We start from the raw sequence: 144179 nt of genomic DNA on the forward strand, positions 1-144179 counted from the left end.
ATCTGTTCATCTGTCATACTGATCATACAGTCAATAACTGTGTTGTTATTAGCATCTGGTTAGCTAGCTATGCTAACGAATATAAGAAGCTTTTTCTCCAACCAGTGAGGTAAAGGCACATCTTTATATGATCATTATAGTTATACAAAAAATAAGAGAATAAAGTAAACAGGTATAAAAAAAAGTTGTTATTAGTAAACAAGAATACAGTTTGAAAGGTGAGTGATTTGTAAAATATCAATAAAGAAAAAGAAAATCTGCTTCCAGTTCTGTTTCATATGGGTGTTGAGAGATGTATCCAAAGATCTCTTAATGTTGCTCTCAAAGTGCACCAGATTGATGCTTTTTACTTCAACATTTAAAAAAATCTTCGGCCCTCGGTGGATGTTGAAAAAATGTAAATGGCCCTTGAGAGGAAAAAGGTTCCCCACCCCTGATTTAATTGATTGTTTTGGTTGTGTGTGATTTTAATTAATTTGTTATAATTAACTGTATTTGTTTTATTTATTATATATAATTTATATACTTGAATATTATTTCACATTTAATTTGCAATGTTGAATTTTCAATAAAAAAATTCTGTTTCAAAGGATTTACTTGAATTATTATTATATATTATCATTATGTCAGTGGTCTAAAATGGTCTTACAACGGAGCCGACAATATTATGGTTTATCTCAATAATATCCGGGAAAATGGACTGTCCAACAAAAATTAATTATTGTGACAGGCCTATGTGTAGCATGTTGTTGTTTGGCATAATACAAGTAACAACGTCTCCGTTTCTTGTCTGATATTTTCCCCATATTAGGGGCATAACACTAACAGACGTTGATGCAGATTTTATACTGAATGTAATGTGTTTAACCTGTTAAGCCTGAGAGCCTTTTATCGTATAGGCGCATGAGTTTCTTTCTTTTTTAAATTGAGCCCTGAGCGAAAAGATGCTAACGCACTTAGCACAGAACTCCAATACAAATACCCTTATTACTCATTGTAACTGCACATACAAGATATCAGATGAAAACTGAGATTCTATAGGTATTAGTACCATCACTGAGCGATCAGAACTCGCGACAGGGAAAGCAAATACGGACATCACAACACGTAGCATTACGGAGCATTCACGAAACATCGTCTTACCTTAGCTGTTGTTCTGATCAAAAGTCGTGTTCAATGGCATTAAAACGATAAAAACGCCGCTGAAGGTTAATCCATAGGTTAATCCAATGTGTCCGTGTCACTTTGAAATGATTACTGATAATCCATCATTCAATTTTTATGTCAAAAACTGAGATTTTGATATTAGCTGCTAATGATAGCTACCAAGAGTGTATGACAGCTTCCTGTTCCGGCGTATTGTTCGTAGCTTTTTATGTGGCTAATTGGTAAACATAAGTAAAGGGATTTACCCCTGTGACGTTTCACACAGAGGTCAAGGAATAGTGGATAGGAAAAGACGATAGGAACTGATTGTTGACAATTCGACTGCAACCCAGAACAGACTGCTAACTCAACATGAACTATCAAAAACATCCCAATAGAACACAACATTTTATTAACCAAACAGATTATTGGAGAAACTTGTCGGCAGATTAATGAATAGTGAAACTAAATTCCTTCAATGCAGCTTAACAAGGCTAACAGTTGAGATATAATTTTTTTTTTTTAAAGGAACAACAAGGCTATTAGAAATCCATGGTTGAAACACAGCATAGTAAAACATTTCTTCATAGTTCAGGAACCATTACAAACATGAATTAAATAGGAGAAACAGCATCTTGGTGGCCTTGTGTTGGCATAGTGTGAACGCTGGTTAGAACATAAAAAAACTGTCGTAATAATAAAGCTTTATTCATATAGCACTTTGCATAGATCACATGCATCTCAAAGTGCTTTACAAAATGGCGACACATCACAAGTTAAAATTAAACAAGAAAGTCCCCTCAGATGTTAAGATCTTTACAGATACATGCAGCAAAATATAACATTTTAACAGGGTAAGATACACAAAGAGGTAAAAGGTATGATAAAAAACAAATTAAATACAGTACAAAAATGATTATTTATCTCGGAAAGATAAGGTACAAGAAAAGTGAATAGATGCAACAATATAAAACCCTATCAAATAAAGTGAACATATAGGTACAACAGAAATAAAAGCAAAACAATGAATAGTAATAAAATCCTCATAATTCTAATAAAGGTTAAACGAATAAAATATAAAGAAAACAACGTAAAAATAAATGTTATTGAAACTGTTAAATAACTAACATGAGATAAATTTAGAATCTAGAATTTGAAAATACACAGCCGGAAAAAATCTGCCACTTCCTTACAGAGCCCCTCCTCCAACACATACGAATGCGCACATGACCAATGAGGGCACGAGATAAGTTTGTGCACAGATGGAAGGCTGACAGGCAGGTAGGCCATCCAGTTATTTTAGCAAGGCCGGCTAAAATGATTGGTCGTGCTTTTTACATTACTACGGCTTCCACAGATGATTTTTTTGTATGTGTTTTTTGTCAAATCACTTCAGATATTCATTGCTATCGGGATGTTGAAGAGCAACTTGCAGGTTTTTTTTTTTGTACTACATTTATGCTTAACCTTGCCTGAAAATTAAAATTAAAGATGTTAATGCAGTATTTCATATGTTTTACAAGACATAAGGGCAGGAATTCAGAGGAAAAGGAGCCGTTTTGAGCTCTGCTACTAAAAACTGCTTTTTTTTTTAAACGTCATACGTCAAACGCGTCATATTACGTCACATGGGGGAGCAACTTTCTTGGACTCGTTCTCTGCCCAATCCGCGGTAGTAGTTTGTAGTTGGTTTGAGCAGTTGTGATTTAGTGAGCTGGTATTTTTTTGGTAATTTTACATTGCATTTCACCATTTGTAATCATGGTGAACTTGTGTTTGTGTAGGTTGCACAAACTCGAGCCTGTCAGGACATCGAGTCCCCAGTTTCCCTCACGGGAAAAAGGACCGGAGCTAGCATTCGTTCCTGGGTGCGTTGTGCATCCGCCTCCCTGCAGCACATACGCTCCTCCACAGCTTTATCAGGAAACCGTATTACATCTCTCTCCCCCCCTTCGCTGCTCTCTCTCTCTCTCTCTCTCCCCCCTCTGGGAGATGCTGAGCTTCAGTCTGCAATGATTTGGAAAAACTTGTCCATGCTTTTATCTTCAGTAGACTCGACTACTGCAATCGTGTCTTCACAGGTCTCGCTAAAAAATCTATTAGAAAGCTGCAGCTGATTCAGAACGCGGCTGCTCGAGTCCTCACTAACACTGAGAAAGTGGATCACATCACTCCTGTTCTGAAGTCTTTACACTGGCTTCCTGTGTGTCAAAGAATAGATTTCAAAATACAGCTGCTGGTTTATAAAGCACTGAATGGTTTAGGCCCAAAATACATTTCTGACCTCCTGCTAAATTATGAACCATCCAGATCTCTCAGGTCTTTTTTCTGTCCCCAGAGTCAGAACTAAACACGGTAAAGCAGTGTTCAGTTATTATGCTCCAAATATCTGGAACAAACTCCCAGAAACCTGCAGGTCCGCTGCAACTCTTACTACTTTTAAATCCAGGCTGAAGACTTTTCTTTTTGTTGCTGCTTTTAATTGAACTATTCATATCTTAGACTGCACTGTAACTTTTATCCATGTATTTTATTTTATTAGCTTTACTTTTTAATGACTGATTTTAAATGCCATTTTCTTAATGTCTTTCATTTTTTGTAAAGCACTTTGAATTGCCTTGTGTTGAAAGGTGCTATATAAATAAACTTGCCTTGCCCTCCGGTACACGGCACCGTAAGACGTAGTGTGGAGTTGCATTAGGTAACGCTGTGGTGGCTGTACTGCTCCAGCCGTCTCCTTTGTGTTTCTTTCCCCCTGTCTGTGTTGTTGGTGTGGGCGTGGTGGCTGTCACTCCTGGCTCCCGGCTCAACCTCCACTCATCAGCTGTGCACCCTCCCCGACTACACACCTGCTTTCCATCAAGCCATAATTTACAACGACATATCAACGGAGGCTCCACAACCTTTCTCCTCCAGATCGTCAAGTATCAGCCGTATCTCACGTCTTCCCTCCAGTACACAGCACCGTAAGATGGAGTTGCATTAGGTAACGTGAGATACAGCTGATACTTGCGCGTTAGTTTCTGTTATGGATCAGTATCAACAGTCCTGCCAGTAACATTACTATATTATCCATACTACTTTAGTTATAGCCTGATATATGATAGCTAACTTTACAATGTTGTGATGTGACTGATGTTAGCTAACATTAAATGTAGCTAACGCCGGTCACTCACTAAGACAGCTACTCTGTTCTCCACTGGTTCTCCACACACCAAAGCTCCATTTCTCTCCGATGGCCGTTATTTTTTCTAATCCTTAGCTGTTCCTCGTCTCTCGGACGCATAGCAGGCTCATAACTATAATCATATGCATTCGAATATATATTTTCAACCTCTTCTGTGTCAAAACTAGCATTGTGATCCATGTGTATTCATACGTTAGACCGGCCGCTCTCCCCCATGTTACGTAACACGCAGGAGGTCACGTGCGGAGGCATTTTTATGCAGAAGTGAAAATGTCTTACTAAAACGACGCTAGATGTCACTAGTGTATATTTCTGTATATTTTTGGGAAAATCTAGTGTATTCATCATTTTCCTACACATTTATTCACTGGTGTCTCTAACCTGCAAGTTGCTCTTTAAGAGCATTCCATGGATTATTACAAAAAGTGTATCTCGAGCCGGTTTTTCAAACTTACCTAACCCACCTTTAAATGACTAATATAAGATAAAACCCTTTCTATATCGTAAACAAAACAGTAGGTAAATAATAAAGACTAAAACACCATTTAAAGTGGGGCGTTGCTAATAAAAAGCTAATCTAAAGAGATATGTCTTTAGCTGGCGTTTTAAAATGTCCACTCTGATATGTCCTGGTGTTCCACAGTTTTGCAGTGTAGTGGATGAAAGTGACCTCACCCATTTTATTAAGGGAAATGTAGGGATATTTAAAAAGCTGAGGCGGACCTCAGGGCTTGTTCATGGACATAGGACATAGGACAGGGACTGTGAATTGAAGTCTTTTCAAAACGATGCAGTGTGGATTCGCTCATGGAGTTAAAGGTAAATACTTTGAGAAAACGTTTTCCCACACTATTAATACCACTATGGTTTCTCTCCATCGTGAACCCTATGATGTTTTTGGAGATTACCTAATTCCGTGAATGTTTTCCCACACTCTTCACAGCAGTACGGTTTTCTCCTGTGTGAATACGTTGATGTGATTTTAGTTTACTTGATTGAGTGAAAGTCTTACCACACTGGTCACAGCTGTACGGTTTCTCTCCTGTATGAATACGTTGATGTGTTTTGAGACCACTTGATGTAGTGAATGTTTTCCGACACTCTTCACACCAGTACGGTTTCTCACCCCGGTGAATGCGTTGATGCGTTGTGAGATAACCTGATGTATTGAACGTTTTCCCACACTCTTCACAGCTATACGGTTTCTCTCCCGTGTGAATACGTAGATGTTGTTTGAGATTACCTGATGTCGTGAACATTTTCGCACACTCTTTACAGCTGTACGGTTTCTCTCCCGTGTGAATACGTAGATGTTGTTTGAGATTACCTGAAGTAGTAAATGTTTTACCACACTCTTCACAGCTGTACGGTTTCTCTCCGGTGTGAATACATTGATGTGATTTTAGTTTACCCGACTGGGTGAAAGTTGTCCCACACTCTTCACAGCTGTACGGTTTCTCTCCTGTGTGAATACGTTGATGTGTTTTGAGACCGCTTGATGCAGTGAATGTTTTCCCACACTCTTCACACCAGTACGGTTTCTCACCCCGGTGAATACGTCGATGCGTTGTGAGATAACCTGAAGTAGTGAATTTTTTACCACACTCTTCACAGCTGTACGGTTTTTCTCCCGTGTGAATAACGTGATGTTTTTTGAGATTACCTGATGTAGTGAACTTTTTTCCACACTCTTCACAGCTGTACGGTTTTCCCGTGTGAATAAATCGATGAGTTGTGAGATAACTTGATGTAGTGAACATTTTCCCACACTCTTCACAACTGTACGGTTTCTCTCCTGTGTGAATACGTTGATGTGTTTTTAGATCACCTGATTGATTGAATGTTGTCCCACACTCTTCACAGCTGTATGGTTTTTCTCCTGTGTGAATACGTTGATGTGTTTTGAGATTACCTGATGTAGTGAAAGTTGTCCCACACTCTTCACAGCTGTATGGTTTTTCTCCTGTGTGAATACGTTGATGTGTTTTGAGATTCTTTGATGTAGTGAAAGTTGTCCCACACTCTTCACAACTGTACGGTTTCTCTCCTGTGTGAATACGTTGATGAGTTTTGAGATTACCTGATGTAGTGAAAGTTGTCCCACATTCTTCACAACTGTACGGTTTCTCTCCTGTGTGAATACGTTGATGAGTTTTGAGTTCACCTGATTTAGTGAAAGTTGTCCGACACTCTTCACAGCTGTACGGCTTTTCTCCAGTGTGAATAAGAAGGTGGTGCTTTAAATCTCCAGCTATTGTAAAGGATTTGTCACATTGCTGACAGCTGTGAAGTTTCTTCCTTCCTTTCGGTTTCTAGAACAGACGTAGAGAGAAAGAGAGAAAGTAAATCTAAAAAGCATAAATACCTATACAGTTAACACAATAAAAACATCCTTAATACAAACTTTCAGTTAACAAAGTACTTATTTTACTAATATAACTGTTTGCGTTTAATATATGTGTATTATATTTGATGCAGTAATACAGCAACGTGCTAACCAAAGTAAATACAGCAATATTCTACATTGGGAATGAGATGTCAGTAGTTTATTTAGTTACAAATATTTACAGAGTAATACAATTTGTATAACTCCCCATATTTGAATCATTAGGTTATAAAAGTTGTAAAATGCACTAAAAGCTGAATCCTGATTTATTTTCTCTCTCCATTCATTCTACTGAGCCGAGTGAGGGAGATTGGAGTCGGGCTTAAGGGAAAACTAAAATGTGCATGCTCTACGCTCTCGACAGCAAGGCATGATGGGTAATTTGTGAAGTTTTGCTCTCGAGAATGTCAGGCCATTTTGTCTTCATGTGCCAATGAGCAGCTCTCATAACAATGAACGAGGCCTCCAGTCTCTGTTAATAAATTAAAGTATAAAGTTTGCATATTTGAAATTAAATGTTTAAAGAAAAAAACGTGATTCTAAACATGACATTGACAATGTGTTCTCCTTTCATGAAACATTTTCATATTCCCTCTTGTTAAAATTGCATATTATTACTATAAGTCTATTTTAACTTTACATTTTTAATTGTTCATTAAGTAAAAGTTGAACATATGTGACCTCCTTCTCCCTCAAAGATAGAAAAAGGGAAACCACCTGATGCAGAGAGGGAGGAGAGAAGAGACTATAAAAGATGATGTGTGAAGAGAATGGGGGGCTTTTTAGGCTTGGAGGCTTGAGAGCTTGGGGGAAGCTTTTGGAAGCTGGATTCCGGGTCTTGGGCCCTGGACCTGGGAACCTTTAGACTGCTTTTTTAGGACATTTGACTTCTGAACCTGTTGCTTTTGTATTTTCACTTTGTGTCTTGTTATTTTAGGGATTCTTGTAAATCCGTCATTTTTGTTAAAACCTTAATAAAACCGGTTTGTACTTAGTACATTTCTACCCACGTCCTGGTCTCTCTCTCGTGGTCTCTGAAGGTATCTGCTTGGTCTTAGAGTGAGATAAGAACACCCTTCCTTGGAAAAGGCTGACATTCGTTGATCATTTGGATTTGAAATTGTTTAACCTGTTATGCCCCATTCCCCCACGGGCGGGGTAAAAAAAATCGCAACATCTGCAAGAAACAGCGTCTGAGGACTTCTTAACATTTAAAAACCTATTAATGTGTCATACCCACATAACGGGAAGAAACTCGGCTATCAGACAATATTAACCACTTTTAGCAAAACAAAACATAAGGGTAATAACAAAGGCTCTGAATTAGCCCTGAGCAAAAAAATGCTAACACACTTAGCACAGAACTCACGTTAAAATACCTTTATTACTTATCGTATCTGCACAAATAAGATATCGATTAGCAAACTGAGATTGCACAGATTTGACAGGTATCATTACTGACTGATCCGGACTCGCCGCTCGAGAAGCTAACAAAGACATCACACCACGTAGCTTTAGGTAGCCAACACGGCAATATGTCTTACCTTTGTTGTTTTCTGATCAAAAGTTGTCTTCAATGGCATTACAACGATAAAAACGCTGCTGAAGGTTAATCCAATGTGCCTGTCACTTTGAAATTATTTCTCATAATCCATCAGCTATAAACCTAGCTTTAAGTTTTCAGAGCGTAAGATCGGTTTCGCTTAGGGCAAACTGTGTGCGCATAGCTCTCAATGGTAACGTGTGTGTGTGTGTGTGTGTGTGTGTGTGTGTGTGTGTGTGTGTGTGTGTGTGTGTGTGTGTGTGTGTGTGTATGTGGAAATTCCCCTTGGATTCTATTGGCGCCAACTGTTCAAAAGAGATGTCAATCAAAATCGACCAATGGGTTCCAGAGAAACGGCAAATATACCCATTTCCACCCAAATGACCCTAGATGTTTTGTTTGTTGTTTTTTTTTAAATGGGAGACGGCCTACATATTAACATTGGTTGAATCGAAGTTAGATTCCTTTTCACAACAATGGAATTATGATCAGTAGAAATGGCCATGACATGGGACCTTTAAACTATGCCAATTTATTTGTACATTTTATTTTTTTGCAAGTTTGCAGAAAATAGGTCGGGTAGAGACACTGAAAGTGTAACTGCTGTATTTATGGGTGAGTGAGAAAGTGTAACTGCTGTATTTATGTGTCTGAGAAAGTGTAACTGCAGAGACAATCTACCATTGCAAAAATCAGACATATCTTGCCTCAAAACGATGCAGCGAAACTAGTCGATGCATTTGTTACTTCTAGGCTGGATTATTGTAACTCTTTATTATCAGGGAGTACCAAGAAGTGCGTCAAGTCGCTTCAGCCGATTGAAAATGCTGCAGCTCGTGTACTAACCAGAGTTAGGAAAAGGGACCGCATTACTCCTGTTCTGGCTGCCTTACACTGGCTCCCTATAGAACACAGGATATAATTTAAAAGTCTTCTTCTTGCCTACAAAGCCATTATGGGCAGGCGCAATCTTACCTTAAAGAATGCATTATACCCTACTGTCCTACTAGGGCATTGTGTTCCAAGAATGCAGGGTTGTTGGTTGTTCCTAGAGTCTCTAAAAGTACAATGGGAGCCAGAGCCTTTTCTTATCAAGCTCCACATTTGTGGAATCAGCTTCCAGTTTGTGTTCGGGCAGCAGACACCCTATCCGTTTTTAAGAGTGCGCTTAAGACCTTCCTTTTTGATAAAGCTTATAGTTAGGGCTGATTAGATTCAGCCCCTAGTTTTGCTGATATAGGCTTAGTTTGTCGGGGGACATCTTACTTCTTCCTTCTCTCTGTCTATACCTGTGTACTCATGTTCCGATTAACCCAGCTTCCCCAAATGTCTTTCTTTTTGGTGTCTATATACACTGGGATCCGGAGTCATGGATGATCCTGCGGTCCTGTGTCCTGCATCGCGAGCCCTGGATCTTGAGTCGTGGCTGTGGTCCTGGATCATAGGTCCTGGATGGATATCCTCGTGGAATCATCTTATTATTATAGACACATGCATTTCCAAACATTTGGTCTACCTATGTTGTAAATGTATTATCTTTTCAATTTACACACGGCATCTATTGCACGTCTGTCCATCCTGGGAGAGGGATCCCTCCTCCGTTGCTCTCCCTGAGGTTTCTCCCATGTTTCCCTTTAAACTGTGGGGTTTTCTCGGGAAGTTTTTCCTTGAACGATGTGAGGGTCAAAGGACAGACGGTGTCGTATTGTCATACTGATATTCTATACAAACTGTGAAGACCACAGAGACAAATGTAACATTTGTGATATTGGGCTATATAAATAAACATTGATTGATTGATCCACTGTAGTGGTAAGGAGAATGGAGGATAGGTGGGCTGCTATCGTGCTGGTCAGCGCTGGTGCACTCAGTGTTTTGGTGTTCCTGAATGTGATGGTGCGTTTTGCACGCTGAGTGGGCAGGAGGACAGGAACAGTGAAGAGTATGGCAAGGTAGTCCACAACAGCTAGGTCCAGGCACTAGAGATGGGAGGCAGGGGTGCCTATAGAGAACACTAGGTCCAGCGTGTGACCTTTGGTGTGGGTGGGACCTTGGACGTGCTGTGTGATGTTGAAGCAGTCGAGTAGCGAGAGAAATTCAGAGGCAAAGGTGCATCTACTGGAGTCGACATGGATGTTAAAGTCACAAAGCAGTAATGTGGATGGAGATCTGGAGCAGACAAAGGTGAGCAGCTCAGCGAACTCAGACATGAAGATGGCGGAGGCTTTGGGGGGGCGGTATATGAGGACAACCTGTAGCTGTGATGATCCGGCCAAAGAAAAGGCAATACACTCAAAAGAGGTTGTATTTACAACAGGGAGTTGTTTTATCCGGATTTGTGCTTTGTGGATAACAGCCAGCCCACCACCCCGAACCAGGGAGCGGGGCTTCTGCAGGTAAACATAGCCTGGGGGTGTGGCTTGGTTTAAGGTGAAAAAGTCTTGTTGATTTTGCCAGGTCTCCGTTAGGCAAACAAAGTTCATTTTCCTGTCAGTGATGATGTCATGAATGAGTGGTGCTTTATTATTGAGGGAACGGGTATTCAGCAGCATGAATGTGGGGGCGTTGCTACTAGGGGTGCAACAACTAATCGACGTAATCGATTACCAAATTAGTTTCCAACTAATTCAGTCGTCGATTCGTTGGTGACGCCATCACGTGTGTTTTACGCGCCGTTAAGCTCCAACGTTATTGGTCTTTTTATCGGTACCGGAGACATTTAAAAAATGTATTATTGCTACATAAGCATTATATCGCAGTCTTAGTGTCTCCAACTCGTTTCTAATATGCAAAAAGACAACAAAAAATGTCTATGATGTATTTTCGATCTTTCCAATCCAGAAGAGAGATCTTTCTCTCCCCCGTCTGTGTGCGAGGGGGCGGGGCAGTTTACACACACGCAGCTGCTACATGCATGCAACACACTGTGGAGATGGCGGAGAGAACGCGCTCCGAGGTGTGGTTCAACTTTACCCGTCTTGATGTGGACAATGCTTGTTGCCAAAAGTGCAATAAGAGTTGCGCATGTACGGGGGGTAACACAAGCAATTTCTCTAAACATTTAGCAAAAGTGCATCACATTCAGACGGAGAAATGCACCGGATTCGACTGTCTTTCTAGTAGCTCTGTAGCCCCATCAACGAGTAACTTTTTCACGTCAGGTGTTATGTATGCTAGCAGCAACACACGGAATTAACTCAATTATACAAACATGGGTTAATGATTAGAGGTAACCGAGTTATTTATTTTGTTAAAGTTTCTGCTATTCTGTTCACAGTTCTGTCATCAGATTATTTAATACGATTTGTTAAAACACTGTTGTTTCTTTTGATGTGAAATATTATTTATTTAATTTAAATAAAAAGCAATGTTAATTTTGTTCAAAATGTGTTTAGTTAATTTAATAATATATGTATTTTTGAATCAAGTATTCATCTTTATTGTCTTCATTGTTAGTTTCCACATGCTTAAAACAACCTCAAGCTAAATCTAAAAGTGTATGGCTAAATAAGAGCGTTTGAGAAATTGTGCAAGGCGTAATAGTCCGAATAGTCGATTAATCGATTATCAAATTAGTCGTTTGTTGCAGCCCTAGTTGCTACTGGAAGCTGGCGGTGTGAGCAGAATGACACTGTCAACACAGACCAGGGCCTTCAGATTGCCAATGCACGTGCAAGGTTTGTTGTGATGACGTAGCGAGCCAGGGACGGTGCGCGCGCAGGACCAGCTGGAGAGAGGCTCCGACCCAGCAACAACAAACCTACGCCGAGAGCCTCTATGGATGTACTGGGGTCTGCTACGTAACAGCCCAAGCTTGTTGATGACTGCTAAGCATAGAGGTTGCATGATACAACTATTGAGAGTAACCAGTTGCGCGATGGAGTATTTCAGCATCATAGAGCCGGTGGTATGCTAGCATGATGCTACGTTAGCTGAGAGCCAGCTGGGAGAAGGCTAGAGGCTAGCCACTCCGGGATGGATTAGAATGTGTCGTGGAACAGAACTCAGCATGGACAGCACTGGGGGAATCCAGATATGTTCTGTGGAGGGTAGCCGAGGCCCCAGCCGAAGAGATGCAGCGGAGCTAGCCAGCGAGGCTATACGGACCGGCGGGCAGCCGTGGGTTTGTCGAGCACTCAGTGGTGATGATGGCACAGGGTAGAGTTGGCAATGAGTGATCGAAAGTCGGCGACGGGTAGTCCAGAGTCAGGTCACGCAGGGAAGGCAGGACAGAGCAATCCGTCGGGAGACGACAGGAAAGCAGAGATCACCTAGCCTGGAGCCAGAGTAGCTGCTACAGCTAACTCCTACAGCTAGCTACAGGAGCTGGTGTAACAGCTACTACATACAGGTAAGAGATCAGAGGAATTGGGTGTAAAGATGTGTTCACATAAAACGTGAAGATATGAGATACACGGCTCAGTAAAAGGCCGACAGTTAGAGCCGGCAAAAGAACGACAAACAAACAAAACAAACAAAAACAATACTAGGTGCAGCCGGAGAAGCGGCGAACAGTCTACGCCAGCATCCTCTCTCAACCTACTGCGTCGTATTCAATTACAGAGTGGAACTTCCCCTCGATTATATTGGCTCTAGCGGTTAAAAAGAGATGTCAATCATTGAAATCGACTAAGGGGGGACAGAGATAGGTCCACCCAAATGACCCCAGAAGTGTTGTTTTTTTGCTAAAAAATGCTGGAAAACAGGTCCAGGGTTTAACAGGTCAAGCCCCAAGCCTGTTTTTCAGGTCTCAGGCTCGAAAATGACATTCCCAGAACAAATGACTATAACTTCCCTTCTAAAAGGGGTACATTTTCTCAAAGCAATGATAAATCTGTGAGTTGGATGTAGAAAAGTCAGAATCAATATAGATTTTATTTTAAAGTAAATTCAGATTGAACATAGTAAAAAGAAAAAGGGTCTGAATATCTCTAAGGTTGTGGTGACTGATGTTGCACTCTCTGATCATTCCTGTGTTTTCTTTGAGAGCTCTATTTCTAACACAAATGTTAAAAAAGAGGTAACCACAAAGCGATATTTCACTGAAAATATTAAGGAAATGTTTTACTAACATTTTTTCTTTCACACTTGCCCCTGCTAACATCTCAGTAGATGAGCTAGTAGATCATTTTAATTTAAAAATCAAAAATGTTATAGATTCCATTGCTCCAACTAAGATAAAGGAAGTGAATGGCAAGAAAATATCTCCATGGAATAAGGCCATGACCGTGAGAACAGAAAAAAGAGTGTCGAAAAGCTGAACGTAGGTGGCGAAAAACTAATTCGCTTAAAAGCTTACGTTTTTGGGCTGTTTTGTGCCAGTGCCTCGCTGTGACTGGATTGTTTGCGCTCTGCCTGAGCTGTCGCTCTTTCGTACTCTGGATTGCTGTCTGTCCTGCCGTGCTGTCGGGGGCTGATTGACCTGAGCTGCTGATCGACCTGAGTTGCGGATCCTGAATTGGGTGTGTTATGGCACAATGTTGCTTAAAGCTACCCTTGTGCTCGCTTTTGTTCTGAGATTAATTGTCAGCCCGCATGTCGGCAAAACTGACGGATTGCCTCCCAGCAATATCTCTGTTCACTTCAGAAATTCGGATGGTGGAACCTCTGGAGCGCTGACTCCATCGGATAGTTTTTACCAAAAGCTGACGTTTCATGGCACGAAATGCGCTCTCCCGTATGCCCTTTTGACTCGCTAATATCGAAGGATCGGAGCAGCCCCGCCCCGTGAGGAGCGACGTGTCCAGAGCCCATGTGAAAGAATCATCTTCCAGACTGTTAATATTGTTACTGCTATTACTCTCTGGTAACGTCAACATTAACCCTGGTCCTGAGTGTTTCTCTGCTTCCTTGCATCATTTGCCAACTCCTAATGAGTTTAGCTGTAGGAAAGAATTGGGGTTTCTGCATGTTAATGCTAGAAGCCTAGTGCCCAAATTAGATGTTTTCAAGACCTGGTTTTTAGTTGCTAAGCCTGATATTGTTGTAGTTTCTGAAACCTGGTTAAAACCGTCTGTCACTGACACTGTTATTCACATTGATGGATATAATGTATTCAGAGCAGATCGTAAGGGCAGAGCTGGTGGTGTTGCAATATACACTGCTGAGAAACTACAGTGCTCAGTCATTCACTCAATTTCAAGGCAATTTGAGTTGCTAGCAGTCCAAATAACTATAGCAAATGCTCCTCTCACTGTTATCATGGATGCAACTACTAGCCTTACTGAATTGTTGAGCCGCATGTGCTAATCTCTCTCTCTCGTGTCCGGTTATACTTCACTCGCGTTTATGTCCAAATCCATCAGATCTAGCTAGTTCTAGCCAATGATATGGCTGCTGCCCCTCCCTACACGCAGATCACGCAGACTCAAACCTCATTTTAGGCCCAAATGTGGCGCAAATGAGCTCCGCAGCCGTTGCGAGGTTCCGGCACTAACAGTTCATGAGCGTGATCCCCCGCCCCCTGTCAACACTCGCGACACATGAGTGGCCAGCCTAAACAACAATAAGCGCTGCTTGGCAACAGTGTGCGGCGGCAAAGTACATAGACATTTTGACAGGAGAGATTTAGTTTTGCCGGTATTCAACATATTTTACCAGTCATAGTCCGGTAATTATTTAAACTCTAAGACGAGTCCTACACAACAGACATGGAGGAAAAGGAGTAATGTGTGGAAATATTTCGAACAGGTTAGTGAGTGCGGTGTAGAGGTCAAACTATGCCAAATTAAACTTATATATACACATGCTATACCCGCAACCTCCGTTCCAGCTGAGAGGGTCTTCTCTACAGCTGGGCTGATTGTGAATCGCCTCCACACATGAAAGCTGTAGGCCTATAGCTGTCAAACTGTGATCACCAGTTCAATACATTTTACAAATTCGACTTGGTTTCTACACTTATTTGAACATGTATTTCTAAAAAATTATTGAAAAAAAATTGGGTTAAAAAAAACAAATTCTGACATTTTTTTTAAACAATTTTTTTTACCCAATTATTTTTTTTATAGGATATATACATTTCGGTTAACCGGTTAACCGTTTTTTGGGGGTTGAATATTCGAATATACAATTGCTTTCAAATTCCCATCCCTAATGAGCAGCCCTACCAGCATTTGCCATGGTGGCCAAAACATTTTTCTTTGGTCTTAAAATTGTAGTTCAACATTTATTTCCTGTTACTTCTGGACCATGACGGTTGGCCAGCCTTCAACGTTTAACTGAGTGGAATATGTTGAACCAAAATGTTGGCTATATGTTTTCAGTAGGTTGTGACAGTGCACTGCAACATATTTGATTTCATTTATTTTGGTCTAATTTATTATTATTTATCATATTAATATATGTTTAGTATGGTTTTGGAAGTGCGCTCCAACATATTTGTTGATCTTGTTTATTGGTAAAATATTATTTGTTTTAAAGTTCAATAAATGGTCAATGAATAATTGTCAAAATAATCGTGATATCAATTATTGACCCAAATAATCGTGATTATGATTTTTGCCATAATCGCACAGCCCTAGTCAGTAGCCTCTGAACTTCTATCCACCAGGGATTGCAATGACTTTGCCTTCTTCACTGACAAAATTCAGAAAATTAGACAAGCAGTCAGTGCCTCTGCATCAGGTACAGCAGATGTGTTGTCCCTGTGTCCACTTGAAATCAATTGACTTGAAACACCATGACACAATTCCATCAGATTAATGATAAAAACCTAGAGAACATTATTCAACTTCTGAAATCCTCCTCCTGCTGCCTTGATATTATCCAACAGGATTTTTCAAAGATGTTTTGCCTCAGATCTACTTCATATAGTAAACAAGTCTCTTAATTCAGGTGTTTTTCCACAGGCCCTGAAAACTGCAATCATTAATCCGCTCTTAAAAAATAATAATCTAGATGCTTCAGTAATGAACAATTACAGGCCCATATCAAGCCTGCCATCTCTAGGTAAAATCATTGAAAAAGTAGTTTTTCAACAGCTGAGTAATTTCTTGAACTCAAATAACTGTTTCGATGTATTCCAGTCAGGCTTTTGTCCAAACCACAGCACTGAGACGGCTTTTGTTAAGGTCTTCAATGACATCCACTTAAACACAGACAGTGGCAGTTAGTATTATTAGATCTCAGTGCTGCGTTTGACACTGACCACAACATATTACTAGACTGACTAGAAAACTGGGTGGGACTTTCGGCAACAGTTCTTAATTGGTTTGAATCCTACTTAAGCTGTTAAGCCCCGAGCCTATTTTTCAGGTCTCAGGCTCGAAAATGACATTCCCAGAACAAATGACAATAACTTCCCTTCTAAAAAAGGAGTAAATTCATAATCTTTTTTTATCAAAACAATGATAAACCTGTGAGTTGGATGTAGAAAAGTCAGAATCAATATAGATTTTTTTTATTTTAAAGTAAATTCAGATGGAACATAGTAAAAAAAAAAAATGTAAATTATTGTGTCCGTCCAAAAATGAACCATTACTTAGTGAAAACCACCCTAGAATGATGGGATCGTAGACTAAAAGCTTTAGGAATCCAAACTATAACATATAATAAGTACCCTGTATCAAGATTGATTAAAAACAAGTGACATTTGAGCCTGAGAGCTGAAAAACAGGCTTGGGTTTTAACAGGTTAAAGGACAGAAAAAGGGTTTAAATGTCATTTTCTGTCTTTCACTTTTGTAAAGCACTTTGAAAGGGGCTATATAAATAAACTTGCCTTGTCTTACTCTCTACACTGATGATTGTCGTACCAACACACCACATCAATTCATAATCAAGTACTCTGATGATACTGCAATACTATCTCTGCTAAGTAACACAGACGACCCTGATCTGCACCAACAGGAAATCAGGTGGTTGAGTGGACTGATAACAATGCTCTTGAGATCAACACCAAGAAAACTGAGGAAATCGTTTTTGGTGTCCCCATTGTCATCCATACAGATCAAATCAAGCAGGGAGTTTCGGGTGTAATGATTGACCGTCTGCTGTCATGGAAAGAGCATATTGAATATCTGTGCAAAAGGACAAAACAAAGAATGTATTTTCTCTGCTGCCTTAGGTCTTTTTGGACGAGCAGAGAAATTCTTCTGTTGTTCTTTACATCTGTGATTTTGTCTGTTCTACAGCAGGGGTTCCAAAGTGGGGGTCGCGAGATGATTCAAAATAAAAAATAAAGCTTAAAAAAATTATTATTTATCATTAACCATTAACCAGTGTTTCCCACATTTGATTCTACTTGTAGGGGCACCGCACCCCCCACCCCCATGCAAATGAGCCATTATCTCATTAAATATGCACATTTTAACACATTTCAGGAACACAATTCTGAACATTGGATAAAGTCAGGTTCGAAATTCTCGTTTCATTATGTAGTCATATTAGAATCGAAAGTTTTTACAGAAGGGATTTAGGATATCTCTTTTTATCCCTCCATACATCAGAAAATACTGTCAACAACCCTAAAATATCAATTTTTGGCATCTTTTTAGGTATACAATGTTATATAATTCAGGCTATGAATGATATATAAACAAACCCTTCTTTGAAAACCTTCATAATATTGATAGGAATATAACTGGAAGGTTTAGTCTATGTAAGTGCTACTGAAGTGGATGTTTCTCATTCAGAAGAGAAAAAAACTCATTTTGAGAAAATAACTTTTAAAGATTGCAGTGAGGCGCTAGCTAAACCCTCCCGTTCTCTGGATGACAGCTTGCGCATCGACACACACTCCGTGAAGGTATTTCATGTTCGGGGTCATTTGTTTTTTGTATAACCTTGCTTCGTGCAAGTGACAATTGTTGTCGTCTTCTCTGTGATCGTTTTTATCGCTGTTCTTTTGCCATTTTGAGATTTAAATTTCCAGCAGAAAGCTAACCAGGAAGTGTTTTAGCACACCACGTGACGCATCTGAACGAATCACGTTGTCAGAAATTGACAGCCGCCAATGAGATTGAGTTTTTTGGTTTAAGACCCCTTTGTACTTTCACGACAAAGGAAGTGACCATATTTGGATCCGATGAGATTGTGCAGGAGAGACGGAGCTTTCCAACGATACCTCTGATTACATGGGGCAAACAGCGGTCGCGGCACTTTATGTTACCTTAGAATGCTAACTTTTGGTGAATTTAGGAGAAATCTACAGTAGTGCTGCACGATTCTTGCTCAAATGTGAATCACGATTTTCCTCCATAAGAATTGAGATCACGATTCTCATCATTTCAATGAAAATATTTATTGCACTCTTAGACGTCACGTGAGTACAATGAATTTAAACAGACAACATTTGTCTCTCTTGTAACAAAAACATAACTTTGTCTTTAGTCTGTAGTTGCTGAATACTGAACAAACATTACTACATTCAAAATGTGGCACCTGGAGCCAACTATTGTGGCTTTAAACAGACACCATCAAAGTGCTGGACTTAAATCCAAGTCTCAGTTTCTTGTAGCAAAAACATGGAGTAACTCAAATGAATTTGACAGCCAACTACTGTGGCTTTAAACAAAGTGCTTGACTTAAACTCAAGTCTCTCTGGTAACAAAATATACAGTAACTAAAATAAAGATATTGCTGCTGCCTGAGTGCTGAACATAACAAATTGAATTGTTGCAGCTTTATACAAAATGTAAACTTTGCAGTAGCACCTGTCCACAGTGACAGGACACCCAACTACTGTACAACAACACCAACCTGTTTGTTACAGGGAGGAATGCACTTAAGTTACTCAAATACCTCACCACAGTGCTGAATATAAAAACAAAACAAGTCACAGCTTTAGAATAATAATATATAAAAAAAGCCTCGCCGGCTAGCACCCAGTTCAACTACTGCACTTAAAGGTTCTTGTACTGAAAAAAACATAAACTTAAACAAAGTGCTAGACTCCACTGAGTAGTAATGTCACTGAATCAAAAGGATTAACTTAAATACTGCAGTCAGTACTGAATATAAAAACGGAACAGAACATAAAGTTACAGCTTCAGAATAAATGTAAATAAAGCCTAGCTGCCTAGCTACTAGCACAGTCCATCTACTTTTTTCGGCACAAGCACAACTTCCCTCTCACTCTCGCCAGAGTCGCCACCGGGATTTTCATCAGTGTTGTTGTCATTGTCCTCGACCTCCTCGTCACTCATTTCTGTTTTTCCTGTAGCCTACTACTAGTCGCTCTCGTCACTCTTTGCTAATCAGTGCTAATGCTAACGCTTCTGTAAACATACTGCCGGCTCCTGCCCTCACGTGCTGCAGTCAGTGAGTGTTGCCAGGTATACTTATTATAAGCCACATTGGGCTTATCTTTCTGTAAAGTTGCTTGGTAGTAAGTCATAATGGTTGTTGCGGTTGTGAGCTTGTAGACCCGACATATATAGGTTTAAAGTGCTCATGTTCTTTTGCGCTTGTTTTCATAGACCTGGTTGCTTATTCCTTCCGCAAAAACTGGCAACCCCAGTGGCTGCAGCGTGAACACTGCATGAGAGGAGAGACAGAACACTACCATTTGGATGCGATCATGGTACTTTAATGTTAAATGTATAGAGTATATTTGCTTTACATCGTTTAAGTATGATTGAGATTGCAAGTTGGTATTATTCAGAAGCAAAATAATTAAAAAATGCAAAAACAAAAAAAATCGGCTTGACGTCATAGGATCGCCGTAATTTAGAAATGAGATCGCATAGGTGTCTGAATCGAGATCACGATCATGCAGCACTAACCTACAGACGCAAATAGACACACTATAGTAAAAATAAACACCTAAATGTGTATTTTGTACATTTTCCTTCCAAAAGCCTGAAAGAAAACATGTTATGGAATCAAAATAGCACAACATATCAAAATTGACCAGTGCATGAAAAACGATGTTTTTGCCTGCCGTGTCTCGCCTTAATGAGTGAGACACACCGGAGTGGAGGATCTGTGGGTTTTGTATGTCGATGTAAGGGACACACTGTTATTTGTTTTACTGTTATTAATATTAACGTGTGCAGAGACATTGTTCAGGGGCGGACTGGCCAGCTGTAGAATGTCCCCCCCCCCCCATTGACAATTCACATGGCGGGGGGGTTGCCAGTCTCTGGCAAAGTGATTTTGGGGGTCTTGGGCTGAAAAGTTTGGGAGCCCCTGTTCTACAGTACTGCAAGGCCACCTGGTACAAGTGTTCGTCAACAGCTTTCAAATCAAAACTGCTCCACCTGTTACAAATCTGCTCAAAGAGTGTTGGTCCACCCTGTCAGAGACTTCCTGACTCAGCAGACCATAATAACCTGAGAGGCTGTCCAACAACATCATCTGGGACCCAAAGCATGCTCTGAACAGAGAATACGAACTGCTGCCATCTGATGGAGATTCAATGAAGTCAGACTGAAGCATCCTTTGTGCTCCAGTCAGTCCTCTCAGTAAACACAGAGCTGAATCCAGACCAAAAGCACGCTGAAGGCTCTTGAGCAGGTTGTCTCTCACTGATCCTGCTGTTATGTTACATGTTTGTTTTTCATGTATTGTGTCTTGATATTTGTTTATGTTGATGTTACACATGGAGCTGCTGTGATGCAAGTCACATTTCAGTCTTGACCTGACCAATAAAGTGTTATCGTATACAACAACGTTCTAAGCTATATCTAACCATACAGTGCATTCATATTGTATTTTCTAAACAGGTTGTGATCTTTCATTTGGGGATAACAGAGATAGGAATATATTGTGATGAAGTGCACACTGACCTGAGCTCCAGGGGTCTCTTTGTTCTCCTCCATGCTGCTCTGTGCTCCTTCTCCGGCTGGGTCTCTGAAATAATCAACACAACTACAGCTGACACAAAACAAGACAACTCAATACAACCCACAGACACAACAAGACAAATCTACAGCTACTTCGTAGGTTCATAGCAGAGGCGAGAAGTACTTGAGTATTTCTATGTAATGCTACTTTGTACTTTTAGACCAGTTCAGAGGTAAATGGTGTACTTTTACTCCACTACATATATGTAATACCTTTAGTTACTTCTCAGATGTGGATTAATGATGTGAAATCTAATCAAGTGTTAAATCAGACTTTAGTTCCACCTGGAGTAAATCCACCAGCTACCCTGCAGTCTACAAAGTCCTTCAGACTAGCTGCACCTCCACCAGCTTTGAGAACACTTTCATGATCAATCATTATAAAACATATATGTATTATTCTGAAATGGACCAAACTGCACAGCGACTACTATTACTGTCTTTCACTATATTTTGATGATAATACTTTTACTTGAGGAACAATGCAGGACCTTTACTGTAACAGAGTATTCCTACACTCTGGTACTTCAACTTTTACTTAAGTGCAAGATCTGAGTACTTCTAAGTACTCAAGTCCAAGATCTGAGTACTTCTACTTTTACTCAAGTACAATATCTGAGTACTTCTACTTGTACTCAAGTAGAAGATCCTAGTACTTCTAAGTACAAGATCTGTGTACTTTATACACACACACACACACACACACACACACACACACACACCCTCTCCTCTTCGTCCTGGTTCTTCAGTCGTTCTTCTCCTTGATAAAACACTGCCGTTAAACACACTAATCTCCCTTTAATGCCTTTACTTATGTTTACCGATCAGCAACGTAGTATAAAAAGCTACGAACAAAAAACGGCAACAAAAACCCGGTTTAACGGATAAAAGCACGGATAAATCACCCTCCAGGGATAACCTAACTATTTGTATGTGTTTTAAAAGTCCCTTAAAACACATTACATTCGGTTATAAGATCTGCATCAACGTATGTTAGCAACCGTGGAGCTTCTGAGGACCGGGAAGCTAGAAACTGACCGCCGCAACTGCATTATGGGATTTTAGTTTTTCTTTTAACAATAATTTCACTTGCCCCCCTGTGGTGAAAAAAGTAAACGGTATCAAAATAAATAATTACATTATTATTATTAATAATAATAATAATAACTAATAATAATAATAAGAATATATAATAATAATAATAATATATAACATGGGGACAGATTTTTAAACATTGGGGGAAATGTTTTTTTTTATAATAAAAGGCATAATTAAAACACATCCAGTAAAAGATAGGATAAAACACCAATGAAAAACAGCTACAATCTCACCTCCTCCGACACCCCAAAAGCCCCTGTCGGAAAAGGTTGAGTCTTTAGCTGCCCCTTAAAAAACCTCTACTGAGACAGAGGCTCTTAGTTTCTGGGGGAGTTCATTCCAAAGCCTCGGAGCCACCGCCTCGGAGCCACCGCCTCAAAGGCACGGTCCCCCTTAGTTTTTAGCCTGGTTCGGGGCAGCCTTAAGAGGCCTTGCTCGGATGACCTCAGGGCCCGGGTTGTCCTGTGATAGTGGATAAGGTCGTTAATGTAGGCGGGGGCTTGGCCATGGACAGCTCTATATGTGTAAACCAATACTTTACATTGGGTTCTGAGATGGACAGGGAGCCAGTGCAGGGCAGAAAGGACCGGAGTGATGTGGCATGTTTTTTTAGACCGAGTGAGTAATCTGGCTGCAGCATTTTGGACCTGTTGTAGCCGGTTTATTGATGTTTTGTTGAGGCAGGAGAACAGAGCATTACAGTAATCAAGCCTCGATGAAATAAAGGCAAGGATATCCATCTCCAGTTCTGCTTTGGATAGAAAGCGAGTAATCTGGCTGCAGCATTGTGGACCTGTTGTAGCCATGGATGTATAATAAGAACTGGATACAGCGTGGGAGGCGGGGCCTCATTCATTCCTATGAGAGTTGCTCAATGGCGCATGATGACAAAATGGCCCAACTTTTGAGAGCAGTACCCGTATGTGCACTCATAGAGCATGCGCAACTTTAACCACGCCGCCCAAAGGCTCGTTCACATTAAGAACGTGAATTTGCGTACACGTAACAGCACCGCGCGTTCATGACAGCATGGTACTGGATTTATATTAACGATGCGGCAGTTAGCAGCTAGCAGCTAGCTAGTAAATTATGCTAAATTACACATCAATCGTTATGTACTTTTATATTACGCTGACATCAGGATCTAGTGATATCCAAGCAACAGAGCTTCATTTAGCATGATACTTGTGTGGGTTGTACATTAATCCACTTGGTAATATATAAAAAGGTATATGTTGAAGCCTGTTATGATCAATTGTGAGTTAAAACTTTATCTAAAAAGTAAAGCTGATGATGGATTACTGTGGTGGAGTTACAATAACAATAGCCTATTTCTTTTTGAAATGTGATGGAGTAAAAGGATAGTAACTGTGATTATTCATGTTAAGTAGCCCACAAGTAACTAAAACAATTGCAAGTGCAATAAGAAGCTACAGGAACGTTAATATACGTCGGTAATATTAACTTTATTTAATACAACATTTACGGTACAAGATTTACATCATACAGCCCATGTAGTATAACATTTTACAAATGATGAATTACAGCAAACATGTGCAATATATCCATTATTACAGCTCCGTGGGCTGGCAGTAAGGCGATATGGTCCGTTGTTATTGTAGATCCATGGGTAAAGAGAAACTCATGTAGTACTGAACACGTAACTTGAACGTGCCGGGCGGCGCGGTCCCGTGGGTTAGATGCGCGTTCATAATGCCGAGGGAAATAACTCTCAGAATAACGTTATTAGCACATTTTTACAACTTGAGGAACGAATGTTTTTAATAAGGGCTATACAAACGTTCATACTGGGCAGTTTATTTAGTTTAAAAAAAATTATCCAACGAGTTACAGACCACTCTTTCCCAATGTAAGTCAATGGGAAAAAGTGTTTCCGGGCCCAGCAACCTAAAGGAAGTGTAGTACCGCCGTTTGACCAGCACGAATATTCTCATCAGACTCCGGCGCACTTCCTGGGGGCTTGGTTGTAGCCGGTTTATTGATGTTTTGTTGAGGCAGGAGAACAGAGCATTACATTAATCAAGCCGGGATGAAATAAAGGCAAGAATATCCATCCAGTTCTGCTTTGGATAGAAAGCCCATGAGCTTGGTAATTTTCCTGAGGTGGAAAAAACAGGTACGGGTCAGGAGTTTGATGTGTTTGTAGTAGCATAGACTGATCGAAGGTTACACCAAGGTTTTTTATGTTTGCCTAACGTTACCACTAAATGAACCCAGGTGTCTTGCTACCTTAGAGGCGATGTTATCAGCCGCTGAGATCAAGACTTCCGTTTTTGATGCATTGAGCTGAGCTGTAGGAAGTTTCTTGACATCCACTCCTCAATGGCAGACAGACATGTGATGAGGGTGTTTAAATTCTCCGTTTTGACGGGTTTGAAAGAGAAATATATCTGGATATCATCTGTGTAACAGTGATACCAGACACCCTTGAATTGGCTAATTAAGGGGCCTAATGGGAGCATGTAAAGGGCAAAAATAAGGAGGGCTAAAACAGAACCCTGGGGCAGGCAGCAGGATAGGGGAGTGCTGTGTGATGAGAACGGGCCCACGGCCACGGAGAAACTTCTCCCACTGAGGTATGAGGCAAACCACTGGAGGGCAGACCCTGAGTCTATCTGGCATGATGGCGTGGTCCACTGTGTCAAACGCTGCACTCAGGTCCAACAACACCAGAACCACGCAATCACCTGCATCCGATGCCTTCATAATGTCATTGGAAACCCTGAGTGATACGAATAAGAATGAAATGCATTATTGTTTTCAAACATTTTTATATAAAACTTGAAAACAATATTGAATTAGAAATTTAGTCAACACATAACAAAATAAAACAGAAAAACAGAAAATAAAATAATGAAATAAATACAACAAAAGATATAAATAAATCACAAAAACATGAAAAAATATATTTAAAGAAATGTAATATGAAAATAAAATGTTTACTAAAACTAAAAACACAAAGTGGTAAAAATAAGAATTAAATACATTATTTGTTTCAAACGTTTATTTTCATAAAAAACGAGTTTCTTAAACCTGTTAAGCCCCAAAGCTCCCCTTTTTTCAGGGCATCTTAATATTTAAGAACCTATTAATGTGTTCTACCAGATTAACGGAAATAATCTCAGCTAATTGACGATACAAACCATGTTTACCAAAACAAAACACAAGTCTCATAAGAAGCATCTAAATGACCCTTGAGCGAAAATGCACTTTGGCACAGAACTCAAGATAAAAGTACCCTTATTACTTATCGTAGCTGCATTTACAAGATATCCGATTAAAGCTGAGGCTCCACAGATTATGTAGGTATATAGTATCATCACTGAGTGATTAGAACTCTTGACAGGGGAAGCAAACACAGACATCACAACACGTACCTTTACGGAGCTTTTACGGGAGATCGTCTCACCGTAGCTGTCAATCTGATCAAAAGACGTGTTCAATGGCATTAAAACGAGAAAAAACGCGGCTGAATCGGTTAATCCATAGGTTGATAATGTTTCTGGGTTTATTGATTTTTAAATTTATAATCCATAATTAAATTTGTATGTAAAAATCGGAGAGTAAAGGCTCGGGGGTTTAAAGAATATTCACTCAAATTAAGCAAATGCAATTAAAAAAGAAAACCCTTGATGCAAAAGCCTTTATACATTTAACAGATGTTATTAATGTAGTGAAACCACCAGGAGAAGTGTTAGGAGATGTCTGAAGTATTTGTTGCACTTGACTTTATGGGACGTTATTTAATATTGCATTGCAGTCTGCTTACTAGTTAAAGAAAGACAACAATTGTCTCATTATTGGACAATTACAAAAGAGGCTTCGTGTTGATGGATGTATTTATTAAAAATGACACAATTTAATATAATTTGTTTTAACCTGTTCCTATTGGTCTGATCCAGTCAGCTGACCTGGGACAGATCATGTGACCCAGCTGCTGTTCTGAATAAATAAGGCTTGTTTGAGACAAGCGAGACCGACGCAGACCTGCGCAATTGCGATCAATAGGCTTGTTTGAGACACATTGCGGCTCGCCTCGAAAGTAGACGAGAGTAGCCGATCGCAGCCGGGGGAGGTGTCAAAAAGCTCGTCTTAAGTCGGACAGCTCGGACTCGGAGTCGGCTTGACTGGCTGGGTTTGGAATGGCGGAAATTGCGTTGGCGTTTTTCATTGCAGATGAAGTGGATGCAATAGAAATCCCACATGTATTGTATGGAGAATGTAATTTTATTTAATCTTGCCATTTTAAATGATGTATTCAATAAATAAGGTTAAACCAAATCATTACATTACAATAGATTTTATTTTAATGATTTGGTTTAACTTAAAGAGAAACTTTATTGTTATTGCACAGATTACAGGTACTGAGACAACGAAATGCAGTTTAGCTTCTAACCAGGTGCAACAAGCAGTGAAGTGGAAAGTAATGTACACAATCTACAGAACAACATATAGAATGATGAATAAACAGTGGGGTATGAATACACTAGATATCAGCCTGTGAGCAGTATGAACAGTGTGTATTAATACACTAGATATCAGCCTGAGAGCAGTATGAACAGTGTGTATGAATACACTAGATATCAGCCTGAGAGCAGTATGAACAGTGTGTATGAATACACTAGATATCAGCCTGTGAGCAGTGTGTATTAATATGCTAAGATATATAAAGTATGAAAACGGTAAGCAGTGCAAGTATAGTATAAAATATATAGATATTAATTTCATGATGATAAACATTGTGGAACAATGATGAGAAATGTTAATGGAAGGGGCGACGTAAAACTGACACAAAACAACAACAAACTTTTGCCACCCCACGGAGCTGTAATAATGGATATATTGCACATGTTTGCTGTAATTCATTATCATACTACATGGGCTGTATGATTAAATCTTGTACCGTAAATGTTGTATTAAATAAAGTTAATTATTACTTATTATTATAAGTATATATTATTATATACAGTGAAATCATTCTTTCATGCTAAATGATTGCTTGGATATCACTAGATCCTGTTACAGCGTAATATAAGTATAACGATTGATGTGCACATTAGCATAATTACTAGCTAGCCGCTAGCTGCCGCCTCTTCAAATCCATCATAATAAATCATTACCATGCTGTCATGAACCTGCGGTGATGTTACGTGTACGCAAATTGACGTGCTTGATGTGAATGAGCATTTTGGTTAAAGTTGCGCATGCACTATGAGCGCATATACGGGTACTTCTCAGGCATGCCGGGTAATCTGTGACGTTTCGCTCTCTCAAAAGTTGGGCCATTTGACGCCCACCTGACACGACACTGCGGTGGCTGAGAGGCACCACCGTTAAAAGCGAATTGACGAGATTTACATCGTACAGCCCATGTAGTATAAACATTGATTTTAATCTCTTACAGTAGGAGAGGTTTTGGGGTTTAGGAGGAAGGAAGATTAGGTAAAAAGGTAGGGAGTGGTTATACAGCGGTACACGATGGTACACGACACGCCCACCTGACACGACACTGCGGTGGCTGAGAGGCACCACTGTTAAAAGCGAATTGACGAGATTTACATCATACAGCCCATGTAGTATAAACATTGATTTTAATTTCTTACAGTAGGAGAGGTTTTGGGGTTTAGGAGGGAGGAAGGAAGATTAGGATTAGGTAAAAAGGTAGGGAGTGGTTAGGGTTAGGATGGGGGGAAGGGAAGGGTTAGATTGAAGGGAGGGAAGAGAACTGCTACCCGGGAACGTTCATACTGGGTAGTTTATTTAGTTTAAAAAAAATTATCCAACGAGTTAGAGACCACAAAGGAAGTGTAGTACCGCCGTTTGACCACAAGACTCCGGCGCACTCCTGGGGGCTTGGTTCAACCTCCACTGTCTGCGGCCGCAGCTAGACCCTTCTTAGCCACCGTAGTGTCGTGTCAGGTGGGCGTGTCGTGTACCATCGTGTACCGCCGTGTACTGGCCGCGGCCGCAGCTAGACCCTTCTCCATGGTTGGGCTATAAAGGAACTACAGCACGGTCACATGACTTCACGTCACCACCGCTAAGCTAAAGGTGGCTAATGTTGGGCTATAAAGGAACTACAGCACGGTCACATGACTTCACGTCACCACCGCTAAGCTAAAGGTGGCTAATGTTGGGCTATAAAGGAACTACAGCACGGTCACATGACTTCACGTCACCACCGCTAAGCTAAAGGTGGCTAATGTTGGGCTATAAAGGAACTACAGCACGGTCACATGACTTCACGTCACCACCGCTAAGCTAAAAGTGGCTAATGTTGGGCTATAAAGGAACTACAGCACGGTCACATGACTTCACGTCACCTCCGCTAAGCTAAAGGCAGCTAGTGTTGGGCGCGAGGACATTGATTGGGTGACTTTTAACCTCCTCGCTGTTGTTTCTTGTGTCACTAGAGTTGGAAACTTCATGGATGAGATTATAAATGCTTTAAATGCAAAGTGTTCCTCTGATCTGCAGCAGGTGGAAATGAGAAACGTGTGATCGCTCCGAGGCGTTTCACTGCAGGCCAACCAGCAGCTCTGAATAAACACAGTCAGCTCTTTTATTTCATCTGAACTAATTCAAGTGATGAAATCTGGAGCAATATCCTCCTTTTTTTTTATAAATGTTCCCGGCACTGTGAAGCTTCTGGCAAAAGGAAATTAGAAGTTGAAAAAGCTGCTGCTCAAAAAGGTATAGAGGCAGGCAAATACAAATATAAAACAGACAGCTAACTCTGAGGTAGATTATTGAGTCTAATGGTCTTGATTACTTGAAAGACCAAGTTTATGTATATTTATAATCCTGAACGTCACCAAACGCTCCGGTCCCAGCTGTGTGCGTCACTCTTTAGTGTCCCCTGGTCTCCCAGCTGTGTGCGTCACTCTTTTGTGTCCCCTGGCCTTCCAGCTGTGTGCGTCACTCTTTAGTGTCCCCTGGTCTACCAGCTGTGTGCGTCACTCTTTAGTGTCTCCTGGTTTCCCAGCTGTGTGCGTCACTCTATAGTGTCCCCTGGTCTCCCAGCTGTGTGCGTCACTCTTTTATGTCCCCTGGTCTTCCAGCTGTGTGCGTCACTCTTTAGTGTCCCCTGGTCTGCCAGCTGTGTGCGTCACTCTTTAGTGTCCCCTGGTCTTCCAGCTGTGTGCGTCACTCTTTAGTGTCCCCTGGTCTACCAGCTGTGTGCGTCACTCTTTAGTGTCCCCTGGTTTCCCAGCTGTGTGCGTCACTCTATAGTGTCCCCTGGTCTCCGTTGTGTTTTGAGCTTCTTGCAGCGTTTTGTATTTGCAGCGTTTGGTTTCTGCAGCTTTTAGTAAACGCTGCGCATGTTTCCTCAAGTTGCTGAATGTTTTCTAAATGCTGCTTCTGTTGTCCAGTTGCTGAAGATGTTTCGTCATGTGGAACATTTGTGTTCTTATATTTGCATCGTACATTTGTCTTGAATTGTCGTTTTCAATAAATAAAAAAAAACATATCAAATGTCTGCCACTTAACATGCATTGCAACCTTCAATCATATCTTACACCCTTATAAAAATATATTAAATATACCACAGATGTTTTTTATTTCAATGATATAACTGGTCATTGATCAAACAGAGCATATAAAATAATTCGGAAAAACTGATTTAATGTGTACAATTCTGTGTAGATGACAGTACTGCATCATATCATATAATCATGTTTATTTAAGAACTGTAGTGGAGTAAAAAGTGCAAGGTGCAACTGAAATCTAGTTGAGAATAATTGGAAAATACTAGGCTACTATACAATTAAAAATACTCAAAGTACAAATATGTCAGAATAGTATTTAGGCCTAAGTGTGGTACTTGAGTACTGGTTCCTTTCCATCCCTGCTGATTTGTGTCTGAAAGATGGTAAAGTGTCAGTGCCTGGAACTCTGCCTCCAGGGAGAAAGCTCTCCTCAGCTCCCCGCCCTCCCCCTCTCTCCTCCCGGCTTCCTCACCTCTAAACGCCACCCATCAGTCGCTTCTCTCCCGCTTCTCACACACGCTTCTCCGCCGGTTCTTCACTGGGTGTTTTTTCATTCATTTCACAACCACTGACTTCTGACGGGATTTTATTCATTTTGGAGCTTTTCTGTTTTTACCCATCGGTGCATGGATGGAGTCTTCCCCGCAGGATTCAGCGAGCGACCCGGGGAGGAGCGGCTCTGAACCGGCTACACCATGCACTCACGGAGACCCCGGTGATCCTGGAGCTTCTCCCAGGCGAAGAGCGCCTTTCTCCGGCTATGAAACCCAGCACAAGACATAAGACATCCGCTGCTTTTTTGGAAAAATACGTTCGTGCTTTTCAATCCCATCGTGTCGTCGGGCTGCAGCAGCCAGCAACACACACACACACACACACACACACACACACGCACGCACGCACGCACGCACGCACACACACACACGCACGCACGCACGCACGCACGCACGCACACACACACACACACACACACACACACACACACACACACACACACACACACACACACACACACACACACACACACACACACACACACACACACACACGTTCTCACTCCCATCCCGTCACATATATCCCGAAAATATTTTTGGTGGGATATAGTGAGTAAAAAGAAATGTTGGGGGAGAAATTACCCCTTAAATTAGGACTTCTGGTGATGCAATAGCGCGTTTCCAGTGCAGCGTGGAGCTCGTCTTTTTCACGAGCTTGCTGCGATATATACAAATCGGGTTGGTCCGGTTCAAGGTCTTTAAGCAACAGTTTGTCTCCTTTCGAAAGGATTGGAGATTAGCTCTTGAACGGAATTGAGCGGGGACCGAGGTCCGGCGACTCCACCTGCACACGAAGCCATTCTCATCCAACTACTGCGTCACCTTGGTCACTCAAGAGTCTAAAAAACAACTCACGTCAACGCACGTAAGCAACGTGGGTGCCAACGTGGGCGCCAACGTGGGCGCCAACGTGAGCGCCCTCGTGACCAAAATATTTGACGCCGCTGATTGGCTGAAATTATGTTTCCGCTAAAGTCTATTGAGACTTTTGCAACGTGCTGGTTGCTGCTGTTTGGCTCGGGGGCTCCTTGCACGGCGCCCGGTAATGATAAACTAATGCCATGGGCAAGGCAAGGCAGGAAACATGTGACTTATCAGTAACTTTAGACATCGTAACACAATTTTAAACGAGATTTTATTGTAGATTATACATTTTACTGATACCAATTGTATGATATTTACCTTGTTCATTAAAAATAAAAATATAAAATATATATATATTTTTTATATATTTTTTTATTTAAAAATGTTTGTATGTGGGAAGAGGTGGGGCGGCCGCCACTGACGGACGGTCAGGGCCCCTCCTCGTCGCTATATTACGTACAGGGTACCCCTTGCCCGTCAGGCTTCTACGGGCAGGGCGTCCCATAGACCTTCATTGCGGACAGCGGACCCCTTGACCGTCAGGCTTCTACGGGCAGGGCGTCCCATAGACCTTCATAATGCCTATTTTAAGGTTAATTTGGCCATTAAAATGCGTTTTGATGTCATTTTATGCGAGTAATGAGTTTTTATTTCTGATTATTTGTGCAGTACATGTACATGATGTTTAGTTTGCTAGTTATGATGAAGATTACTTCATGAATGTGTACACATTCATGGTTGCTAAGGTGGTGGTTGCTATGGACGCTGCAACAGCTCCCAGACCACGTGATCAACAACAATGGCCGACCTTCGTGTTATTCTCGGTGGAAAATGCCTATTTTAAGGTTCATTTGGCCATTAAAATGCGTTTTGATGTCATTTTATGCGATGAATGAGTTTTTATTTCTGATTATTTGTGCAGTACATGTACATGATGTTTAGTTTGCTAGTTATGACGAAGATTACTTCATGAATGCTAACGTTTTTTTGGTGGAAATGTGTTTTTTCACAGCAAAGTCACCCTCTGTACTTGGACTTATTGGAAGAATCTAAAAGCAAGAACATCCCAAATATTAATTTAGGTCTTTATTGTAGACCTTTAGTGTTGCCGTCTGTGAGGAAAATACATGGGGCTCAGAGCCTCGTATTTTTAAAATCTTTTTTCCTTCTAATTTGTTATTCTTTTCAAAATAACACACTGTTATTTACTCACCAATAACACACAATTATCCTTGCTTTTATTTATTGGTTTAATTACATAATCTCGGTCTTTTTTGGTGTTCGTCAGGAACTGAATTTCAAAATTAAAATAACCGGAAACAGACGTAGGCCTATAAGGGATATTTCGAGCATCATTGCGATTGTCAACATTTTTGAGTTTAGGATGGCCGAAGACACTACACTACCCATAATCCCCAGCTATCGTTTAGGACTACAGTCCCCGTGATTACTCTTCAAGGTCTGGGATTGGATGTTGGAGTGGCAGTGCGCCAAGGTTACGCAGCGTCAAACAGCTGTTTGAAATGGAACGAAACCACGCCAGACTATCCAAAACTGGAATCGAACGCCCCCCAGAACTACACACTACACTATTGTGTTTCGCAAAATGTTCTATGGGACGTCTCTACTGAACGTTTTCGTTTTTCCCACAATTAGAAGTTGCCAGTATTAAACACATTGGTGTTATCAAATGTAAAACATATAATTAATAAATGGGTGAAAATCGCTGTCCATAATGCGCAGCATTAATATATAGCATTAATATATACCCACATGACAGCTCATTGATACTTTGTAATTCGACTCCACTACAATTCAGAGGTTAACCTGGTACCTCCACTACACTTATTTGAGTTACTTTGCAGATTCTGATTAATGATGTGAAATATAAACAACCCTTAAATCAGACTTTAGTTACACCTGAGTAAAATTAGATATTTGATACTTGTGCTTGAGAAGACTAAACATGTATCTGTAATTGACATTAATGGAAACGAGCAATAAAGTATATTAATTACTCGTTATTCTCTACTAATAGTTAATTAAAGACTATATAATATGGCTATTTTGCACATCCCTTTCAAGATTTCAAGATTTTAAAGGTTTATTGACATATCATATACACAACTACGGTGTAGTTATGCAATGAATGAAACACTTGGGTCACAGGTCCCTCGACAGTGCATTACAAGACATCTATCATATGTGTGTACCTCCACCATTAAACTGTCATATTCTGCACATTTCTTATTCTATCTACATACATAAGAGTATAATCCATATGTATAATATCAGTTAAAATAAGTGCTTCAACATAGTTAACATTGCAGGAAAGCAAGACCTTAATCTGTTATTTAATGTTTAAATAAAGGTTCATTCGTTTTTCTGTTTTGCACCTCCTCCTATTAATATCTTTGTACATCATGCACTAAACTGTTTTATTGAAGAGATCACTTATAGTATCTTCTTGATTTTTTATATTCTATATTTCTATCACAGACCTTCTACTTTCCCCCTATGAAAGTAAATGTACTCTTAATATTTTTTTAATCAAATATAACACATAAAAACAATAATTCAATAACGTGCTTTAACCACTAGGCACATCTGAAGATGTGTAGTTTTATTCATGCTTTCACATAATTTTACAGCATATTGCTATACTATTTCAGACTCAGTATTTACATTCTTACATTCAAAATTCAATCCAATTCAAATCAGTAATATCTTTAAAAACTACAAGTCCTTTTATATCAGCTGTGCACCGTTATGGTGTAAATATAACCTATCTATGAATTATATCAAATGTAAAAGTCAGCCGAATTAGTGTTGATACTGCAAGGAGACGTATTGTGTGAAAAGAAATTGAAGATGTTTTTTAATTGTTGATATATTTATGATCCACGTCAAGTATTCAGTTTCGGCGGCATTTCTTCAGTTTTTCCAAAGGTCTTCTCATCAGGGCGCTATAAATAAAGAACTACGGCAGATCTGTAATATTTAATGCAGCCGAACCGTGTATTACAATTCCGTTATGTGATGACTTTCAAAGAGAAAAGCAAGAGCACTCGGAATTAAGTATTATTTTATTCTTTTAAAATGTTTTCCAGATTTCATATAATATAAACACCAAATCCCAGCATGCATTGCGGCTAAAACATCCAATCAGCGTAGCTGAGAATCTTGGGTAATCGCTCGAAATGCTACGTCTGTTTCCGGTTATTTTTATTTTTAAATTCAGTTCCTGACGAACACTAAAAAAGACCGAGATTATGGAATTAAACCAATAAATAAAAGCAAGGATAATTGTGTGTTATTGGTGAGTAAATAACAGTGTGTTATTTTGAAAAGAATAACAAATTAGAAGGAAAAAATATTTTAAAAATACGAGGCTCTGAGCCCCATGTATTTTCTTCACAGACGGCAACACTAAAGGTCTACAATAAAGACCTAAATTAATATTTGGGATGTTCTTGCCTTTAGATTCTCCCAATAAGTCCAAGTACAGAGGGTGACTTTGCTGTGAAAAAACACATTTCCACCAAAAAAACGTTAGCATTCATGAAGTAATCTTCGTCATAACTAGCAAACTAAACATCATGTACATGTACTGCACAAATAATCAGAAATAAAAACTCATTACTCACATAAAATGACATCAAAACGCATTTTAATGGCCAAATGAACCTTAAAATAGGCATTTTCCACCGAGAATAACAAGAAGGTCGGCCATTGTTGTTGATCACGTGGTCTATGAAGGTCTATGGGACGCCCTGCCCGTAGAAGCCTGACGGGCAAGGGGTACCCTGCACGTAATATAGCGACGGGGAGGGACCCTGACCGTCCGTCAATATGTGACGGGATGGGAGTGAGAACGTGTTGCGCGCACACACACACACACACACACACACACACACACACACGCACGCACGCACGCACGCACGCACGCACGCACGCACGCACACACACACACAGCAACATGTGAAGCCGAGGCAGGTCCCCTAAAGTCGGACATGGTAAGCCGCTGACTGCTGGATGAACTGAGTCACTCACACTTTAATTATAATGAAAAATATAGGCTATGTTTAACCCTTTGATACACAACAGGGGTCAAAAGTGACCCGAATGAGTTTTAATTGTAAATGTATCTTTGCAACAAATTACCAAATTATTACAATAATTCAGAATTCCAGGTATTCCTCAATTAACTTGTTTTGAATCATCACAAATTCTTACTTTCATTTTTCCTTTCTTACTTTTTGAATAAACATGGGTAAAAAATTACTAGTATTGACCTACAATGTTATTTGATGCATGGGTCAGTGTTTCTTAGCTATATTTTTGGAAATTAATTAATGTAATCATTTAATATCTTGTTTTTGATCACAACACATCATTATTTTCATTCTACCTTTCTTAATGTATGAACTAAAATGTTTTTTGTATTGCTACATCAGGTTTACATACATGGGTAAAAAATGACCCATGTAAGTGTGATAAAAAGGAAAAAAAGACATACTATAATAATTATTTAGTTATAAATAATTATTTTACAGTGATTTGGTCCAAGCATGTATTCACTAAGGAATTTGATAGGAAGCTTTTATTTGTAAACGATTGCCGTTAGGAACATGTTTACCGTTGACCACGTTTCACATGCCAAACTTGTCACAACTCAACAGGCTGCTTTTGCACTTCTGATTCATGTAAGTCTTATTTTACACTTCTTCTACCTAAGAAGATATTTGATATATTGTGTAAAAAGATAACAGTAATATTTGAACATTATGGAGCATAATGTGTAAAGCTCTGCTGACTCAATAACTTCAGAGTTCCAGCTCTGGCATTAATATCAGCACCAAAACTCTGCCGGGAGCTTCATGCCATTTTGGACAATTCTATACTTCCAACTTTGTGGAAACAGTTTGGGGAAGGCCCTTTTCTGTTCCAGCATGACAGAGCCCCAAAAAGCAAGGTCCATAAAGGCCTGGTTGGGTGAGTTTGGTGAGGAAGAACTTGACCTCAACCTCATTGAACACCTTTGGGATGAACTAGAATGGAGAGCCAGGCCCTCTCGTCCAACATCAATGTCTGACCTCACACATGCTCTTCTGGATGAATGGGCAAACATTCCCACAGACAGACTCCAAAATCTTATAGAAAGCCTTCCCAGAAGAGTGGAAGCTGTTTTAGCTGCAAAGGGGGTACCAACTTCATAGTAATGCCTATAAGAATTTGGAATGGGATGTCATAAAAGCTCCTATAGAAGGGGTTTGCATAGCTTATCAACGGGTTAAACTCAGTGTGTTTGTCCCAGTGAAGGACTCCAACTCAACACACTCTCACTCCCTAAGCGTCCAGGAGCGACGTTTGGTCAGTGTCCGTGGCGTCCAATTGTGACGCTCCTAGGCTCCTTCAGCATCATAAAGGGACGCAAATAGCTTTCAACTGATTGCAATGTATTCCCATCTGCGTCGGGATTTGACGCTCATGGAAGCACGGCATTCGTTTGTGTCGGCTGCCCTTAAAGGCAATGTGAGCGTCCATTCCCATTGGATAACGGAGAATTGTACACCCGGAAGTAAGTATTCCTCTTACTGTCGATTGATTTTACAGTGATATCTGCACTACTCATCGACTAAAAAACACCAGATTATCCTTGTTAATTACACAACATTGATTGGTTTAAATTGTGTGCAATGCTTTTGTATTTTTCCCCTTCGATTCGGAGAAACAAATATTTGTTCTGAGTAAAGGATGGCAGAAGACACTACACTACCCAGAATCCCCAGCTATCGTTTGGACTACACCATGTGCTCTGTTTGACAAACCCTGTGATAGTCCTCAAGCTCTGTGATTGGAGAGTGTGCTCCGAGGGTTAAGCCGATTCTCGAACAGCACTTGAAATGGGATGGAACCACGGCAGACTGTCCAAAACTGGATTTGAACGGGTCCACCGCGTCCGAAAATTGCTTGTGCCCATAATGGGCAGTATTAATATATATACACACATGCCAGCTAAGGTCAGAAGAGCTTTATTTAACAGCTGGTCTTATGTTTGTGACCCCTCCTGTTGTTCATTGATAACATTACAGTAATTGATAAGCCTGAAACATGCACTTGTCAAGGTTCAGAGGCACATTTTGCAAATATGGCAGTAGCCATCGATCAACTTAAGATAAGATATACTTTATTGATCCCAAGTTGGAACATTTGCGTTACATCAGCATGTGTAACAGTTAAATATGCAGTGGTGTTTATTTGAAAATCATTTAGTATAATCACACACATTCTGTGTTTTATATTCAACAATTCTGTGTTCTTTATTTATTGATTGTTCAATACCTGACAAGGCCGGAGATGAAATATCTACATACATCTTATAAGAGTATAATACATTATGTATAATATCAGTTAAAATAAGTGCTTCAACATAGTTAACATTGCTGGAGGTATGCACAAATATTGATAGATGTCTTGTAATGCACTATTGAGGAACCTGCGACCCAAGTTTTTCATTCAGTGCAGAACTACACCAGTTGTGTAGGCCTATATGATGTCAATAAACCTTAGAACATCTTGAAATCTTGAAAGGGATGTGCAAAATAGTCATTATATACAGTCTTTAATTAACTATTAGTAGAGAATAACGAGTAATGAATATACTTTATAGGGATCCTATTAATATCTAATAATAAAATAATGAAATTCAATAACATGCTTTAACCACTAGGTGTCCCTTTATATCAGCTGTGCACCTTTATGATGTAAATACAGCCTATCAATGATATCAAATATAAAAGTGAGCCGAATTAGTGTTGACACTGCAAGGAGACGTATTGTGTGAAAAGAAATGTAAGATGTTGTTTAATGGCTGATATATTTATGATCCACGTCACGTTTTCAGTTCCTCATGTTTGTCTAGAAGTCTTCTCATCAGGGCTCTATAAATACAGAACGGCAGATATGTAATATTTAATGCAGCCGAACCGTGTATTACAATGCCGTTATGTGATGACTTTCAAAGAGAAAAGCAAGCACCCTCGGAATAAAGTATTATTATTATTTTTTTAAATGTTTTCGGTCTGTTTCCGGTATTTGTTAATGACAATGTGTTGTGAGATGTGAGACTGGAATTGCACAGGGGAAAATAACGTAGGATATCTTTAGATGCGGATTTTGTTAAACTAATAGGTTTGCGCTGTGGACCAACACTATACATTGACGGGGAAGGGGGTAGCAATAAAGATAACACCATTAAACAGTTACACAACATAACAGAAATAATATCGATAGCAGCGTCCCTAGCAACCACCTTGGTAACAATGAAAACGTCGCCATTTCCTGAAGTAATCTTCGTAATAACTAGCTAACTAAAGATCATGTACATCCACTGCACACAATCTGAAATAACAAATCATATTTCTCGCATCAAATGACATCAAAACGCATTTTAATGGCCAAAGTAACTTTAAAATAGGCATTTTCCACCGAGAATAAAACGAAGTTCGGCCATGTTTTCTTTTTCTGCAGGGAGAAATTTGAAGATCACGTGACATAGACGCCAGCCGTGTAGTCCAAACGATAGCTGGGGATTCTGGGTAGTGTAGTGTCTTCTGCCATCCTTTACTCAGAAAAAATATTTGTTTCTCCGAATCGAAGGGGAAAAATACAAAAGCATTGCACACAATTTAAACCAATCAATGTTGTGTAATTAACAAGGATAATCTGGTGTTTTTTAGTCGATGAGTAGTGCAGATATCACTGTAAAATCAATCAACAGTAAGAAGAATACTTACTTCCGGGTGTACAATTCTCCGTTATCCAATGGGAATGGATGCTCACATTGCCTTTAAGGGCAGCCGACACAAACGAATGCCGTGCTTCCATGAGTATCAAATCCCGCCGCAGATGGGAATACATTGCAATCAGTTGAAAGCTATTTGCGTCCCTTTATGACGCTGAAGGAGCCTAGGAGCGTCACAATTGGACGCCACGGACACTGACCAAACGTCGCTCCTGGACGCTTAGGGAGTGAGAGTGTGTTGTTAAGTCATATTTTAAGCCTTGAGTTTTTTTATATAATAGATGTTGTGTTTTATGCTGCTTTGTTTTGTTTAGAAATGTGCACTTTTAGGAAGTCACATTCATCTCTAATTATAATTACTTTAAATCCCAGAAAAGTGAAGTACATTTCTTTTTTAATATTATCATTATTTAATTATTTTTAACATGAAGTTAGTTTGATGGTTTTGCATATTACATTTTACTATTTAAAACACAACTTAGTTTGATTATTAAACACTGAGCTATGTGCATTTTAAAAATAGATACATTATATCTCCCATATTATTTATTATTTATTAGACTTTGTATTTGTGATCTCTCATTATCTGCTAGCTCCTACGGATTTCAGTATCAGAGTTACTCCTTCCTCTCTGGAGTTTCTTTAATCTTCTTTGAACAGCTGTTATGTAACCTCCACTCTCTGCAGACTGCACACGGTTAGCGGCAATACAATCAAGTGTGTGTGTTTGCATTTGTGCAACTGTTTCCTATCAAATAGATCTAAATCAGATCGGCACCTATCCTCTATTAATACTCATATGAATGAGTATTAATTATGGATGTATGTGACACTCATTTATAGTAGGACTCTTTAAAGTAGAGACACTACATACTGATATACACCTGAACATCAGCAGGAGAGGACTCTTTAAAGTAGAGACACTACATACGGATATACACCTGAACATCAGCAGGAGAGGACTCTTTAAAGTAGAGACACTACATACTGATATACACCTGAACATCAGCAGGAGAGGACTCTTTAAAGTAGAGACACTACATACTGATATACACCTGAACATCAGCAGGAGAGGACTCTTTAAAGTAGAGTCACTACATACTGATATACACCTGAACATCAGCAGGAGAGGACTCTTTAAAGTAGAGACACTACATACTGATATACACCTGAATATCAGCAGGAGAGGACTCTTTCAAGTAGAGACACTACATACTGATATACACCTGACCATCAGCAGGAGAGGACTCTTTAAAGTAGAGACACTACATACTGATATACACCTGAACATCAGGTGACTAGGCCTGATAGTTTTCCATTGCCCAGAATGGAGGACTGTGTCGACAGGGTGGGGAGTGCGTCTTATCCAAGCTGGATTTGCTGAAAGGATACTGGCAGGTGCCACTTACGGATCGCGCTAAACTAATTTCTGCATTCGTGACACCTGACAGTTTCCTGCAATATACGGTAATGCCGTTTGGTATGCGCAATGCGCCTGCGACTTTCCAGAGGCTGGTGAATCGTGTGCTGTCAGGCGTAGCTAATTGTGAGGCCTACCTCGATGACCTCGTCATCTATTCTGACGATTGGGAGGGGCACATGGTTAGTTTGCGGGAAGTTTTTGACCGGCTTGGTCAGGCAAACTTGACCCTAAACCTGGCCAAGTGCGAGTTTGACAGGGCAACCGTCACCTATCTTGGCAAGGTAGTGGGGCGGGGGGAGGTCCGCCCTGTCCACTCCAAGGTGGAGGCGATACTTGGCTTTCCAGAGCCTGCTACACGTCGGGACCTCCGGTGTTTTCTGGGGATGACGGGGTATTATAGGGGTTTTTGCAGGAATTTCTCAGCGGTAGCTTCTCCCCTCACGGATCTCTTGAGCCCGAAGATCCCATTTCAGTGGACGCCTAGGTGCACTTTTGCGTTTCAGCAATTAAAGTCCATCCTGGTTAGTGCTCCTGTCCTCGCAGCGCCTGTGTTCACAAAGCCTTCCAAGTTGGCTGTGGATGCTAGTGAGCTGGGCACAGGCGCAGTGCTTCTGCAGGACGATGACGGAGGTATAGAACATCCAGTGTCGTATTTTTCTAAAAAGTTTAATATACACCAGCGGCGCTATTCGACAATTGAAAAGGAGGCATTGGCCTTGATTTTGGCTCCCTCCCATTTCGAGGTGTATGTCGGTTCATCCCAGGTACCAATTAAAATATACACCGACCACAACCCGTTGGTCTTTATAGGCAGGATGCGGAATTCGAACCGGCGGCTAATGCGCTGGAGCTTTTTCCTGCAGGCCTTTGATGTTGACGTGGTCCACGTCAAGGTCAAGGACAATGTGTTGGCTGACGCGCTATCACAGCTGTAGTCGGGGGGGGGGGGGCTATTTATCCATGAGGTGGTGTGGGGGTTTTGGCCGTCCATACCGGTGCTGTTAGTACAATTCGTATTTTTTTATTGTGCTGACAGTATTATTGTTTCTTGTTTCCTTCTTCTGTTTATGTTCATTCCCCCATTTCGCCTTGGGGTTATGGACATAAAGTTGGGTGTGGGGGGTGTTATGTGTATGCGCCCTGATCAGGCGCTCCTAGTATGATGTGTCATGTCTAGCTGTAGTTTCCTGTTATGGTTTTGTAGTCCTTATCGTTTCCCCTCCAGGTGTACCCATTTGTAATGAACCCAGGTGTCTTGTCTCGTCATTACCTCATGTATAAGTATTCTGCTTTCCCCTTTGTCTGGGGCTGATCCTGTCTGTGCAGTATGTGTTCTTGTCTGTCATTACTTTATATTTCCTTTGTTCAACCATGGTGGTAATTATTAATTAAATTCTTTTTTTGATTACTTCGGCTACCGTCTCCTTTATTATGTTGCCTTGACTCGACATTGAGTCTGCTAACAGTCAATGGTAACGTAATATGTAAGTGCACTGTCTTGCTGCCTGTAGCACCATCCTTGATGGAGCGTGGGCTGGAAAGGAAAGGAGAGAGCAGAGGGTCGAGTTGTCGATTCTTGTTCAGTTTTCTGTGACTATCTCCCTCACCCTCTCAGACTTTCAGTTGCGCGCTACTAAAGAGACGCGCTACCATGGAAACCAAACAATGGTGTAGCTGTATTAAAGTCAGAGTGGAAACAGTCGTGAGTAAATCTGATTTTGTCAGAAATCGGGAGAAATATGACCATGGGAGAGGCCTATGAAATCGGGAGTCTCCCGCGAAAATCGGGAGGGTTGGCAAGTATGACCTGAACATCAGCAGGGGAAGACTCTTTAAAGTAGAGACACTACATACTGATATACACCTGAACATCAGCAGGAGGGGACTCTTTAAAGTAGAGACACTACATACTGATATACACCTGAACATCAGCAGGAGGGGACTCTTTAAAGTAGAGACACTACATAACATAAACACATATTTCTCGATGATGATACCTCACACAGTAAATTGATATCATTGTGATTCCTATATGTTATGTATGTGTCCTTCCTTGAGATATTTAAACGTTACAACTAATGCTGTCAGAATTATCGTGTTAACAGCGGTAATTAATTTTTTGAATTAATTGCGTTAAAATATTTAACGCATGTGCAACCATACATCCCACCAGTGGCAGCGCCATGGCTGGGGTAGGCTACACCCATACTAAGAAATGGCTTAGCCCCACCATGAAAAATGATGTTAAAGTAAGCAAAATAAAGTCCGCCAACTCGCGCCGAGTAAATTGCACAGACAGCAGTTAGTAAGATTGATTTCAGTAGCCACTTGTCTGGAAATACCGAAGACCAGAAACGGTTTTGAAAACTTTTGTCACGTAGTGATCGTCTTCTCAATAGAACATCTTTGATAATGTCTTCTGGCCAAACAGAATCAAGATAACGGCGTGGTGTTGTCCCGACTGAGAATAATTTTGATGTAGTCTGCATGCGCGGCAACAATCTGAAATGCTTACCGTCACTTGTGTCACAAAGCGCATTTGGTACCGACGCACATGTGAAACTTTTCCAGAAGGCGGTTAGGTCACCCCCCCTTATTTCATTACGTGTTGATAGAAATCAACACGTAATGAAATAAGACCCCACGGTTTGATGATTGATAGGTGTGTGCGCCGACTTTCATGTTGACACACAGAACAATGTTATAATAAACATACATACATAGGCTACTGTATGTTAAATGGATATATCCGCCTTCTTTCATTTATCTTTCCATTCTCACAAGATAAATAAAGAAATGGCATATTTTGGACATAGTTCGAATGGTGATTAATCATGATTAATTCATTTTTAAACTGTGATTAATCTGATTAACAATTGTAATCGTTTGACAGCCCTAGTTACAACATCAACACATTACAACCTCTAAAATGTTCTTAGAGATTAAACTCTGCCTCTGATTATCACAAATCATTTCCTGACATCAGGTTATTTTTGGGGAATATTACAACATTTATTTTCAAAAAAATATGATTTTATAATAAAAAATGTTTTCTATAAAATACCTTTTTTTCCAAATATGTATATATTTTTTTCTTGGATTATATAATTATTAGGACTTTGTTCCTTTCTTTCCTTTTCTTTAACGTGCAGGAAAGGATTCTCGATGCAGTATTTTTTTTGTTTTTGGAGCCAAACAAAGATCACCTTTTACTCTTGACTATTTATAATAATAATCACCATTCTTATATATTTGACTCATAGCGTTGTGGTTTTCTTGAGTTATTTCAACTATTCACACAGACAACACACACAAAGGCAGTAGGTGTAGATTGTTTACACTTTATATTAAGTTACACAAATTAACCATCAACTACTTGTTAATTAATATGTATATTAGCAGTATATTGGCTCTTTATTCATTATACAACACTTATTAATGCCATATTCTAAGTGATAAGCCATTAGTTGAGTGTTTCCTCAATAACCCTCTAGTGCTTATTTATTGCAAGTAAGGAAGTTGCTGTACATGAGTTTTGGTCTTAGTATGCTCTGCTCAATATGGGCCAAATAAAGCAGTAGTAGCACAAGAATAGTAATTCTCCCATAATAACACCTAATAAATATGATCTATTCTTATGTCACAAGACATGAAACTATAGGTCTTAATAAAGTCTAAATAACTCAAAATTAGGTATTTATATTTAAGAACATGTTCCCTATTTTAAAGTGAAGTCTTGTTCATAACCAATAAGCTAGTAGTTTGGCTCCAGTTGACCCGTGTGTGCCATACATTATAGCACACACTGAAATTAACCTCAACAGTACATGAACAAAGTAGGCACACGTCAAAATATCGGTTTTATTAATAAACCACTAAAGAGAGGTCCAGACACATACCAAAACATGTCAAGTTTCTCCAAGGCTGAGAACACCTATGCAGTTTGTACTTTTTAATAAAAACGGACTAAACATGACTAAAGGCATTAACCCTGTGTCGTTTCACACCGATGTCAAGGAATAGTGGATAGGAAAAGACGATAGGAGCTGATTTTTGGACAATTTGACTGCAACCCAGAACAGACTGCCAACTCTATCAGGAACTATCAAAAACATCACAATAGATTTTTTTAACCAAACAGATTATTGGAGAAACTACTCGGCAGATGAATGAACAGTGAAACTCATTTCCTTCAATGCAGCTTAACGAGGCTAGCAGTTTAACCCTGGATATATGATATCTTATATACGGAATAACAAGGTTAAAAATAAACAAGAAAGTCCCTTCAGATGTTAACACCTTTACAGACACGTGCAGCAAAATATAAAATTGTAAAAGGTATGACAATAACAAATGTGATGCAGTAAAAAAATTATGATTTCTCTCGGAAAGATAAGACACAAGACAAGTGAATAGATGCAACAATATAAAACCCTATAAAATAAAGTGAACATATAGGTACAACAGAAATACAAACTAAAAATGTATAATAATAAAAACGTCATCATTCTAATAAAGGTTAAAGGATTAAAATATAAAGAAGCCAACGTAAAAATAAATGTTGCTATTGAAACTGTTAACTAACTAATATGAGATAAAACCCTTCCTATATCAAATCAAATAAGATAAAAGTAGGTAAATAATAAAGAATAAAAGACCATTTAAAGTGGGGGGTTGCTAATAAAAAGCAAATCTAAAGAGATGTGTCTTTAGCTGGCGTCTAAAAATGTCCATTGAGCCTCTCTGATATTTCCTGGTATCAGTTTGGGATAAAAGCCTCACCCATTTTATTTTGGGGGATTTTAGGGATATTTAAAAAGCTGAGCAGGACCTCAGGGCTTGTCCAGGGACATACAACAAGACTGACTCTGAATTGAAGTCTGTTAGTCAGACTTCAATTCAGGAAGACTTTTCAAATATAACAATACAGCTCTCAGAACATCATGAGGAGGAAACAGCTAGCTTGGCTCTCATAATTGTTCAAAACTATGCGGTGTGGATTCGCTCGTGGACTTTAAGGTGAATACGTTGAGAAAATGTTTTCTCACACTCTTAACACCACTATGGTTTTTCTCCGGTGTGAATACGTAGATGTTTTTTGAGACCATGTGATGAAGTGAACGTTTTCCCACACTCTTCACAGTTATACGGGTTTTCTCCAGTGTGAATACGTAGATGTTTTTGGAGTCTACCTGATCCAGTGAATGTTTCCCCACACTGTTCACACCAGTATGGTTTTTCTCCCGTGTGAAGACGTAGATGTTTTTTGAGACCAAGTGATGAAGTGAACGTTTTCCCACACTCTTCACAGTTATACGGGTTTTCTCCAGTGTGAATACGGTGATGTTTTTTGTGATGATATGATGTAGTGAACGTTTTCCCACACTCTGCACAGCTGTACGGTTTTTCACCAGTGTGAATATGTTGATGTATTTTGAGAGCACTTGATCTAGCGAAAGTTTGCCCACACCATTCACACCAATACGGTTCTTCTCCAGTGTGAATACGTTGATGTGGTTTGAGAGCACTTGATGTAGTGAAAGTTTTTCCACACTCTTCACAGCTGTAAGGTTTTTCTCCAGTGTGAATAACTTGATGTATTTTGAGATGACCTGATTGAGTGAACGCTTTCCCACACTCTTCACAGCTGTATGGTTTCTCTCCAGTGTGGATACGTTGATGTTTTTTTAGGTTACTTGATGTAGTGAAAGTTGTTCCACACTCTTCACAGCTGTACGGTTTTTCTCCAGTATGAATACGCAGGTGCACCTTTAAACCTTCAGATTTTGTAAAGGAATTGCCACATTGCTGACATTTGTGACGTCTCTCTCTTCCTTTCGGTTTCTAAAACAGACGGACAGAGAAAAAGAGAAAGTTAATGCAGAAAGCATAAATACATACAGTTAAGGCAAGGCAAGTTTATTTATGTAGCACTTTTCAACACAAGGCAATTCAAAGTGCTTTACAAAAAATGAAAGACATTAAGCATTAAAAAAGAAAAGCTAATAAAATAAGCATTAAAAGCAGCGACAAAAAGAAAAGTCTTCAGCCTGGCTTTAAAAGTAGTAAGAGTTGCAGCGGAGCTGCAGGTTTCTGGGAGTTTGTTCCAGATATTTGGAGCATAATAACTGAACGCTGCTTTACTATGTTTAGTTCTGACTCTGGGGACAGAAAGCTGACCAGTCCCTGAAGACCTGAGAGATCTGGATGGTTCATAATTTAGCAGGAGGTCAGTAATGTATTTTGGGCCTAAACCATTCAGTGCTTTATAAACCAGCAGCAATATTTTGAAATCTATTCTTTTGACACACAGGAAGCCAGTGTAAAGACTTCAGAACTGGAGTGATGTGATCCACTTTCTTAGTGTTAGTGAGGACTCGAGCAGCAGCGTTCTGAATCAGCTGCAGCTTTCTAATAGATTTTTTAGTGAGACCTGTGAAGACACCATTGCAGTAGTCGAGTCTAGATATATTCTTTAGGTGATAGTAGGCTGATTTAGTAACTGTTTTCATGATGAAACTCAGGTCAGAGTCCATGACTACACCTAGATTTCTGGCTTTATCTGTTGGTTTGAACATTGCACACTGAAGCTCAGCGCTAACTTTTATACGTTCTGACTTGGCTCCAAAAACCATTACCTCAGTTTTATCTTTGTTTAATTGGAGAAAGTTCTGACACATCCAGTCATTGATTTGTTCAATGCACTTACTCAGTGTTTGAATTGGAGCATAGTCTCCTGGTGAAATTGTTACGTAAATGTGTGTGTTATCTGCATAGCTATGGTAACTTATTTTGTTAATCTTCATTATCTGAGCCAGTGGTAGCATGTAGATGTTAAAGAGAAGAGGCCCCAAGATGGAGCCTTGAGGAAGCCCACATGTCATATTTGTCAACTCAGATGTGTATTTACCTATAGAAACAAAGTTGTTTCTGTCCTTTAAAGTAGGATTCAAACCAATTTAGAACTGTTTCCGAAAGTCCCACCCAGTTTTCCAGTCGGTCTAGTAATATGCTGTGGTCAACAGTGTCAAACGCAGCACTGAGATCTAATAATACTAACACTGAAGTTCTGCCACTGTCTGTGTTTAAGTGGATGTCATTAAAGACCTTTACAAGAGCAGTCTCAGTGCTGTGGTGTGGACGAAAGCCTGACTGGAACACATCGAAACAGTTATTTAAATGCAAGAAATTACTCAACTGTTGAAAAACAACTTTTTCAATGATTTTAGCTATAAATGGGAGGCTTGATATGGGCCTGTAATTGTTCATTACTGAAGCATCTAGATTATTCTTTTTTAAGAGCGGTTTAATGACTGCAGTTTTCAGGGCCTGTGGAAAAATACCTGAGTGAAGAGATTTGTTTACTATATGAAGTAGTTCTGAGGCCATGCAAGGCAAAACATCTTTGAAAAATCCTGTTGGAATAATATCAAGGCAGCAGGAGGAGGACTTCAGAAGTTGAATAATGTCCTCCAGGTTTTTATCATTAATCTGATGGAATTGTGTCATGATGTCTGAATTGATGTTAAGTGGACACAGAGACAACACATTTGCTGTTCCTGATGCAGAGGCACTGACTGCTTGTCTGATTTTCTGAATTGTGTCAGTGAAAAAGGAGGCAAAATCATTGCATGGCCTGGTGGATAGAAATTCAGAGGCTCCTGACACTGGGGGGTTAGTCGACGGTAGAAAACAAGGCACGTGCGTTGTTTTTGTTTTTGGTAATGATGTCAGAGAAGAATGATTGTCGTGCGTTTTTCAATTCCAAATTATAAAGGCCAAGTCTCTCTTTATAGATGTCAAAGTGAACCTGGAGATTTGTTTTTCGCCACCTGCGTTCAGCTTTTCGACATTCTCTTTTTTCTGTTTTCACGGTCATGGCCTTTCTCCATGGAGATATTTTCTTCCCAGTCACTTCCTTTACCTTAGTTGGAGCAATGGCATCTATAACATTTTTGAATTAAAATGATCTACTAGCTCATTTACTGAGGTGTTAGCAGGGGCAAGTGTGGTAGAAAAATTCTGAGTAAACATGTCCCTAGTATTTTCAGTTAAATATCGCTTTGTGGTTACCTCTTTTTGAACATTTGTGTGAACAGAAATAGAGCTCTCAAAGAAAACACAGGAATGGTCAGACACCACAACCTTAGAGATATTCAGACCCTTTGAGATAATTAAGTCCAGAGTGTGCCCCTTATTGTGCGTGGGCTCCGTCACATGCTGAGTCAGTCCATAGCTATCAAGAACACAAAACAGTTCTTTAGCCCCTCTGTCCTGGGGGTTGTCAACATGTTAAAATCACCAACAATGACTAGACGGTCAAAGTCAATACACACTATAGACAGCAGTTCAGTAAAGTCATCAAAAAAGCTTGCAAAGTATTTGGGTGGTCTATAGATATTTAGGAACAGAGCTCGAGAGGAGCATTTCAGCTGAATGGCCACATATTCAAAAGAGTCAAAGTTTCCATACGATGTCTTCCTGCATTGAAGGGAATCATTGAACAGAATAGCAACTTCACCCCCTTTCTTATGCATTCTTTCCTGACTCATAAAACTAAAGTTGGGAGGGGTTGATTCGATAAGAACAGCTGCACTGTTATTTTGTTCAATCCAAGTTTCTGTTAAAAACATAAAATCGAGATTGTGCTCAGTGATAAAATCATTGATTAAAAATGTTTTTCCTGCCAAAGACCTGACATTTAATAAAGCTAGTTTAAGTTTGTTAAACACACTATCAGTCATGTTTTTTGTAACAAGCTGTGGCTGACATGGAATCACTGCTAAATTAGATAAACTCACAAACGTTTGAGTGCTTCCTGTATCTAAGATGATTCACCACTCTTAATCTATTACCTATCAACACAGATATCGGCAAAGCTACTGGCAGGCAGGGCCCCGTCATGTCCTGGAAAGAGTAGAGTTGAGAGTACCATACGCCCTTGAGCCTGGACCCCACACATATCAGTGAGAGTTTGTTGTGTTTAGTACACACACATTCTTATCAGGCAAAGGCCTGATTATCATTACATTACATTATCCTCAAAGGCGTTGACAACATTCCTCAGGCGGGTGCAGTGATAATTCTTCAGGGTTTTCTGAGCGATGTGTTGTGTCTTTCTCCTGTTTTGATTCCTCTTGCCGCTTGTCCTTGGCAGAGGGAATAGATTGTTGACGCAGGCAGTTGAATATGTTAGAGATAAACAATTTCACTCCTGACTTGTTCAGGCAAACTCCATTTGCCTTGAGTGGTCAGTACAGACAGTTGAAAGCCAGGTGTTCAGTGCAAACAATCTGCTGAATCTCTCCACTCCTCTTCTGACTGGCGGTAGAGGGCTGGCAGTTTCCAACAAACATTTAAAGTCGTCTTTCAGCACTTCTGACTGTTGTTTCACAACATCATTTGTTCCAATGTGTAGTACCACATTCTTCACAGTCGGATGTTCAGCCCCAATATGCAGGATCTCCTCAGCCAAGTCAGAGACCACATCCTTGGGAAAACAGAGTACTTTGGTGTTGTTCTTATTACACAGACCTTTTACATCTCTTACAGCAGAGTCACCCACAATCAGAGTTTCAGGCCCAGTCGTTAGCTTTCCCACTAGCCTTTTACTTTTGGAGTAGTTATTGGTCCTTACCCTGCTGTGTGAAGAGGACGGGTTATCCAGGTCATCAGAAAGAGATCTCCGGCTCTGGGTCAGCAGAGCGTATCTGTTCTGGATTGGCACACTTGGTGGTTTAGGAGGATTGTTTGTAATTCTCCCTTTAGCAGCCGTCCACGGATGTTTAGGGGTTGAAGAGTCGCTCTTCCTGGGTGATAACCATGCAGGCCAGCCGGTCGCATCACAGATTTCTGAGCGCTGGGCTCTGCCTGTTATCCGTCCTCCCAAATCCCATGGAAATGATTTACTCTTAGGCTTTGCACCCAGAGTTCCAGGGAGGACTACCACTTGTAGATTTATTACGCGGTACACAGCCCTCCTGTTCCTTGGAATCCTTGTAGCTGCTAACTAGCTGTGAGTTAGCATACCCTTTTTCATTATTTTGCAACACTGGTAAAGTGGTGTCATTCCCACAACATAGTCCATTCACTTCCACGTTAACTTCCAACCGTTGCATTTTCATTTCCAACACAGCCATCTCCTGTAGAAGTTTGTGGATGTCATCTGTAGAGAACGGAGGCATATTGCTACCAACTAGCTTAAAGGAGACCTATCATGCTATATTTAAATGATATAGTGTATGACCATACCTATATAAGGTATATTTATACATTTTATTTTTCAAAATACCAAACAGATCATTTTTTAGACATGCCTCGTTTCGCTCATTTTCGCTCTATTCCAAGCCCGTCTTTGAAAATTCTGAGCAGCAGCTGACCACGCCCCCTGCAGCTGACCACGCCCCCCTGCAGCTGACCACGCCCCCCTGCAGAAGAGCAGGCATGAGCCGGCGAGAGTCACGTTACCGTGCTTGCTGTGATTACGAGTGTCGAATAAACATGTCATCTCAGAGCAATGCATGTGTTCAAGCATATTATCAATTTGATCCAGAAACTGACCCTGAAGCAGCGGAGGTTTTGGTGGAGGTGCAAAAATCTCGGTTGCAGCAGGACGTTTCTGAATGGTTATCTGACAAGCTGTTGTCCCTATTTATTTTACTCTGTTACGATGCTTGCTCCTTATTCCGTTCATATTTTGGCTAATTAGCAAGAATGCAATGTGTACAGTTTGTAACGCAAAAACAGCGATATATATATATTTATAAAGGGAGACATTCATATTTTCAGCATATATACAATGGCCTCATTGCGTTTAATAGTTTAGTCCTTTTCTTCCAACATCGTGCAACAACCGTTAGAAAGTTGAATAACTTAGGATGATAAAAAGTATAACTCCAACAACACCTCAGTTGCTGCATGGAGATACCACAGGTAACATTTTTGACAGCTTTACTAAGTTGTCTGTTTAAATACATTTCACATGTCATTCAATATATGTTTATCACAATGTGTCAAGACAGATGCAGTAACTTGAGGACTCTGTAACCTGTATGGTGGACCATCCTGGATTGGAGCCTGTGTGCCTGAATGTGTTCTCCCTGCAGAATGCGTTGAATATTTACAGAGCTGAACATGGTGGACTACAGTTGAGGCAAATAGAGCATTGAGTGGTTTGTTTGTTTTGACTGAAATTGTAAAACGAATGCTAATATTGTTCATGGAAATAAATACTGGTGTATATGGCTTTATGCAATCTTTCATTCTGTCATTGTACATGTACTATTATATACTACACAGCAATGGCATAACACACCCATGTGTACGACAAAAAAGTCCACACACAACCTTATGCTTTTGAAATCAGAATATTCTTTACCCATCCAAACATGAATAATCAGGACACATTTTGATATGGGCGGTGGTGGCGAAGTCGATAGGGACTTGGCTTGGGAACTGGAAGGTCACCAGTTCAAGTCCCCGAAAGACCAAGTGCTACCGAGGTGTCCCTGAGCAAGGCACCGTTCCCCACATTGCTCCCCGGGCGCCGTTCAAAATGGCAGCACACTGCTCCTAACACTAGGATGGGTCAAATGCAGAGAAATAATTTCCCCATGAGGGATTAATAAAAAGTTCATCTTCATATCAACTCGGAACTTTATTGTCAAAATCAACGGTTAAAAAAACCCATAAAAAAAAACTAAATGTAGCCTACTTGTATTTTGTATAAATGACACTAAATATTTGTACAGAAGCTTTGTGAGCTGGTGCTGGGGCTTCCTTGGATGCAGGATCAGAGTGGTGATTCCGGCCTGCGTTGTCCTCAGGATACGCAGGGAGTTTCCTGATCCGTGAAATGTCGATGTTGGGTTCAGACAGCAGCCAAATTGAACCGTGTAGCATACCCGGCCATGACCTCCTCCCTGTCAGGTCGCTCATAATGGTGCAGGGTCCACAAAGACTTGGTCGAAGATGAGGTCCATCAAGTTGGCCACGTAGGGCTGTGCAATGGTAAAAAAAGCACAACAAAAAATGTGGTTTAGATTAGTATATGCATGTAAAAAACTGAAACTTCTTTCTAATTTTATATTTGTAAATAGTTTTATAATAAATATTTTAAACACTTACGGAATGTGGGGTCAGTCTTTACTGGTTTTGCCCGTTATTCTCCCTTCCTGGCCTTTGGGAACTGCAGTTTATACAGAGGGTTTCCAGTAGATGTAGTGGCTTGTGCACGCTCAGCGTTTTCATTGTAGTGCAGGGTTGCCAGGTACAGTCTTTCATTTCCGCCATGATGGTAAATAATAGCAAAGGATGTACAAATTGTCACTAATTAGTAAGTATGTGAGGTGCTGGCCTGTAAAGAAGAACACATAGTTGGAACAAAATCATCTCAACTTAGTATTCAGGATGAGAAAATACTATTTGGATAAATATAGTCTGAAATCCCAAAAGATGGGGCTAAAACTCTCTATTTAGCAAAACTCTCTATTTAGCAAAACTCTCTATTTAGCAAAGCTCTTTGCTTAGCCTTTTCCAATCGGAGTTAGTTTTGAACCGTAACGTGCATGCTGTGTTTCTGACTCAATACAGATGATGTGTTGGAGAGGGACTGAAGCTCAGTAGACTGACTGTAATGAGTGCTAGCCACTAATTAGCCTGTTGCTAGAGGTAAGGCCTTGTCAACAACAACAGACCGACAGGGCTTTAGCTCAGTTTTACTCGTGGTGTGTCCCCCCTCGCATACATACAGTGTTGTATCCTAACACACCCCCATTTATATTCATGTGCGCAAACAAGTAAACACACAAAAGCTTTTACATATAACGCTGCAAAGAACGGCATGTCTCATTAGCGTAGCTTACAGATCGATGATATCTGATCGTTCTTACAGACTACAATCACAAAAGCTTTTACATATAACGCTGGAAAAAACGGCATGTCTCATTAGCGTAGCGTAGCTTAGCTTACAGATCGATGATATCTGATCGTTCTTACAGACTACAATCACAAAAGCTTTTACATATAACGCTGGAAAAAACGGCACTTGCCTACAGATGATTACGTTTGTTATTATAACTTACTCAATATGATTTTAGAGGATACAAAATACTAACAAATAGGAGAATAAATACTTGTGTTATCGCCTAGGGCGTGGCTTTACAGCCTTCACACAGATCGCCATTACGGCAGTATGTCTGAACATGTTAGCAAATGCCTGATAATTCAAATAAAAGACAAAGCAAAGACTGCGGAGCGTACAAAATGAAATGCTACAAAAATATATAAACACCTAACCGATTACTATTTGGGTTTGAGGCGACATTGATACGGCGAAGCTACATGCTACAAGCTAGAGATAGCTTTATCAGGAAAAACACCGCTAAATAAAAACTTACAGCTTCAAAATTGGATGTGTCCTCACTGGCCTGGTCCCGGATTGTTGTTATTGATCCCGGGTTTAGCATTACTTTGGAGGCATATCCGTGTTGGACTTGAGACAAGTTCATAAACATGTCCGTCGTAAAATGTTTGGAACACACAAACAGAAATCTGCCGTAGTCTTCTGGCACATGTCCCTTGTAAATGAAGTCTAGCCACAGATTCATTTCTTTTTCCACTGATGGCATTGCATGCAGTCCCCTGTCCCGAGTCTTGCAGCCAACAACAGCACAACGTTGAACTATCTTAGACATCCTGGCAAGAGCAGGCAAAAACACAGATGTGGGTTGATTTAGCCTGCCGATAGCCTATATGCGAATGAGAGGTTTGGCAATGCACGTGGCTCATTCCCCTGATAGGTGGAGCGTTGACCAATAAGCCGAGGACTTCTCTGTGACGTAGAAAAGTGTTGAAATCTGGATCCGTTTTTTTCAGATCCGTTGCAGTCCCTTTTTTAGAGATTTGGCGAAGGAGGAAAATAGAGAGGGTTGTGTTTTCTGACACTTGGTGAGTTCCCTGGAACACCGGGGACACATATTCATGTATAAAAGACGTACAAAAGGTGCATTTTGCATGATAGGTCCCCTTTAAGCTAAATAGCATGCAGTAGCCTACCAGGCTTTAACTGTTGCTAGGCCACGCTACTGTAAGACTGAGGTCGTCGTAAAAATGTTGAAATATGGCTGAAACTCTCCGTCTATTTACGAAGATGAACTGTCCCAGTGATAAGTTAATGTCCAGGAGCCGCTGCTCGAAGTTTTCAGAGAATAAGAATAGGAAAATCAGAATAAAAAGTAAGCAGAGGCAAGAGCAAGCAGAAAAGCGTCTGCACTGTAAGAAAGTTAAAAAACTCACTTAGGCGCCGACACCTCCTCATCACTCCACCAATCCCATGTTTTATTTTGCGTTACCATAAGTTAGTCTCTCCCTGTTGGTGCAATGGGTTAATGCAACCAAATAATATGGCAGTTTTAAAAAAAATTGGAGTTTTACGGGCCGTGGTTTGTAGTTTCTCTCTCTCTCTCACTTAGAACTAACATTTTTCTCCCAGTTTGTCATGGGACTTATTTTTACCCTCTCAAAGAACCGGAATCGAGAACCGATAATAACCGGAATCGAAAAGCAGAAGCGGAATTGTTAAAATCCAAACCATACCCAACCCTATGTGTGATGCAGTAAAATCTTAACGCTCACTTACATTAGCGGTGTCGTAAAAACCGTGGGAAAATGTAAAATACGATGGCGAAGAAGAAGATTCCAGTGGCCCCAATTGTTTTCCATTCTGGACAAGTGAAAAATGTATTCGGAGTAAAGTAAATTGCCAAACTCACTTTTCCACTTGAGTAAATGAGGTAGTAGATCATTTTAATTCAAAAATAAAAAATGTTATAGATTCCATTGCTCCAACTAAGGTAAAGGAAGTGACTGGCAAGAAAATATCTCCATGGAGAAAGGCCATGACCGTGAGAACAGAAAAAAGAGTGTCGAAAAGCTGAACGTAGGTGGCAAAAAACAAATCTCCAGGTTCATTTTGACATCTATAAAGAGAGACTTGGCTTTTATAATTTGGAATTGAAAAAAAATGCAAGACAGTCTCTCTTCTCTGCTTGTGCCGTGTTTTCTACGGTCAACAGACTAACAAACCCGCCAGTGTCAGTAGCCTCTGAACTTCCACTAGGGCCTGCAATGATTTTGCCTCCTTCACTGACAATTCAGAAAATCAGACAAGTAGTCAGTGCCTCTGCATCAGGTACAGCAGATGTTTTGTCTGTGTCCACTTAAAATAAATTCAAACACCATGACACAATTCCATCAGATTAATGATAAAAACCTAGAGGACATTATACAACTTCTGAAATCCTCCTCCTGCTGCCTTGATATTATGATGGTATGATGTTTAAGATGTTTTTCATTGCATGGCCTCAGATCTACTTCATATAGTAAACAAGTCTCTTCACTCAGGTGTTTTTCCACAGGCCCTGAAAACTGCAGTCATTAAACCGCTCTTTAAAAATAATAATCTAGATGCTTCAGTAATGAACAAATACAGGCCCATATCAAACCTGCCATTTCTAGGTAAAATCATTGAAAAAGTTGTTTTTCAACAGTTGAGTAATTTCTTGAATTTAAATAACTGTTTCGATGTGTTCCAGTCAGTCTTTCGTCCAAACCACAGCACCGAGACTGCTCTTGAAAAGTTCTTCAATGACATCCACTTAAACACAGACAGTGGTAGAACTTCAGTGTATTATTAGATCTCAGTGCTGCGTTTGACACTGTTGACCACAGCATATATTACTAGACCGACTGGAAAACTGGGTGCCATAGCTATGCGGATGACACATGTACATAACCATTTCACCAGGAGACTATGCTCAAATTCAAACACTGAGTAAGTGCATTGAACAAATCAATGACTGGATGTGTCAGAACTGTCTCCAATTACACAAAGATAAAACAGAGGTAATGGTTTTTGGAGCCAAGGCAGAATGTATAAAAGTTTGCGCTGAGCTTCAGTCTGCAATGTTCAAAACAACAGAAATCTAGGTGTAGTCATGGACTCTGATCTGAGACTAATGTCACAGCAGGATTTGGAAAAATGTGTCCATGCTTTTATCTTCAGTAGACTCGACTACTGCAATGGTGTCTTCACAGGTCTCACTAAAACATCTATTAGGAAGCTGCAGCTGATTCAGAACGCCGCTGCTCGAGTCCTCACTGACACTAAGAAAGTGGATCACATCACTCCTGTCCTGAAGTCTTTAAACTGGCTTCCTGTGTGTCAAAGAATATATTTCAAAATACTGCTGCTGGTTTATAAAGCACTGAATGGTTTAGGCCCAAAATACATTATGCTAAATTATGAACCATCCAGATCTCTCAGGTCTTCAGGGACTGGTCAGCTTTCTGTCCCCAGAGTCAGAATCCAGGCTGTAGACTTTTCTTTTTGCTGCTGCTTTTAATTTAACTGTTCATATCTTACACTGCACTGTAACTTTTATCCATGTCATTTTTCTTTTAATGTTTATTTTATTATCTTTTATTTTTAATGACTGATTTTAAATGCCATTTTCTTAATGGCTTTCATTTTGTAAAGCACTTTGAAAGGTGCTATATAAATAAACTTGCCTTCCCCTACTCTCTAAAGCAGGGGTGCCCAACCTTTTTTGAACCGAGAGCTACTTTTAAAGTTGCCAGTCTGCCGAGATCTACCAGTCCAAATAGAGAGGCGTAGCCATTACTGACAGCCTACTACCAGGTAAATACACACTTCTACTTGTATAAAACTGACCTTTGTACGATCAATACTTCATAAAATACTGCAGATCCTTTATCTTACCACTTTCTAATCTACACACATACAAGTATTTAACTGAAGTTACACAACAGTGTTGTTTCAGGTCCCTCCCCTTTTGGGAGCGTAGGGAATTAGGAGGGAATTTAGTCTCGTAGCGTTTGTGCAACGTTTTGAAATGCCGCTCCTAAATGAACCTTCTTCGATAAAGCTACGCTCGCATTGCAAATGAGACAGATGGACTGATAATCATCTTACCACTCGGAGTGAAAATTATATATTTTGGGCTTTTTTGCTTCTGCCATAATTGCGGTCTTGTGTGTGTGTGCGGACTGTCACTCCTGTTGACACAGACAATGTCAGCAAACTAGTGCACTGCCCACTTCCCACCAGCCACATGGAGTCAAGCCGGCCAATCACAAAGCTTTGATGCGTTCAAGTGCATTATTCTGGCACAGGATGATTATGTTATAGGACATTAACGATAAAACAGAATATTGTTGTTCTATTTTTAGACACATCTCGCGATCGACTGGGAATCTCCCTGCGATCGACTGGTTGGGCACCCCTGCTCTACACTGATGATTGTCGTACCAACACACCACATCAATTCATAATTAAGTACTCTGATGATACTGCAATAATATCTCTGCCAAGTAACACAGACGACCCTGATCTACACCAACAGGGAGTACATCAGGGGGTTTAGAGGACTGATAACAATGAAAACTTAGGAAATAGTTTTTGGCTCACCATCTGACTCCCATAAAGTCCCCATTGTCATCCATACAGATCAAATCAAGCAGGGAGTTTCATACAAACACCTGGGTGTAATGATTGACCACCTGCTGTCATGGAAAGAGCATATTGAATATCTGTGCAAAAGGACAAAACAAAGAATGTATTTTCTCTGCCGCCTTAGGTCTTTTTGGCCGAGCAGAGAAATTATTCTGTTGTTCTTTACATCTGTTACCTCATTCACACCAACGGTGTTTCAGGGCCAGTTCGGAGCTGGAGCTTGAAAAGCACCGGGTTTTCCTGTTCACACTCTTAGCTACGGAATCTGGTTCATTTCAAGTAGTGTTCATTTCGTTGACTAAAACAATGACGAAATATGTTCGTCAACGACCTTTTTTTCCATGACGAAAACGAGACGGCAGTAAACAATAACTGCAACATCGTTGATGAAAAGTGACGAGACGAAAATGTAGTTTACTAAATAAAAACTATACCAAAATCTCTCTTTACTTTCGTTGCCGAAAAATGAGGAGACGAAATATTATCAAAGATAACATTACTGATAGTCAGTTTTTCTCCCAGCAGTTCCATTTCCGGTGCTGCGCAGGGCAGCAGCTGTGTGTCGGTGCTGCGCAGGGCAGCAGCTGTGTGTCGGTGCTGCGCGCAGCGGTAGATTTGAATTACACTGGGCAGCGGCACACTGTGAACTGTCAGGAAGACTCGGGTCTAACTCACAACTGACAACGAAAAAGTCTAAAGCCACCACTGCTTGGGAGAAAGAAACAACGTGATATTTGGGCCCATTTTCGCTACTATGAGGCGGAGAAAAAAAGCGAATGCATTGTTTCATCAGAAAGGAAGCAATGTGGCCAAAACACAGCTGGTACAAACACCACACACCAGATACTCTGCAAAGCTGCATTCTTAATCATTCAACCTGTGTTTTTCATCAAATAAGGACAAGATATAATCTTATTTATTTATATATGCTAAAATGACAAATTATTGGTTTTGACACTGAAGAGACCAGCTACCTACTGGGAATCTGGTCTTCCGAAGAGGTACAGAGGAAGCTGGAGCACAATCGGCCGTTGTTGTTGTTGTCGTCTGTGTGAGCTGTGAGGGGTTTCCGCGCGGTTTGGCTTTATGAAGCAGGCACGCAAACGGTTACGTCATGACGTAAACGATGACGCAGCACCAGTCAGACTTTGGGAGGTGTGAAAAGAGGAGAGACAGCAAGCACATTTCATGGCATCTGCAGGCAGTGGCAAGTACTTCCGGCATATGCCACAGATGCCACAACTTGCCGAGGCATTTGCCGCTGCTCAACGGGAGTTGCCACAAGATACCAGAGTAAGAGAAGGTTTACTGTAGCTGCCACTCGCCTTCCGTGGCAAATGCTGCCATTTAAACCCGTATTTATCGTGTAAAATGTCGCTGTTTAGGCATGACTTTATCGAACTGATCTGTACACAGGACTGATGATCTGTACACAGGGTTGGGTTGTAACGGAATACATGTAACGGCGTTACATAATCAGAATACAAAAATCAAGCTTGCGTTACATTTGAAAAACAACTAATCCGAATACAGTTACTTTCGTAAACCTGAAGTGAATACATTTTGGAATACTTATTGGAATTATTGGTGGAAAAGTTTCCTCACAAAATGTATCCTAATATTCATTACCGGCAGAACTGTGTGCACAGCGCAGCAGCATGTCTGTGAGGCCCCGCCCCCGCACGCAGATGAGAGAGAGATCTCTTTTTAAATATATTGAAAGTTAGAAATGGAGATGGTTCGATAAAACGTGCAAGATAACGTTTATGTAGCATTTCTTTATTGTCGAAATGATGACATTTCATAACGGGATAAAATCAAAGTGAATGGCCTGCTGCTGCTGAAGGCATGGGGCAAATATAAGTCCTTTGCCTAATTTATAAAGTAAACCTTAGCATCTCACTAGCAGTGGCAACTGCAATCAGTTACAGCTGCCCTAAGTCTGTAGCCAAGTCTAATAACACCAGTGTACACGTTGCTGTGTCAATACAGATATGTATGTGTTAATTATTTGTCTTTACTAGTCATCATACACCTGGTTTATCGTAGCAAGCAGAAATGATAATGTATAATCTTTTTGAAAAATAGAGATCGCACATCAGTCCTGTGTAGAGATCAGTTCGATAAAGTCATGCCTAAACAGTAGGGATGCACGATATTGTTTTTTTTTTTAAACCGATACCGATAACTTCCTGCTTCTTAAGACCGATACCGATAATAATATATATATATATTAATTGTACCTGTAGTTTTTGCACACCTGGTGGTAAAAAAAAGACTAGTAGTGAGCAAATGACATGAGCATTACTACTATGAACAAAACAAAGCCAAGAACAGTTTTGACTCTTCAAAGTGACCATATTTATTTTCCCAAACAAATCTGGCAAACTTCTTGCCTTTTTCAAAAGCCTCGTCGATAGGTAAAACCCCGGTGCCTTTGCAGCTGGCTTTGGATTCGCCGCTAGTTTAGCAGCGCAGGCGTCTTCGTACGCTTTTAACACACCATCGTAGCGATGGCGATGTTTCAGGTGACTAATCAGGTTGGAAGTATTATAGCTCGTTGCCTTTTTCCCTCCTCGTGGAACTTCTGCATTGCATTTGTCAATATAAATAGCAAGCGAACTATCTAACTCTGAAACTTTGAAATAGTCCCATACTACCGACGACATGGTTGTTTACTGTCCTGGCTTCACGGCCGCACGCCATTTACGTCACAGCCAGGCATGAGTTAGGGAGCGCTGGATTTGTGAAAAACTCTCCTCTTCCTAAACCACGGTACTGGCAAAATGGGAGGACCCGAGTGAAAAACAAGCGCCCCTCATCCCAATCCACCCACACCGCAGTATTTTTTTACCCAAAAAATACATTGTATATTAGTCCCCCTTAGTTTTTAGCCTGGTTCGGGGCACCCTTAGGAGGCCTTGCTCAGAGGACCTCAGGGCCCGGCTTGTGCTATGATGGTGGATCAGGTCATTAATGTAGGCTGGGGCTTGGCCATGGACAGCTCTATATGTGAAGACCAATATTTTGAATTGGGTTCTGAGATGGACAGGGAGCCAGTGCAGGGCAGAAAGGATCGGAGTGATGTGGCATGTTTTTTTGGACTGAGTGAGCAATCTGGCTGCAGCATTTTTGACCTGTTGTAGCCGGTTTATTGAGGCAGGAGAACAGAGCATTACAGTAATCAAGCAGGGATGAAATAAAGGCAAGGATAGCCATCTCACTGACCACACTGACCTGAGCTCCAGGGGTCTTTTTGTTCTCCTCCATGCTGCTCTCAGTGCTCCTTCTCCGGCTGTGTCTCTGAAATAATCAACACAACTACAGCTGACACAAAACAAGACAACTCAATATAACCCACAGACACAACTAAACAAATCTACAGCTACTTCGTAGGTTCATAGCAGAGGTGATAAGTAACTAAGTACATTTACTCAAGAACTGTACTTAAGTACCACTTAGAGGTACTTTAACTTTACTTGAGTACATGGGCGTGGGAAGGGGGGTGCTTTAACCGTGCTTTACGTGAACCTCATCATGACACTGGAGAGGACGGCAGGACTGTAATTTCCCGTGTTCAGTTAATGCAACAGAGGCATGACACCAGACCAATCAGAGAGTTGATGGAAATAAAAGTGTGCTTGTGTCGTTCAAGCTCGGAAATAGCGCATTTAGTGAGAGAGAGAGAGAGAGAGAGAGAGAGAGAGACCGGTGCCAGGAGAGCTCTCCTCTCAGACTGAGAGGCTCAGGTGAGCTAAAGGTAGTGATGGCAAAATGAAGCTTTGAATGAAGCTTCGAACCACTTGGACAATTGTGTCGGAAATAGGTTCATTTCTCGAAGCTTGTTACAGCGACCTCTCCTGGCGAAGTGCAAGGCTGCAGTGGGTTCAACGTATCTTTGCCTTGAAAAATATTCGATGCACACACACACTAAGACTGAATATCATGTTCTATTTGCAATTTATTATTTGCTGGTTCGGACGTCACATGTCACGTGACTTGAAGCAGTTGCTGCTTCGGACGTCACATGTCCGCTTCGAAGCACTGCTTCTATGGAATAGGAAGTCCAGGGTTGAAGCTCCGTTCGAAGCTTCAGTGTCAAACTGCCATCACTAGCTAAAGGACTCTCTGAGTGTTTAGATAGTTCACTTTAGTCTAAGTTATCTCAGTGAGTCTCAAACGGTTTGGTCACAAATTATTCAAAAGATTATTTCCGCGGCACACCTTCATATGATCATTATAGTTATAAAATGGCAGTAAAACAAGAATACAGTTTGAAAGGGGAGTGATTTGTAAAATATCCATAAAGAAAAAGAACATCTGCTTACAGTTCTGTTTCACCTGGGTGTTGAGATATGTATCCATAGATCTCTTAATGTTGCTCTAAAAGTGCACCTGATTGATGCTTTTAACTTCAATATTTAAAAAAAAAATTCCCGGGGGAGCATCCCCCCGGACCCCCCTAGAGGAGGTGAAGTCCGCTCTCCACTCGTAAAAAATAGAACTTTACCCCTGCCTATATGCCGTGAGCTGATTATCGAGCCTTCATTGTAACAGTCGCGGGTGTACTGTGTGTTTGCGGGATTGCTTTTGTGCGTGCTCTATCGTGCCCGTAATAGTGTTCACTGGAGTCCAGCACCTCCACTCAAAATAACTTCCCGCGCCTCTGCTTGAGTATTTTCATGTAAATGCTACTCTTTACTTTTAGAACAGTTCAGAGGTAAATGGTGTACTTTTACTCCACTATATGTATTTAATACCGTTAGAGATCTGCATTAATGGTCTGAAATATAATCAACTCTTAAATCAGACTTTAGTTCCACCTGGAGTAAATCCACAAGCTACCCTGCAGCATACAAAGTCATTAAAACTAACACACACAAACACACACACTGAAGGATGTTACCTCTCTCTCTCTCCTCTTCGTCCTGGTTCTTCAGTCGTTCTTCTCCTTGATAAAACACTGCCGTTAAACACACTAATCTCCCTTTAATGCCTTTACTTATGTTTACCGATCAGCCACGTGGTATAAAAAGCTACGAACAAAGAACGGGAGGCAACAAAAACACGGTTTAACGGATGAAAGCACGGATAAATCACCCTCCAAGGATAAACTAACTCTTTGTATGTGTTTTTAAAAGTCTCTTAAACACATTACATTCGGTATCAAATCTGCATCAACGTCTGTTAGCAACGTGTAGCTTCTGAAGACCGGAAGCTAGAAACAGATTGCCGCAATGCATCGTGGGATTTCAGTTTTTATTTTAAACATAATTTCACTGCCCCCTATGGTGAAAACATAGAAAAAACTAACGCTATTAAAATAAGTAATAATTACAATATTATTAATAATAGATATATAAAGATGAGACGGCTCGGACGGGTTTTAAAAGTTGTGGAAAATGTTTTTGTTTGTAATAATACGTTTGTATTGTTATTATATATGTTTTGATTATCATTATCATTAAAGTGTTATCAAAGCAGGTGAAGGTGCAGCTATATGACTTTGTATTTTGCAGGGTAGCTTGTGAATTTACTCCAGGTGGAACTCAAGTCTTTAATAATTAATAAAATAATAAACTTAAAAAATAACATAAAGATTTGTAATATTAAAAAATATGTTTTAATAAAACAATAAAAATAAAGTAAGTAAGTAAAACTTTATTTATATAGCACCCTTCTCAACACGAATGTACAAAGTGCATTACATACAGTACACAATACACAAAATACAACTATAAAATGTAGAACAAAAGGCATAAAACACATCCAGTAAAAGGTAGGATAAAACACCAATGAAAAACAGCTACAATCTCACCTCCTCCCAAAAGCCTGTCGGAAAAGGTGAGTCTTTAGCTGTCCCTTAAAAACCTCCACTGAGACAGAGGCTCTCAGTTTCTGGGGGAGTTCATTCCATAGGGGCCACCGCCTCAAAGGCAAGGTCCCCCTTAGTTTTTAGCCTGGTTCGGGGACCCTTAAGAGGCCTTGCTCGGAGGACCTCAGGGCCCAGATTGTCCTGTGATAGTGGATAAGGTCGTTAATGTAGGCTGGGGCTTGGCCATGGACAGCTCTATATGTGTAAACCAATACTTTACATTGGGTTCTGAGATGGACAGGGAGCCAGTGCAGGGCAGAAAGGACCGGAGTGATGTGGCATGTTTTTTTAGACCGAGTGAGTAATCTGGCTGCAGAATTTTGGACCTGTTGTAGCCGGTTTATTGATGTTTTGTTGAGGCAGGAGAACAGAGCATTACAGTAATCAAGCCTGGATGAAATAAAGGCAAGGATATCCATCTCCAGTTCTGCATTGGATAGAAAGCCCCTGAGCTTGGTAATGTTCCTGAGGTGAAAAAAACAGGTACGGGTCAGGAGTTTGATGTGTTTGTCTGGTAGCATAGACTGATCGAAGGTTACACCAAGGTTTTTTATGTTTGCCTAACGTTACCACTAAATACACCCAGGTGTCTTGCTACCTTAGAGGCGATGTTATCAGCCGCTGAGATCAAGACTTGATGCATTGAGCTGTAGGAAGTTGCTTGACATCCACTCCTCAATTGCAGACAGACAATGCAATATTGAAGCCTAAATAATTGCTGGATGGGTTGAGCTGAGGATTTTCTCCGACACAGTGGAGTTTGACTGTACACCTCCTTAACAGCCGCATCTTAACAGAGAAATAAAGAGATTGACAGATAATTCTACATCGTCCACCAAAAAGTAGCTTCCATTGTTTATAATGAAAAGCATCATACAACATAAAAACCAAAAGTAATAAATAAAAGGACAATATGGGCCTTAAATATGCCTTACGTCAGACGACATAACTGGATCTGTACATTACAAGTGCTAGTTGCAAATAATATGGTTTTGTATGTAGCTTGGCTGCCATGAATTTGTGAACATTTGTTGCAGATAATCTTCATTATTCACCTACAACATATTTGGTGATATGGTGAAATTGACCTGATTTCCATGTTCAATGAGTAGAAAAAAAAATAAGGATATTTTTGTTCAACCTGAAACTCCATGGGGCTTATTTATAGTGAAGGACATGTGGAATTGTTTTAATTTTTACACACACACACACACACAGATCCTGTTTTCCCTTGATTTTCACCCTTTGTAGTGTGTGCACAAAACTATTCCAGAACATTATAGACATTTTAGATCTTCCAGAAATGTATAAACATTTCACATTTTCTCGCACTGTCCCCCTCGCACCTGCACGCCGGATTGCCGGAGGAAGGACTAAACAGACACATAACCTCACATTACAGTGTATAGTGTTTTTACTTCGGCTGTGACTTTGTGTGTGCTCAGGGTGAGTTTGGCTGTGTTTCGCTGTGTATCGCTAAACAAGGAAATCACACCTCCACGGAGCTCAGCGGGATTCACAACGTGAAACAATCGGACGTTGTGAATCACCCCGAGCACACACAAAGTCTCAGCCGAAGTAAAAACAATAAGTGTGGCTTGATATTGAGAGGAAAAAGGTTGATAAACGCTGTGAGAATGGGTCTGCAGAGAGAATTTCGCCGCGATCGCAACTGTCTGTTATCAGCCTGCAGCCAGGAGGAGACATCAGTTGAGCTGCGTGTGTGTGTGAGGAAGTCTGTGGATTGGTCAATCGGAGCACACTGGGCTCACATGGAGGGGGGCAAGAGCTCCAACGAGCCGTTTAGTGGAGAGAGTGAATACACGTAGTTTACAGAGATGCTGTATGCGAAACAATGTGAGTTTGGAAAATTGCACAGTATTTTTCTATTGTAATATCCCTCAACAATGGTATAACTAACTATCATTTTAAGTATTCAACATACTATGAAGATCTCAACACTGGCCAGTGGTGAATGCTGTCTTTTCGCGGTCCTCCTCAGCCACTTCCACCTGCCAGTAACCGTCATAAAGATCCAAGGTGCTGAACCAGGAGGCCCCCGCCAATGCGTCCAATGTGTCATCCACCCGTGGCAGTGGATGAGAATCCTTTATTATCACAGAGTTGAGTCCCTTGTAATCCACGCAGAATCGCCATGTGTTGTTCTTTTTCCTGACGAGGACCACTGGGGCGGACCACGGGCTACAACTCTCTTCAATTATGTCATCCTCCAACAGGCACTGAACCTGTCTGCCTATCTCCTTCCGTTTTTCTGGCGAAGTACGGTAGGCCCGACGCTTGACCGGGGAATGATCACCTGTCTGTATGCGGTGTGTGATCAGACCGGTGTTTCCTGTTCTGCCCTTCCCAGAGCCGAACACCCCTTGGTTTTTCCCCATCAAGGCCTGCAGCTGCAGTCTCTGTTCAGCAGACAATGGGAAGCCAGCCACATCCGGCAGAGGGGTAGCCCCCTGCTGAGAGGGGAAAACCTCAGAGGAGGTGAGTAGCTCACAGTCCTTAACATGGTGGAACACACCTAAATGGGAGCCGGGGTAAGAAAGAGTCAATGGGCAGACCAGCAGTACGGGGAATATCCACATTAACTGGGACAATCATTTCACTGAAAGGGGGAATAATAGCATCAACAGACATATAGATGTTACAACATTCTGGTATGAAATCTGTGGCATGCATGAGAGGAATATCAACCTCCCCCAGGTGAAGCAGACCACGACCAACATCCATAACAGCTCGAGCCTGCAACATGAAATCAAACCCCAGCAGAATAGCTTGTGTTGCCCCTCGCACTACATGTACAGCCTGCTCCCAATGTTTGCCCCCTAACTGTATGGGAAGAGTCACAGTACCCAGAGTGTCCAACTATTGACCATTTACTGTGCGTGAAAAAGTGTACTGGGTATTTAGCACACGTTTACGTAAGGCAGACATGGACATTCTGAAGTCAACCTTGCTATTAGTAGCTGAACTGTCAATACCCCAAAACATATTCTTAGATATAAATACCAAATTTGGAGTTATTTAGACACAATTAACATTTATAGTTTCATGTCTTGTTACATAAGAATAGATCATATTTGTTAAGTGTTATTATGGGAGAATTACTATTCTTGTGGTACTACTGCCTGATTAGGCCCATATTGAGTAGAGCATATTAAGACAAGAACTCATGTACAACAACATCCTTACTTGCAATAAATAACTACTAATTAGAGGGATATTGAGGAAAAACTCTCAACTAATGGCCTATTACTTGTAGAATATGGTCATGCAGAATAGGGCATTAATAAGTGTTTTATAATGACTAATAAAGAGCCAATATACTGCTAATATGCATGTTAATTAACAACTAGTTGATGGTTAATTTGTGTACCTTAATATAAAGTGTTGCCAATGGTTTTGCCTGTAGATATTTACTGAAGCCTACAAATAAAGAGAGTAATTTAGGCCCTTTAAATACAGTGGAGGAAATAAGTATATGATCGCCTGCAGATTTTGTATGTTTACCCACTTACAAATACATGAACAGTCTATCATTTAAATGGTAGGGTTATATAAACGGTGAGAATAAGAATATCAAACATAAAATCCAGAAATTGACATTATATAAAAGATAAACATTTGCATTTAACTGTGGGAAATAAGTATTTGATCCCCTTGCAACAAACAAGGATTCTGGCTCCCACCGACCGCTTAAATAAGTAATCTTCCTTTAAAAGTACTCTCTAATATCAACTTGTTACCTGTTTAAAAGACACCTGTCCACAGAATCAATCAAACAGATTCCAACCTCTCCACCATGGACGAGACCAAAGAGCTGTCTAAGGACCTCAGGGTGAGATCGTAGACCTGCTCAAGGCTGGGATCGGCTACAAGACCATCAGAAAGCAGCATGGTGAGAAGAAGACCACTGTTGGTGCCATTATTCAGAAAAATAATGTGTGTGTTTTTAAATGGAAGTAACACAAAATGAGGATCAATCGCCCATGGTCTGGGGCTCCATACAAGATATGGCCCCGTGGGGTATTGATGATTCTGAGAAAGGTGAGGGATCAGCCAAGAACTACACAGGAGGAACTTGTTAAAGATCTCAAGGCAGCATGGGACCACAGCCACCAAGAAAACTATTGGTAACACAGAGAAGGGATAATGGCCCCTCTGAAGTTTGACAATGAACATCTGAATGATTCAGAAAAGGCTTGGGAGAAGAGGATGAGGTCAGATGAGACAAAAATGTGGATCTTTGGCATCAACTCGACACGTTGTGTTAGGAGGAAGAGGGATGCTGACTATAACCCCAGAACACCATCCGTCAAGCATGGAGGTGGAAACATTATGCTCTGGGGTGTTTCTTTGCTAAGGGGACAGGAGGACTTCCTGCATCGAGGAGAGGATGGACGGAGCCTCAAAACCTGATGGATTTGGAGAGGATCTTCAGAGAGGAGTGGACCACAATCCTTCCTGAGATGTGCACAGACCCAGAGACCAACTACAAGAAGGATCTGACCTCTGTGTGTCCAACAAGGGTTTCTCCGCCAAGAACTAACACATGTTCTGCAAGGGGATCAAATACGTATTTCACTCGGTTAAATGCAAATCATTGTTTATCTTTTATATAATGTCAATTTCTGGATTTTCTTTTAGATATTCTTACTCTCACTGTTTATATAAACCTACCATTACCTTTGGGTCGTCGGAGGAGGTGAGTTAGTGGCTGTCTTTTTTATTGGTGTTTTGTCGTATGTTTTATCCTATGTATTACCTGCTGCTGTGTTATGCCTTTTATTCTACATTTTATAGTTGTACTTTGAATTGTGTCCTGTGTACTGTACTGTAAAGCACTTTGTACATCTGTGTTGAGAAGGGTGCTATATAAATAAAGTGTTACTTACTTACTTACTTACCATTACAATAGCTGCCCTGGGGCCAAAACGGCGGCCAAAAGATGCGTGATCCAAAAAGTGTCGTGCAATGACTCTGCTTATATGGCATCGAGAGCTTCCAAATTGCTTTATTTTGAATGGGCGGTGAATTTGAACTGTACAGATTGTCCATCCTGGGACACTTATGCATTGTTAAATAAATTGAGTAGGTTAACATACTGGCCCTCAAGCAATCTCTTTCATATTTACAAAACGTATTCAAAAGTGGGATGGGGTGTCGGGCACATACTTGCAGCCTCCTTGGCGTGAGCATGCAGGACTTGTGACCTTGTACATTTAAAATACACTGTGTGTTTGAAATGTACACGGTCACATCTCCACGATGCCCTGGGCTACATACATGTGACAATGGATCATTCATCCGGCCTGCTTTATCTCTCGCTGCAGTGATTTCCATGCCAATCCGAGCAACACTTTAGCATTTATCTGAAAGATCTGGTTTGTTTCAAAAGAGCGGGAAAATGTGAAATTGTCCAAATGTCTCCAGAACCTGCGGTTAAGTATCTGAAGTGTACAGTACTCAGGTATGCAAAGTGGACAGGTTAGCGAGAAAGGCTTTTTTGAGCCTCAGAGACCAAGTTCCTGTACACTTCGCATACATTGACTGCACGACTTCAGGTATGCGATGTTGACAGTACACCTCACATCACTACACGACCTGAAATGTACAAGGATGCCAAGGGCTACATGAACGTCACTTTGAATTAGTAATCTGTGAGGCCACTGTTCTCAGTATACCAACTATCATGCAAATCGGAGCAACTTTATTTTTGACCTGTTTTTATTTTTGACCTGTTTTTCAGTCGGTGATGAGTTTGCAAAGGTCTAAAAATCACAGGTTTTCCAATCATCTCCAACATCGTCACTCAATCCAGAGGTTGGAGGCATGTCACAGTTCAAGGATCAGCTTCCTGGCCCATTGCAATCTTGAAATATGGCCCTGAACAGTTTCTTCTCCTCTGCTACCTCATCAACAAGGCCCGGCCCCCCACTGACACTTTACCCCAGCCACATCGAAGACTCTATGCATTAAATTAATGCACACAATGTACACAATGTCTGTTTTTTGAATACTGCACATATTTTACATGGACCACTATTGCGGTAAGCATGTTGTAACTTCCGGTTGTTGTTGTTGTTGTTGTCGTCATCTCCGGGTATCCCGTGTGCCTGTTCTGTTGCTGATAGCTTATTAACTTAACTTAATCGATCATTTTAAATCTCTTGATCACGGCAACTGCCTGACGTTGTAATCACACGTTACTACAGCTTAAGCACTCACAACTCTCCTTCTCTTAGCGACTGTAACTCCACAGTTGCCTACACTCTTTTCGGGTTTGCTAACGGTAGCTACTTTAGCTTGATAGCTAGCCATGGCTCTTTCCCCACCCTCGGGTGTTATTTCCTGCTCTTCCTGTCTCATGTTTGGTTACTTCCCGGCCTCCTTTACTGGTAAGGATACATGTGTTAAATGTAGTATAGTTGTTAGGTTGGAGGCGGGAATCATAGCCATAGAAGCCCGGCTCCGCATCTTAGAAAGTAACTCAGCTACAGTAAAGCCCATGTTAGCCAGTGCGGACCGGCCAAAGGTAGCTCCTCTTAGCCGTCCCCCGGCAACTCCCGAGCAGCAGGGAGACTGGGTGACTGTTCAGAAGGGGCATAACGTGAAACCCGCAGGTCCCCACCAACCCGTTCACGTATCTAACAGATATTCCCCACTCAGCGAGACACCCGCTGAGAAGCCAACTCTGGTTATTGGTAGCTCTATTATGAGACACGTGAATTTAGAGACCGAAGCCTCCACAGTCACATGCATTCCGGGGGCCAGAGCGGGCGACGTTGAGGCGCATCTTAAACTGCTGGCTAAAAATAAACGTAAATACAGTAGGATTATTATTCACGTTGGTGGTAATGATGTTCGTTTACGCCAATCAGAATGCACCAAACTTAATGTGGAGTCGGTGTGTTGTTATGCTAAAACAATGTCGGACACCGTAATCTTCTCTGGTCCCCTCCCCAATCTGATCAATGATGACATGTTTAGTCGCATGTCATCATTTCAGCACTGGTTGTCTTGGTGGTGCCCAGCAAACAATGTGGGCTTCGTAAATAATTGGACAGCCTTCTGGGGAAAACCTGGTCTGATTAAGAGAGACGGCATTCATCCTACTTTGGAAGGTGCAGATCTCATTTCGGCAAACATTTCAGGGCTTTGTGGACTTAATCCATGACAAACTGGAGTTGAGACCAGGAGGCGGAGTCGCAGTCTTACACGCTTCTCTGCGCTCTCTCCTAGGCAGTCATCCATTGGAATCCCGAATCCAATAAAATACCCAATATTAGCGGTGTGTGTGTCTGCCCAAGGACAATTTAAGGTAAAACCTAATAGAGGTGTCATACATAATAACCTAATAAAAGTAAATGTAACAACTACTACAGTGCAACAAAACAGGAAGATTAAATGTGGTCTCTTAAACATAATGTAGTGGCCAATTGTCCAAAGAAATCCATGTTCAAATGCCACTTAGTCTAGGAGGCGAGCTCGAGTATTGACTCGCGTATATTCAAAAAATCAGATACCTTGCTCGTTCCATTCTGGTGCTTTATTGAGAGGTTCAATAGATCAGCTGGGGCCCACTGCCGACGTGCAACATTTGCACGGTATTTAAACAAATAAACAAACAAACAAGATCCATTGGTCATACGGATGTGTGCGGTCAAAAACGTTTTCCAACTGCCTCTCTAGACTTCCTGCTGTGTCATGCAGGCAGCGTCATTTATACCTGAGCACGCCCTTACTATTGCTTTGTATAAATAATAACAAAACATAAACTAGAGCTGTCCATAAGCAAAATGACACGTTACAAAAACAGTATAATAATAATAATTCATAGTTATTCAGCTCATTTAAGTTAAATGAAAGAATATTCAATTGGCTCACAAAACCATAATTAATTACCATAAATAAATGTGCCTAAATGGCTCTTACACATAAGATCTCTAGCATCTAAAGCAATATTGGTAAATGATTTAATATCAGATTATAATATTGATATATGCTGTCTCACTGAAACTTGGTTGAGACATGAAGAATATGTCAGCATAAATGAGGCCACTCCACCCAGCCATATCAACACTCATATTGCTCGAGGCACGGGATGAGGAGGTGGAGTTGCAGCAATCTTTGACTCAAGTTTACTTATCAATACTAAACCAAAATTAAATTATACCTCCTTTGAAACCCTCGTTTTTAGTCTTACGCATCCGACCTGGAAAACTTTGCAGCCAATCTTATTTGTTACAGTGTATCGTGCACCAGGTCCTTATTCAGAATTCTTATCAGAATTCTCTGAGTTTTTATCAACTTTGGTTCTTAAAAACAGACAAAGTAATTATCGTAGGTGACTTTAATATTCATGTTGACGATGATAAAAATAGCCTTACTGTTGCATTTAACTCTATATTAGATTCTGTTGGTTTCTGTCAGAGTGTAAATAAACCAACCCACTGCTATAATCACACTCTCGACCTTGTTCTGACTTATGATTTTATGTGCTTTTTTAACGATAAAATTGTTACTCTTAGAAACAAAATTAATGACCTCTTGCCTTTGACCAGTATAGTGTTATCAACAGCTCCCGGAAACGTAAATTCTAATATTACACTAGATAGTACACTAGAATGCTTTTCAGCCATAAACCTTGAACAATTACATTCAATGATTCTCTCTTCTAAACCATCAACGTGCATGTTAGACCCAATTACAACTAAGCTGTTGATGGAAGTTTTTCCATTAATTAGCACTTCTTTATTAAATATTATGAATATGTCTTTATTATCAGGCTATGTTCCACAATCATTCAAAGTAGCAGTGATAAAAACGCTTGTTAAAAAGCACAACCTCGATCCAGAGGTTTTAGCCAACTATATACCTATTTCTAATCTTCCGTTCCTCTCAATAATTCTTGAGAAAGCGGTCGCAAAACAGTTGTGTGATTACTTAAAAAAACAATGACTTGTCTCTATTCTTGTTTTGCTCGATCACAGTGCTGCATTTGATACTATCGACCATGATATCCTATTGCAAAGACTAGATCACTTAGTTGGCATACAGGGAACTGCTTTAGGTCCGATCTATCTGAACGCTCTCAGTTTGTACGTGTTAACGATGAATCTTCCACGCAAACCAAAGTTAGCCATGGAGTGCCACAGGGCTCAGTGCTCGGACCTATTTTGTTCACATTATATATGCTTCCGTTAGGCAATATTATAAGGAATCATTCTGTAAACTTTCATTGTTATGCGGATGATATTCAACTATATTTATCAATCAAGCCTGATGAAATTAATTATCTAAATAAAATTCAAGACTGCCTTAAGGCTTAAAAACGTGGATGACCTTAAACTTTTTGATGTTAAACACGACCAAAACTGAAGTTATTGTATTTGGCCCGAAGAATCTACGAAACAAATTATCTAAAGATATACTAACTATGGATGGCATTAATTTGGCCTCCAGTGAGACTGTAAGGAATCTTGGTGTTATATTTGATCAGGATTTATCCTTTAACGCCCACATAAAATCAATTTCAAGGACCGCCTACTTCCATTTACGTAAAATTGCAAAAATCAGGCATATCTTGCCTCAAAACGATGCAGAGAAACTAGTCCATGCATTTGTTACTTCTAGGCTGGATTATTGTAACTCTTTATTATCAGGGAGTACCAAGAAGTCAGTCAAGTCGCTGATTCAAAATGCTGCAGCTCGTGTACTAACCAGAGTTAGGACAAGGGACCACATTACTCCTGTTCTGGCTGCCTTACACTGGCTCCCTATAGAACACAGGATAGAATTTAAAATTCTTCTTCTCGCCTACAAAGCCCTTAATGGGCAGGCGCCATCTTACCTTAAAGAACTCATTATACCCTACTGTCCTACTAGCAGTGGCGGCTGGTGGAAAATAGCTCAGGGGCTTTCTATCCAATGCAGAACTGGAGATGGATATCCTTGCCTTTATTTCATCGCGGCTTGATTACTGTAATGCTCCGTTCTCCTGCCTCAACAAAAACATCAATAAACCGGCTACAACAGGTCCAAAATGCTGCAGCCAGATTACTCACTCGGTCCAAAAAAAACATGCCACGTCACTCCGATCCTTTCTGCCCTGCATTGGCTCCCTGTCCATCTAAGAACCCAATGTAAGATATTGGTTTACACATATAGAGCTGTCCATGGCCAAGCCCCCGCCTACATTAACGACCTTATTTACTCTCACAGGACAACCCGGGCCCTGAGGTCCTCCAAGCAAGGCCTCTTAAGGGTCCCCGAACCAGGCTAAAAACGAAGGGGGACCGTGCCTTTGAGGCGGTGGCCCCTATGGAATGAACTCCCCCAGAAACTGAGAGCCTCTGTCTCAGTGGAGGTTTTTAAGGGGCAGATAAAGATTCACCTTTTCCGACAGGCTTTTGGATCGTAGGAGGAGGTGAGTTTGTTGCGGTCTTTCATTGGTGTTTTATCCCATCTTTTACTTGCTGTGTTTTGTGCCTTTTATTACAAACAAAAACATTTTTCCCAATGTTTAAAATATGTCATACCAGTCACATGTTTATATATTAATAATAAAGTAATTATTCAATATTTTAACAGTTAGTTTTTTCACCACAGTGGGCAGTGAAATTATGTTTAAAAAAAAAACTACAATCCTATGATGCATTGCGGTTGCTAACAGACGTTGATGCTGATTTCATACCGAATGTAATGACTTTTAAAACACATACAAAGAGTTAGTTTATCCTTGGAGGGTGATTTATCCGTGCTTTCATCCATTAAACCATGTTTTTGTTGCCGTTCTTCGTTTGTAGCTTTTTATACCACGTGGCTGATCGTAAACACAACTAAAGGCTTTAACCCCGGGAATAGTGGATAGGAAAAGACGATAGGAGCTGATTTTTGGACAATTTCACTGCAACCCAGAACAGACTGCTAACTCAACAGGAACTATCAAAAACATCCCTATAGAAGTTTAAAGTCACAACATTGGATCAACCAAACAGATTATTGGAGAAACTACTCCGCAGATTAATGAACAGTGAAACTAAATTCCTTCAATGCATATTAACGAGGCTAGCAGTTGAGATAAAAATCCATGGTTTAAACACAGCATAGTAAAATATTTCTTCATAGTTCAGGAACCATTACAAACATCAATTCAATTGGAGAAACAGCATCTCTGTGGCCTTGTGTTGGTATAGTGTGAACACTGGTCAGAACATAAAAAAACTGTTGTAATAACGCTTTATTCATACAGCACGTGCAGTTCAAAGTGCTTTACATAATGGCGAAACATCACAAGTTAAAAATAAACAACAAGAGAGTCCCCTCAGATGTTAAGACCTTTACAGACACCTGCAGCAAAATATAACATTGCAACAGGTTAAGATACACAAGGAGGTAAAAGGTATGATAATAACAAATGAAATACATTGAAAGAAATGATGATTTATCTCAGAAAGATAAGACTCAAGAAAAGTGAATGTATGCAACAATATGAAACCCTATAAAATAAAGTGAACATATAGGTACAACAGAAATAAAAACATCATAATTCTATTAAAGGTTAAAGATTAAAATATAAAGAAACCAAAGTAAAAATAAATGTTGGTATTGAAACTGTTAAATAACTAATATAAGATAAAACCCTTCCTATATCATAAATGAAACAATATAAAAGTAGGTAAATAATAAAGACTAAAAGACCATTTAAAGTGGGGGGTTGCTAATAAAAAGCTAATCTAAAGAGATTTAAAAATGTCCACTGAGCCTCTCTGATATTTCCTGGTGTTCCACAGTGTGGGAGCGTAGTGGATAAAAGCCTCACCCATTTTATTTCGGGGAATTTAGGGATATTTAAAAAGCCGAGGAGGACCTCAGGGCTTGTCCTGGCACATGAAACGAGACTGACTGAATTGAAGTCTGTTAGTCAGACTTCAATTCAGAAAGACTCTTAAAATATAACTACAGCTCTCAGGACACCAGGAAGAGGAAACAGCTAGCTTGGCTCTCAGTTGTTCAAAACTATGCAGAATGGCTAATGGACTTTAACATGTTAAGCCCTGAGCTTGTTTTTCAGGTCTCAGGCTCGAAAACGACATTTCCAGAACAAATGACCATAACTACACTTCAGAAGGGGAAAATTAATAATCTTTTTTCCCAAAGTAATGATAAACCCGTGAGTTGGATGTAGAAATGTCAAAATCAATATCGATGTTTTTTATATTTAAAGAAAATTCAGATTGAACATAGTAAAAAACTGTAAATTGTAGTGTCCGTCCAAAAATTATTTTTTACTTACAGTGAAAACTACCCTTGGATGATGGTATGGTAGATTAAAAGCTTTAGGAATCCAAATTACAATAAGTACCCTGTATCAAGATTGATGCAAAACAAGTGACATTTGACCTTTTTAGAAAGGTTTAGCAAAAAAAAAACCCACCTCTGAAGTGATTTGGGTGGAAATGGCCGTTTTTACCGTTTCTCTGGAGCCCATTGGTTGATTTTGGTGATTAACATCTCTTTTTGACCATTAGACCCAATAGAATCGAAGGAGGATTTCCACATACACACACAGACGTTACCATTGAGAAATGAAAGCTATGCGCACGCAGTTTTGCATGAGAGCGAACCTATCTCTCGCTCCGATATCTGGAAACGGAAAAGCAGGTTTATTGCTTATGGATTATCAGGAATAATTTCAACAGACACATTGGATTAACCTTCAGCAACGTTTTTATCGTTTTAATGCCATTGAAGACCACTTTTGACCACACAACGACAAAGGTAAGCCATTTTGCCGTTTTTAGCTACCTAGCGCCACATGTTTTGATGTCTGTTCTTGTTAATATCTTCACTAGTTCTTATCATAGAGTGATGATGTATGTACCTATCGATTCTGTGTCATCTCACGATGCTAGTCGATATGTTAGATGTGCAGTTAAGATAAGTAATAAGGGTGTTATGAGTGAGTTTCTGTGGAGTAATGCGTTTTTCCCCCGCTCGTGGCTAATTCATATGCTCAGCGCTAGCTTTGTAGGTTTAAAATAAAAAGGAAAAAAAAATATCAGTTAGCTGAGTTTCTTCCCGTTACATGGATATCAAACATTCAGTTTATTGAATATTAAGATGCCCTCAGACGCCGTTTCCTGCAGATGACATGTTTTTAAGGTGTATACTTTGAGAAAACGTTTTCCCACACTCTTAAAATCACTATCGTTTCTCTCCTGTGTGAACACGGTGATGGATTGTGAGTTTACTTGATGTCCTGAACGTTTTTCCCACACTCTTACCAGCTGTACGTTTTTCTCCAGTGTGACTACGCTGATGTGGTTTGAGAGCACTTGATGAAGTGAACGTTTTCCCACAGTCTTCACAGCTGTACGGTTTCTCTCCAGTATGAATACGTCGATGTATTTTGAGATCACCTGATTGAGCGAAAGTTTTCCCACAGTCTTCACAGCTGTACGGCTTCTCTCCAGTGTGAATACGTTGATGCATTTTGAGATCACTTGATGTAGTGAACATTTTCCCACACTCTTCACACCAGTACGGTTTTTCTCCAGTGTGAATACGTTGATGTATTTTGAGATAACTTGATGCAATGAATGTTTTCCCACACTCTTCGCAGCTGTATGGTTTTTCTCCAGTGTGAATACGGTGATGTGATCTGAGAGCACCTGATTGAGCGAACGTTTTCCCACAGTCTTCACAGCTGTACGGCTTCTCTCCAGTGTGAATACGGTGATGTGATTTGAGATTATCTGATTGTGCGAAAGTTTTCCCACAATCTTCACAGCTGTATGGTTTTTCTCCAGTGTGAATACGTTGATGTTTTTTGAGATTACCTGACGTAGTGAAACTTGTCCCACAGTATTCACAGCTGTACGGTTTCTCTCCAGTATGAATAAGCATGTGGCGCTTTAAATTTCCAGATATTGTAAAGGATTTGTCACATTGCTGACAGCTGTGACGTCTCTCTCTTCCTTTCGGTTTCTAGAACAGATGGATAAAGGAAGAGAGAAAGTAAAACTAAAAAGCATAAATACATATACAGTTAACACAATAAAAACTCACTTATTACAAACATTGAGTTAATGGAATACTACTTTTACTAACTGTTGTGTTTATCATATTAGATACAGTAACAGCGACATTTTAACCACAGTAAATACAAAAGGTCGGGAATTCGAGTCACATAACTTGACTCGAGCCACATATTTTGGACTTGAGACTTGCTTGACTAACATTGATAAAATCCTCGACTTGACTTTGACTTGGTATTCATGACTTGAGGCTCGACTTAGGCTTGAGACAGATGACTCGAAAGGACTTTACTTTCTAAAAGAAAAATATTTGCATTGTAAGAAGCCCCCCTAAAAAGGGTAATGAAAAAAAATGTTCGCAGGAGAAAGATACCGGTGCGCCAAGTAGGAAGTGGAGTGCATAGGAGACAGACGTTTCATTGCAGACTGTTATGTTTATTTGGGGAAATTGCAGTGCATACATTATTTGAGATATATTTCGAAGTCGGACATCATTTTAGGGACATTTCTGCCAGGGGTGTTGAGCCATTTGTTTAAGCACAGGGTTCGGCAAAACAGGAGAGTGTGTGAACCAGTCTGCCTAATCTATGAATTCATGTCTGTGACTCACAGTATCTGCTGCCCACAGCTGTTTTATAGAAGGAAAACCTCCTTCACTTCATAAAATCTCTGCAGCACCAGGAGGCAGTAATGTGTAACTCAGCAGAATCTGAGAAGAAAAGCACCAGCTGCAAAGAACTGTGCCTTTTACTGTTTACTTCACTGTGTTTACCTTCATTAGAACAGATAAAGAGCGATTGCAGGCTGCTACATTTTAACAACACACACATCGAACTGCCTGATTATTCCCCGTTTAATGATTTCAGAGGCCCACTCTCCATTGTTGCCAATGTTGAAAATAAAACTAGTTTTTTTAACAAAGTGGACACACTAAGGACATACACAAGGTACTGTCATGAATTTCGTGAGGCCTCTTTATTATGTTTCATGGAAAGTTGGCTACAATCTACAATGCATGAATCTCTCTTTGAGGTAACCGGATTCACCCTTGTTCGAGAAGACAGCGATGCGAACTCGGGGAAAACCAGAGGAGGCGGTATTTGTGTGTATATTAACCTGTTAAGCGCCATTCCCCCGGGGGCGGGGGAGAAACCACAACATCTGCAAGCAACAGTGTCTGAGGGCTTCTTAAGATTTAATAAACTATCAATGTTTCATAACTATGTAATGGGAAGAAACTCAGTTAACTGATGTGATGGAAAGTATGGTACTAATTAGCTTAATACAGTGTAAACTTAATGAAATGTAAACTGCTGTATTCTGAAAATGTCATGTCAATGGTTTGACTGATTAGGTCAAATCCCTGGAGTGACCTTTGAGTGTGTGTGAGTGATGAACAGATGTTTTTGCAAGGGCGTTTTATGACACTACAGGAAGGATGAGGGGAAGGAAGTTAGGATAAGGTGTTATCTGTATCCCTTTTGCTCTGTATTGAGTGAAGGTTTTGCATACTGTGTCTGAGGGGTATCTGTATATCCCATTGTCTTGTATGGGGTGATGGTTTTGCATACAGTGCCAGAGGGGGTATCAGCTGGCCTCCCAGAATGTTGTTGTAATGTAAATCTGCTTTGATGTCCTCCTATAAAGAGAGCCTGTTTCACTCTGAACAGTACGTGCTCTTTTGGAGGAGACGTCATACTTGCAAGTATAAAAGATCCTAATTGCTTTTAATACGAATATTGTGTTGCTGTACATTTGTTACCTTACTGATTATTCTCTCTAGACCACAGCTGTTTAGAAAGCTGATATGACACTGATGATATGAACCATTTTTAGCAAAACAAAACACAAGACTAACGCTGAGCCTCTAAATTAGCCATGAGCGTAAAAAATGCTAATGCCGTTAGCAAAGAACCCACGGTATAAAACCCTTATTACTTATCGTAAATGCAAATCCAACCCATCGATTAGCATCATGAGATTACACAGATTCGATAGGTATTGGTATCATCACTCCATGATCAAAACTCGCGACATGAGAAACAAAAACAGACATCACGACTAGGGTTGGGTACCGAGAACATGTTCCAACATTTCGATTCCAACGGCATCATTTAGAAATGTGAATTTCGGTTCGCTTTTCGATGCCTGAGGAACATTTTCTCGACGCTCTCCGTAGCCTACTGTATGACTGCGGCGAGGCGGGGAAATGTAGCGTTGTACCTACACTTCCTACAGTGTAACCTGAGACCAGGGCCTGAGACCAGGACCAGTTGCACTGGCATTATAGATGTTCGCCTAGGGCGCCAGATCTGGGGAGGCGCTGCGCTGACAGCTCTGGGAGGGAAAACAAATGTTTTGACCGTTGGTGCTCATCCTAATTTTCAGCCTTGATGTAACAAGATTCATAATTAAGTAAATGTAACAACCTTTTTCACCCCGGTTACACGTTTCATTCACCCTGTACGATGGGCGCTGCAAGTGATGAAAATGGGAGATGTTGGCTTATCTGGCACCCGCAGCTCACAGCCAAAGTGCGAGTGAGCGAGGGAGAAAGGGAGGGTGCACTGGAACCGGCGCTGTTGTTATTAGCATCTGGTGCTAGCTGCTCTAACGGAAGAAGAAGATGTTCTCCAATGATGTGGAGGGAGAGTCCTCTCCAGTCAGACTGAGGCTGATAACTACAGCTCAGTGAGGTAAATGACTCCGAGTGTTTAGATAGTTCACTTTAGTCTAAGCTATCTCAGTGGGTCTCAAACGTTTTGATCACAATTTATGTAAACACATATTTCCAAGGCACTCTTTTATAATTATTGGGATAAAACAGGTTTGAAATCATTCCAATGTATACTATAGGACAGTAAACCAGACATATCGTTTTAAACTGGAGATAAAAAAAATATGCATAAATAAAATGGTAAAATAAGATCTGAATGAACAACAAACATAAAATGTGTTACATGTATTTTTTATTGGCTATGGGTTATTGGTTATGCTCACATACTTGTTTAATTATTCAAATGTAAACCGATCTTTTTCATATGGGTGTTTATGTACCCCCTAGATGTAGTCTCTAGTAATTCTGCTTAAAGTGCACCAGATTGAAGCATTTTGCTTTCAAATGTTCAAACATTTCTTCCTGGTATGCCCGAGAAGGCAGATATGCTTGTTTTTTTCAACAAGAACTTAATCATTTATTTTACCCTGCACCTCAAAGAATCGAAATTGAGAACCGTTAAGAACCGGAATCGAAAAGTAGAATCGGAATCGTGGAAATTCAAACGATACCCAACCCTAATCACGACACGTGGCATTAGATAGCCAACACAGCAATATCTCTTACCTTTCTTGTTGTCTGATCAAACGTTGTCTTCAATGGCATTAAAACGATAAAAACTCTGCTCAAGGTTAATCCAATGTGTCTGTCACTTTGAAATAATTTCTGAGAATCCATCAGCAATAAACCTAGTTTTAAGGCAGTAATGTGTAACTCAGCAGAATCTGAGAAGAAAAGCACCAGCTGCAAAGAACTGTGCCTTTTACTGTTTACTTCACTGTGTTTACCTTCATTAGAACAGATAAAGAGCGATTGCAGGCTGCTACATTTTAACAACACACACATCGAACTGCCTGATTATTCCCCGTTTAATGATTTCAGAGGCCCACTCTCCATTGTTGCCAATGTTGAAAATAAAACTAGTTTTTTTAACAAAGTGGACACACTAAGGACATACACAAGGTACTGTCATGAATTTCGTGAGGCCTCTTTATTATGTTTCATGGAAAGTTGGCTACAATCTACAATGCATGAATCTCTCTTTGAGGTAACCGGATTCACCCTTGTTCGAGAAGACAGCGATGCGAACTCGGGGAAAACCAGAGGAGGCGGTATTTGTGTGTATATTAACCTGTTAAGCGCCATTCCCCCGGGGGCGGGGGAGAAACCACAACATCTGCAAGCAACAGTGTCTGAGGGCTTCTTAAGATTTAATAAACTATCAATGTTTCATAACTATGTAATGGGAAGAAACTCAGTTAACTGATGTGATGGAAAGTATGGTACTAATTAGCTTAATACAGTGTAAACTTAATGAAATGTAAACTGCTGTATTCTGAAAATGTCATGTCAATGGTTTGACTGATTAGGTCAAATCCCTGGAGTGACCTTTGAGTGTGTGTGAGTGATGAACAGATGTTTTTGCAAGGGCGTTTTATGACACTACAGGAAGGATGAGGGGAAGGAAGTTAGGATAAGGTGTTATCTGTATCCCTTTTGCTCTGTATTGAGTGAAGGTTTTGCATACTGTGTCTGAGGGGTATCTGTATATCCCATTGTCTTGTATGGGGTGATGGTTTTGCATACAGTGCCAGAGGGGGTATCAGCTGGCCTCCCAGAATGTTGTTGTAATGTAAATCTGCTTTGATGTCCTCCTATAAAGAGAGCCTGTTTCACTCTGAACAGTACGTGCTCTTTTGGAGGAGACGTCATACTTGCAAGTATAAAAGATCCTAATTGCTTTTAATACGAATATTGTGTTGCTGTACATTTGTTACCTTACTGATTATTCTCTCTAGACCACAGCTGTTTAGAAAGCTGATATGACACTGATGATATGAACCATTTTTAGCAAAACAAAACACAAGACTAACGCTGAGCCTCTAAATTAGCCATGAGCGTAAAAAATGCTAATGCCGTTAGCAAAGAACCCACGGTATAAAACCCTTATTACTTATCGTAAATGCAAATCCAACCCATCGATTAGCATCATGAGATTACACAGATTCGATAGGTATTGGTATCATCACTCCATGATCAAAACTCGCGACATGAGAAACAAAAACAGACATCACGACTAGGGTTGGGTACCGAGAACATGTTCCAACATTTCGATTCCAACGGCATCATTTAGAAATGTGAATTTCGGTTCGCTTTTCGATGCCTGAGGAACATTTTCTCGACGCTCTCCGTAGCCTACTGTATGACTGCGGCGAGGCGGGGAAATGTAGCGTTGTACCTACACTTCCTACAGTGTAACCTGAGACCAGGGCCTGAGACCAGGACCAGTTGCACTGGCATTATAGATGTTCGCCTAGGGCGCCAGATCTGGGGAGGCGCTGCGCTGACAGCTCTGGGAGGGAAAACAAATGTTTTGACCGTTGGTGCTCATCCTAATTTTCAGCCTTGATGTAACAAGATTCATAATTAAGTAAATGTAACAACCTTTTTCACCCCGGTTACACGTTTCATTCACCCTGTACGATGGGCGCTGCAAGTGATGAAAATGGGAGATGTTGGCTTATCTGGCACCCGCAGCTCACAGCCAAAGTGCGAGTGAGCGAGGGAGAAAGGGAGGGTGCACTGGAACCGGCGCTGTTGTTATTAGCATCTGGTGCTAGCTGCTCTAACGGAAGAAGAAGATGTTCTCCAATGATGTGGAGGGAGAGTCCTCTCCAGTCAGACTGAGGCTGATAACTACAGCTCAGTGAGGTAAATGACTCCGAGTGTTTAGATAGTTCACTTTAGTCTAAGCTATCTCAGTGGGTCTCAAACGTTTTGATCACAATTTATGTAAACACATATTTCCAAGGCACTCTTTTATAATTATTGGGATAAAACAGGTTTGAAATCATTCCAATGTATACTATAGGACAGTAAACCAGACATATCGTTTTAAACTGGAGATAAAAAAAATATGCATAAATAAAATGGTAAAATAAGATCTGAATGAACAACAAACATAAAATGTGTTACATGTATTTTTTATTGGCTATGGGTTATTGGTTATGCTCACATACTTGTTTAATTATTCAAATGTAAACCGATCTTTTTCATATGGGTGTTTATGTACCCCCTAGATGTAGTCTCTAGTAATTCTGCTTAAAGTGCACCAGATTGAAGCATTTTGCTTTCAAATGTTCAAACATTTCTTCCTGGTATGCCCGAGAAGGCAGATATGCTTGTTTTTTTCAACAAGAACTTAATCATTTATTTTACCCTGCACCTCAAAGAATCGAAATTGAGAACCGTTAAGAACCGGAATCGAAAAGTAGAATCGGAATCGTGGAAATTCAAACGATACCCAACCCTAATCACGACACGTGGCATTAGATAGCCAACACAGCAATATCTCTTACCTTTCTTGTTGTCTGATCAAACGTTGTCTTCAATGGCATTAAAACGATAAAAACTCTGCTCAAGGTTAATCCAATGTGTCTGTCACTTTGAAATAATTTCTGAGAATCCATCAGCAATAAACCTAGTTTTAAGTTTTCAGATTTCAGAGCGGAAGATAGGTTTAGCTTTGGGCAAACTGTGTGCGCATAGCACTGACTTATCAATGGTAACGTGTGTGTGTGTGTGTGTGTGTGTGTGTGTGTGTGTGTGTGTGTGTGTGTATGTGGAAATTCCCCTTCGATTCTATTGCCTCTAACGGTTCAAAAGAGATGTCAATCATCAAAATCTACCAATGGGTTCCAGAGAAACGGCAAATACGCCCATTTCCACCCAAATGACCCCAGAGTTGGAGTTTATTTTGCTAAACCTCTCTACAAAGGTCAAATGTCACTTGTTTTGCATCAATCTTGATACAGTGCTCTTATTATATGTTGTACTTTGGATTCCGAAAGCTTATAGTCTCCGATCCCATCTTCCAAGGGTGGTTTTCACTATAAGTAATGTTTTTCTTTTTGACGGACACAATAATTTACATTTTTTTAACTGTGTTCAATCTGAATTTTCTTTAAAATAAAAATCTATATTGATTCTGACTTTTCTACATCCAACTCACAGGTTTATCATTACTTTGAGAAAAAAAGATGATTAATTTTCACTGGTGGCCGGCTCCATCGCTGACCGTGTTCACGAGCTGCAACTCAGCCATCCCGATGCACCGGCAATAGTACTCGGGGACATGAAGCAATGTCGCCTGGAGACTGTTACCTTGGTTCCAACAGTATGTTTGTTGGAGTAATATTCGGGTTTCAATTTTGTTATTCAGATATTTGTTTTTTTCATTTGAGATTGAATTTATTGAAATCTCCAATATCAACGTAAGAGCTTGTGCCTCTTCGGGGGGTGCCAACACTTAACCTGTTAAGCCCTGAGCCTGTTTTTCAGGTTTCAGGCTCGAAAATGGAATTCCCAGAACAAATGACCAAATCTCCCCTTCTAAAAAGGGTTAAATTAATAATCTTTTTTTCTCAAAGTAATGATAAACCTGTGAGTTGGATGTAGAAAAGTCAGAATCAATATAGATGTTTTTTATTTTAAAGAAAATTCAGATTGAATATGGTAAAAAACTGTAAATTATAGTGTCCGTCCAAAAGATATTTTATACTTATAGTGAAAACTTACCTTGGATGATGGGATAGTAGACTAAAAGCTTTTGGAATCCAAAGTACAACATATAATAAGTACCCTGTATCAAGATTGATGTAAAACAAGTGATTTGACATTTTTAGACAGATTTAGCAAAAAAACCTCTTCTGCGGCAATTTGGGTGGATTTTCCATATCTCTGGCCCCCCTTCTTCGATTTTGACATGCGACATCTCTTTCTGACCGTTAGAGCCAATAGAATCAAAGGGAAATCGTCCCGCACACTCATGTAAAAAAAAAAAAGTAGCGTCTTCACGCATTCAATCTTGCTACAGAGCGTAGGAATGGCCTGCTCTGATATTTTAAAACGGAATTGCAGTTTTATTGCTTATAGATAATAATTACATTTCAAAGGGGACACAGCCACATTGGATATTAACCTATGGATTAACTACAGCATCGTTTTTATCGTTTTAATGCCATTGAAGACCAGTTTTGACCAGACAAAACCAAGGTAAGCCATGTTAGCGTTGTAGGCTACCTAGCGCTTTTTTTGATGTACGTTTTTGTTGATAATATCACGAGTTTGTATCTTTCAGTGTTGAGGTGGGCATCGTTAGATTCTGTGTCTTTACGATTATAAACGATGTGTTTGATGTGCAGCTGGGATAAGTAATAAGGGAGCTAGGAGTGATTTTCGGTGCAGTAATAGGTTAGCATTTTTCTCTTGGGGCTAATTCAGAGGCTCACCGTTAGCATTGTGTGTTTGAAATGAAAAAGATCAGTTAATCAAGTTTTTCCCGTTATATGGATATAAAATATTCAGTTTATTAGATATTAAGGTACCTTAGACGTTGTTTCCTCCAAATGACGCGTTTTCGGTCCCGGAACCGGGTCCGTGGGGCTTAAGAGGTTAAAGGTGGGGTAGGTAATTTTGGAGAAACCCGCTCGAGTGCGCTAGAATTTGAAAATACACAGCCGGAAAAAATCTGCCACTTCCTTACAGAGCCCCTCCAACACACACAAACGCGCACATGACCAATGAGGGCACGATATAAGTTTGTGCACAGATGGAAGGCTGACAGGCAGGTAGGCCATCCAGTTATTTTAGCCGGGCCGGCTAAAATGATTGGTCGTGCTTTTTACAAGTACTACGGCTTCCACAGATGTGTTTTTTTATGAATTTTTTGTCAAAGCACTTAAGATATGCATTGCTACCAGGATGTTAAGAGCATTCCATGGAATATAACAAAAAGTGTATCTCGAGCCGGTTCCTCAAACTTACCCACCCCACCTTTAACCATAAACTTTATTGTTTATGTTCTCCGTTTTCATATGTAGATATGACTTTTCTCTATTAATCTCTGTCACGTTGTTTCCATAGCAACAACAATAACTTCCTGTCAACAGCGCTAACTCTTCCTAAAAAATAGGAAGCCAAGCCAAATTACACTTAAGACATATACAACTGCAACGAAAGTAACACACACAATGCAATATCCTTTTCAATTTCAAAGAACACAAATTGGGTTGCATACATTAACAAATAACTATAAAAACAACAATATCGTAGAATAACCAAATTATTGACGTGAATAAACAGAAATACACGTGTTGAAGCGGTTCGCTGCTGATTACTACGCCCCCACCCCCCCCCCGGATATCCGCTGCTGATTACTACCGAATATCCGGAGCCCGAAAAATGGTATTCGGGACAACCCTATATCACACCAGAAAAGACAATATCCTGGACAAATGCTTTGTAAGGAGCCTGTGTGACTAAATGTAGACCACCAATACTTAACTCTGATCATAATGTTGTGAATATGATACCAGTGTATAAGACCAAACTGAAGAGATGAAAAGAAAGTAATAAGGACATGGACAAATTAAAGTAGGGAACAGTTGAAATAACTAGTGTTACCAATGACTATATTAACTTCTGTGTAGAACAAGTTGTTCCCACTAAAGAAATACAAATCTATCCAAATAATAAATCATATGTGACTAAGGACATTAAAAAAAGTTATAAATACCAGGAAAATAGCTTTCAAAAACAAAGACTATGGAGCACTTGGAGAAAGAACTAAAAGTCAAGTTGAGGGAATCAAAACTGGCACACAGAGAGCTTTTCTCTAAACAATAATCCCTGCTTCCTCTGACAAGATTACCATCAGTGTCAAAGAGGTCAGAAAACATTACAGTACACCAACACCAAGAAAGCTGCTGAAGAATGTTGCTACTAAGCTGGCAACCCATCTTTCAGGCTTCCATTGATACGCACACCATCCCTCTGTCATGGAAAACTACACACATAAAACCACTGCCCAAAATAACATAAGGACTGCAGACCAATAGCCCTCACCTCAGTGATTATGAAATCATTAGAAATAATTCTGCTCCGATTCCTTATCAGTACAACACAAGACATACTTGATCCATACCAACATGTTTGCCTATAAGCAAGGGGGTGGTACGTAAGATGCTGTTGCTACTCTGGTTCACATCATCACTAAACATTTAGATAAACGTCACACCTATGCAAGAGCCCTCTTCCTAGACTTCTCAGCAGCATTCAACACAATACAAGCAGACATCTTGGTGTCAATAATTGCCTAAATAGAAGTAAATCCAAACGTGATTTACTTGTATGCTGCTTCCTCATCAGTAGAGAGCAACTTGTGAAGGTTAACAAAACCCTGTAATTTGCCATCACAACCAATGTAGGGGCCGGCCAGGGCTGCGTGAGTTCAGCTGTGCTCTTTACTAGCTTCTTTTTAGCTTCTTTTGATGACTTTACTGAACTGCTGTCTTGGATGTGTCAAAGATTAGCAACACAGTTGATTTCACTGCATTATTATTTTGTACGTAGTGTTAGATACTACCTCTGGACCCCTTCGTGGCAAAAATGTACACGCCCATAATAACTTCTATTAAATCATACATCAATATTTCTTTCTACTTTTTGTTTCATGAATCACATAAACAACTTCTAACGTACTCAAAACTAACACACGTTCAATAATTTTCAGGATTTTAACCCTTTAAATGCCCGTTTCATTATTTAATTTCTCTCAAAAATGCCTCACTGACTTCCATTCAGGCCACATTTTTTTATCTCACTGCCATTGCAGTATAAAACCATGCATTTTGTAATGTCAGCATTTCATTTAGAAGAAAAGTAGTGATATTTGATATTTCTACTCTATTCCAACGGATGGTGGGCCGGACCCTCAGTGCCTCTTTTAGATATTGTGGGCTGCGAGTGGAGCCTCACAGATTTTCAGGTTGATATGTGAAGCTCATTAGCTAGCCAACATGTATCTAGCAAATGTTTAGCAAAATATTAGAAGTGAGGCTACTAGACTAACGTTAGGTATACTGTAATAGCCTCACTTTTAATAGTTTGCAAAACATTAGCTAGCACTAGTGTTTTGCAGTTGCTCGCAGTTTATTGGGATTTTATGCTAGAAAGACGGCATTGTTTTGATATAATAAATTAAGCATTATTGTTAGTTAAGCATATCAGCCTGCAGCCCCACTTCTTGTCTCTCTCTAACTAATTGCAGAAGGCTACACTAAAGAAAAGGGCCCAGAGAGGAAACCAGTTGTAAGATGTTTAAAAGTTCATTAAACATAATATATGCTAAAATGCATTTCAAAGTTGTGTTGCGTTGTGTTGGAGTTTGTGTTATTCTACATTTTGACACCAAGATTTTCTGATTTTACTACAAATGTATATCGGTTACAAATATCGGTTATCGGTCTCCTTGATTACTAATGATCGGTATTGGCCTTGAAAAAGCCACATCGGTCGATCCCTAATCAACAGTTTAGGTGAAAATGTGGATGAAGCTACTTTACATTTTTATGCGGATGATACCGTGATGTATTGTGCAGGTCCCTCCATTAAGGAGGCTGGTGTTAAATTACAGGCTGTTTATAACATTATTCAGAATCACTGAGCTTAAGCTTCTTTTAAAATGTTGAGAAAACCAAGGTAATGCTTTTTAAAAAAGCAAAAAAGACTCCAGAGACTGCTTTGAATATTGTTACTATGCAAGGACAAGTACTTGAAGTGGTTGCCTGTTATAAATGCCTAGGTATCTGGCTTGATGATTGTCTTACTTTTAAACTTCAGGTCATGAATCTGCTTAAAAAGCTGAGGGTTAGACGAGGTTTCTTTTTCAGAACCAAGTCCTGATTCTCGCTTGAGGCCAGGAAAAGGCTAGTCACTGTGACCTTTTTACCTGTGCTGGACTATGGTGATTTGTTGTATATGAATGCACCTGCCCATTGCCTGAACAAGTTCGATTCCGTCCATCACAGCGCTCTGAGATTTGTCACAAATTGTAAAGCACTTACACATCACTGTACCCTGTCTGCCATCACTTACTGTTCGGAGACTCAGTCACTGGTACATGTTTATCTATAAAGCCATGTTGGGTAAACTCCCAACTTATATATGCTCTTTGATCTCACAGAGAGTGGCAAGTAGCTATTGCCTGAGATCCCAGGATGTGTTTTTATTACATGTGCCAAGTGCTAGGACTGTTTTAGGTACTAAGGATTGTATGTGTGCTGCTCCTCTAGCTTGGAACACTATGCAATTTGTTTTTAAACTGAGCATTTTGGTTCCCTTGCATCATTTTATGTAATTATGTTGTATGATGTCCTTTTTGTTTTCTGTTGTTTTGTTTTGAAAAAGAGATCGTTGATCTCAATGGGATTCACCTGGTTAAATAAAGGCTACAAACAAACAATTGAATGGTTTAGGCACAAAATACATTTCTGACCTCCTAAACTCTGAACCATCCAGATCTCTCAGGTCTTCTGGTCGGCTTTCTGTCCCCAGAGTCAGAACTCAACCTGGTGAAGTTCAGTTATTATGCTCCAAACATCTGGAACAAACTCCCAGAAACCTGCAGGTCCGCTCCAACTCGGACTACTTTTAAATCCAGGCTGAAGACTTTTCTTTTTGCCGCTGCTTTTAATTGAACTATTCATATCTTACACTGCACTGTAACTTTTATTCATGTATTTTATCTTTTAATGTTTATTATATTATCTTTGCTTTTTAATGACGTTTTCTTTAATGTCATTCATTTTGTAAAGCACTTTGAAAGGTGCTGTATAAATGAACTTGCCTTGCCTTACTCTCTACACCAGGGATCACCAACTACATTTGTCCAAGGGCCAAAATGTATTCAATAGACACAATCGCGGGCCAGTGATTTTTATATAGTCCACAATGCTAGTGGAGCACGCTCAGGTACTGCGGACCTTTAATTTATTATCTGAAACGATGTAATAACTTTTAAAACTTGCTCCAGTCACTTGCCCCATGCATTCAGCAGCAGCAGGCCATTCACTTTGATTTGATCGTGATGAAATGTCATAATTTCGACAATAAAGAAATGCTACATAAACGTTATCTTGCACATTTTATCCAACCATCTCCGTTTCTAACTTTCAATATATTTTAAAAGAGATCTCTCTCTCTCACTGCGTGCGGGGGCGGGGCCTCACAGACACGCTGCATCTCTCTCTCGCTCACAGACATGCTGCAGCGCTGTGCACACAGTTCCAATAATTCCAATAAGTATTCCAAAATGTATTCACTTCAGGTTTATGAAAGTAACTGTAATCAGATTACTCGTTTTTTAAATGTAACGCCAGCTGAATACAGTTAGCCTACTTGATTTTTGTATTCTGATTACGTAACGCCGTTATGTAATCCGTTACAACCAGTCTAAGTTACAACCCAACCCTGCTTCTAGGCTACTGTCCCACAGCTCCTGCCTCTCTGTTGGACTCCGTCGCAGCAGGGCTACTGCTGTGGGGCTACTGCTGTGGGGCTACTGCTGCGGGGCGCACAAAGCAGACTCTTCACAACGAAGGATCACTTCTTCTTGAAGGCAGGGAAGGTTTCGCAGTACGCAGTCTACTGTACCGCAGCTGCTGCCTCTCTGTTGGACTCCGGTACTGCACCTTACTCACGACGTTGTATGAAAAAAAAGATGGGTAGGAGGCGAACTAAGTGACCACTCAGCTAACGCCACAGTCACCCCCGTCGTGCGGGCCGGATGAGAATGTCTGGCGGGCCGGATGTGGCCCGCGGGCCGCCAGTTGGTGGTCACTGCTCTACACTGATGATTGTCGTACCAACACACCACATCAATCCATAATTAAGTACTCTGATGATACTGCAATAATATCTCTGCTAAGTAACACAGACGACCCTGATCTGCAGCAACAGGCTGTAAATCAGGTGGTTGAGTGGACTGATATCAATGCTCTTCAGATCAACACCAAGAAAACTGAGGAAATCGTGTTTGGCTCACCATCTGACTCCCATAAAGTCCTCATTGTCATCCAGACAGATCAAATCAAGCAGGGAGTTTCATACAAATACTTTGGTGTAACGATTGACCGTCTGCTGTCATGGAAAGAGCACATTGAATATCTGTGCAAAAGGACAAAAGAAAGAATGTATTTTCTCTGCCGCCTTAGGTCTTTTTGGGCGAGCAGAGAAATTCTTCAGTTGTTCTTTACATCTGTGATCGTGTCTGTTCTGAAGTGCTGCAAAGCTACCTGGTACAAGTGTTTGTCAACAGCTTTAAAATCAAAACTGATCCACCTGTTACAAATCTGCTCAAAGAGTGTTGGTCCACCCGGTCAGAGACTTCCTGACTCAGCAGACCATAATAACCTGAGAGGCTGTCCAACAACATCATCTGGGACCCAAAGCATGCTCTGAACAGAGAATATGAACTGCTGCCATCTAATGGAGATTCAATGAAGTCAGCCTGAAGCATCCTTTGTGCTCCAGTCAGTCCTCTCAGTAAACACAGAGCTGAATCCAGATCAAAAGCACGCTGAAGGCTCTTTGAGCAGGTTGTCTCTCACTGATCCTGCTGTTATGTTACATGTTTGTTTTTCATGTATTGTGTCTTGATATTTGTTTATGTTGATGTTACACATGGAGCTGCTGTGATGCAAGTCACATTTCAGACTTGATCAATAAAGTATTATCGTATACAACAACGTTCTAAGCTATATCTAACCATACAGTGCATTCATATTGTATTTTCTAAACAGGTTGTGATCTTTCTTTTGGGGATAACAGTGATGGGAATATATTGAGATGAAGTGCACACTGACCTGAGCTCCAGGGGTCTCTTTGTTCTCCTCCATGCTGCTCTCAGTGCTGCTTCTCCGGCTGGGTCTCTGAAATAATCAACACAACTACAGCTGACACAAAACAAGACAACTCAATACAACCAACAGACACAACTAAACAAATCTACAGCTACTTCGTAGGGTCATAGCAGAGGTGAGAAGTAACTAAGTACATTTACTCAAGAACTGAACGTAGGTACTATTTAGAGGTACTTTTACTTTACATGAGTATTTCTATGTAATGCTATTGGTGTACTCTTACTCCACTTACTATTACTTAACCGATCTGGATTAATGATGTGAAATACAATCAAGTATTAAATCAGACTTTAGTTCCACCTGGAGTAAATTCACAAGCTACCCTGCAGCTTTTAAAGTCATTCGAACTAACACAAACACACACACAGAAGGATGTTACCTCTCTCTTTCCTCTTCGTCCTGGTTCTTCAGTCTTTCTTCTCCTTGATAAAACACTGCCGTTAAACACACTAATCTCCCTTTAATGCCTTTACTTATGTTTACCGATCAGCCACGTTGTATAACAAGCTACGAACAAAGAACGGGAGGCAACAAAAACACGGTTTAACGGATACAAGCACGGATAAATCACCCTCAAAGGATAAACTAACTATTTTTATGTGTAAGCCTCTTGAACACATTACATTCGGTATAAAATCTGTATAAACGTGTTAGCAACGTATAGCTTCCGAAGATCGGAAGCTAGAAACGGACTGCCGCAATGCATCACGGGATTAGATATTTTCTTTTAAACATAATTTCACTGCCCCCTTGTGGCGAAGAAATAGAAAAACTAACGGTATTGAAATAAATAATAATTACATTAATAATAATAATAATAATAATAATAATAATAATAATAATAATAATAATAATAATAATAATAATAATAATAATAATAATAATAAATATAAATACTTAATAAAGTATATCAAAAAATACTTAAGGTAAAAACTCAAAACTAAAAACTCAAAAACCCTTTGCAGTTCCTTTTCTGTTCACTAGTTTACAAACAGAATATGAGAGGAAGGTACACAGACTGTTTGGATGTAAGTAGGCCAATGAATTTCAAATTCAGCAAAAATTCACATTTCAGCAAAATTCAGCAAATTCACATTTCTGTGGGTGATTGGAAACACTTTCTGACAAGACATCATTTAGTAAACGTTAGTAAATATAACTAAACCAAAAACGCAATTACATCCTATTTGAGTGATTTTATGATCATTTTAAATGTATCTTTGACAGAGGTGTAAAGTATAGTACATTTACTCAAGTACTGTACTTAAGTACAATTTTGTAATACTTGTACTTTACTTTTGCTACTTTGTACTTCTACTCCACTACAGTTCAGAGTTAAATGGTGTACTTTTACTCCACTCCATGTATTTAATACCTTTAGTTACTTTAGAGATGTGGATGAATGATGTGAAATATAATCAAGTGTTAAATCAGACTTTAGTTCCACCTGGAGTAAATTCACAAGCTACCCTGCAGTATACAAAGTCATTCAAACTAGCTGCACCTTTACCAGCTTTGAGAACACTTTAATGATCAATCATTATAAAACATATATAATAAAAAATTTGTATTATCACAAACAAAACATTTTCCCCCAATGTTTAAAATCCGTCATACCAGTCCCATTTTAGATTTTTTGATATACTTTAAGTATTTTTTGATATACTTTATTAAGTATTTATATTCTTATTATTATTATTATTATTATTATTATTATTATTATTATTATTATTATTATTAATGTAATTATTATTTATTTTAATACCGTTAGTTTTTCTATTTTCTCGCCACAAGGGGGCAGTGAAATTATGTTTAAAGAAAATCTCTAATCCCATGATGCATTGCGGCAGTCCGTTTCTAGCTTCCGGTCTTCAGAAGCTGCACCTTGTTAACAGACGTTGATGCAGATTTTATAACCAATGTAATGTGTTCAAGAGGCTTTTAAACACAAACAAGAGTTCATTATCCGTGCTTTTATCCGTTAAACCGTGTTTTTTGTTGCCTCCCGTTCTTTGTTCGTAGCTTTTTATACAACGTGGCTGATCGGTAAACATAAGTAAAGGCATTAAAGGGAGAATTAGTGTGGTTAACGGCAGTGTTTATCAAGGAGAAGAAAGACTGAGGAACGAAGAGGAAGAGAGGTAACATCCTTCAGTGTGTGTGTTTGTGTTAGTTCGAATGACTTTAAAAGCTGCAGGGTAGCTTGTGAATTTACTCCAGGTGGAACTAAAGTCTGATTTAACACTTGATTGTGTTTCACATCATTAATCCAGATCGGTAAAGTAACTAACGGTATTAAACACATGTAGTGGAGTAAGTAAGAGTACACCATTTACCTCTGAATTGTTCTAAATGTACAACGTAGCATTACATAGAAATACTCAAGTAAAGAAAAAGTACCTCTAAATAGTACGTAAGTTCAGTTCTTGAGTTAAATGTACTTCTCACCTCTGCTATGAACCTACGAAGTAGCTGTAGATTTGTTAGTTGTGTCTGTCGGTTGTATTGAGTTATCTTGTTTTGTGTCAGCTGTAGTTGTGTTGATTATTTCAGAGACACAGCCGGAGAAGGAGCACTGAGAGCAGCATGGAGGAGACACAAAGAGACCCCTGGAGCTCAGGTCCGTGTGCACTTTATCACTGTTATCCCCAAATGAAGATCACAACCTGTTTAGAAACTACAATATGAATGTACTGTATGGTGTTAGATATAGCTTAGGATCGTTGTTGTATACGATAATACTTTAATGATCAAGTCTGAAATGTGACTTGCATCACAGCAGCTCCATGTGTAACATCAACAGACACATATCAAGACACAATACATGAAAAACAAATATTTAACATCACAGCAGGATCAGTGAGAGAAAACCTGCTCAAAGAGCCTTCAGCGTGCTTTTGATCTGGATTCAGCTCTGTGTTTACTGAGAGGACTGACTGGAGCACAAAGGATGCTTCAGTCTGACTTCATTGAATCTCCATTAGATGGCAGCAGTTCATATTCTCTGTTCAGAGCATGCTTTGGGTCCCAGATGATGTTGTTGGACAGCCTCTCAGGTTATTATGGTCTGAGAGGCAGGAAGTCTCTGACAGGGCGACCAACAGTCTGTGAGCAGATTTATAACAGGTGGAGCAGTCTATATTTTAAAGCCGTTGTCAACCACTCGTACCAGGTAGGCCTTGCAGTACTGCAGAACAGACACGATCACAGATGAAAAGAACAACTGAAGAATTTCTCTGCTCGTCCAAAAGACCTAAGGCGGCAGAGAGAAATACATTCTTTGTTTTGTCCTTTTGCACAGATATTCAATATGCTCTTTCCATGACAGCAGGTGGTCAATCATTACAGCCAAGTATTTGTATGAAAACTCCCTGCTTGATTTGATCTGTATGGATGACAATGAGGACTTATGGGAGTCAGATGGTGAGCCAAAAACTATTTCCTCAGGTTTTCTTGGTGTTTATCTGAAGAGCATTGTTATTCAGTCCACTCAACCACCTGATTTACAGCCTTGTTGCTGCAGATCAGCGTCGTCTGTGTACTTAGCAGAGATGTTATTGCAGTATCATCAGAGTACTTAATTATGGATTGATGTGGTGTGTTGGTACGACAATCATCAGTGTAGAGCAGTGACCACCAACTGGCGGCCCGCGGGCCACATCCGGCCCGCCAGACATTCTCATCCGGACTCCGCACGACGGGGGGTGACGTTACGCAGAATATAAAAATCAAGTAGGCTAACTGTATTCAGCTGGCGTTACATTTCAAAAACGAGTAATCTGATTACATTTACTTTCATAAACCTGAAGTGAATACATTTTGGAATACTTATTGGAATTATTGGTGGAAAAGTTTCCTCACAAAATGTAATATTCATTACCGGCAGAGAACTGTGTGCACAGCGCTGCAGCATGTCTGTGAGCGAGAGAGAGGTGCAGCGTGTCTGTGAGGCCCCGCCCCCGCACGCCTAGTGAGAGAGAGAGATCTCTCTTAAAATATATTGAAAGTTAGAAACGGAGATGGTTGGATAAAAATGTGCAAGATAACGTTTATGTAGCATTTCTTTATTGTCGAAATTGTGACATTTTCATACCGGGATCAAATCAAAGTGAATGGCCTGCTGCTGCTGAATGCATGGGGCAAGTGACTGGAACAAGTTTTTACAAGTTATTACATCGTTTCAGATAATAAATTAAAGGTCTGCAGTACCTGAGCGGTGCTCCACTAGCATTGTAGCATTGTGGACTATATAAAAATCACTGGCGCCGCGATTGTGTCTATTGGATACATTTTGGCCTTGGACAAATGTAGTTGGTGATCCCTGGTGTAGAGAGTAAGGCAAGGCAAGTTCATTTATACAGCACCTTTCAAAGTGCTTTACAAAATGAATGACATTAAAGAAAACGTCATTAAAAAGCAAAGATAATATAATAAACATTAAAAGATAAAATACATGAATAAAAGTTACAGTGCAGTGTAAGATATGAATAGTTCAATTAAAAGCAGCGGCAAAAAAGAAAAGTCTTCAGCCTGGATTTAAAAGTAGTCCGAGTTGGAGCGGACCTGCAGGTTTCTGGGAGTTTGTCCAGATGTTTGGAACATAATAACTGAACTTCACCAGGTTGAGTTCTGACTCTGGGGACAGAAAGCCGACCAGAAGACCTGAGAGATCTGGATGGTTCAGAGTTTAGGAGGTCAGAAATGTATTTTGTGCCTAAACCATTCAATTGTTTGTTTGTAGCCTTTATTTAACCAGGTGAATCCCATTGAGATCAACGATCTCTTTTTCAAAACAAAACAACAGAAAACAAAAAGGACATCATACAACATAATTACATAAAATGATGCAGGGAACCAAAATGCTCAGTTTAAAAACAAATTGCATAGTGTTCCAAGCTAGAGGAGCAGCACACATACAATCCTTAGTACCTAAAACAGTCCTAGCACTTGGCACATGTAATAAAAACACATCCTGGGATCTCAGGCAATAGCTACTTGCCACTCTCTGTGAGATCAAAGAGCATATATAAGTTGGGAGTTTACCCAACATGGCTTTATAGATAAACATGTACCAGTGACCTGAGTCTCCGAACAGTAAGTGATGGCATACAGGGTACAGTGATGTGTAAGTGCTTTACAATTTGTGACAAATCTCAGAGCGCTGTGATGGACGGCATCGAACTTGTTCAGGTAATGGGCAGGTGCATTCATATACAACAAATCACCATAGTCCAGCACAGGTAAAAAGGTCACAGTGACTAGCCTTTTCCTGGCCTCAAGCGAGAATCAGGACTTGGTTCTGAAAAAGAAACCTCGCCTAACCCTCAGCTTTTTAAGCAGATTCATGACCTGAAGTTTAAAAGTAAGACAATCATCAAGCCAGATACCTAGGCATTTATAACAGGCAAACCACTTCAAGTACTTGTCCTTGCATAGTAACAATATTCAAAGCAGTCTCTGGAGTCTTTTTTGCTTTTTAAAAAAGCATTACCTTGGTTTTCTCAACATTTTAAAGAAGCTTAAGCTCAGTGATTCTGAATAATGTTATAAACAGCCTGTAATTTAACACCAGCCTCCTTAATGGAGGGACCTGCACAATACATCACGGTATCATACAACATCAACATCAACATCTTACAACTGGTTTCCTCTCTGGGGCCCTTTTCTTTAGTGTAGCCTTCTGCAATTAGTTAGAGAGAGACAAGAAGTGGGGCTGCAGGCTGATATGCTTAACTAACAATAATGCTTAATTTATTATATCAAAACAATGCCGTCTTTCTAGCATAAAATCCCAATAAACTGCGAGCAACTGCAAAACACTAGTGCTAGCTAATGTTTTGCAAACTATTAAAAGTGAGGCTATTACAGTATACCTAACGTTAGTCTAGTAGCCTCACTTCTAATATTTTGCTAAACATTTGCTAGATACATGTTGGCTAGCTAATGAGCTTCACATATCAACCTGAAAATCTGCGAGGCTCCACTCGCAGCCCACAATATCTAAAAGAGGCACCGAGGGTCCGGCCCACCATCCGTTGGAATAGAGTAGAAATATCAAATATCACTACTTTTCTTCTAAATGAAATGCTGACATTACAAATGCATGGTTTTATACTGCAATGGCAGTGAGATAAAAAATGTGGTCTGAATGGAAGTCAGTGAGGCATTTTTGAGAGAAATTAAATAATGACAATAATGAAACAAATAAAGGGTTAAAATCCTGAAAATTATTGACCGTGTGGTAGTTTTGAGTACGTTAGAAGTTGTTTATGTGATTCATGAAACAAAAAGTAGAACGAAATATTGATGTATGATTTAATAGAAGTTATTATGGGCGTGTACATTTTGCCACGAAGGGGTCCAGAGGTAGTATCTAACACTACGTACAAAATAATAATGCAGTGAAATCAATTGTGTTGCTAATCTTTGACACATCCAAGACAGCAATTCAGTAAAGTCATCAAAAGAAGCTAAAAAGAAGCTAGTAAAGAGCACAGCTGAACTCACGCAGCCCTGGCCGGCCCCTACATTGGTTGTGATGGCAAATTACAGGGTTTTGGTAACCTTCACAAGTTGCTCTCTACTGATGAGGAAGCAGCATACAAGTAAAGTCACGTTTGGATTTACTTCTCTTAGGCACTTATTGACACCAAGATGTCTGCTTGTATTGTGTTGAATGCTGCTGAGAAGTCTAGGAAGAGGGCTCTTGCATAGGATGTGACGTTTATCTAAATGTTTAGTGATGATGTGAACCAGAGTAGCAACAGCATCTTACGTACTTTTTTCATCTCTTCAGTTTTGGTCTTATCCACTGGTATCATATTCACAACATTATGATCAGAGTTCAGTATTGGTGGTCTACATTTAGTCACACATGCTCCTTACAAAGCATTTGTCCAGGATATTGTCTTTTCTGGTGTGATATAGGGCTGTCCCGAATACCATTTTTCGGGCTCCGGATATTCGGTAGTAATCGGCAGCGGATATTCGGCCCCAGGGGGGGGGGTTTGGGGGCGTAGTAATCAGCATCGAACCGCTTCAACACGTGTATTTCGGTTTATTCACGTCAATAATTTTGTTATTCTACGATATTGTTGTTTTTATAGTTATTTGTTGATGGTATACAACCCAATTTGTGTTCTTTGAAATTGAAAAGGATATTGCATTGTGGTGTTACTTTCGTTGCAGTTTGTATATGTCTTAAGTGTAATTTGGCTTGGCTTCCTATTTTTTAGGTAGAGTTAGCCGCTGTTGACAGGAAGTTATTGTTGTTGCTATGGAAACAACGTGACGGAGATTAATAGAGAAAAGATGAAGACGGAGAAAATAAACGATAAAGGTTTATGGTTAAAGGTGGGGTAGGTAAGTTTGAGAAACCGGCTCGAGATACACTTTTTGTTATATTCCATGGAATGCTCTTAACATCCTGGTAGCAATGCATATCTTAAGTGCTTTGACAAAAAATCCATAAAAAAACACATCTGTGGAAGCCGTAGTAATTGTAAAAAGCACGACCAATCATTTTAGCCGGCCCAGCTAAAATAACTGGATGGCCTACCTTCCCGTCAGCCTTCCATCTGTGCAGAAACTTATATGGGTGCCCTCATTGGTCATTGTGCACGTCCGTGTGTGTTGGAGGAGGGGCTCTGTAAGGAAGTGGCAGATTTTTTTCCGGCTGTGTATTTTCAAATTCTAGCGCACTGGAGCTGGTTTCTTCTCAAAATTACCTACCCCACCTTTACCTCTTAAGCCCGAAAACGTGTCAGTTGCAGGACACAACGTCTAAGGAACCCTTAATATTAATAAACTATGAATATTTTATATTCATATAACGGGAAAAACTCGTTTAACTGATCTTTTTCATTTTTTTTCCCCAAAAAAAACCACACAATGCTAACAGTGAGCCTCTGAATTAGCCCCAAGAGAAAAATGCTAACCTATTACTGCACCGAAAATCACTCCTAGCTCCCCTTATTACTTATCCTAGCTGCACATCAAACGCATCGGTTATGATCGTAAAGACACAGAATCTAACAGTGCCCACCTCAACACTGAAAGATACAAACTCGCGACATTATCAACAAAACGTACATCAAAACATGTGGCGCTAGGTAGCCTACAATGCTAACATGGCTTCCTTGGTTTTGTCTGGTCAAAACTGGTCTTCAATGGCATTAAAAACGATAAAAAATGCTGCTCAGGGTTAATCCATAGGTTAATATCCAATGCGGCTGTGTCCCCTTTGAAATGTTCTGATTATCTATAAGCAATACAACTGAAATTCCGTTTTAAAATATCAGAGCAGGCCCATTCCTACGCTCTGTAGCAAGCTTGAATGAGCAAAGATGCAACCTTTTTTTTTTTTTTTATGAGTGTGGTGCGGGACAATTTCTCTTCGATTCTATTGGGTCTAATGTTCAGAAAGAGATGTCACATGTCAAAATCGAAGAAGGGGGGCCAGAGATAAGGAAAATCCACCCAAATGGCCCCAGAAGAGGTTTTTTTGCTAAATCTGTCTAAAAAGGTCAAATATCACTTGTTTTGCATCAATCTTGATACAGGGTACTTATTATATGTTTTACTTTGGATTCCTAAAGCTTTCAGTCTACTAACCCATCATCCAAGGTTAGTTTTCACTATAAGTACAACATATTATTTGGACGGACACTATAATTTACAGTTTTTTACCATATTCATTCTGAATTTTCTTTCAAATAAAAAAACATCTATATTGATTCTGACTTTTCTTCATCCAACTCACAGGTTTATTATTACTTTAAGAAAAATATTATTAATTTAACCCTTTTTAGAAGGTAAGATATGGTAATTTGTTCTGGGAATGTCATTTTTGAGCCTGAAACCTGAAAAACAGGCTCAGGGCTTAACAGGTTAAGTGTTGGCACCCCCCGAAGAGGCACAAGCTCTTACGTTGATATTGGAGATTTTAATAAATTCAATCGCAAACGAATATCCGAATAACAAAATTGAACCCGAATATTACTCCAACAAACATACTGTTGGAACCAAGGTAACACAGTCTCCAGGCGACATTGCTTCATGTCCCCGAGTACTATTGCCGGTGCATCGGGGTGGCTGAGTTGCAGCTCGTGAACACGGTTCAGCGATGGAGCCGGCCACCAGTGAAAATTAATCATCTTTTTTTTCTCAAAGTAATGATAAACCTGTGAGTGGATGTAGAAAAGTCAGATCAATATTGATTTTTATTTTAAAGAAAATTCAGATTGAACATAGTAAAAAAATGTAAATTATTGTGTCCGTCAAAAATAAAAACATTATTCATAGTGAAAACCACCCTTGGATGATGGGATCGGAGACTATAAGCTTTAGGAATCCAAAGTACAACATATAAGAAGCCCTGTATCAAGATTGAGGCAAAACAAGTGACATTTGACCTTTTGTAGAGAGGTTTATCAAATAAACTGGAAATGGGCATATTTGACGTTTCTCTTGAACCCATTGGTCAATTTTGATTGACATCTCTTTTGCACCTTTAGAGGCAATAGAATCAAAGGGGAATTCCACATACACACACACACATTACCATTGATAAGTCATAGCTATGCGCACACAGTTTGCCCAAAGCAGACACATTGGATTAACCTATGGATTAACCTTGAGCAGCGTTTTAATGCCATTGACAGTGTTGGGAAAGTTCACTTTCTACATGAACTAGTTCAGTTCACAGTTCACACATCTTAAAATGAACTAGTTCAGTTCATAGTTCATAATTCAAAATGTTGAACTAAAGTTCATGGTTTCAAAAATGAACTAATTTATAGTTTCATAGTTATTTTTTCAATAAGTTGCTGCGAGCTATTATTTGTCTCCTGTACGATGTTAAGGGGCCATTTCAATGTTTACAATATCCTCAGAGGGCCGTACAAGTTATTGACCTCTGCTTAAAAAAACTAAAATCACAGCCATTCATTTCATTCTGTGCAAAGAAAAAAGCAACCTCTTAATCCAGATATCTCACCATGACTCGCGTATGCATGCACGTGCACGGTGTGGCGTGACCACCAAAACATTACATTATTACATTACATTGCATTTAGCTGACGCTTTTATCCAAAGCGACTTACAATAAGTACATTCGACCAGGAAGACACAAACCTTGAGGAAAACAGAATCATATAAGAACATCAGGTTTCAAAGAGCCAATCGTTTCAAGTGCTGCTCAACTGGCTACGCCAGTCCTTTATTAGTATATAAAACAGAAAGATATGGACACAAGATGTGTGCAAATGTATTTAGTTTCCTATCCATGTGAACATGATTTAAGTGGAGGGGGACCTAACCTCCTCTAGGGGGGTCCGGAGGGCATGCTCCCCTGGGAAGATTTTTTTTTAAATGTTGAAGTTAAAAGCATCAATCTGGTGCACTTTGAGAGCAACATTAGGAGATCTATGGACACATCTCTCAACACCCAAACACAACTGTAAACAGATTTTCTTTAATTTATGGATATTTGACAAATCACTCTCCTTTCAAACTGTATTCTTCTTTATTAATAACTGTCATATAGTATTTTATACCTGTTTACTTTATTCTCTTATTTTTTGATAACTATAATGATCATATAAAGATGTGCCTTTACCTCACTGGTTGTAGACAAAAGCTTCTTATATTCGTTAGCATAGCTAGCTAACCAGATGCTAATGATAACAACACAGTTATTGACTGTCTGATCAGTATGACAGATGAGCAGATCGCCACTGGGCTTTCAACTAAAGACACAGACACGCAGAAACTGCGGCATGTGTATGGACTTATCGGTACTGCAATTTCTGAAGTGCTGGAGTGGCGTTCTGGTGCTCTCCGTCAGAACTGCACCCCTGTCAGTCGAGACATATACCACGTGATGACACGTTAGGCTCGTGTTGTGTTCAAGGACCCTAACCTTGGCCAGGAAAAACAGGCACTCGCTTGTTTAATTTTTTTGCGGTCTAGATTTCTTTAATTTTTAATTTTTTATAATACAGTGCTGAGAATGAACACACTTTTGAACGCCGTTATACAGTGCTGAGAATGAACGCGTTCTCAATTACGTTCATCTAGCGGAAATACAGTACGTTCAGTTCACGTTCGCCCAAAATATGAACGCGTTCATGAGCGATCGTTCATTGAACGCGTTCAGGTACATCACTGGCCATTGAAGACAACGTTTGATCAGACAACAAGAAAGGTAAGAGATATTGGCGTGTTGGCTACCTAATGCCACGTGTTGTGATGTTTGTTTTTTGTTTCTCATGTCGCGAGTTTTGATCATGGAGTGATGATGCCAATACCTATCGAATCTGTGTAATCTCATGATGCTAATCGATGGGTTGGATTTGCATTTACGATAAGTAATAAGGGTTTTATACCGTGAGTTTTTTGCTAACGGGGTTAGCATTTTTTCGCTCGGGGCTAATTTAGAGGCTCAGCGTTAGTCTTGTGTTTTGTTTTGTTAAAAATGGTTCTTATCATCACTGTCGTAGCAGCTTTCTAAACAGCTGTTGTCTAGAGAGAATAATCAGTAAGGTAACAAACGTACAGCAACACAATATTCGTATTAAAAGCAATAAGGATCTTTTATACTTGCAAGTATGAAGTCTCCTCCAAAAGAGCACATACTGTTCAGAGTGAAACAGGCTCTCTTTATAGGAGGACATCAAAGCAGATTTACATTACAACAACATTCTGGGAGGCCAGCTGATACCCCCTCAGACACGGTATGCAAAACCTTCACTCAATACAGAGCAAAAGGGATACAGATTACACCCAGTACTCAAGTTGTAAAAAAAAATCAGGAGGGATGGTGGATTTTATCATATGGGGACATAATTTGTGCTGATAACCCGCCGAGGGTGGGAGACCAACCAGCATAAAGATAATTATTATACTCCTAAAACAACATGCATGTTACGGATGTTCAGATACTCCTTTCATTGCTCTTGACCAAGGCACCTCAGAATTAGAGTCGGTCCCCGGGATGCCATGGCACCACTAACATTTAGGGTCAAATGCAGAGGACAATTAGTGCAAAATCTTTTTTTCACTTTAATTTAAAGGGGGGAGGGGATACAAAAATGTGGTTATAATGGAAGTATATGGTACAAATCTTGTAGGTTAACAGTCCCTCATTTATTATTCAGATGGATCAACTGATTATACTAATAATAGTATCTAGTATCTACATTTTAAATCAGTTCAAAGACAGTGGTTATGAAAACTAGAGTTTTATTTTCAACATTAGCAACAATGGAGAGTGGGGCTCTGAAATCATTAAACGGGTAATATGGGGAACTAGAAAATGCATTTCCTGCAGAGAATGCTGTAAACTGTGAACATTTATGGCTGAATTTTAGCTGAAAATGCAGAAAAAGCTGAATGTGTTATTAGCTGAATGGTAGCTGCTTTTAGCTACAAAAATGCAGAAAAAGCTTAATATTTAAAAGAAAATGTTTAAAAAAAGGTATAAACAACAACATGTATAGCCTTGGTGTCCTGAAATAGCTGAATAATGTAATAGTTGAATGGTTTCTGCAGCTGAAAATAGGCTGAAGGAGTTAAATATCAGATGTACGTAGTAGTGAATGAATTTGTATTAAGATGAAAAAAGAAAGTAAAAAGGCAACTGCAGCACTGAGTCCCATAAGAATGCATTGAGGATTATATCTGACAATTTTGCCACCTGTTAAAAAAAACTATGGCTCTTATCAAAAAATTAGCAGACCGTGAGCATCAGGGAACCCCAATGAACTGATATATGTATTTTTTTTCGGGTTTTGTGTGTACAATGTGGAGATGGGAGCAGTTTGTCTAAAGTGTACTTCTCCCTGCTCTGAAGAAAGATCCAGAACAATTTAACAAGGGAATCAATTGGGAGCTTGCTGGACTTTTTGTCACTTCATACCCTGAAGAGGCATTTTGTCTAATATTTTTTTCTTACTTTTTTTTATTTTCCAACCTAGGAGAGGTTTTCCTACGTTTTCCATGAAAAAATATGTCTGAGGAGTGTAGGGTTTGGGAAGTATGGCAAGTTTAAAACATTTTTGGGGGAGAATTTTGAGCTGTCCCGCACTCTGTTTTGAGATCAAAGCACTCTAGAGTTAACGAGCTACTCCATCCACTCTAATGTAAAATTCTGAAAAATGCCTCTCTTCCAAGCTCCAAACTAAATTCAATATCTCAGAATGTTTAAAAGATATCAAAAGTAAAAGTCAAGTTTGAATAGCTGAAGGTCTTGTGGTCATTTGAAATCTCCCATTGACTTTAATGTTAAAAAAATAGTTTAAAAAGCTGAATATTTCAAAAAGTATGAAATATTTTTGAAAAAGTTGAAGGTTTCTTATTAATTGCTGAAAAGGCTGAATAGTTTAATATTTGAATGGTTTCTGTAGCTGAAAGTAAGCTGAAGTTATGGAGAGCTAAAGTATTGGCTGATTTGAAGGCTCTTCCCATTGACTTCAATGTAAAAAAAAAAGAGTTTAAAAAGCTGTATATTTCAAAAAGTATGAAATATTTTGAAAAAGTTGAAGGTTTCCCATCGATTCCTGAACAGGCTGAATAGTTTAATATTTGAATGGTTTCTGTAGCTGAAAATAAGCTGAAGTTATGGAGAGCCAAAGTATTGGCTGAAATAATAAGGGGAAGAATAAAGTTTTGAAGTACTATAGTGGAATGCTGTAAACAGCATTCGCACTAATAATCAGGCAGTTCGATGTGTGTGTTGTTAAAACGTAGCAGCCTGTAGTCGCTCTTTATCTGTTCTAATGAAGGTAAACACAGTGAAGTAAACAGTAAAAGGCACTGTAGCGGCAATAACTCCATATGAGTTAGCTGCTGAGAGGCTAAAAAATGCTCTTTGCAGTGACGCGTTCCATGTAAGAGTCCGTAGTCATTTGTAGTCCATGGTGTTTAATAAAACGAAAACAAACAATATACAACTCCAGACCTGATGGTCAACAGAAAGTATCAGAGCAAATTCACCCTCTTCCTACATCATATCCTCCCAACCGGCATCCAACATGTGACTAAATACCAATAAACCACACTCACGTGACCATTGTCAGAAGTGATAAACAATAAGAATGAAACGCGTTGCAAACAGAAATACAAAATAATAATACAAATAATAAGTAAGGCAAAAACAAGCATTTTGGCTCCTACATTCCGGCCCCTAATTATTATATAATAATTATTCAAAACCAATTACAATACAACACTGTATATTCTAATGATATGCAGATCATCATGTTTTACATCTATCAGTATACAAGCAATCAAGTATGCTGTGTGTAGTATTGTGAGTGCAGGGGCAAAAATAGTCACTGTATGCAGGGGACAAGGAGCGAGGTGAAAAATGGAAAATGATTTAGACATGGCAGAAGTTTCTCTGCCTCATGAAAAAGGCGTACTTGGCTGAGGGGTCCGTTCAGAAAGCCAATCTTTGTCTTCATCTGAATCCCAAGTACAAGTCCTTTTTTCCTTGTCCTTTTCCAATCTAATGTGATTGGTCCTTCCAATAGTTTGGCAGATTTTAAGACTGGATCCCGGAACCGCTGATTTCCCATGGAAAGTCTCTGGATGTCTCTGCCACCTTCAGGATAGTGCATCTTAAATTGATGTTTCCCACAGCATATCCACTTTCATTACAGATGTCCTGCTAGCACCCATCACTAACTCTGAGAGTTTGCAGTCCTCTTCACCGGCCCCAGTAAGGCCACTTGTATGCAAAGAGGCTGGTTCTTTTCTGTACATCTTAGTTTCCTTTGTTTCTATGTCGTATTTCATTTATTCAGCTTTCATGGTTTGCACATTTTCTTTCTACTGGATGAGGTTGTGACTCGAGTGTTATGGTAAATGTGGTGATTTCAGTGTCAGCTCTGTCCTAGGTTGTTATTGTTGATGTTTTTAGATTAGCAACACTGTGCTCTGGAATGATTGGTGCAGATGTATATATAATAGTGCTGGGGGGAAACGATTATTTCGAAAACGATTAATCGGGCGATTATTTGATCGATTAGTCGACTAATCTAACGATTATTTGTCTGTTGTTCAATTCATAAAAAACGTAATGTAAAATAAATGTAATGTAAAAACAATTTTTTTTTCACAATACTGTGTCTCAGGGATCTTAATATTTAACAAATATTAATGAGTTATACCAGATTAACGGTAATAATCTCAGCTAACTGCCGATACAAACCATGTTTACCAAAACAAAACACAAGTCTCATAAGAAGCATCTAAATGACCCATGAGCGAAAAATGCTAACGGACATTGGCACAGAACTCAAGATAAAGTACCCTTATTACTCATCGTAGCTGCACATACAAGATATCCGATTAAAGCTGAGACTCCACAGATTATGTAGGTATATAGTATCATCACTGAGTGATCCGGACTCGCGACAGGGGAAGCAAATACAGTCATCACAACACGTACCTTTACAGAGCTTTAGGGAGATCGTCTCACCACCGTAGCTGTCAATCTGATCAAAAGACGTGTTCAATGGCATTAAAATGAGAAAAAACGCGGCTGAATCGGTTAATCCATAGGTTTTTAACGTCTATGTATAAAAAAAATGATTGAATTTATAATCCATAATTCCATTTTTATGTAAAAATCGGAGAGCAAATGCTAGCTGCTAATGGTAGCCACCACAGCTAGCTGCCGCTTTAAATGTTCCAACATAGCCGTTGTGCTTGTGTGATATGCCAACTCCATTTGGCAAAGACTGCAAATTGACAATATCTTTGCGTTTTGGACTAACTTTAAAATATTCCCATGCTTTTGAAGACCTAGGGCGAGATGTTTTCGTTTGAGGGCTTCGTGCGCAATCCTGTGAGGAGGTGGTAGCCGTTTCAGTCTCCATTGTGTTTGAAGTGCGATTGCAACTGCTTGTTGCTTTGTTTACACACCCACGTGTGTGTAGCGACGCGTCGACGCGGAAATATGTCGTCGACGATATTTTGAAGTCGACGCGTCAACGTCGTCGACGCGTCGCTCCAGCACTAATATATAACTTGTGGCTGGGGTACAAAAGGATCTGGGCTGATATGAAGGGTTTTCTTTTCCTTAAGTTCATTTACAAAATATGACTGCTTGCCATCAGATCCTGTAGTGCAGCTACTCGGAACACTGGATTTCTTCGATGCAGGAAGAACCTTCATTTTGGCCATGGTGGCGGCGATGTCTCCTTCTAGGTCCAGTTGTTCTCTTCTTCTCCTCAGCTCATGTTCCTGTTTTTCCAAAGCATGTTCCTGGTTTTCCAAAGCATGTTTCTTTTGAAGTAGATTTTGTAAAACCATCAGTGCGGCCACTTCCGCCTGAGCTTTTATATAAGCCAGGGTGTCCGCGGGGTCTTAAAAAGTATTAAAAGTTGATAAATCAATTTAGCGAAAATTAAGGGTATTAAAAAGTATTAAACGGCATTTTCCAAGGTATTAAGAAGGTCCACAGCAACGACAACATGTAACACCCTTTAATTTACTGAAACAACATGTCGGGAAACCCCCTCAAGGCGGCCCCATGCATAGTGTGCCATACAATGCTGCTTCTTATTTTAAGTTTCGTTGCCTTGCTCCGCTCTGGGGGGGGGGGGGGTTTATCTGCTGGTGGACTACCTGAGAGATATACAGCAGGAGAACACGCCGTCCACCGCGGAAATAAACAGAAGGACAACCATGCTCCGGGGTCTTCTTCGCTGCTTTTGGTGTATTTTGTGGTGGCAGCAGCGCCACTTACAGGCCTGGCATATGTACTACAGCATTTCCAGCGTTTCCAGATTTCCAGCGGTCTAGTGTGAACGACACGTTAATGAATCGAATGTGTGTGTGAACGGAAGACTTTTTTGCGTTTGCGTTTTACTGTATGAGGCCCCTCGTGGGGCCGGGGTCTAAGCCAAACTATATCCGGTCACAGAGATCTGCTATTTAAAGTAAGGTCAACACATATCGACCCTAAATATAGGTCTATATTAAGAACGAGAAAAGTCTTAACATATATATTGTTTTTTGTAAACATATGACAAATGTGTGAGGGTGATGACATCAGAGCATCATCCTCTGTGCCGGCTTAGCCCCGACAGCCCCAGCCCAATTTAACCCCTGGGTATTTGTGAGGGAGCTCCTATATGGCATTACCCCGCTGAAGCTCACCAAAGTTTATTATATTTCATAGTTCAAAGTTTTGTCAATTGTTTTGTTTATTGGTCAAATAGTGGTTTCTGAGGAGTTTTACTGGAATGAAAGAGCACAGAGTACAGAAGCAACAAAGCAGCATGCTGCATTAAACCTGACCTTCACAGAGAGGTTGAAGTTCATGTGGAGAGGAGGCTTCAGTAGTTTGTCTGCACTCTGTTTAGTTGTGCTATCTTACAATCAATATAGTAAATATGAGGTAAATTGTGTCGCCAATGTAACCGGTTAGAACTCGAAGTTGCGATGAGGTCTTAAAATGTATGGAAAGGGTCTTAAAAAAGGTCTTAAAAGGTATTAAATTTGACTTCAGGATTCCTACATATACCCTGTAAGCAGATGCAGTTCTTGATAGGCCTACTCTGGATCTTGAGCCATGAAAAGTCAATTTGCTATTGCCGTTTCCAATATTTAACACACTGTTCACTCATCCTCATTTTCGTTGTTATCACTCATTTTGCATGTTCCAATATGCACACAACAGTATTCACAAATGTCGATATTGTCACAGACGTGGTGCCTGATCAGTGATCACAGCTGTGCACGTTACAAACAATTCCGGAAATCCAAACCTTCGCCGATATCGGCATAACCAGCATGCACAAAACAGGCCAAATAACAGTCCCCAATGGACTAACGGTGGCACTTCCAAACTGTGTTCCAAAATAAAAAATACACAGAATAAACCGAATTGTGCCTTCCGCCTCAACTGGCTGTGATGTGCTCCAGTCAATCAGTTTCCGCCTGCAGCCACGGTGAATTGTGGCTTTTCCTTTCTACTTCGCCAAGGGGGAAACTGTCTCAGTGTTCCAACTCCGTGATCCCGAACGTCCTGGCTTCGTCTGCTTAGGATCCGGTCCATTCAGTCGCGTCTTCGATGCGGTGATCCATTTTCTGTTGACTAATTGTAGCGGCAATAACTCCCTATGAGTTAGCTGCTGAGAGGCTAACAAATGCTCTTTGCTGTGACGCGTTCCATGTAAGAGTCCGTGGTCATTTGTAGTCCATGATGTTTAATAAAACGAAAACAAACAATATACAACTCCAGACCTGACGGTCAACAGAAAGTATCGGAGCAAATTCACCCTCTTCCTACATCATATCCTCCCAACCGGCATCCAACAGGTGACGAAATACCAATAAACCACACCCACGTGACCATTGCCGGAAGTGATAAACAATAAGAATGAAACGCGATGCAAATAGAAATACAAGATAATAATACAAATAATAAGTAAGGCAAAAACAAGCATTTTGGCTCCGACAGGCACAGTTCTTTGCAGCTGGTGCTGTTCTTCTCAGATTCTGCTGAGTTACACATTACTGCCTCCTGGTGCTGCAGAGATTTCATGAAGTGAAGGAGGTTTTCCTTCTATAAAACAGCTGTGGGCAGCAGATATACTGTGAGAGTCATTGACATGAATTTATAGATCAGGGCAGGCTCGTTCACACACACTCCTGTTTTTGCCGATCCGGTGATTAAACAAATGGCTCTACACCCCTGGCAAAAATGTCCCTAAAATGAAGTCCGACTTCGAAATATATCTCAAATAATGTATGCACTGCAATTTCCCCAAATAAACATAACAGTCTGCAATGAAACAGCTGTCTCCTATGCACTCCACTTCCTACTTGGCGCACTGGTAACTTTCCCCTGTGAAAAAAATGTCATTGCCCTTTTAGGGGCTTCGTACAATGCAAATATTTTCTTTTAGAAAGTAAAGTCCTTTCGAGTCATCTGTCTCAAGCCTAAGTCGAGCCTCAAGTCATGAATACCAAGTCAAAGTCAAGTCGAGGATTTTATCAATGTTAGTCAAGCAAGTGTCAAGTCCAAAAATATTTGAGTCAAGTTATGTGACTCGAATTCCTGACCTTTTGTATTTACTGTGGTTAGAATGTTGCTGTTACTGTATCTAATATAAACACAAGAGTTAGTAAAAGTAGTATTCCGTTAACTCAATGTTTGTATTAAGTGAGTTTTTATTGTGTTAACTGTATATGTATTTATGCTTTTTAGTTTTACTTTCTCTCTTTCTTTGTCCGTCTGTTCTAGAAACCGAAAGGAAGAGAGAGACGTCACAGCTGTCAGCAATGTGACAAATCATTTACAATATCTGGAAATTTAAAGCGCCACCTGCTTATTCATACTGGAGAAAAACCGTACAGCTGTGTAGAGTGTGGGACAAGTTTCACTACATCAGGTAATCTCAAAAAACATCAACGTATTCACACTGGGGAAAAACCGTACAGCTGTGAATACTGTGGGACAAGTTTCACTAAATCAGGTAATCTCAAAAAACATCAACGTATTCACACTGGAGAGAAGCCGTACAGCTGTGAAGAGTGTGGGAAAACATTCTCTGCATCAGGTACTCTCAAAATACATCAACGTATTCACACTGGAGAAAAACCGTACAGCTGTGAATACTGTGGGACAACTTTCACTACATCAGGTAATCTCAAAATACATCAACGTATTCACACTGGAGAAAAACCGTACTGGTGTGAAGAGTGTGGGACAACTTTCACTACATCAGGTAATCTCAAAATACATCAACGTATTCACACTGGAGAAAAACCGTACTGGTGTGAAGAGTGTGGGACAACATTCAGGGAATCAAGTGCTCTCAAATCACATCAACGTATTCACACTGGAGAGAAGCCGTACAGCTGTGAAGACTGTGGGACAAGTTTCACTACATCAGGTTCTCTCAAATCACATCACCATATTCACACTGGAGAGAAGCCGTACAGCTGTGAAGACTGTGGGACAAGTTTCACTACATCAGGTGCTCTCAATTCACATCACCGTATTCACACTGGAGAAAAACCATACAGCTGTGAAGACTGTGGGACAACATTCAGGGAATCGGGTGCTCTCATATCACATCAACGTATTCACACTGGAGAGAAGCCGTACAGCTGTGAAGAGTGTGGGACAAGTTTCACTACATCAGGTAATCTAACAAAACATCAACGTATTCACACTGGAGAAAAACCGTACAGCTGTGAAGAGTGTGGGACAACATTCAGTGAATCAGGTGCTCTCAAAATACATCAACGTATTCACACTGGAGAGAAGCCGTACAGCTGTGAAGACTGTGGGAAAACTTTCGCTCAATCAGGTAATCTCAAATCACATCACCGTATTCACACTGGAGAAAAACCATACTGCTGTGAAGACTGTGAGAAAACTTTCGCTCAATCAAGTGCTCTCAAAAAACATCAGCGTATTCATACTAGAGAGAAAACGTACAGCTGGGAAGAGTGTGGGAAAAAACGTTCAGGACATCAAGTAAACTCACAATCCATCACCATGAATGTTTTATATCCATGTAACTTTTTTTTAATTTATTTTTTATAAACCTACAAGCTAGCGCTGAGCATATGAATTAGCCACGAGCGGGGAAAAAAACGCATTACTCCACTGAAACTCACTCATAACACCCTTATTACTTATCTTAACTGCACATCCAACATATCTACTAGTATCGTGAGATGACACGGAATCGATAGGTACATACATCATCACTCTATGATAAGAACTAGCGAAGATATTAACAAGAACAGACTTCAAAACATGTGGCGTTGGGTAGCTAAAAACGGCAAAATGGCTTACCTTTGGCGTTTTGTGGTCAAAAGTGGTCTTCAATTGCATTTAAAACGATAAAAACGTTGCTGAAGGTTAATCCAATGTGTCTGTGTCCCTTTGAAATGATTTCTGATAATCCATAAGCAATACACCTGCTTTTCCGTTTCCAGATATCGGAGCGAGAGATCTGTGTGTGTATGTGGAAATCCTCCTTCGATTCTATTGGCTCTAACGGTCAAAAAGAGATCTCAATCACCAAAATCGACCAATGGGCTCCAGAGAAACGGTAAACACAGCCATTTCCACCCAAATCACCTCAGAGGTGGATTTTTTTTTGTTGCTAAACCTTTCTAAAAAGGTCAAATGTCACTTGTTTTGCATCAATCTTGATACAGGGTAATTATTGTAATTTGGATTCCTAAAGCTTTTAGTCTACCTTACCATCATCCAAGGGTAGTTTTCACTGTAAGTAAAAAAGAATTTTTGGACGGACACTACAATTTACAGTTTTTTACAATGTTCAATCTGAATTTTCTTTAAAAATAAAAACATCTATATTGATTCTGACTTTTCTACATCCAACTCACGGGTTTATCATTACTTTGGGAAAAAAGATTATTAATTGTCCCCTTCTGAAGTGTAGTTATGGTAAGTTGTTCTGGAAATGTCGTTTTCGAGGGCTCAGGGCTTAACATGTTAAAGTTCATTAGCCATTCTGCATAGTTTTGAACAACGGAGAGCAAAGCTAGCGGTTTCCTCCTCCTGGTGTCCTGAGAGCTGTAGTTATATTTTAAGAGTCTCGTTTTATGTGCCAGGACAAGCCCTGAGGTCCTCCTCGGCTTTTTAAATATCCCTAAATTCCCCAAAATAAAATGGGTGAGGCTTTTATCCACTACGCTCCCAAACTGTGGAACACCAGGAAATATCAGAGAGGCTCAGTGGACATTTTTAAATCTCTTTTAGATGAGCTTTTTATTAGCAACCCCCCACTTTAAATGGTCTTTTAGTCTTTATTATTTACCTACTTTTATATTGTTTCATTTATGATATAGGAAGGGTTTTATCTTTATATAACAGTTTCAATACCAACATTTATTTTTACGTTGGTTTATTTATATTTTAATCGTTTAACCTTTAATAGAATTATGATGTTTTTATTTCTGTTGTACCTATATGTTCACTTTATTTTATAGGGTTTCATATTGTTGCATACATTCACTTTTCTTGAGTTTTATCTTTCTGAAATAAATCATAATTTCTTTCAATGTATTTCATTTGTTATTATCATACCTTTTACCTCCTTGTGTATCTTAACCTGTTACAATGTAATATTTTGCTGCACGTGTCTGTAAAGGTCTTAACATCTGAGGGGACTTTCTTGTTGTTTATTTTTAACTTGTGATGTGTCGCACGTGCTGTATGAAATGCGCTGTATAAATAAAGCTTTATTATTACAACAGTTTTGTATGACTGACACTATGCCAACACAACACCACAGAGATGCTGTTTCTCCAATTGAATTGATGTTTGTAATGGTTCCTGAACTATGAAGAATTATTTTACTATGCTGTGTTTAAACCATGGATTTATATCTCAACTGCTGGCCTCGTTAATATGCATTGAAGGAATTTAGTTTAACTTTTCATTAATCTGCAGAGTAGTTTCTTCAATAATCTGTTTGGTTGATCAAATGTTGTGACTTTAAACTTCTATAGGGATGTTTTTGATAGTTCCTGTTGAGTTAGCAGTCTGTTCTGGGTTGCAGTCAAATTGTCCAAAAATCAGCTCCTATCGTCTTTTCCTATCCACTATTCCCGGGGTTAATGCCTTTACTTGTGGTTACGATCAGCCAAGTGGTATAAAAAGCTACGAACAAAGAACGGCAACAAAAACACGGTTTAATGGATGAAAGCACGGATAAATAACCCTCCAAGGATAAACTAACTCTTTGTATGTGTTTTTAAAAGTCTCTTAAACACATTACATTCGGTATGAAATCAGCATCAACGTCTGTTAGCAACGTGTAGCTTCTGAAGACCGGAAGCTAGAAACGGACCGCCGCAATGCGTCATGGGATGGTAGTTTTTCTTTTAAACATAATTTCACTGCCCACTGTGGTGAAAAAACTAACGGTGTTAAAATATTGAATAATTACATTATTAATAATATTAATATATAAACATGGGACTGGTATGACATATTTTAAACATTGGGAAAAAATTTCTTGTTTGTAATAAAAGGCATAAAACACAGTCGGAAAAGGTGAGTCTTTATCTGCCCCTTAAAAATCTCCACTGAGACATAGGCTCTCAGTTTCTGGGGGAGTTCATTCCATAGGGGCCACCGCCTCAAAGGCACGGTCCCCCTTCGTTTTTAGCCTGGTTCGGGGACCCTTAAGAGGCCTTGTTTGGATGACCTCAGGGCCCGGGTTGTCCTGTGAGAGTGAATAAGGTCGTTAATGTAGGCGGGGACTTGGCCATGGACAGCTCTATATGTGTAAACCAATACCTTACATTGGGTTCTGAGATGGACAGGGAGCCAGTGCAGGGCAGAAAGGATCGGAGTGACGTGGCATGTTTTTTTTGGACCGAGTGAGTAATCGGGCTGCAGCATTTTGGACCTGTTGTAGCCGGTTTATTGATGTTTTTGTTGAGGCAGGAGAACGGAGCATTACAGTAATCAAGCCGCGATGAAATCAAGGCAAGGATAGCCATCTCCAGTTCTGCATTGGATAGAAAGCCCCTGAGCTTGGCAATGTTGGCGAAGTCGATAGGGACTCGGCTTGGCAACTGGAAGTTCACCAGTTAGAGTCCCGGCAAGACCAAGTGCTACCGAGGTGTCCCTGAGCAAGGCACCGTTCCCTACACTGCTCCCCTGGCGCCGGACATGATGGCAGCACACTGCTCCTAACACTAGGATGGGTCAAATGCAGAAGAACAAATGTGTTACATAGTACCTGTACTGTGAAATGACAAAAAGAGCAATTTATTATTATTTAGAAATACAATGGAATAAAATATGTGCAGTATTAAAAAAAAAAAAAAAAAAAAAAAAAAACAGACATCGTGTGCATTAATGTAATGCATAGAGTCTTCGATGTGTCTGGGGTAAAGTGTCAGTGGGGGGCCGGGCCTTGTTGATGAGGCCAGAGGAGAAGAAACTGTTCAGGGCCATATTTCAAGATTGCAATGGGCCAGGAAGCTGATCCTTGAACTGTGACATGCCTCCAACCTCTGGATTGATTGTCGATGTTGGAGATGATTGGACAACCTGTGATTTTTAGACCTTTGCAAACTCATCACCGACTGAAAAATAGGTCAAAAATAAAGTTGCTCCGATTTGTATGAGAGTTGGTATACTGAGAACAGTGGCCTCAAAGATTACTAGGGTTGGGTACCGAGAACCAGTTCCGGTTTGGAACCGGTTCCAACATTTCAATTCCAACGGCATCATTTAGAAATGTGAATTACGGTTCCGCTTTTCGAATGCCTGAGGAAATGTTTCTCGCCGCTCTCCGTAGCCTACTGTATGACTGCAGCGAGGCGGGAAATGTAGCGTTGTACCTACACTTTCTACAGTGTAACCTGAGACCAGGGCCGGCCCGTTGCACTGGCATTATAGATGTTCGCCTAGGGCGCCAGATCTGTGGAGGCGCTGCGCTGACAGCTCTGGGAGGGAAAACAAATGTGTTGACCGTTGTTGCTCATACTACATTTTCGGCCTTGATGTAACAACATTCATAATTAAGTAAATGTAACACCCTTTTCATCCCGGTTACAATTTTCATTTCCCCTGTACGATGGGCGCTGCCAGTGATGACAATGGGGGGTGTTGGCTTATCTGGCACCCGCAGCTCACAGCCAAAGTGCGAGTGAGCGAGTGAGCGAGGGAGGGTGCACTGGAACCGGCGCTGTTGTTATTAGCATCTGGTGCTAGCTGCTCTAACGGAAGAAGAAGATGTTTCTACAATGATGTGGAGGGAGAGTCCTCTCCAGTCAGACTGAGGCTGATAACTACAGCTCAGTGAGGTAAAGGACTCTGAGTGTTTAGATAGTTCACTTTAGTCTAAGTTATCTCAGTGGGTCTCAAACGTTTTGATCACAATTTATGTAAACACATATTTCCAAGGCACTCCTTTATAATTATTGGGATAAAACAGGTTTGAAATCATTCCAATGTACTGTATACTATAGGACAGTAAACCAGACATCGTTTTAAACTGGAGAGATAAAAACATATACATAAATAAAATAGTAAAATAAGATATGAATGAACAACAAACATAAAATACATTACATGTATTTGTTATTGGTTATTGGTTATGCTCACATACTTATTTAATTATTCAAATGTAAACCGATCTTTTTCATATGGGTGTTTATGTACCCCCTAGATCTAGTCTCTAGTAATTCTGCTTATAGTGCACCAGATTGAAGCATTTTGCTTTCAAATGTTCAAACATTTCTTCCTGGTATGCCTGAGAAGGCAGATATGCTTGTTTTTCTCAACAAGAACTTAATCATTTTTTTTACGTTTTATAAGTTTTGTAAATATGAAAGAGATTGCTTGAGAGCCAGTATGTTAACCTACTCAATTTATTTAACAATGCATAAGTGTCCCAAGATGGACAATCTGTACAGTTCAAATTCACCTCCCATTCAAAATAAAGCAATGTGGAAGCTCTCGATGCCATATAAGCAGAGTCATTGCACGACACTTTTTGGATCACGCGGTTTTGGCCCTAGGGCAGCTATTGTAATGGTAGATTTTATATAAACAGTGAGAGTAAGAATATCTAAAAGAAAATCCAGAAATTGACATTATATAAAAGATAAGGCGTGTGGTGCAGTGGGTTGTGAGTTGGTATTCGGATCAGGAGGTCACAGGTTCAAACCCCACTGCAGTCAGCATGTCGTTGTGTCCCTGGGCAAGACACTTCACCCCAAATTGCTCCTGTGGGGATTACCCACAGTATTGAGTATGTAAGTCGCTTTGGATAAAAGCGTCTAACAAGAGACATGTAATGTAATAAACATTGATTTGCATTTAACCGAGGGAATATTTGGCTAGGCCCCTCAATGTGCTTCTTCTTTAGCCACTGCTGTGTTGCCTTGGCCGTATGTTAAGATGTAGTGTCGTGCTGGAAGACCCACCCATGACCCATTTTTAGTGTCCTGGCTGAGGGAAGGAGGCTATGGGCCACGATTTTACGGGATCCCGTCCATCCTCTCCTCGATGCAGGAAGTCCTCCTGTCCCCTTAGCAAAGAAACACCCCAGAGCATAATGTTTCCACCTCCATGCTTGACGGATGGTGTTCTGGGGTTATAGTCAGCATCTCTCTTCCTCCTAACACAACGTGTCGAGTTGATGCCAAAGATCCACATTTTTGTCTCATCTGACCTCATCCTCTTCTCCCAAGCCTTTTCTGAATCATTCAGATGTTCATTGTCAAACTTCAGAGGGGCCATTATCCCTTCTGTGTGTTGCCAATAGTTTTCTTGGTGGCTGTGGTCCCATGCTGCCTTGAGATCATTAACAAGTTCCTCCTGTGTAGTTCTTGGCTGATCCCTCACCTTTCTCAGGATCATCAATACCCCACGGGGCCATATCTTGTATGGAGCCCCAGACCGAGGGCGATTGATCCTCATTTTGTGTTACTTCCATTTAAAAACACACACATTATTTTTCTGAATAATGGCACCAACAGTGGTCTTCTTCTCACCATGCTGCTTTCTGATGGTCTTGTAGCCGATCCCAGCCTTGAGCAGGTCTACGATCTCACCCTGAGGTCCTTAGACAGCTCTTTGGTCTCGTCCATGGTGGAGAGGTTGGAATCTGTTTGATTGATTCTGTGGACAGGTGTCTTTTAAACAGGTAACAAGTTGATATTAGAGAGTACTTTTAAAGGAAGATTACTTATTTAACCGGTCGGTGGGAGCCAGAATCCTTGTTTGTTGCAAGGGGATCAAATACTTATTTCCCACAGTTAAATGCAAATGTTTATCTTTTATATAATGTCAATTTCTGGATTTTATGTTTGATATTCTTATTCTCACCGTTTATATAACCCTACCATTTAAATGATAGACTGTTCATTTATTTGTAAGTGGGTAAACATACAAAATCTGCAGGCGATCATATACTTATTTCCTCCACTGTATTTAAAGGGCCTAAATTACTCTCTTTATTTGTAGGCTTCAGTAAATATCTACAGGCAAAACCATTGGCAACCCTTTATATTAAGGTACACAAATTAACCGTCAACTAGTTGTTCATTAACATGCATATTAGCAGTATATTGGCTCTTTATTAGTCATTATAAAACACTTATTAATGCCCTATTCTACAAGTAATAGGCCATTAGTTGAGAGTTTTTCCTCAATATCCCTCTAATTAGTAGTTATTTATTGCAAGTAAGGAAGTTGTTGTACATGAGTTCTTGTCTTAATATGCTCTACTCAATATGGGCCTAATCAGGCAGTAGTACCACAAGAATAGTAATTCTCCCATAATAACACTTAACAAATATGATCTATTCTTATGTAATAAGACATGAAACTATAAATCAATCAATCAATCAATCAATGTTTATTTATATAGCCCAATATCACAAATGTTACATTTGTCTCAGTGGTCTTCACAGTGTGTACAGAATATCAGTATGACAAAACGACACCCTCTGTCCTTAGACCCTCACATCGTACAAGGAGAAACTTCCGGAGAAAACGGACAGTTTAAAAGGAAAAATGGGAGAAACCTCAGGGAGAGCAACAGAGGAGGGATCCCTCTCCCAGGACGGACAGACGTGCAATAGATGCCGTTTGTAAATTGAAAAGATAATACATTTGCAACATAGGTAGTCCAGATGTTTGGAAATGCATGTGTGTATAATAGGAAGATGAATCCACGAGGATATCCATCCAGGACCGATGATCCAGGACCACAGCCACGACTCAAGATCCAGGGCTCGTGATCCAGGACACAGGACCGCAGGATCATCCATGTCTCCGGATCCCGGCGTATATAGACACCAAAAAGAAAGAAATTTGGGGAAGCTGGGTTAATGGGAACATGAGAGTACACAGGTAGAGACAGAGAGAAGGAAGAAGTAAGATGTCCCCCGACAAACTAAGCCTATATCAGCAAAACTGCTTTTTTTGGTGTGTTTATTGTCAGACAACACCTGTGTTTTCATATATCTAAAACACTTCACCGTGGACTAGAGGTCTAAGACTTGGTTCTGTTTACGGAGCCCACGGTTCATTCCCCTGTCATGAATTTTATTGTTTAAAACACCACTTTTTCCAGAGTTCATTAGATATGGAGATAGGATCTGTTTCCTGATACATCTGTTCACATCTTTTGTCTTCAGCTATGTTCGTTCATTTTCTGTTTTCAAAATGTGTCTTGAATATCTTTGACTAATCCCTGATCCCGCCCTCTTTAAGGCTCTTCTTATCAATAGCCAAAACCTTCCTCTGTCATCGAGGGTATTTTACCAGACGAAGGCTTTTGTTTGGAAATTACTTCCGAGAGGTATTTTGGTCATTAAAGAGCTTACGAAATGCTTTTAGCACCTGTTAGTGGGCTTAGTATATGATAGAGGTTGCATTTGTATTGTGGAATGTGCCATATGATTTTTTTATTATTGATCTATTTTTAATAAATCACGATTATAACAGCATACAAAAGTTGTCAGTTAGTAACAATCGTTCGTTGCGCCGGAAACATCAACTTCGGCCATTTCCGGCGGTGACGTCATGAGTGGAACACAGCTGAGCTCAGTCCCGTTTGAATGCATTGAAGGGCCAAATATTACGACAAAGGATGCACAGCAATAAGACGCCAAGAATAATTGGCAAGCGATATGTTGTATGGGGATGTGGGGCCGTCTCAACATCTGGTTATGGGATGTTTTTGTGGCCAAAAAATGATCAAATGTTGCGTATATGGACAAAACAAGTGCGTCGTACGAGGCGGACCTTTGCTAGACCAGGTAACCCGGGGTCGATGAAACCGACGATGTGTGGGCAGCACATCGAGAGATCGTGTTTCGAACAATCAACAATGCCCGCTAAGGAGAGAGAGTAAACGCTTTCTCGAAGGTTCGTTTTGCTTTCTTACAACGTTACGTTAACTCAACCTTACGTTTGCCATGAGGCTATGTTACTTCCCTTAAGAGCTAGCTGTCTTAGCTAACAACAGTTAGCAGCTAACGTTTTCTGCAGTTTGTGTTTCCACTGAAAAACGTGATGTAGTTATTTAAGGGTAAGTTAACTAAACGTTATCTTACAAGTAGAGAGAGTTAAGTTGTGTTTAAAATCGTCAATGTAATGCACGTTAAAGGTTTTGTGTTGAGCATGAAGTTAGCTTTACTGTAGCTCACCAAAGGTTAGCATGTTAAGCTGCACTTTCTGTGGCAGCTCGCTTAATACAAAGAGGGGTTTTGTGCTTCATTGTAAACTTTTCTTACAAATGTGTGTTAATCTACCTGAAATTGTAGGGACAGTTTTTTTTCTACTCAACTATACAGACCATTGTTGAGGAGATGCAAAACATACTGTAAATGAGTTGGGTCTGACATACATGTTACTTTGCTGCTAAAAAATGAAACATTATCAGATGAGGACATCACCAAAGTGTGTGAGTCTGTCAGGGGATTTGATCTGTTCTTTGCATGTCGTACAGGGCCTGGACACACTGCTCTGGTATGAATTAAAAATATAATTGTAAAATGTATGTCTCTCGCTCTTGTCATCATTCAGGCTTTGCATTTGAACTCCTATGACTGGTTACGGACTTGAAGGGAACGACTCCATGGCCTTCCTGACATCCAGGAAAAAGGTGAGATTCTAATCCATTTCAATGCCAACAGCAAGTCATTGTTTTTAACTTTTTTAATATGATTTTTTTGGGGAATTTCTGTTTTATTGGACAGTAGAGATGTACTGGAACCTAACACCAGAGAGAGAGAGAGATAGAGGGAGGAGATGATATGCAGCAAAAGGCCGAGCCGGATGGTTGCTGCTCCGTGTGGAGCGTGTTCTATCAGGTAAAGCACTTTGGTACCCAGTTATTTATGGTATTGAGTTTGAATTTAGCCTTTGGAAGGTCATTTCCTGAAAAAAACATTTATTTGTCTCAACATTCCTGTAATAATTTGTTTTTTATTGTTGATATTGTTTTGTTCTTTATTTTTGTTGTGAGAATCACTTTGCAATTGTGTAAGTGCTAGCTATATACATAATTATACTAATATTATTGTTGTTACCATCATTACCATTATTAAAAAAAAAATCTTTGTTTTCTTTATTTATCGCTGCAGAAAGGATCATGCCAGCCCACATCAAACACCTGATCAAGAACTTGTGAATCTTCAGGCAGAAAAGATGAAAACACCTGTTCAAAGTTCCAGTTTCCTGTACATGGAACCATGCCTGTCCTCTGTTCCACATGTCTTCAGTCAGTCCTGAGGCCTGTACTACGAAGCAGGATGTTCTCTTCGCGGCTAACTTCAGGGAAAACTCCGGCTTTCCGGTCCTACGAAGCTGGTTCTCTTTTTAGCAGGCTAGATCTCCATGGTGATATATGCTGAACGGCTAACCTGGTCGGGACCAGGTTAGGTTGCAGGCTAAGAGCTCAACTCAGTGAAAGCACCGCCTGCTGACCAATCAGAGCTCAGTGTGCGGAGTTTAAAGCGATCAAGTCATATTACAGGAGAAAGGAAATACAGAAAAGCTGCCGTCGCAGGAAAGACGGCCGGCAAAAATCACCGACTGTGTGAACGTGAACATTAATAGAATATCACCTCCATCTTCAGAGCAATCTGACTATTATAACATTAGCGTTAAGAAAGCTTACTTAAATATCGGCCACAACATAAGTAACCGGATCAGAGTACATTAAGTACAGTCCGCGGCATATCACTTCATAATATATCATATATCTCCTGATCTGAGTCAGCTGAGCCGTATCTGGCCGTGCAACACTCACAGTGTCACATACTGTATGCAGAAGTATTATTTTAAGCAACACATTAAGTTGACGAAACACTCGAGACAAATGTAATGAAAGTCAGATCGTGTTTTAGACGGGGCAGTGATATCATAAACCTGTTAATGTACGCATTCAAACACGTGTTCTGTTCCAGCTGTATTCACCTTGCAGGTGCAGCTCTGAGGCTTTGATCCTGATCAAGTGTTTAAGTCATGGATGTTTAAAGTTTAACTTCTTCATATTTGACTAGTATTAAAGTGCACTTTTCATTCAGGAAGTATGACGCTGCGCTGTCGGTACGCTTCTCCATGTTTGTGATTGGTCGAATGCTCCAGATACCACCCCTTTCATGTGAACGCGCACCTAACTAGATAGGACACGGCTGGCTTGAGCGATCCACTTGATAACCCGCGTCGTAGGACCGTTTAGCAAGAGCACGTATGTTTTGGATTAGGCCAACCGGCTAACTCAAACATATCCAGGTTAGGTTGAACCGGCTTCGTAGTACAGGCCTCTGGACCCTATGACTCGGACACTAGTTCTACCAAGGCTTATTAGAGGTAAGAGTGGTAGGAGAGGAGTGGAGTTATCTTTGTATTTAGGCTGCAAGTCGACAAAGGTGATCAGATGCTAATAATGATCCGATTCATTTGATATTGATTGTCTGCCAATACCGAATCCTGATCCGATTCTTCTATTTCCCAGATAATACAGCTGCACCGTGTACACTAGCTCTATTTGTTTTTGCCATTGTAATTCACCATAAGCAATTGTTGACTGTAACGTCTCGACTCTATGCCAACCAACTGTAATTTGTAATGTATTATACTTTAACGGTTCTGGCAACCACAGCAGCCCAAATGTTAACGTAAATATTAAGTTTTCTTTTTACAGTGTACTTATATCTGTACATTTCTTTTCAGTTTGCTTCAAGAAGTGGCTTCAACAGACAGAAGTGCAGGTCAGATTGGGAAAGGCTGGACGCTACACAACGGGAAACATTATAGACATGAACAAGGAAAAACAACAAACACTTTCTTTGTTGCCTTGTTCTTATCATACATAGTGTTACGGTTTTTGTTACCATTTAAATATTGAATTCTATGTATTACTTTTATTTTAAATCAAATGCACCGGTTTTAGATAATATATTTATTTTGATGTGTAGGTTGATTTGCAGGTTGGTTGTTATTTGTATAATTATTGTATTGTTACTGTGTATTTTATTATATTAACTAGCTATTTATTAAATTAAAATACTATTGTGAACACTATACAATGTCTTTATTTTGTAGATACCAGAATACATGACACAATGAATCTTTGTAATATATTTATGTTCTCTTGTTTAAATAATCATACCAGTATTTAATGTATGCTGGTCACCTGGAATCCTGGTAAGCTCCCAGCAGGGTATATTTAATACTATTATTAAACATAAGCTGGTGATAGATGGATAAACCAGCCATCCTGGCCAGCTGAAGTGTCCAAAACCCCTCTCCAGCCAACCATTCCAGCCTAATATATACTGGCTGGTCAATTTACAACAGCCTGACCAGCTATATGTATCTAAACTGGTTATTTCAGCAGAGTCATTATTATTTATTTACTATTTTTTGAGAATCTCTGAATTTTAGTCAAATGTATATACCAGTCTCTGTTCTGTTGCCTGAGCCAAGTTTGCCTGCTACATTACGATGTATTATTATTTATTTACTATTTATTGAGAATCTCTATGAATTAAAGTCAAATGTATACCAGTCTGTGTTCTGTTGCCGCATCGGATCTCCGCCAAATGAGTCTTGTCTGTCACTCGATTCTGTCTCCAGAGTCCGACATCAGCCACAGAGGTAGTGTATTATTCAACAGGTGTTCTACTCGTGACGTGCGTGACGTCACTAACCGGCGAAAGCTGTTTTGTTCGGAGCGGTCGTGTAACATCGGAAGTGAGCATGGAAAGTTGTAATAAACCACGATTTATAAATACTGCGGGCATATTGTCATGAATGACATGATTTCCCATTAATAATAGTATATATATTATCGTAATAAGAACAGTATTGTCCTTCATTTCGTAAGCTCTTTAAGGTAAAAACTCAAAACTAAAAACTCAAAAACCGTTTGCAGTTCCTTTTCTGTTCACTAGTTTACAAACAGAATATGAGAGGAATGTACACAGACTGTTTGGATGTAAGTAGGCCAATGAATTTCAAATTCAGAAAAAAGCAAGTCACATTTCTGTGGGTGATGGAAACACTTTCTGACAAGACATCATTTAGTAAAAGTTAGTAAATATATCTAAACCAAAAACGCAATTACATCCTATTTGAGTGATTTTATGATCATTTTAAATGTATCTTTAACAGAGGTGTAAAGTATAGTACATTTACTCAAGTACTGTACTTAAGTACAATTTTGTAATACTTGTACTTTACTTTTGCTACTTTGTACTTCTACTCCACTACAGTTCAGAGGTAAATGGTGTACATCTAATCCCGTGATGCATTGCGGCAGTCCGTTTCTAGCTTCCGGTCTTCAGAAGCTACACGTTGCTAACAGACGTTGATGCAGATGTTATACCGAATGTAATGTGTTCAAGAGGCTTTTAAAACACATACAAATAGTTAGTTTATCCTTGGAGGGTGATTTATCCGTGCTTTTATCCGTTAAACCGTGTTTTTGTTGCCTCCCGTTCTTTGTTCGTAGCTTTTTATACAACGTGGCTGATCGGTAAACATAAGTAAAGTCATTAAAGGGAGATTAGTGTGTTTAACGGCAGTGTTTTATCAAGGAGAAGAAAGACTGAGGAACGAAGAGGAGAGAGAGGTAACATCCTTCAGTGAGTGTGTTTGTGTTAGTTCGAATGACTTTAAAAGCTGCAGGGTAGCTTGTGAATTTACTCCAGGTGGAACTAAAGTCTGATTTCACACTTGATTATGTTTCACATCATTAATCCAGATCGGTTAAGTAACTAACGGTATTAAACACATGTAGTGGAGTAAGTAAGAGTACACCATTTACCTCTGAATTGTTCTAAATGTACAACGTAGTATTACATAGAAATACTCAAGTAAAGTAAAAGTACCTCTAAATAGTACGTAAGTTCAGTTCTTGAGTAAATGTACTTCTCACCTCTGCTATGAACCTACGAAGTAGCTGTAGATTTGTTTAGTTGTGTCTGTGGGTTGTATTGAGTTATCTTGTTTTGTGTCAGCTGTAGTTGTGTTGATTATTTCAGAGACACAGCCGGAGAAGGAGCACTGAGAGCAGCATGGAGGAGAACAAAGAGACCCCTGGAGCTCAGGTCAGTGTGCACTTCATCACAATATATTCCTATCACTGTTATCCCCAAATGAAAGATCACAACCTGTTTAGAAAATACAATATGAATGCACAATATGGTTAGATATAGGTTATAACTTTTATTGTATAAGATAATACTTTAATGATCAAGTCTGAAATGTGACTTGCATCACAGCAGCTCCATGTGTAACATCAACATAAACAAATATCAAGACACAATACATGAAAAACAAACATGTAACATAACAGCAGGATCAGTGAGAGACAACCTGCTCAAAGAGCCTTCAGCGTGCTCTTGGTCTGGATTCAGCTCTGTGTTCACTGAGAGGACTGACTGGAGCACAAAGGATGCTTCAGACTGACTTTATTGAATCTCCATTAGATGGTAGCAGTTCGTATTCTCTGTTTTTTATTTTTTTTTAAATTTTTTTTATTTTAACCTTTATTTAACCAGATAAAAGCATTGAGATAGAATCTCATTTGCAATGCTGACCTGGCCAAGAAGGCAGCAACGTTACACCTAACACATAACACAAACATATAAAATACAGAGAACATAACTAAGAAAACAAAAGATAAAAAAGCAGTCACTACATTGTGCACATTAGGACAGTAAGAAAGGTGCACTACTTATTACTGCAAGAGCAGCTGGTGGTAAGGACTTCAGACAACTTCAATCTAAAACATACTATTGAGACAAGTGCCCTCAGTTTGAGGCGTGATTGAAGGTCATTCCAAGACCAAGGACCATAATAAAAAAGACTCCTTTTCCCAGCCTCAGTCCGCACAGCAGGAACCTGGAACCGTATCCAGGCGCTGGATCTGAGGTTGTAAGAGTCACAAACTGGAGCAAATCTGGCACATATGTACAGTGGAAGCTTACCTAAAATGGCTTTATACATTAATAAAAAACCAATACTGCATCCTACGCATAGTAAGTGAGGACCATCCAGTTAGGCTATACAGTTTGCAATGATGAGTCCTATAGGGTGCATTTGATATATATCGCAGTGCAGCATGGTAGAGTGGGTCAAGTTTGGCCAAAACAGTGGGACAGGCAGCTCTATAGATGGTATCACCGTAGTCCAGCTGGGACAGGAATAAGCCAGAGACCAACCTTTTACGGGATGAAGTTGAAAAACAACATTTAAGTCTGTAAAGGAAGCCAGAGAACTTCAATATGGTGTTTGAAGTTGAGATTACTGTCCAACCAAAAGCCCAGATATTTGTAGGTATCGACAAACTCAACAGAGGGTGTCAATGGAGAAGCAAGAGGACGCTGACTTGGGAGCAAAAAGCATTGCTTTTCTTACTGTTCAAAAGCAGTTTGGAATCAAGAAGTGCATGCTGCAGCGTGATAAAGTCCGATTTTAGATTGGAAACGGCCATATCCAGAGTAGGAGCACATGAATATACAATAGTGTCATCAGCATACATATGATAGGTAGAAAATTGCATCTGATTACAAATATTGTTTACATATAATAAAAAGAGCAAAGGCCCCAAAATAGAGCCCTGTGGAACTCCCTTCTTCAAGGTGACAGGGTCAGAGACAGTACTACCCAACCTGACGCATTGAGTACGGTCGGTTAGATAACTCTGAAACCAGCAAATGGCCTTATGACCGAAACGAGACATCAACATAACATTAGACATAATGTGGTGATCTACAGTGTCAAATGCTTTGGCCAGGTCAATAAACAATGCAACACATACAGATTTGTTATCCAAAGCAGCCTTAATATCGTCTAAGACTTTCAGACTGGCAGTCACAGTACTGTGCTTTGATCTGAATCCAGATTGCATAGGGTTAAGGATGTTGTGTGAATTTAAAAAAAAAAGTTTTCTCAAGAATCTTTGATAACGCAGAAAGATTTGAGATAGGACGATAGTTATTTAACTCTGTGGGATCACCAGCTTTCAAGAGGGGCGATACCAGAGCTTGCTTCCACACAGCTGGCAATGTGTGAGTGGACAGGGAGAGATTAAAAATATCAGTTACTGGTTGTGCTATAATCTGAGCTGCAATTTTTAAAAAGAACGGGTCGAGGCCGTCAGGCCCGGCAGACTTTTTAGGATCAATTGAGTGCAAACCCTGTAAGACTTCAGAGACCGAGAAATAAGCTAAATCAAAAAGAGGGGAGTTCATCTCTTGACTAGGGCTGTGAGTACGACCATTTAGAGAGTCATGACTTTGCTCATCAAAAATGTGACCAGCCTTTTTGAAGTGAGCATTGAAAGCATTAGCCATACCATCTGAATCTGAAATAAAAGAATCACTGACCTTCAGTTTTTTTGGGAAACTAGAAACCTTCTTGTTCTGAAGTGATTTAATTGTTTTCCAGAACTTAGAATGGTCATTAAAACAATCAGTGGTTAAGCTCAGATAGTAATCAGCTTTAGCTTTTTTAATAAGGGCTGAACATTTATTTCTGAGGACACGAAAAAGAAGCCAGTCATCACTAGTGTTAGACTTTCTAGCTAAGGACCATTGCTTATTACGATCGTGAATTAGATCCGATAGTTCTCTAGTAAACCCTGGAGTGTTCCTATTCTTGACTCTGAATTTTCTAAGGGGGACATGTCTATTAATAATCGATAAAAAGTGATCAATAAAAAAATTGGACGGCAACATTGACAGATGGAATTAACGCTATGAAGTGCCATTTAACCTCCGCCAGATCGTGAAGGAAAGCCTGCTCAGAGAAGTGTTTGAAGCAGCGCCTGAGCACGATAAGGCCCTTGGCTTTGGGCAACTTAGTGCTCCTAACGCATGCACTAGTGCAATGGTCGCTGATATCATTAGGAAAAACACCAACAGACACATACTTAGGAGCTGCATTTGTTAGAATGACATCTATAAGGGTATCGATATTGGGTTTGGCAGGGTTTATTCTAGTGGGACTATCAATAAGCTGAGTTAAGTTCAAATAATCGCAAACCTGCTTAAACTGTGAAGATTTATCACTCAACCAGTCCCAATTTAAATCACCCAATAATATGATTTCAGAAGAAAACGTAGACAACAATTCAGTAAGGCTAGTAGTTGCATCCATGATGGCCGATGGAGGCCTATAACAGCCAATAACAGTGAGAGGAGCATTTGCTATAGTTATTTGGACTGTTAGAAACTCAAATTGCCTTGGAATTGAAATTGAGTGAAGGACTGAGCACTGTAGTTTCTCAGCAGTGTATATTGCAACACCACCAGCTCTGCCCTTACGATCTGCTCTGAATACATTATATCCATCAATGTGAATAACAGTGTCAGTGACAGACGGTTTTAACCAGGTTTCAGAAACTACAACAATATCAGGCTTAGCAACTAAAAACCAGGTCTTGAAAACATCTAATTTAGGCACTAGGCTTCTAGCATTAACATGCAGAAACCCCAATTCTTTCCTACAGCTAAACTCATTCGGAGTTGGCAAATGATGCAGGGAAGCAGAGAAACACTCAGGACCAGGGTTAATGTTAACGTTACCAGAGAGTAAAAGCAGTAACAATATCAACAGTCTGGAAGATGATTTTTTCACATGGGCTGTGGACGCGTCACTCCTCGGGGGCGGGGCTGCTCCGATCCTTCGATATTAGCAAGTCCAGAGTAAAAAGGGCATACGGGAGAGCGCATTTCGTGCCATGAAACGTCAGCTTTTGGTAAAGACTATCCGATGGAGTCAGCGCTCCAGAGGTTCCACCATCCGAATGTCCGAAGTGAACAGAGATATTTCTGGGAGGCAATCCGTCAGTTTTGCCGACATGCGGGCTGACGATTAATCCCAGGAGAAAAGTGAACACAAGTGTAGCTTTAGGCAACATTGTGCCCTGTTCAGAGCATGCTTTGGGTCCCAGATGATGTTGTTGGACAGCCTCTCAGGTTATTATGGTCTGCTGAGTCAGAAAGTCTCTGACAGGGTGGACCAACACTCTTTGAGCAGTTTTGATTTTAAAGCTGTTGACAAACACTTGTACCAGGTAGCATTGCAGTACTTCAGAACAGACACGATCACAGATGAAAAGAACAACTGAAGAATTTCTCTGCTCGTCCAAAAAGACCTACAGTGGCGGAGAAAATACATTCTTTGTTTTGTCCTTTTGCACAGATATTCAATGTGCTCTTTCCATGACGGCAGACGGTCAATTATTACACCCAAGTATTTGTATGAAACTCCCTGCTTGATTTGATCTGTATGGATGACAATGAGGACTTTATGGGAGTCAGATGGTGAGTCAAAAATTATTTCCTCAGTTTTCTTGGTGTTGATCTGAAGAGCATTGATATCAGTCCACTCAACCACCTGATTTACAGCCTGTTGCTGCAGATCAGCGTCGTCTGTGTTACTTAGCAGAGATATTATTGCAGTATCATCAGAGTACATAATTATGAATTGATGTGGTGTGTTGGTACGACAATCATCAGTGTAGAGCAGTGACCACCAACTGGCGGCCCGCCAGACATTCTCATCCGGCCCGCACGACGGGGGTGACAGCGTTACGCAGAATATAAAAATCAAGTAGGCTAACTGTATTCAGCTGGCGTTACATTTCAAAAACGAGTAATCTGATTACAGTTACTTTCATAAACCTGAAGTGAATACATTTTTGGAATACTTATTGGAATTATTGGTGGAAAAGTTTCCTCACAAAATGTAATATTCATTACCGGCAGAACTGTGTGCACACTGCACAGCGCTGCAGCATGTCTGTGAGCGAGAGAGAGGTGCAGCGTGTCTGTGAGGCCCCGCCCCCGCACGCAGTCAGAGAGAGAGATCTCTTTTAAAATATATTGAAAGTTAGAAACGGAGATGGTTAGATAAAATGTGCAAGATAACGTTTATGTAGCATTTCTTTATTGTCGAAATTATGACATTTCATACCGGGATCAAATCAAAGTGAATGGCCTGCTGCTGCTGAATGCATGGGGCAAGTGACTGGAACAAGTTTTAAAAGTTATTACATCGTTTCAGATAATAAATTAAAGGTCCGCAGTACCTGAGCGTGCTCCACTAGCATTGTAGCATTGTGGACTATATAAAAATCACTGGCCCGCGATTGTGTCTATTGGATACATTTAGGCCCTTGGACAAATGTAGTTGGTGATCCCTGGTGTAGAGAGTAAGGCAAGGCAAGTTCATTTATACAGCACCTTTCAAAGTGCTTTACAAAATGAAAGGCATTAAAGAAAACGTCATTAAAAAGCAAAGATAATACAATAAACATTAAAAGATAAAATACATGAATAAAAGTTACAGTGCAGTGTAAGATATGAATAGTTCAATTAAAATCAGCGGCAAAAAGAAAAGTCTTCAGCCTGGATTTAAAAGTAGTCAGAGTTGGAGCGGACCTGCAGGTTTCTGGGAGTTTGTTCCAGATGTTTGGAGCATAATAACTGAACTTCACCAGGTTGAGTTCTGACTCTGGGGACAGAAAGCCGACCAGAAGACCTGAGAGATCTGGATGGTTCAGAGTTTAGGAGGTCAGAAATGTATTTTGTGCCTAAACCATTCAATTGTTTGTTTGTAGCCTTTATTTAACCAGGTGAATCCCATTGAGATCAACGATCTCTTTTTCAAAACAAAACAACAGAAAACAAAAAGGACATCATACAACATAATTACATAAAATGATGCAAGGGAACCAAAATGCTCAGTTTAAAAACAAATTGCATAGTGTTCCAAGCTAGAGGAGCAGCACACATACAATCCTTAGTACCTAAAACAGTCCTAGCACTTGGCACATGTAATAAAAACACATCCTGGGATCTCAGGCAATAGCTACTTGCCACTCTCTGTGAGATCAAAGAGCATATATAAGTTGGGAGTTTACCCAACATGGCTTTATAGATAAACATGTACCAGTGACTGAGTCTCCGAACAGTAAGTGATGGCAGACTTGCCTTGGCATACAGGGTACAGTGATGTGTAAGTGCTTTGCAATTTGTGACAACCACTTCAAGTACTTGTCCTTGCATAGTAACAATATTCAAAGCAGTCTCTGGAGTCTTTTTTGCTTTTTAAAAAAGCATTACCTTGGTTTTATCAACATTTTAAAAGAAGCTTAAGCTCAGTGATTCTTAATGTTATAAACAGCCTGTAATTTAACACCAGCCTCCTTAATGGAGGGACCTGCACAATACATCACGGTATCATCCGCATAAAAATGTAAAGTAGCTTCATCCACATTTTCACCTAAACTGTTGATTAGGGATCGACCGATGTGGCTTTTTCAAGGCCGATACCGATCATTAGTAATCAAGGAGACCGATAACCGATATTTGTAACCGATATACATTTGTAGTAAAATCAGAAAATCTTGGTGTCAAAATGTAGAATAACACAAACTCCAACACAACGCAACACAACTTTGAAATGCATTTTAGCATATATTATGTTTAATGAACTTTTAAACATCTTACAACTGGTTTCCTCTCTGTGTCCTTTTCTTTAGTGTAGCCATCTGCTATGAGTTAGAGAGAGACAAGAAGTGGGGCTGCAGGCTGATATGCTTAACTAACAATAATGCTTAATGTATTATATCAAAACAATGCCGTCTTTCTAGCATAAAATCCCAATAAACTGCTAGCAACTGCAAAACACTAGTGCTAGCTAATGTTTTGCAAACTATTAAAAGTGAGGCTATTACAGTAGACCTAACGTTAGTCTAGTAGCCTCACTTCTAATATTTTGCTAAACATTTGCTAGATACATGTTGGCTAGCTAATGAGCTTCACATATCAACCTGAAAATCTGCAAGGCTCCACTCGCAGCCCCCCCCCCCCCCCCCCCCACAGTTACTCCGCTGCGAGACGCTTCACGCACCCCCAACTCTGACTGACTTCCTTTGTAACTGGGAAACTGATAGAATTCGATCATAAGATCGTGGTGTTTTTGCAACTTCAGCATATAGGATCGGGATGTTAATTGAACCTCGGTTTAACACATGTATGACTCTACCGCTCAGCTCTTGCTCTTGTATGACTCTTGCTTCAGTCTGTGTCTGCGTTCTTTCGCACCTGCCTGTAATCTGAGAAGGTCCCGCCTCTCTGGCTGGCTCCGGCCCGGAAAATATTCAGTAATAGCCTATCAGATAGCGCTGTGGGTGGGAAATTGCTCGTGTACACACTGACAGAGTGGTGACTGCAGCCAGAGAAACAGCCACATCAGAGCCAAAGTTTTATCGGCAATTTGATAAAAAAAAGGTCGATGCCGATAATCGGTCAAATGCGGAATATAGGCCCCGATAATCGCCCAGGCCAGGCCGATTATCGGTCGACCCCTAGTTAGAGCCTATATAATCAAAGGGGAATTTCCACATACACGTTACCATTGAGAAGTGAGAGCTATGTTTGCCCAAAGCGAAACCTCTGAAAATGTTACGCTCTGAAATCTGAAAACTAGGTTTATTGCTGATGGATTATCAGAAATCCTTTCAAAGTGATATACAACAAATCACCAAATCTCAGTGCGCTGTGATAGGCGGCATCTAACTTGTTCAGGCAATGGGCAGGTGCATTCATATACAACAAATCACCATAGTCCAGCACAGGTAAAAAGGTCACAGTGACTAGCCTTTTCCTGGCCTCAAGCGAGAAACAGGACTTGTTTCTGAAAAAGAAACCTTGTCTAACCCTCAGCTTTTTAAGCAGGTTATTGAGATGAAGTTTAAAAGTAAGGGTTACAGCTGCTACCTTGTGCCTTTAACTGTGTGTGTATGGAAATGAGCCGTGCCTTCCTATGCTGTCAGTGGCCGCCTCGACCTCGCAACATTCACGGGGATTGGACAGACGTCACTCAAGCCCTGCCCGCGTCTGCCACGTCATCCGGGGGAGGAGGATAAAGGCTAGGCACGAACATCAGTCTGGAGGCTCTGTATTGTGTGACAGATGCCTCAACCCTCTCATTGTGACAAAGCCTTCGTTCTGTGCTTCTGTAGACTGCCTAGCAGTGTATTCTGTAGGGTTCTGTGCGAGCACACTGGTTAGCAGTGTGTCTTGGTGTTCTGTGTTTAGTGTAGGGTTTGTGTGTGTGTGTTGCGTAGATCCAGGTTGCTTAGCTCCTGTAGAACCGCACTTAGGATAGTTACATTGTGAAACGGCTTAGACCCAGGTGATTAGCACCTGTAGAACCGCACCAGCTGTGTTTGCCCACAGTCCCGTTTTGTTATTGTTTGTTTCCACTTTAGAAGTGAGGTATTTTCTTTCCTTTGTATAGTACTGGGCTACTCTCTTTTGGAGACCCTTTTTGTGAAATAGTGACAGCTTGACCCGTTGTTGGGCCAAGCGGTTTGTGTGCAACGTTTTGCTCAGTTGCGCTTACGAATAAAGCCACCGGTAACAAATACCAAATCCCAAATCCAATCTGGTCGTGTCGTTTCCCTTTTGTACCCCTAGCCAAGAGGGAACGTGACAGTAAGACAATCATCAAGCCAGATACCAAGGTATGTATAACAGGTCACCACTTCAAGTACTTGTCCTTGCATAGTAACAATATCTAAAACAGGCACTGAGGGTCCGTTCCACCATCCACCACCACGGGGGGCTTTCTTCTCACAATCTGTGAGGACACCGTGGTTTTCCCCAGCTCCTGGGAGAACGACCTCCGTTCTTCTCTGTCTCCTCACTGTGGACGACATTCAGTGTCCTCTCCACTTTTCAGAGGAAGGGTCAGAGGAACTCAAAGAAATGCTGGACTCCAGAGAGCATTCAGTGTCAGACCCCCCTCGAACCTTGTGTCTTCTTCAGATGAGTCCTCCTGCTTCGCTGGCAGATGAAGGCTACAAGATTACTTCTGAAGTCTCCTCCGCACTGAAATGCTTCTTCATTTTAGTTCCTTCTCTTTGCTCCAGGTCTTTCTCCTTCTCTGCTCATTAAAGAAATAAGCCCTTGGTCAAACTGCATGTTTATCTTTGGCAGCCAGGTGCATGAACACATTAACAGTTGTTTTTTGTTTTTGAGTAATTGAGCAGACACACACACACACACACACACACACACACACACACACACACACACACACACACACACACACACACACACACACACACACACACACACACACACACACACACACACACACACACACACACACACACACACACACACACACACACACACACACACACACACACACACACACACACACACACACACACACACACACACACACACACACACACACACACACACACACACACACACACACACACACACACACACACACACACACGGAGAGGTGTGTGCTGGTTGTGCACAGGCCTACAAAATTGTTGTATCACCTGAGAGAGCACCAGGTCACATGCTGCAGGACCTGCTGGTCTGCTGCTGGAAATGACACACACACACACACACACACACACACACACACACACACACACACACACACACACACACACACACACACACACACACACACACACGCACACCACTCTCAGGCCCCCTGGTAGTCACACAGCTCCATAATATAACTGGCAAAAATGTAAGAATTTCATGCATCGGCCTACATTGGGAAAATGGTGTAATCTGTTGGAATAGAGTAGAAATATCAAATATCACTACTTTTCTTCTAAATGAAATGCTGACATTACAAAATGCATGGTTTTATACTGCAATGGCAGTGAGATAAAAAAATGTGGTCTGAATGGAAGTCAATAGCCGCGTTCACACTGCGGTACTTTTCCCACAAAGGTTCATGCGAACTTAGTTCATGCTCGTGTTCACACCAAAAAGAGCCGGTACTAAAAGTAGTTTATGCGAACCTTTTAATCCCCTCGAAAGTCCCTGCTAGAAAGCAGGGACTTTCGAGCGGCTCTTTTTTGAGAAAAGAGCTATATTCCTGATTGGCTGGGCGAATTGCAAACCACGCCCCGTAAAACTCCCAAAAAGTTTTGTGAAGCCGCCATTTTATTATCCTCGCATTAGCATTATTAGCATTAGCATTAGCCCAGCGCAGAAACGCAGAGAGACTAAATTATGGCAACACAAAATAAAACATGTGAGCGGTGGAGATGAAGAGGTGTCGGCGTTCTGGCGATTTACTCGGAAGGCTTCAGTAGAAGCTGCTGGGACACCCAGCAGCTTCTACTGAAGCCTTCCCCAACTCCGGGGACTTCCGGCCGGGGACTTTGGGCGGCAGTATACGCCGTGAAGTGGGTTGCGGCCTGCCAGTAAACCCAAAGCAGAAGAAGAAGAAGTGACGTCAGCGGCTTCATTTGCCTAATCCACCCCCAGGGACTTTTTCTGATGTGAACGCGATCTGTACTTAGTTCATGAGAACTAAAGAGTTCGCATGAACTAAGTTCGCATGAACCTTTGTGGGAAAAGTACCGCAGTGTGAACGCGGCTAATGAGGCATTTTTGAGAGAAATTAAATAATTAAAATAATGAAACAGGTGTTTAAAGGGTTAAAATCCTGAAAATTATTGAGTGTTTGGTAGTTTTGAGTATGTTAGAAGTTGTTAATGTGATTCATGAAACAAAAAGTAGAAAAAAATATTGATGTATGATTTAATAGAAGTTATTATGGGCGTGTACATTTTTGCCACGAAGGGGTCCAGAGGTAGTATCTAACACTACGTACAAAAATAATAATGCAGTGAAATCAATTGTGTTGCTAATCTTTGACACATCCAAGACAGCAATTCAGTAAAGTCATCAAAAAAAGCTAAAAAGAAGCTAGTAAAGAGCACAGCTGAACTCACGCAGCCCTGGCCGGCCCCTACATTGGTTGTGATGGCAAATCACAGGGTTTTGTTAACCTTCACAAGTTGCTCTCTACTGATGAGGAAGCAGCATACAAGTAAATCATGTTTGGATTTACTTCTATTTAGGCAATTATTGACACCAAGATGTCTGCTTGTATTGTGTTGAATGCTGCTGAGAAGTCTAGGAAGAGGGCTCTTGCATAGGTGTGACGTTTATCTAAATGTTTAGTGATGATGTGAACCAGAGTAGCAACAGCATCTTACGTACCACCCCCTTGCTTATAGGCAAACATGTTGGTATGGATCAAGTATGTCTTGTGTTGTACTGATAAGGAATCGGAGCAGAATTATTTCTAATGATTTCATAATCACTGAGGTGAGGGCTATTGGTCTGCAGTCCTTATGTTATTTTGGGCAGTGGTTTTATGTGTGTAGTTTTCCATGACAGAGGGATGGTGTGCGTATCAATGGAAGCCTGAAAGATGGGTTGCCAGCTTAGTAGCAACATTCTTCAGCAGCTTTCTTGGTGTTGGTGTACTGTAATGTTTTCTGACCTCTTTGACACTGATGGTAATCTTGTCAGAGGAAGCAGGGATTATTGTTTAGAGAATTTCAGTGCACTTTGCAGAATCATCCAGTGACTCAAAAACAAAACAAAATTCATTGTCCGTCACAATAGGTTTAGCTGAAGTGGTCTTTCCTGTCATGGTGTACCATTCTTTTTTTAATAATAATAATAACTGAGATTTCTATAGCGCCTTTCAAGGGACCCAAGGTCGCTTTACAGGAATAGGGCGAGCACACACAAAACAAAACAAAACAAAGGTCAGACAGACAAAACAACAGATCGATTTAAGGGCCGAAAGCCTTGATGAACAGATGGGACTTGAGGGCCCTTTTGAAGGCGTCCAGTGTGGGGATGTTGCGAATCTCCGCAGGGAGAGCGTTCCAGAGGGTGGGGGCTGCCACACTGAAGGCTCTGTCCCCAAATGTTCTCAGTTTGGTGCGGGGGGTGGTGAGCAGGCCAGAGTCTGAAGACCGCAGGTTCCGGGGTGGGGCATGTGGGTGGAGGATGTCCGATAGGTACTGGGGGGCAAGGGCATGGAGGGACTTGTAGGTCAGGAGGAGGACTTTATAAGTTATGCGGAACCTTACCGGCAACCAGTGGAGGTTGATGAGGGTGGGAGTGATGTGCTGCCACGGCTTTGTGTGTGTGTGAGGACCCGAGCTGCACAGTTTTGGACATACTGGAGCCTGTCCAGGGTTTTGTTGGGAACCCCGAACAGGACACCATTGCAGTAGTCCAAGCGGGTGGTGACAAATGCATGCACCAGGGTCTCGGCAACCGACTCCGAGAGTGACGGTCGGAGTCTGGCAATGTTCCGCAGGTGGTAGAAAGCCGATTTGGTCACTGATTTGACATGGGAATAGTAGGAAAGGGTGGAGTCGAGGATCACACCCAGGTTGCGGGCTTCAGGAGATGGGGAGATGGAGCAGCCGTCGACCTCAAGGACGAAGTCACCAACCTTCTGGCCTTGGGTGCCACAACCATGAGCTCTGTTTTACCGCTGTTCAGCTTCAGATAGTTTGAAGACATCCATGTCTTGATGTCATGCAGGCAGTTGATGAGAGACTGAGGGGGGAGCTGGGAGGATGGAGTGGTGCTTTTGTGGTCTTTGGCTTTAAAAGCATTTTCCAAAAGCTCTCTGTGTGCCAGTTTTGATTCCCTCAACTTGACTTTTAGTTCTTTCTCTAAGTGCTCCATAGTCTTTGCTTTTGAAAGCTATTTTCCTGGTATTTATAACTTTTGTAATGTCCTTATTCACATATGATTTATTATTTGGATAGATTTGTATTTCTTTAGTGGGAACAACTTGTTCTACACAGAAGTTAATATAGTCATTGGTAACACTAGTTATTTCATCTAGTGAACCTTCCTGAAAAATTTCCCAATCTGTCCAATGAAAACAGGCTTTCAACTGTTCCCTACTTTCATTTGTCCATGTCCTTATTACTTTCTTTTCATCTCTTCAGTTTGGTCTTATACACTGGTATCATATTTACAACATTATGATCAGAGTTAAGTATTGGTGGTCTACATTTAGTCACACATGCTCCTTACAAAGCATTTGTCCAGGATATTGTCTTTTCTGGTGTGATATAGGGCTGTCCCGAATACCATTTTTCGGGCTCCGGATATTCGGTAGTAATCAGCAGCGGATATCCGGGGGGGGGGTGGGGGCGTAGTAATAAGCAGCGAACCACTTCAACACGTGTATTTCGGTTTATCCACGTCAATAATGTTGTTATTCTGCGATATTGTTGTTTTTATAGTTATTTGTTAATGTATGCAACCCAATTTGTGTTCTTTGAAATTGAAAAGGATATTGCATTGTGTGTGTTACTTTCGTTGCAGTTGTGTATGTCTTAAGTGTAATTTGGCTTGGCTTCCTATTTTTTAGGAAGAGTTGGCGCTGTTGACAGGAAGTTATTGTTGTTGCTATGGAAGCAATGTGACATAGATTAATAGAGAAAAGTCATATCTACATATGAAGACGGAGAAAATAAACGATAAAGTTTATGGTTAAAGGTGGGGTAGGTAAGTTTGAGAAACCGGCTCGAGATACACTTTTTGTTATATTCCATGGAATGCTCTTAACATCCCGGTAGCAATGCATATCTTAAGTGCTTTGACAAAAAATCCATAAAAAAACTTCATCTGTGGAATCCGTAGTACTTGTAAAAAGCACGACCAATCATTTTAGCCGGCCTGGCTAAAATAACTGGATGGCCTACCTGCCTGTCAGCCTTCCATCTGTGCACAAACTTATATCGTGCCCTCATTGGTCATGTGCACGTTCGTGTGTGTTGGAGGAGGGGCTCTGTAAGGAAGTGGCAGATTTTTTCCGGCTGTGTATTTTCAAATTATAGCGCACTCGAGCTGGTTTCTCCAAAATTACCTACCCCACCTTTAACCTCTTAAGCCCCACGGACCCGGGGCCGAAAACGCGTCATTAGCAGGAAACAACGTCTAAGGAACCTTAATATTTAATAAACTATGAATGTTTTATATTCATATAACGGGAAAAACTCGTTTAACTGATTTTTTTCATTTAAAAAAAAAAAAAGACACAATGCTAACAGTGAGCCTCTGAATTAGCCCCAAGAGAAAAATGCTAACCTATTACTGCACCGGAAATCACTCCTAGCTCCCTTATTACTTATCCTAGCTGCACATCAAACACATCGTTTATGATCGTAAAGACACCGAATCTAACGGTGCCCACCTCAACACTGAAAGATACAAACTCGCGACATTATCAACAAAAACGTACATCAAAACATGTGGCGCTAGGTAGCCTACAACGCTAACATGGATTACCTTGGTTTTGTCTGGTCAAAACTGGTCTTCAATGGCATTAAAACGATAAAAATGCTGCTCAGGCTTAATCCATAGGTTAATATCTAATGTGGCTGTGTCCCCTTTGAAATGTTCTGATTATCTATAAGCAATACAACTGCAATTCCGTTTTAAAATATCAGAGCAGGCCATTCCTTTTTTTTATGAGTGTGTGCGGGACAATTTCCCTTCGATTCTATTGGCTCTAACGGTCAGACAGAGATGTCACATGTCAAAATCGAAGAAGGGGGGCCAGAAATAAGGAAAATTCACCCAAATGGCCCCAGAAGAGGGTTTTTTGCTAAATCTGTCTAAAAAGGTAAAATATCACTTGTTTTGCATCAATCTTGATACAGGGTACTTATTATATGTTGTACTTTGGAATCCTAAAGCTTTTAGTCTACTAACCCATCATCCAAGGTTAGTTTTCACGATAAGTACAACATATGTTTTGGACGGACACTATAATTTACAGTTTTTTTACCATATTCATTCCGAATTTTCTTTAAAATAAAAAAACATCTATATTGATTCTGACTTTTCTTCATCTAACTCACAGGTTTATCATTACTTTGAGAAAAAATATTATTAATTTAACCCTTTTTAGAAGGGAAGATATGGTAATTTGTTCTGAGAATGTCATTTTTGAGCCTGAAACCTGAAAAACAGGCTCAGGGCTTAACAGGTTAAGTGTTGGCACCCCCCGAAGAGGCACAAGCTCTTACGTTGATATTGGAGATTTCAATAAATTCAATCACAAACGAAAAAAACGAATATCTGAATAACAAAATTGAAATCCGAATATTACTCCAACAAACATACTGTTGGAACCAAGGTAACACAGTCTCCAGGCGACATTGCTTCATGTCCCCGAGTACTATTGCCGGTGCATCGGGGTGGCTGAGTTGCAGCTCGTGAACACAGTCAGCGATGGAACCGGCCACCAGTGAAAATGAATCATCTTTTTTTCTCAAAGTAATGATAAACCTGTGAGTTGGATGTAGAAAAGTCAGAATCAATATTGATTTTTATTTTAAAGAAAATTCAGATTCAACATATTAAAAATGTAAATTATTGTGTCCGTCAAAAATAAAAACATTACTTATAGTGAAAACCACCCTTGGAAGATGGGATCGGAGACTATAAGCTTTCGGAATCCAAAGTACAACATATAAGAGCCCTGTATCAAGATTGATGCAAAACAAGTGACATTTGACCTTTTTGTAGAGAGGTTTAGCAAAATAAACTCCACCTCTGGGGTCATTTGGGTGGAAATGGGCGTATTTGACGTTTCTCTTGAACCCATTGGTCGATTTTGATTGACATATCTTTTGCACCTTTAGAGGCAATATAATCAAAGGGGAATTTCCACATACACACACACACACATTACCATTGATAGTAAGTCAGAGCTATGCGCACACAGTTTGCCCAAAGCTAAACCTATCTTCCGCTCTGAAATCTGAAAATGTAAAACTAGGTCTATTGCTGATGGATTATCAGAAATAATTTCAAAGTGACACAGACACATTGGATTAACCTATGGATTAACCTTGTGCAGCGTTTTTATCGTTGTAATGCCATTGAAAACAACGTTTGATCAGACAACAAGAAAGGTAAGAGATATTGCCGTGTTGGCTACCTAATGCCACGTGTTGTGATGTTTGAGAAAGTAAAGTCCTTTCGAGTCATCTGTCTCAAGCCTAAGTCGAGCCTCAAGTCATGAATACCAAGTCAAAGTCAAGTCGAGGATTTTATCAATGTTAGTCAAGCAAGTCTCAAGTCCAAAAATATGTGACTCGAGTCAAGTTGTGACTCGAATTCCGGACCTTTTGTATTTACTGTGGTTAGAATGTTGCTGTTACTGTATCTAATATAAACACAAGAGTTAGTAAAAGTAGTATTCCGTTAACTCAATGTTTGTATTAAGTGAGTTTTTATTGTGTTAACTGTATATGTATTTATGCTTTTTAGTTTGACTTTTTCTCTTTCTTTGTCCGTCTGTTCTAGAAACCGAAAGGAAGAGAGAGACGTCACAGCTGTCAGCAATGTGAAAAATCATTTACAATATCTGGAGATTTAAAGCGCCACCTGCTTATTCATACTGGAGAAAAACCGTACAGCTGTGTAGAGTGTGGGACAAGTTTCACGACATCAGGAAATCTAAAAAAACATCAACGTATTCACACTGGAGAAAAACCGTACAGCTGTGAATACTGTGGGAGAAGTTTCACTACATCAGGTAATCTCAAAAAACATCAACGTATTCATACTGGAGAGAAGCCGTACAGCTGTGAAGAGTGTGGGAAAACATTCACTGTATCAGGTACTCTCAAAATACATCAACGTATTCACACTGGAGAAAAACCGTACAGCTGTGAATACTGTGGGACAACTTTCACTACATCAAATAATCTCAAAATACATCAACGTATTCACAATGGAGAAAAACCGTACTGGTGTGAAGAGTGTGGGAAAATGTTCACTACATCAGGTAATCTAAAAAAACATCAATTTATTCACACTGGAGAGAAGCCGTACAGCTGTGAAGACTGTGGGACAAGTTTCACTACATCAGGTGCTCTCAAATCACATCACCATATTCACACTGGAGAGAAGCCGTACAGCTGTGAAGACTGTGGGAAAACTTTTGCTCAATCAGGTGCTCTCAAATCACATCACCGTATTCACACTGGAGAAAAACCATACAGCTGTGAAGAGTGTGGGAAAACATTCACTGCATCAAGTTATCTCAAAATACATCAACGTATTCACACTGGAGAAAAACCGTACTGGTGTGAAGAGTGTGGGACAAGTTTCACTACATCAGGTAATCTAAAAAAACATCAACGTATTCACACTGGAGAAAAACCGTACAGCTGTGAAGAGTGTGGGACAACATTCAGGGAATCAGGTGCTCTCAAAATACATCAACGTATTCACACTGGAGAGAAGCCGTACAGCTGTGAAGACTGTGGGAAAACTTTCACTCAATCAGGTGCTCTCAAAAAACATCAGCGTATTCATACTAGAGAGAAAACTTAGAGCTGGGAAGAGTGTGGGAAAAACGTTCAGGACATCAAGTAAACTCACAATCCATCACCGTGTTCACACAGGAGAGAACCCATAGTGATTTTAAGAGTGTGGGAAAACATTGTCTCAAAGTATTCACCTTAAAAACACCTCATCTGCAGGAAACAGTGTCTGAGTGCATCTTAATATTTAATAAACTATGAATGTTTTATATCCATGTAACGGGAAGAAACTCAGCTAACTGTTTTATTTTTTTTATTTTTTTATAAACCTACAAAGCTAGCGCTGAGCATATGAATTAGCCACGAGCGGGGGAAAAACGCATTACCCCACTGAAACTCACTCATAACACCCTTATTACTTATGTTAACTGCACATCCAACATATCGACTAGCATCGTGAGATGACACAGAATCGATAGGTACATACATCATCACTCTATGATAAGAACTAGCGAAGATATTAACAAGATCAGACTTCAAAACATGTGGCGCTAGGTAGCTAAAAACGGCAAAATGGCTTACCTTTGGCGTTGTGTGGTCAAAAGTGGTCTTCAATGGCATTAAAACGATAAAAACGTTGCTGAAGGTTAATCCAATGTGTCTGTGTCCCTTTGAAATGATTTCTGATAATCCATAA

The 144179-nt window shown here is 40.2% G+C and overlaps 3 protein-coding genes, 1 long non-coding RNA gene and 2 pseudogenes across 4 annotated transcripts; 3 read left to right on the plus strand and 3 right to left on the minus strand.

Moving 5' to 3' along the window:
- Window positions 1-1594: 1594 nt before the first annotated feature.
- LOC117441323 (zinc finger protein 665-like) lies at window positions 1595-92313 on the minus strand (annotated as a pseudogene).
- On the minus strand, window positions 44834-63033 carry LOC117441329 (zinc finger protein 253-like). Its single transcript, XM_071202211.1, has 3 exons — window positions 62746-63033; window positions 61077-61142; window positions 44834-46150 (listed from the first exon to the last, which is right to left on the minus strand). The coding sequence occupies exons 2-3, from the start codon at window positions 61107-61109 to the stop codon at window positions 45368-45370; spliced, it is 816 nt and encodes a 271-aa protein (XP_071058312.1). The 5' UTR covers window positions 61110-61142; window positions 62746-63033; the 3' UTR covers window positions 44834-45367.
- On the minus strand, window positions 74945-92974 carry LOC117441328 (zinc finger protein 716-like). The gene is made up of 3 exons (XM_071202210.1): window positions 92689-92974; window positions 92253-92318; window positions 74945-77721 (listed from the first exon to the last, which is right to left on the minus strand). Exons 2-3 carry the CDS (start codon window positions 92283-92285, stop codon window positions 76939-76941), a joined length of 816 nt encoding a protein of 271 aa, XP_071058311.1. The 5' UTR covers window positions 92286-92318; window positions 92689-92974; the 3' UTR covers window positions 74945-76938.
- Window positions 92975-97475: 4501 nt separating this feature from the next.
- Window positions 97476-113341, plus strand: LOC139432878 (zinc finger protein 420-like). Its single transcript, XM_071202205.1, has 3 exons — window positions 97476-97499; window positions 111571-112852; window positions 113280-113341. Exons 1-3 carry the CDS (start codon window positions 97476-97478, stop codon window positions 113339-113341), a joined length of 1368 nt encoding a protein of 455 aa, XP_071058306.1.
- Window positions 113342-123215: 9874 nt separating this feature from the next.
- On the plus strand, window positions 123216-124375 carry LOC139433272 (uncharacterized). Its single transcript, XR_011642822.1, has 2 exons — window positions 123216-123666; window positions 124030-124375. It is a non-coding gene; the product is annotated as an uncharacterized lncRNA (long non-coding RNA).
- A 1540-nt stretch (window positions 124376-125915) lies between these two features.
- Window positions 125916-144179, plus strand: part of LOC117441325 (zinc finger protein 721-like) — a 393163-nt pseudogene continuing 374899 nt past the window's right edge.

This window comes from Pseudochaenichthys georgianus, unplaced genomic scaffold (genome assembly GCF_902827115.2).
Source record: "Pseudochaenichthys georgianus unplaced genomic scaffold, fPseGeo1.2 scaffold_167_arrow_ctg1, whole genome shotgun sequence".
NCBI classification, from domain to species: Eukaryota; Metazoa; Chordata; class Actinopteri; order Perciformes; family Channichthyidae; genus Pseudochaenichthys; species Pseudochaenichthys georgianus.

What these genes read in the sequence shown, in the direction of transcription:
- LOC117441328 (XM_071202210.1), bottom strand. Translation starts at nt 92,285, where the DNA reads ATGGAGGAGAACAAAGAGACCCCTGGAGCTCAG. An exon ending in AAGAGACCCCTGGAGCTCAG is followed by an intron (nt 77,722 to 92,252) that starts GTCAGTGTGCAC and finishes CATCTGTTCTAG; the next exon opens with AAACCGAAAGGAAGAGAGAG.
- LOC117441329 (XM_071202211.1), bottom strand. Translation starts at nt 61,109, where the DNA reads ATGGAGGAGAACAAAAAGACCCCTGGAGCTCAG. An exon ending in AAAAGACCCCTGGAGCTCAG is followed by an intron (nt 46,151 to 61,076) that starts GTCAGTGTGGTC and finishes CGTCTGTTTTAG; the next exon opens with AAACCGAAAGGAAGAGAGAG.
- LOC139432878 (XM_071202205.1), top strand. Translation starts at nt 97,476, where the DNA reads ATGGACGGCATCGAACTTGTTCAG. An exon ending in ACGGCATCGAACTTGTTCAG is followed by an intron (nt 97,500 to 111,570) that starts GTAATGGGCAGG and finishes CGTCTGTTCTAG; the next exon opens with AAACCGAAAGGAAGAGAGAG. An exon ending in CATGAATGTTTTATATCCAT is followed by an intron (nt 112,853 to 113,279) that starts GTAACTTTTTTT and finishes TTCCGTTTCCAG; the next exon opens with ATATCGGAGCGAGAGATCTG.